The 144,179-nt window shown below is 47.1% G+C and overlaps 2 protein-coding genes and 2 long non-coding RNA genes across 7 annotated transcripts; 2 read left to right on the top strand and 2 right to left on the bottom strand.

Annotated features, from left to right (window-relative positions):
• The first annotated feature begins 53,325 nt into the window (after positions 1-53,325).
• LOC120692344 lies at positions 53,326-56,582 on the top strand. Of its 4 annotated transcripts, none has more exons than XR_005682588.1 (7): positions 53,326-53,491; positions 53,797-53,860; positions 54,664-54,751; positions 54,843-55,045; positions 55,463-55,678; positions 55,936-56,263; positions 56,356-56,582. It is a non-coding gene; the product is annotated as an uncharacterized LOC120692344 (long non-coding RNA). The 4 variants fall into 4 exon arrangements; XR_005682589.1 differs by having other exon boundaries at positions 54,664-54,756; XR_005682590.1 differs by having other exon boundaries at positions 54,664-54,771.
• A 927-nt stretch (positions 56,583-57,509) lies between these two features.
• Positions 57,510-59,677, bottom strand: LOC120687732. Its single transcript, XR_005680819.1, has 2 exons — positions 57,937-59,677; positions 57,510-57,838 (listed from the first exon to the last, which is right to left on the bottom strand). It is a non-coding gene; the product is annotated as an uncharacterized LOC120687732 (long non-coding RNA).
• Positions 59,678-61,565: 1,888 nt separating this feature from the next.
• Positions 61,566-68,419, top strand: LOC120689694 (zinc finger protein-like 1 homolog). The gene is made up of 9 exons (XM_039972059.1): positions 61,566-61,750; positions 62,167-62,247; positions 63,104-63,221; positions 63,315-63,409; positions 63,518-63,589; positions 64,108-64,437; positions 64,524-64,632; positions 66,312-66,483; positions 68,057-68,419. Exons 1-9 carry the CDS (start codon positions 61,727-61,729, stop codon positions 68,142-68,144), a joined length of 1,089 nt encoding a protein of 362 aa, XP_039827993.1. The 5' UTR covers positions 61,566-61,726; the 3' UTR covers positions 68,145-68,419.
• A 2,439-nt stretch (positions 68,420-70,858) lies between these two features.
• On the bottom strand, positions 70,859-111,599 carry LOC120689691 (vacuolar-sorting receptor 3-like). The gene is made up of 12 exons (XM_039972058.1): positions 111,170-111,599; positions 97,731-98,423; positions 97,028-97,116; positions 96,798-96,867; positions 96,642-96,725; positions 96,475-96,551; positions 96,308-96,389; positions 74,264-74,346; positions 73,296-73,362; positions 72,580-72,708; positions 72,392-72,501; positions 70,859-71,436 (listed from the first exon to the last, which is right to left on the bottom strand). The coding sequence occupies exons 1-12, from the start codon at positions 111,477-111,479 to the stop codon at positions 71,335-71,337; spliced, it is 1,896 nt and encodes a 631-aa protein (XP_039827992.1). The 5' UTR covers positions 111,480-111,599; the 3' UTR covers positions 70,859-71,334.
• Between the last annotated feature and the right edge of the window lie 32,580 nt (positions 111,600-144,179).

The following is a 144,179-nucleotide window of genomic DNA, read 5'->3' as shown; positions in this document are numbered from 1 at the left end:
GGTTCCAGGAACCACTATCACACTGACTACAAAGGCGCCTTCCTATGGGGAGGACAGCTTGTGAGCGCTGGTAGTCAACTGGATTCGTCGTAGAACAAGGTCGTCGACAGTGAAGTCTCACTCATGGACATTACGATCATGATAGCACCGGAGTTGCGGCTCATATCTTGCATGTTGTATGGAGGCCGTCAGGCGGTGCTCCTCTGCCGAGTCGATGTCAGTGCACCAAGTTGATTCGGCTTCGTTTTCGTTGTAGTTCTGGATGCGCGGAGCACCAAAAGCAATGTCTGATGGCAAGACTACTTCAGAACCATACACCATGAAGAATGGCGAATAACCGATAGCCCGGCTTCTCTGTGTGCAGAGCCCCCAGACCACTCTGGGTAGTTCTTAGAGCTACTTTGCACCGTATTTTTCGATCGGATCGAAAATTCTAGCCTTGAGCCCCTAGAGGATCAAGCCATTTGCCCTTTCGACTTGGCCATTGCACCTGGGTGCGCTACGGAGGCGTAGTAGACGTCGATGCAGCTCTCTTGGCAGTAGTCCCAGAATTCGGAGCCCGTGAATGAAGTACCCAGATCGGTGATGATCCGGTTATGCACTCCGAATCGGTGTGATATCTCCTCAATGAACTCGGCTGCCTTGGCTGTTGTAGTGGTTGTCACTAGCTTGACTTTGATCCATTTCGTGAACTTGTCGATAGCTACGAATATGTGGCTGTATCCGCCAACTGCGGTCTTCAAGGGTCCCACTGAGTCTAGTCCCCAACAAGCGAATGGCCAGGAAGGCGGTATAGTCCGCAGGGCCTGAGCCGGGATGTGCTGCTGCTAGGAGAAGAATTGGCACCCGGGGCATCGCATGACGATGTTTCGGGCATCGGCCAAGGCTGTGGGCCAGTAGAAGCCTGATCGAACGGCTTTCCCAACAAGGGTAGAGGCGCCCGCGTGGTTGCCGCAGATACCTGAGTGGATATCGCTAAGGAGTCGGACTCATTCATCCTGTACGATGCATTTGCACAAGGTTCCTAAGGATGCCGATTGCCTGAACAACTCAGTTCCTATAACGACGTAGTTGCCGGACCGGCGTGCGAGCTTCTCGTGCTCCTTTCCCTTTGGGTAGCTTCTGTTGTTCTTGATGAAGTCGATGATGGGGGAGCACTAGTCGGTGTCAAGAGTTAGGACCTGCTGCCCTATGGCCGGGACCAAGTCGGGCTTTGTAGGAAGTTCCATTTCCATCTTGACCGTAGGGCTGTTGAGTGCCTGAACGAACACGCCAGGTGGTACGATGGACCGCTTTGACCCGAGCTTGGACAGAATGTCTGCCGCCACATTGTCATCCCTGGGGACGTGGTGGAACTCCATACCGTAGAACTTAGCTTCGAGCTTCCTGATCTCCTGGCAGTAGGCTTCCATCTTCTCCTTGGTGCACTCCCAGTCTTTGTTGACCTGCTGTATGACGACTTTGGAGTCACCATAAGCTAACAAACGCTTTATGCCAAGTGTGACGGCGATCCGGAGACCATGGATGAGAGCTTCGTACTAAGAGGCGTTGTTGGTAGCCTTGAAAAGTAACTAGAGGACATATTTGAGTTGTTCACCTTTCGGGGAGATGAAAAGGACTCCAGCGCCGGCTCCATCACGGTTGAGGGCGCTGTCGAAGTACATGATCTAGTGCTCGGATCTGGTGTTGGTGGAGGGTCTTGGATCTCGGTCCATTCAGCGATGAAGTCGGCCAATGCCTGAGATTTGATCATAGATCGTGGCGTAAACTCAATCGTGAAGGCGCCGAGTTCTACTGACCATTTGACGACTCAGCCATTGGCATCCTTGTTATGCAAGATGTCGCCGAGTGGATAAGATGAAACCACCTTGATCTTGCGGGCCTGGAAGTAGTGCCGAAGCTTTCTTGACGTGATGAGGATGGCATACAGTAGCTTTTGCACTTGTGGGTAGCATGCCTTGGAATCGCCAAGTACTTCACTGATGAAGTGAACCGGTCACTGTACCTTGTAGACGTGACCCAGCTCATCTCGCTCGACGACCAGGACAGTGCTCACCACATTGGTGGTGGCGGTGATGTACAAGAGGAGGACTTCCCCATCTTCTGGTGCTATTTGGATAGGTGGCGAGGTGAGAAAATCCTTGAGCTCCTGAAATACTTTGGAAGCATCGTCGTTCCACTTGAACTTGTAAGACTTCTGGAGAAGTTTGAAGAAGGGTAGGCCTCTGTCGCCGAGCCGGCTTATGAACCTACTCAAGGTAGCCATGCACCCTGTGAGCTTCATCAGGTCTTTTTTGTTCCTGAGAGGCTTTATGAACCTGATGGCATTGACCTTGGTGGGGTTAGCTTCGATGCCCCTGCTACTGACTATGAAGCCGAGTAGTTTTCCGGACGGGACACCGAACACACACTTGGTCGGGTTGAGTTTCCTTTTGAATTTCCTGAGATTTTCAAATGTCTCGGAGAGATTCGTAATGAACTGATCATTACATTTTGTCTTGACGACGACGTCATCGACATGGGCCTCGGTGTTGCGCCCGATTTGCCCCAGGAGGGATCTGTGAATGGCCTTCTGGTAGGTGGCGCCGGCATTCTTGAGGCCGAACGTCATGGTGTTGTAGAAGTAGGCCTCGAAAGGGGTGATGCAGGACGTCTTCTCTTGATCCGACTCCTTGAGGGCTATCTAGTGGTACCCTGAGTAACAGTCAAGAAAAGAGAGGAGAATGCACCCGGCCATCAAGTCGATGACCTGATCGATGCGTGGTGGAGGAAAGGGGTCCTTAGGGCAGTGTTTGTTGAGATCGGTATAGTCAACACACATTCTCCATTCACTATTTTTCTTTTTTACAAGGACTGGGTTTGCCAGCCAATCCGGGTGTGCGACTTCTCATATAAAACCAGCGGCGAGGAGCCGGGTTACTTCTACCCTAATAGCCTCCTTTCGATCCTGCGCGAAGTGGCGGAGCCATTGCTTGACGGGTCTCGCCTTCGTGTCCAGGTCTAAGGAGCGCTTAGCCTCCTCCCTTGGGACTCCCGGCATGTTAGATGGCTTCTTTGCGAAGATGTCCCAAATCTCCCGGAGGAAGACGGTGAGCACGCCTTCCTATGTCGGGTCGAGGCTGGCCCCGATCATGGCAGTCTTGTGTGGCTCTTCGTCCCGGAGGATGATGGTCTTGGTTGCCACGGCTGGCACGAGCTACGACTCGGAAGTCGACTCCTTGGTGGGGATCTGCTGCTAGTCTGTCGGGAGGTTCTTTGCTGCCTGAGCAACAAGAACCGAGTTCCTGGAATGTTCCAGGGTGTCGGAGAGCTTGATGTTCTTGGCCTCGCACGCGTAGGAGGTCTGCAAGTCTCCGTAGACCGACAGGACCCCCTTTGGAGCTGGCATCTTCAGTAGAAGATACGTGTGGTTGGGGATCACCATGAACTTGGCGAGAGAGGGTCTTCCCAGGATGGCGTGGTAGAAGGTCTCGAACGCGGCAACCTCGAAGTTGACATACTCGGTGTGGTAGTTGTCGCGGGTGCTGAAGGTGATCGGCAAGGTGGCCCGGCCGACCTGAGTCGACCCGACTCCGGGGATGATGCCGTAGATGGCCTGGTTAGATGGGACCAGGGAGGTCATGTCGTAGCCCATGCTCTCCAATGTACTGGCGAAGATGATGTCGAGGGTGCTGCCACCATCGAGGAGTACTTTGGCCAAGCGGACCTGGCTGACCACCGGGCTCACCACGAGGGGGTAGGCACCCGGCCTAGGCAGGTGAACCCAGTGATCACGGCGGTCGAAGGTGATCGGAGTCTCCGACCACCGCGGGGGTTCAACCGGGTGTTTGAACACCAGGTTGACTTCGCGATCATCTAGCTTAAGCTTGCGCCGGCATGATGGCTTGCTGGGGCCGCCGAATATAAAATTGACGGCCCTGTCCTCTTCCTGGAAGTTCCCTGGGGAATCTTCCCTCTGATCGTCGTCGTCTCGCCTGGGCGAGTTGCACCTCCGTGGGCACGCCCGGGTGGTTCTGGAACCACTCAGCCTGTCACGGTCGTCACGGCGAGGTCGCTTGGAGTCGTCGTCCTTGATGACGTTGTTGGAGAATGCTCGGCACTCCCGGGCGGTGTGGTTTGCGTCCTTGTGCCAAGGACACTTGCCATCCAAGAACCGGTCTAGGTACACTTGGTTGATGGGTGGAGCGGAACTGAGACCTTTTGGCGACGGCGACGGTGTTCTTGGGGGCACGCTTGCGGTCCTGGTTCTAGGACGACTCGGCGAGGTCGTGCTTCTTCCCATCACGAGGTGGGCGATCGTCGCGTCGGCGTTCCGGGCGATTGTCCCACTGAGAGGGATGCTCGGAGGAGTCGTTCTTGGTCTTGTGCTGGCGGTGGGCCCGCTCGGCTTCTTCCATGTCGGCGTGCTTGTTGACGACCATCATCATGTCGCCTACAGTCTTGGGGTTGCTCTCGAACATCTTCCTCCATTGTTCGATGCTATGGTGGCCTTCGTGAAAGTGGTGGATAACATCCCTGTCATCAACCTCCGTAATGGTATTACGGTTAGCGAAGTACCTCTTGATGTAGTCGCAGAGGGACTCGTCAGGTTGCTGGATGACGCTTGCCAGATCCCATCTGGTTTTGGGACCCAGGCAGGATGCCTAGTAGTACTGGACGAAGGCACTGTAGAGATCCTGCCAACTGTTGATGGAGCCAGCAGGGAGCGCTTCGAGCCAGTTGAGGGCATGGCGACCCATCATGACCTGGAAGTAAGCAGCCATGATGTCGTTTCACCGCACGCAGCTCGAACGGCGATGGAGTAGGTGCGCAGCCACGTCTTGGGATCCAACTCGCCATCGTACTTCTCGATCCCAATTGGCTTGAAGGTGGCGGTCCACTGGGTGGCCCGAAGCCGGCTGGAGAAGGCAGAGAAGCCGTCGAGGTCATTGCTGGGTTCGTAGTAGCGACGAGGTCGTCGTGGAGGGTTGTCCCCCCGGCGGCCGCGGTTCTGGTGGTCGACGTCGGGGACGCCGTGTTCCTCATCATATTGGCGATGTCGCTCGCGCTCGGTGGCGTCGCATTGGCGGTGACGGTTGTTGATGCGCGGACGCAGGTCTTGTTGGTTGAGCTAGAGGCGGAGGTCGTTCTGGTTGACCTCCTCTTCATCATCGCCGTGGGGTCGTGTCGAGTGGTGACTCGACTGGGCGTGGTAGGCAGAGTTGTCCTTGCGCAGCTGCTGGGCTTGTGTGGCGGCCACATGCAGACGAGCACGAGCCTAGATGATCTCGGGGGTCTCCTGGAGGCCCTCAAGCACTTAGAACACCGCAGCAAGGTTGGCCGATGGTGTGGCAAAGACGTCTTGGCCGTTGTAGTCGAGGATGAAGTTGGCGTCGAGATTGCGCGGTCGGATCGGTGAACACCGATTCCTGGGGTTGCGACGGTCGACGTTCTCCAGGTCGTGGTTGGCCCAATCAATGGCCTCGTCGTTGCGGCTCATGTCGGCGCGGACCTCATTGCGGTGAAGTCGTTGTGCCCTCTCCTCGTCGGTCTTGTTTTCACGAGTATCGGAGTCGTCGGAGACGACGAAGATTCGGCAATGCTCTGTCGCCGAAGAGAGGTTGGGTGGGAGGGTGAACGAGGCATCTTGGAAGCCAAGTTCCGCTCCCGAAGCCGAGTCAGATCGGATCTGACCCAAGGTAGCCGGGTCGGATAGTCGCACTCGGATCTAATCCGAGTATGTTGTAGCGGCGTTGCGGAGTCCGAAGAGGACCCGATCCGGGTCGTTGCGGTGTCGGAGCGCGTCCTCGCTCGAGCCTAATGCACTCAGCAATGGATCTGCCTGTTAGACCCGAGGCAGCGGGACTGTTTACAGACATATAATGTACTAGAGTAAGGGATAGCTCTTGGATGTACCTTACCTCCTTTGTAACTACCCAAATAGGCATAGAACTAGCTGCAGTACAAAGGAAACTACTCGATTGTGTTGTAGTAGGACTCCAACTGTACTCGGCTAGGACTTTCCATGTAACCCTATCCCCCAGGATATATAAGGGCAGACAGGGACCCCCTCCAAAGACATCTACACCTAAGGCAATACAAACCACCACACAGGACGTAGGGTATTACGCAACTCGCGGCCTGAACCTGTCTAAATCTTTGTGTTCCTTGCACCATCGAGTTCCAGAGCCATTGATCCCTACCTACAAACCCTACTGCTAAGGGTATCGATGAGCAGGCTTGGCGGTAAACACCGACAGCTGGCGCGCCAGGTAGGGGACTCGGCGAGTTCGATGGCCACTTTCGCTTTCAGCACAATGACGCTCCCCAGAGGCGCCACCTTCATCTTTGGCTCGTGGGTCTGCGTCGCCAATGGTTCAGGCGGCTTCGATAGACACTTAACCAACTCTCCCACGCCAAAGAGCTCCACATCGGAAGACTCCAATAAGCTCGCCAGATCTCATGATCATGGCGTTATGTTGCTTCCCGACCTTGCCAAGGAGATCGAGCCGAAACTCGAAAACAACTCGAGTTCTATTCGGACTCAGATTTATCTCAAACCAAAATCCACTCGGATTGGGACTCTTATTGTCCAACCCGTCTTTGGTTTGCACAATTCATCGTCTGTTTACAAATAGATGATTAGATCCTCCTAAGAAAATAGCTTGGATCGCCTACTTCACGTCGAAAACCAATCATTCACTCGTACAGCCCGCAGGGAAAGGAATCAACGCAAAGAAGTATGCAGGGTTCATGCAGCTGAACGTGCCCGAATTCCACCGCGCAACCTCAATAACGAGTTCAACAATGTTGCGGATCCTATCTTCAGAACACCAATCGCCACAATGACAGAAGCAACCCTGCGACTCATGACGATGCCCCAAAATCTCGAGTTGGAATGAGTCATAAATCTCACCAAAAATGCTGTTGAACAACTCGAGAGACAGAACCCCTTGTCCTCGCTTCACGGTACGCGATCACGGGCTACTGCAACAGCAATACCTCAAGCAAGCCGTACTCCCGGAGGCCACAAGCGCCAACAGCAGCAGGAACAACAGAACCGAAGAAACCAAGAGGATTAGGAAGCTGCGAGTAGTCATCGCCCTAGAGGTGGCCAACCACAAGCAAACCAAGCTCCTGGTCCTCAGCCAAACCGCAACAACAACAACAACCGTGGGAACAACAGGGAAGAGGTAGCCGATTCCATTGTGGACACACGGGACATCATCAACATAAGACGCAGAGCGCAACTTGCGGATAACTCCGACTGCTTCCAAGCCCTAAGCAAGGCTTTCGACAACATCGAGCACCCGAAGGATTTCAAGCCTACGAACATCCAAAAGTACGATGGTAAGCAAGACCCTGCTCAATGGTTACGATTATACTCGACCGCTATTAGTGTTGTAGGGGGAGACACCAACACCAAGGTCCTCTACCACCCGATGGCCCTGGAGCCCGCACCCCTCACGTGGCTCGAAAGCTTGGCGCGCGAGTCAATCCACTCGTGGGAGGACCTCAAGAAGGCGTTCGTCGACAACTTCCAAGGGTCGCTACACCGAGTAGCTACTCCCCACGCCCTATCCATGATCAAGCAGGAGCAAGGCGAGTCGATCAGATCCTATGTCAAGCGCTTCTTCGACACAAGAGCTACCATCCCCAACGTCACCGACGATGATGTCAACGACTACCTCCAGAGCGGCATCACCGTCCAGTCACTATACCGTGACTTTGGGCGTAATCGGCCCAAAATGGTGGTAGATCTATGTGACATGATGCAGCGCTGGCCAGATGAAGAAGAGCAAGAACGCAGTCGCTTTCCCCGTTACACCAACGACAACAAAGGGAAGCACCACAACGACCGTGGAGGGCCCAGCAACCAGCGGGATCCTACGCGTAAGCGTAAGCCTGACGACACTGTCGGCACTATGGATCGCACACCGCGTGGTAAGGAGGGCGACAAGCCGCAGGACCAGTTCGACAAGATCCTTCACAACAAAAGATGTCCAATCCACCCCAAGAGCAACCACTCGATGTGGGAGTGAATGATCCTGCGCAAATCCTTCTAGTTGGCATCCGCAATTGCTCCAAAGAAAGAACAAGACAAAGATGATGAAGACGACAAGAAAGACCGTGATGGTTTCCAACAGCACCAAAACGTCGTCAATGTCATATTTGGAGGAGATCCTAGCTTCTCCAAGCGAGCTCAGAAGCTCCTACTCAGAGAGATCCTCTCAGTCGAGCCAACAATTCAGAGGCCCCTCAAATATAGCATGGTCCCCATTACCTTCTCTAGGGAAGATCAGTGGACCAGCTTCTCTGAACCTGGAAAGTTCCCGCTAGTACTCAATCCAGTCGTTCAGGGCTCCAAGCTTACTCGAGTACTCATCGACGACGGAAGTGGGCTCAACCTGATCTTTGCAAGCACATTGGTAAAGATGGGCCTCAACTATATGAGTCTGCTTACTCCAAGCAAGGCTCTGTTCTACGGCATCGTTCCTGGAAACTCTTCTACACCAATTGGCTCGGTAACCCTCCCAGTCACATTTGGTACAGAACAGAACTTCCAGACAGAGTACATCAAATTCGAAGTAGCCGACTTCGAGTCCTCTTACCATGCTATCTTGGGAAGACCTGCACTAGCCAAGTTCATGGCAGTGCCGCACTATGTCTACCTGCTCCTCAAGATGCCAGGCAACACAGGAGTCCTTTCACTACGCGGAGACCTCCTCAAGTCTTTCGAATGTGACAAGGAAGCAATAGATCAAGTGGCCACAATCCTGGTTCCTAGCTGTATCAGCCAAATACTTGCTGCTGCTAAGGAACTCTCCCTCAAGGAGTTAATGCCTTCCAAAAAGCAAAGCCAATCATCGGTTAAACCAACTGGTGATGTGGGCACCAAGACTATCCAGTTACAGGAGGGAGACGACTCCAAGACAGCCATCATCGGAGCAGGACTGGGTGACAAATAGGAACTCAAGCTCGTCAACTTCCTTAGGGCCAACCGAGACATATTTGCGTGGAAACCAGCGGATATGCCAGGGGTGCCCAAGGAGTTGATCGAACATGCCTTGAAGGTCGACCCTAACACCACACCAAAGAAGCAACAGCTACGGCGTTTCTTGTGGCAGAACCACCTGAATTATCACGGCTCAAGTGTGCAGGCCATCGCCATAAAGGCAACACCGGCTCAAACGCACTTCAAACGGAATAATTCTTGGTCTGTCGGGTAACGTCCCGATACAACCACCGGTTTTCGGATCGAACAAGCATACCCCACACGAAGGCGATTCCAGAGATATTACAACCACAAGTTTACAACAAAGGCAAAGTAGTGATTACAACATGTTTCAAAGTACTTATTACAAAACCAAACTTTGTAAATAGTTATACAAGCCACAAGTGTAAAACTATAAGTTTAGAGTTTAAACAGCAGAAGATAAAACACGACGGCTACAACACGTAGCAAAAGGATACCAGGCTAGCCCAAGCATGGTATCACCCGTCATAGTCATTGCCGGTCGAAGACGTATCCCACTCAACGGACCAGCCAGGAGGCAAAGAGCAGGGTTAAGTCAAACTAGCAACCTGGTCCTCAAAACTCATACCTGAAAAAGGGTTTCAACAGCAAGGCTGAGTATTCTAATATTCAGCAAGACTTAACCATCAACGGGTATACTAAACCCACCTTAGCTAGACTATGCAGGATTTCTGAAGGCTCTGGAGTTTATTTGCTGAAAAGCAATAAAGAGTAGGTCCTTATTTTCAAGTTTTAGCTTTCAAGTTCTAGCTGGATTAACCATTCTAGGTTTGCACCTAGCTATACAAACATGGCATAGAAATTATCTGTATTCAACAAATTGAGTATGATCCTTGTTTCACTTCTTACTCTATGCAGCAAAGGGATTAAGCAGTCTCATTTCATCGTGAGAGGCGGACGATTCTGAATCGAAATTCAACCTTGCAAGGATAAACCTAGCACACACGCTTGAAGCACCGTCGAGTCACTTCCAAGCAACCTTTGGCTTTTCTTTCCGGTTCATGGATCAGCGCCACTCTCCCCGACTATAGGGCTCTCCCTCGTCCCACAGGGCACTTTCTCTCGTCCTATAGGGCACTCTATACCTCGTCCCTCATAGTCGTAAAGTAACACTATGAGTTTCCATATCCTTTATCATGTTATTCATCTTATACCTAAAAGAGAGTGGGAGGTATGTCCACTTGCCGGGCCGAGAAGTTACTAGGCTTGCCGCGTACCATATTTACGGCATGTGGCTAGTACTTTCAAACGCTTAACCACCACTACCACACCCTGCGACCTTATCCATTTTCATGTACACAGACGGATTACCGATGAAGAGGTTGACCAAATCCGTCCATGGTCCTTATAGTGGTTGCAGAAAGGTAAACAAGCAATTCCTATAGAACTCGCAAGTGACAGGCAATCACTCGTCTTTTACCGGTCCTATAAGCTTAGCAATTATTCGAACTCAGGTCTAGTGTTCAGTACATAGGTTTCTAGGATCATGCATCTAGGGTTTCAATTCAAAACCTAAGAACTGTAAATGCACAACTAAGTAATAACAGTAAATGATAATAATTTGAAGTATAGGTTATGTCCGGGGCTTGCCTTCTCGGTAGTCACTAACTATTTCAGCCCTAGGCTCTTCCAAACTTTGGTCCGGGACTTCAGTTAGTACGGCGGTGTTCGCTTGAGCTTCGAGATCACCTCCTTCGGAATCCGGGATCAGCTCGTACGTCCCGTCCTGACAAAGTAGTCGTATCTATATGTAATGCAAGAACAGAATTATAAACACACTCACGATGTAGTGAAGCTAAGCAAACAAAATAAATACACACATGGGCAATCGTTTATAGAGTAGTAACTCAACAAATCTAACTACACAAGGCATCATGAGCAACAGCACAAGAAAGTTATACTAACTTCATAAAGTGAGTGGTGGTTGATTCCTATAGCAATTAAACTATGGTTTGCTAATAAATAAACTACTCAGAGCACAAACAGTAATAAATTTAGCAAAAATTACTCTAAATAGAACATGAAAAGAGTAGGCTACCCTGGAAAAAATCATGCTAAAACATGTAGCCATTTAAACACAACAATTCATTCTTTCAGATAACAGTTAGAACAAGATTGAATTACACAGGCTAAACCATAGCAAAACAGAAGCTCAAAATTTAACAGAAGACTTACACAGTGATTAATTAGCTACTGTGATTTTTTCATGATTTTATCTACATAGAATTAATTCTGAGAAAATAAACAAAACAGACATCAGATTACCAAGATTCATTTTTATAGAAATACTAGTGTTACAAGAACAAACTACCATAAAAAATTCACTACAGTACAAGGCTTCAATCATTAGTTAAGAAAAAGATAAAACATCTAGTCTTTATGTACCTAGTGACACAAATCTAATTTTCCAGCAAAAAGTTTCAACTAACAACCAGCATATTATTATTCTAATGCATAGAGCTTTGCACAAGGATTCCAAAACATCAAGATTTGCTAATTTACGAATTTCTATTGAATTTCAAAGTTCACTGCAAAAATTACAAAGGAGTCCTTGTTGCTACTATTCATATGTGTCTATGGCTATTCAAATAACCCCCTGGTGTTTTGTTTCTTCCAACCCGAGGTCCCTGGGCCGGGTCAGAGGGGGAGCGCGGGGTTTGACCAGCCGTTTCCCGGCGAGGGGCTCACCGGCGGCGAGGGTGGAGGGGTGTGGGAGCTTCACAGGTTCAAGGCGCACCTTAGGGTGGTCTTGGGGTGCAGGGAGGGGCTCGGAGGCGGCGGCTCGACGGAGCAGGCGGGTCGGCGGCGGAGGCAAACGACGGAGGCGGCGCTCCGGTGATGGATGGTCGACGAGAAGTGGTCGACTAGTTGCGCGAGGGTGGGGCGGATCTAGTGGAGGGGTTGGATTGAGCGGAGGAGGTCCGGAGCTATGCGCTCCACGGTGAGCAGGGGGCGGCGGAGCTCTGCGCGGCGGCAAAGCTCTACGGCGAGGGGTTTTGGTGGAGGATAGACGATGACAAGAGGCCAGGGAGATGTGCGAGGCTCAAGCGGTGCTAATTGCGGGGTCAGCGCGGGCGGAGGAGCTGCGGTGAGGCGGGTCGACGGCAGCTTGAGCTCGCCGGCGTTACGGATGAACGGCGGCGCTGGTTTGGGGAGTCGAGGCAGGGAGCGTGCGAGAGAACGAGGGGAAACTGATGTGGGACTCCTCCCGGTGTTGGGGCGCACGCGAGATGGGGAGTCGAGGCTCTGTGTTGTGCTAGCCACGGCGGCGGCGAGGTGGCAGCCGCAGAACCTCGTCGGGGTGGCGTGGTGAGGGGTTAAGGGCTCCAGCGCGATGGGTAGAGCGGCGAGGAGGTGCAGCGCGACGCGTGGAGCAGCTAGCAGGCAGGAGGTGGCGCTGGGAAGGCGCCCAGGGCGGTGGGCGGCACGGCGACACGCCGGCGGCGTTGAACAGAGGAGTTGGCCTGAGGTGGAAGAAAATGGACTGCTTTGCAATTTCTGAAATTTCCAGGGACCAAACTGTAAAGCAGAGGTAACTTTTAAAATAGGGCTCAAATGAAAAAGTGCCCAACATGAAAGTTGTTTAACTTTTCAAGATCTACAACTTTGATGTTGTGCAAAAATTTATTTGATCAAATATTCAAGAACTAATTTTGAAAACATAAGAGGGATTTTGAATTCTAGGAATTTTGTCGTTTTCAACGCAATTTCACTTCAAATTTAGGCTGAACTGAAAAGATTCCTGCCATGTAATGATTACACTATATTTCGCAAAAACACCCTCCACAAAAGCTATAATTGCACACCCTATTCAAATTAAACTATAGAAAGGACCTTGCATAAAATCATAATTACACATATAACCTTTTATATTACAAAAAGATCCTTTTTCAAGCAATCAAGCACATGATGCATAAAATAGATACACAACTACTGTGCAGACACCGAGGGTGTCACAGCCTTCCCCCCTAAAAAGGAATCTCGCCCCGAGATTCAAGAATAGGAAAGGACCTGGATGCTAAGTACCTGGATTAAGGAAGTCGGGAGAATTTTGTTGCTCTGAAAGTTTAGCAAGAGTAATAAAGTTGATCTTCCTTTGCATGTCTTGCTTCTTGCCCTTGCCTTGATTGTTCTGGCTTGTGTTCTGGTTGAAGTTCTGACTCGAATAAGATTTCTTGGGTTCTGGACAATTTTTAGCAAAGTGGGAGGTACTCCCGCAATTGAAACAACGGTTGTAACTATTCCTGCGACTGAACGGTCGATCATTTGTCCTTGGACCAGAATGTTGCTGTTGCTGTGGTGTTGAGAATCTAGTTGCTCCTTGCTGCTAGGGTGGCCTAAGAATCCATTTGCTTGATGGAGCATTTCTCGGTGGGGCCTTAGGAGCTGCGTTTGGCATCAAACGATATCTCGGTGGCTGCACACCGGAGAGTCCAATCGGTGCCTTCTCTTTCTTCCCAGCACTATATGCTGTAATGCAATCATCCTGGGTAATGGCCATATTAACTAGCTCATTAAAACTATTGGGGCGTACAAAGTCGAGGACATTCCCTGAGCTTGGTGTTAAGGCCACGACGGAAACGATCCTGCTTCTTGGCATCGGTGTCTACATGATGACCCGCATACTGGCACAAGTGATTGAAGACTTGTATGTACTAAAGCACGGTGCGATTTCCTTGTGTAAGTGCCAAGAATTCATTCAGCTTCCGATCCAGGAGTCCCTCGGGAATGTGATGTGCCCTAAAGGCTATCCTGAATTCTTCCCTAATTGACGACATAATCGGCAGGTAGCATGGCACTGATAATTATCCCACCAGATACGAGCGGTGCCACGTAGCTGTTGAGCGGCGAAAAGAGTCTTGTTTGCTTCGGAGCATGGTACTGGTAATAAAGCGAACTTTGACTCTATGGTCCGAAACCATGCATCTGCGTCCAAAGGTTCATCGGTCTGGTGAAACAACGGGGGATGGGTACCAAAGAATTCCTGGTATCCAGCTGCTTGGAGAATATGATCTTCACGTCCAGGTGGCTGATTCTGTTGTCCTTGCACTAGTTGTTGTAGAAGCTCAGCTTGCAAGGTCATGACTTCTACTAAGTTTGGAGGTGGTGGTGGCGGTTGCTGAGATCCACTAGCTTGGCCATGGCTGAATCCTTCAGGGGCACCACGCGTTGATCCCACCATCTAATTCAAGGATGATATCCGTTGGATCAGTGTTTATCTTTGCCTTCATCATCACATGGTAAGGTGTAAAAGTTGTAGGATATGATTCATTGAAACGTAAAGCTTCAAAAGAAACAAGAGTGAACAGAACATAAACAAGGCTAGTTGATCACTTGAAAACTCCTTGAACAATAGATCAAGAGTCCAAACTCGATCTAAGCCCTAGTAGTTTACCTCTCCTAGAGTTAACTAGGTTTTAGAACAAGGCACTCACCATATTTCCCAAAAACCATTCAATCAAAGTAAACACTCTTAAAAGACATTCAAGTTTAATGCATGCACGTTCTATCGTCTTTACAACCAAGAATAACTGCCAATACATTTGGCATTACGTGGTTAGTTTCGGTGGCATAACATAAATACGGCTCTCCCTATATAGCTAGTCGATAAATTCTAACCGTTCTTAACTTATCGAATCGCGGTTAGTGTACCTGTAGAAGATTGACAGAACATATATATATCCATTGAACCTTTCATGCCAGCACTCATGAAAGCGTTCCCATACATTACCGCTCACTATAGAAGCGGCAGCCATACAATTTCCGCCGTATGGCCAACGTTAACATACACCACTCAGTGGCGTATTCACAAGTTTCTTTACTCCCAATATAGTCGACCGAGGTCGGTATATTGGTAGCAGCTCAAGTAGGCCACTGCTTGAGCGCAGCGTTCGGTTCGCATCGCCGACGGGAAGGTCAGACTCCCTCAGCTGACTGAGTACACTTTACTTCCAATATAGTCAACTAATAGTTGTTATATTGGGAGCATCTCAAGTAAGCCACTGCTTGAGGGCAGCGTTCGGCTCGCATCACCGACGGGAAGGTCAGACTCCCTCAGCTGACTGAGGATCCTTACCTTCTTACCTTAACAGTAGGTGCGTCGTTACAAAAATTAAGGGTTGCTTGTGAGTATGGTTTGACAAAATGTAAAGTGCTGGAAGTCAGATAACATAAACCATACATAAATAGCCACCTAGTAATTCCCTTAAATTCCCTAGGACTTTATGTTCTATGCACAACCCTTAACGAATCTACGTTGGTTTCCAAAAATATCTTGTTGGTCAAATTTATATACGGAAATTGATTTTTAAGGTTCCAACACCTCTGGTGTATGCTTGCAGCTCTGATACCAGCTGTGGCAGAACCACCTGAATTATCCCGGCTCAAGTGCGCAGGCCATCGCCATAAAGGCAACACCGGCTCAAACGCACTTCAAACGGAACAATTCTTGGTCTGTCGGGTAACGTCCCGATACAACCACCGGTTCTCAGATCGAACAAGCATACCCCGCACGAAGGCGAGTCCAGAGATATTACAACCACAAGTTTACAACATAGGCAGAGTAGTGATTACAACATGTTTCAAAGTACTTATTACAAAACCAAACTTTGTAAACAGTTATACAAGCCACAAGTGTAAAACTATAAGTTCAGAGTTTAAACAGCGGAAGATAAAACACGACGGCTACAACACGTCGCAAAAGGATACCAGGCTAGCCCAAGCATGGTATCACTCATCATAGTCATTGCCGATCGAAGACGTATCCCACTCGACGGACCAGCCAGGAGGCAAAGAGCAGGGATAGGTCAAACTAGCAACCTGGTCCTTAAAACTCATACCTGAAAAAAGGTTTCAACAGCAAGGCTGAGTATTCTAATACTCAGCAAGACTTAACCATCAACGGGTATACTAAACCCACCTTAGCTAGACTATGCAGGATTTGTGAAGGCTCTGGAGTTTATTTGCTGAAAAGCAATAAAGAGTAGGTCCTTATTTTCAAGTTTTAGCTTTCAAGTTCTAGCTGGATTAACCATTCTAGGTTTGCACCTAGCTATACAAACATGGTATAGAAATTATTTGTATTCAACAAATTGAGTATGATCCTTGTTTCACTTCTTACTCTATGCAGCAAAGGGATTAAGCAGTCTCATATCATCGTGAGAGGCGGACGATTTTGAATCGAAATTCAACCTTGCAAGGATAAACCTAGCACACACACGCTTGAATCACCGTCGAGTCACTTCCAAGCAACCTTTGGCTTTTCTTTCCGGTTCATGGATCAAGGCCACTCTCCCCGACTATAGGGCTCTCCCTCGTCCCACAGGGCACTTTCTCTCGTCCCATAGGGCACGCTATACCTCGTCCCTCATAGTCGTAAAGTAACACTATGATTTTCCATATCCTTTATCATGTTATTCAACTTATCCCTAAAAGAGAGTGGGAGGTATGTCCACTTGCCGGGCCGAGAAGTTACTAGGCTTGCCGCGTACCATATTTACGGCATCTGGCTAGTCCTTTCAAATGCTTAACCACCACTACCACACCCTGCGACCTTATCCATTTTCATGTACACAGACGGATTACCGATGAAGAGGTTGACCAAATCCGTCCATGGTCCTTATAGTGGTTGCAGAAAGGTAAACAAGCAATTCCTATAGAACTCGCGAGTGATAGGCAATCACTAGACTTTTACCAGTCCTATAAGCTTAGCAATTATTCGAACTCAGGTCTAGTGTTCAGTACATAGGTTTCTAGGATCATGCATCTAGGGTTTCAATTCAAAACCTAAGAACTGTAAATGCACAAGTAAGTAATAACAGTAAATGATAATAATTTGAAATATAGGTTATGTCCGGGGCTTGCCTTCTCGGTAGTCACTAACTATTTCAGCCCTAGGCTCTTCCGAACTTTGGTCCGGGACTTCAGTTAGTACGGCGGTGTTCGCTTGAGCTTCGAGATCACCTCCTTCGGAATCCGGGATCAGCTCGTACGTCCCGTCCTGACAAAGTAGTCGTATCTATATGTAATGCAAGAACAGAATTATAAACACACTCACGAAGTAGTGAAGCTAAGCAAACAAAATAAATACACACATGGGCAATCGTTTATAGAGTAGTAACTCAACAAATCTGACTACACAAGGCATCATGAGCAACAGCACAAGAAAGTTATACTAACTTCATAAAGTGAGTGGTGGTTGATTCCTATAGCAATTAAACTATGGTTTGCTAATAAATAAACTACTCAGAGCACAAACAATAATAAATTTAGCAAAAATTACTCTAAACAGAACATGAACAGAGTAGGCTACCCTGGAAAAAATCATGCTAAAACATGTAGCCATTTAAACACAACAATTCATTCTTTCAGATAACAGTTAGAACAAGATTGAATTACACAGGCTAAACCATAGCAAAACAGAAGCTCAAAATTTAACAGAAGACCTATACAGGGATTAGTTATCTACTGTGAATTTTTCATGATTTTATCTACATAGAATTAATTCTGAGAAAATAAACAAAACAGACATCAGATTACCAAGATTCATTTTTAACTCCTGTTCTGTTCATGGCCTGGGGCTCAAACTTTACTTACAAGCTAAACTATTCAAATAGATCAATCAGAAATATTTTGATGATTTATTATCAGCATAAACTATTTATCATAATTAAAGTCTACTAAACAAGGATTAAATCAAATAAAAAGCTACACATGAGAAATGATCACGAAATTTTTATAGAGATACTAGTGTTACAAGAACAAACTACCATAAAAATTTCACTACAGTACAAGGCCTCAATCATTAGTTAAGAAAAAGATAAAACATCTAGTCTTTATGTACCTAGTGACACAAATCTAATTTTCCAGCAAAACGTTTCAACTAACACCCAGCATATTATGATTCTAATACATAGAGCTTTGCACAAGGATTCCAAAACATCAAGATTTGCTAATTTACGAATTTTCTACAAATTTCTATTGAATTTCAAAGTTCACTGCAAAAATTTCAAAGGAGTCCTTGCTGCTACTATTCATATGTGTCTATGGCTATTCAAATAACCCCCTGGGGTTTTGTTTCTTCCAACCCGAGGTCCCTGGGCTGGGTCAGAGGGGGAGCGCGGGGTTTGACCGGCCGTTACCCGGCGAGGGGCTCACCGGCGGCGAGGGTGGAGGGGTGTGGGAGCTTCACGGGTTTAAGGCGCACCTCAGGGTGGTCTTGGGGTGCGGGGAGGGGCTCAGAGGCGGTGGCTCGACGGAGCAGGCGGGTCGGCGGCGGAGGCAAACGACGGAGGCGGCGCTCCGGTGATGGATGGTCAACGAGAAGTGGTCGACTAGTTGCGCGAGGGTTGGGCGGATCTAGTGGAGGGGTTGGATTGAGCGGAGGAGGTCCGGAGCTATGCGCTCCCCGGTGAGCAGGGGGCGGCGGAGCTCTACGGCGAGGGGTTTTGGTGGACGATAGGTGACGAGAAGAGGCCAGGGAGATGTGCGAGGCTCAAGCGGTGCTAATTGCGGGGTCAGCGCGGGTGGAGGAGCTGCGGTGAGGCGGGTCGACGGCGGCTTGAGCTCGCCGGCGTTACGGATGAACGGCGGCGCTGGTTTGGGGAGTCGGGGCAGGGAGCGTGCGAGAGAACGAGGGGAAACTGATGCGGGACTCCTCCCGGTGTTGGGGCGCATGCGAGATGGGGAGTCGAGGCTCTGTGCTGTGCTAGCCACGGCGGCGGCGAGGTGGCAGCCGCAGAACCTCGTCGGGGTGGCGTGGTGAGGGGTTAAGGGCTCCAGCGCGAAGGGTAGAGCGGCGAGGAGGTGCAGCGCGACGCGTGGAGCAGCTAGCAGGTAGGAGGTGGTGCTGGGGAGGCGCCCAGAGCGGTCGGCGGCGCGGCGACACGCCGGCGGCGCTGAACAGAGGAGTTGGCCTGAGGTGGAAGAAAATGGACTGCTTTGCAATTTCTGAAATTTCCAGGGACCAAACTGTAAAGTAGAGGTAACTTTTAAAATAGGGCTCAAATGAAAAAGTGCCCAACATGAAAGTTGTTCAACTTTTCAAGATCTACAACTTTGATGTTGTGCAAAAATTTATTTGATCAAAGATTCAAGAACTAATTTTGAAAACATAAGAGGGATTTTGAATTCTAGGAATTTTGTCTTTTTCAACGCAATTTCACTTCAAATTTAGGCTTGAATTGAAAAGATTCCTGCCATGTAATGATTACACTATATTTTGCAAAAACACCCTCCACAAAAGCTATAATTGCACACCCTATTCAAATTAAACTATAGAAAGGACCTTGCATAAAATCATAATTACACATATAAAATTTTATATTTACAAAAAGATCCTTTTTCAAGCAATCAAGCACATGATGCATAAAATAGATACACAACTACTGTGCAGACACCTAGGGTGTCACATTTCTCACCGGACAAGCGAGAGACCATCAAGAAAGAGTTGGCAAAACTACTCACAGCAGGGTTCATCAAGGAAGTCTACCACCCTGATTGGTTGGCCAACCCTGTGCTCGTCCAGAAGAAGAACAACAACGAGTGGACGATGTGCGTCGACTACACAGATCTAAACAAGCATTGCCCGAAGGATCCTTTTGGGCTACCACGTATTGATCAAGTAATCGAGTCGACAGCAGGATGTGTCCTGTTATCCTTCCTCGACTACTACTCAGGGTATCATCAAATCGCCCTAAAAGAAGATGACCAAATCAAGACGGCATTCATCACCGCTTACGGGGCATACGCCTACAAGGCCATGTCTTTCGGGTTGAAGAACGCTAGTGGTACCTACCAACGTGCGATACAGTTGTGCTTCTCCGATCAGCTACATTGCAATGTTGAAACCTATGTTGATGACGTCGTTGTCAAAACGAAGACCCAGGATCAATTCATTACTGACATGGAAGAGACCTTCAACAGCCTCCGAAAATTCCGCTGGAAGCTCAACCCAACCAAGTGCGTCTTTGGTGTACCCTCTGGAAAACTACTTGGATTCATCGTCAGTAACCGAGGAATTGAGGCTAATCCAGAGAAGATCAATGCCATCATGGCCATGGATGCTCCAGCTACCATCAAGGACGTCCAGAAGCTTACAGGCTGCATGACAGTCTTGAATCGATTCTTGTCCAGGCTTGGCGAATGGGGATTACCCTTCTTCAAACTCCTAAAGTGACAAGATAAATTCGAGTGGACTATAGATGCGGTGGAAGCACTCGAGAATCTCAAGCATCATCTCCAGTCATCGCCGATTCTAACAGCTCCACTACCCGGTGAGGAATTACTCCTCTACATCGCTGCGACTACCCATGTAGTCAGTACGGCGATAGAAGTCGAACGCCCGGAGGAAGGCCACGCTTACGGTGTTCAGAGACCAGTCTACTTCATCAGCGAAGTACTCTCTGAATCAAAGGTTAGATATCCATCAATTCAAAAACTTCTGTATGCAATTCTAATCACCTCCAGAAAGCTCCGGCATTACTTCGACGAATACAAGATCTCTGTCATAACTGACTACCCATTGGGGGATATACTCCACAATTGGAATGCCACTGGACGAATCTCAAAGTGGGCAATTGAACTAGGAGCCTTGGAAATCAACTTCAAGCCAAGAACAGCAATCAAGTCACAGGCACTAGTCGACTTCTTGGCTGAATGGCGGGAAAATCAAATTCCAGCACCCTAGAACATTCCAGAGCATTGGGAGATGTACTTCGATGGCTCACTCAAGATCGACTGAGGCGGCGCAGGAGTTTTGTTCATCTCCCCCAAGGGAGAACAATTGAAGTATGTGTTCCAAATCTTGTTCAATGTCTCCAACAATGAAGCTGAATACGAGGCATTGCTACACGGCCTCTGACTAGCAGTATCTCTCGGCATGAAGCGGCTACTTGTCTACGGTGATTCTCTACTCATCGTTCAACAAGTCAATAAAGAATGGGACATCAACAAGGATACAATGGACGCATACGTTGAAGAAATCAGAAAGCTCGAAAACAAGTTCTCAGGATTGGAAATCCACCACGTCGATCGCAACAACAATGTGGGAGCCGATGTCCTCTCCAAATTTGGGTCCACTTGAGCAGCTGTTCCACCAGGAGTTTTTGTCCATGAACTTTACCACCCATCAGTCAACGAACAAAGCCAACAAGCCACTAACATGGAGGCCCCGGCCATAGTCAGAGAAGTGCTGATGATTGAAGAAGATTGGCGGACTCAGTTTATCGACTTCATCAAGGAGTTCAAGGTACCACCACATGTTGATCCTAAAAGCGCTGAAGCTGCCCGCATCATCAGGCGTAGCAAGGGTTTGGTCCTCATCGGCGACAACCTATACAAGCACTCTGCTTCAGGCATCCTCATGAAGTGTGTTACCCTTGAAGAGGGCAAAGACATCCTCCGAGAAATACATGAAGGAGTTTGCGGCAATCACATTGCATCAAGGACACTAGTCGGAGAGGCGTATAGGTCAGGATTCTTCTGGCCAACAGCTATTTCGGACGCAGAAGACTTGGTCAGATGGTGCCCTGGCTGCCAATTCTTCGGCAAGAAGACTCACGTCCCAGCACATAACTTGATAACAATCCCTCCATCATGGTCATTTGTCTGTTGGAGTTTGGACACGATCGGACCATTAACCGTAGCTCCAGGAGGATTCAATCATGTGCTGGTAGCAGTCGACAAGTTCACCAAGTGGATCGAGTACAAGCCCATTGTCAAGATCTCATCCGATAGAGCAGTGGATTTCATATCTGACATTATCCACCGATTTGGCTTTCGTCACACCATTATTATGGATCTTGGTTCCAACTTCACATCACAATCTTTTTGGGATTTCTATGACAACTCATGCATTGAGGTCAAATATGCCTCAGTAGCTCATCCTCGGGCAAACGGTCAAGTTGAGAGCATCAATGGATTAGTACTCGACGGCTTGAAGAAAAGACTCTATGACACCAATACCAAGAAAGGTGGCAAGTGGATCCAAGAACTACCTCACGTAGTCTGGGGGCTGCGAACCCAGCCTAGCAAAGCAACTGGACAATCTCCTTTCTTCCTCACTTATGGGTCAGAAGCTATACTACCTGCTGATATTATGTGGAAATCTCCAAGAGTAGAAGTCTATCAGAAGGAGAAGCAGATGAAGCTCGACAACTCAATCGGCTAGATATCTTCAAGGAGTCAGACGCTATCATCATCACAATGTCCAGCAAAGATCCTTCAACGTGGGAGATCTAGTACTATGCAGGATTCAGGATGAGACAGGACTACACAAGTTAAATTCCAGATGGGAGGGTCCATTCATCGTAACTAAGGTTCGAGACTAGGATCATACAGAATCACTGATGCAGATGGCAATGAGGTACCGAATTCCTGGAACATCGAGCACTTGCACAGGTTTTATCCTTGATCCAAGCAATCTAGTGTTGTCAGTTGATTTCTTTAATGAAGCAAGGGTCCTTAACGGCATATCGACTACATTAAAGGCAATCTCTCCGTTTGACAGCATCCCCAGTTCAGGATAGCTTATACAGTTTTCCATCAGGATAACTACACAAGCTGCATCCTTACCCTTAATGTAAGGGCGCAACCTACTCGCCTAGCTCGGGAAGGTGTTTGGATACCTTTACTAGTTGTCCATCTTGGGTAACTCAATGGAGTTCATCCTAACAGGTCAACTATGAGGAACTCCGGCCTTGTTGTAAAGGCAAAACTACTCACTTGCTCGAGTACGTTATGGATACTACTACATTTTGTCCATCTTGGGCAACCCGACGGGGTTCGCCCTAATAGGTCAATCTTAGTAGTTACTCCAGTCTACAAGTTAGACACCTTACTCGCCTCGCTCGAGTAAGTTTCGGATATCTTTTTGGCATTTACATCTTGGACAACCCGACGGGGTTCGTACCTAATAGTTTTGCCTTAAGGATTACTCCAGTCCTTGGTTAAAGGACACCTTACTCGCCTTGCTCGAGTAAGCCTTGGATATCCCTATGATATTTACGTCTTGGGCAACCCGACGGGGTTCGTACCTAATAGTTTTGTCTTACAGATTACTCCAGTCCTTGGTATGGATACACTACTCGCTTGCTCGAGTAGTTTATGGATACTTTTACAAGTTTCTCAAATCGGGTAGTCTGACGGGACTCACCCTAAATGATTAACTTTAAGGATTACTCCATTCAAGTATTTTACCCAATTAGTTCATATTTATCCTACGGTATCAGATCATGCTTCTGAAGACACACCAACAGGATACGAACTAATGGACAATGACAAGAATCCAATGAAGATTATAAGAGTTGTTACAAGCAGTCTACTCTGCCATTACTCTGCCATTATCATATCATGCTTCCAAACGCTCCACCAAGAACTTGCTACTTGATGACTCTTCTTCAGTATCAACCACATCCACAAGAGCTTGAGCTGCTGCTATTAGTCGAGTATGGTCTTCCGGAGAACCTGATGGGAAGATATCTCAGAAATTGATATGACAAAGCAAAATCAAGACAAAAGATCGAGTGCTTACAGGCTTGGGCAGTCTGCAACTGCTTCTGAAGCCTGGAATTTTCCTCTTGAAGCTTTGATCTTTCTTCTTCAAGGTTTTTAATCTGGCGCTTCATGTCACAAACTTCCAGATGATGCTGCTGACTTGCTTCATAAAGTTTGTTCCGAGCAGCAAGGGATTCATCCAGTCGTTTGGCAATCATGGCCTTTTGCTCCTCTAAGATCTTCCTATTGTCTACAGTCTTATATAAAGCATGAGACTTCAAGAAAGATCGATTGGCTACATCCTGAGACATACAAGGCGAATCTGGTCAGACATCAACAACTACTCGACGAAGACAAGTAGCGGTAGAAGACTCACCTTGGTAAATTTAAAGCTCCACTGCATACAATCTGCAAGTTTCTTCATGTTGTCTAGAGACAACAGTGGATCATCAAATAGTTCATTTCCCATCTCTTCCTGGGCTGACTGAGGCATAGACTGGAATGGTACCAGTCGAACGGAAGGACTTTTTGACCTTTCTGCTCCACTACTCCCAGATCCACCAGCATTGGAGGCTCCTTCAGCAGCCGCAGGAGTATCAGATATTTCAGGGCTTGGTTTGCTTGGATTCTCAGCTGTGTCTGCACTTGGCAAACTGGCAGCTGGGGTCTCGATCAACCCAATTACAGGAGCAACTAGTTTCTTCCGAACCACTCGACACCCAGTTGCGGAAGTCTTGGACTTGATCTTTCTCATGCGCCGAAAGATGTTGGATCCTAGCCAAGCAAGATTCTGAATAAGAAAGCTGAGGCAAACGGGATACAATCAACAAAATATTATATACTTATTAGCCGGCATCGAGACGAGGAACTTTCCTCTGCAACATTGATCTGGGAGACACCTTCTATTTCTTGCTGTCGTCAGGATCAGCATTTACAAAAGTCGGAGGCATACAATACCAGGATTTATAATTTTTCTGCAGAAAGAAACCAATACTCGACATGGTATCCAAAGCACGTACCCAGGCATTCTCGGGAGGATTTCGTGCTGAGAAGAGTGTTGGAAGCGTCAAAGACTTGTCGAAGCTATCGAGTACTTTGCAGCATCTCTTTATTACTTCAGACAGAGCCATTGGCTCTGGGGACATCATAGTGGGATCCTGCGTGCCTTCATATCTAAAGGCAGGATGCTTTCGCAGCTGGAGAGGCTGTGTCCGGCGACTGATAAATGAGAAGACCACATGATCTCCAGTGACTCCTTTCTTCTTAACAATGGCAATCGCACGAAGAATGGCTTCAACTTGCTTGCCACCAGGTCCTTTACTTGACCAGATTTCTTGGACTTGTGGGGCACCAGCAATCCTTTTTGGAAGTGGAGATTCAAAGTTCCCAAAATGGAACCAGAACTTCTTCCATTCGGCTCCCTTATTCACCGGATCATAAGCCAAGTACTTGCTTCGGGTTTCTGGACGGAGTAACAATTCACATCCCCCGACGACGGCGGGAATGGTGGCATTTGGGATAGGAACAATGAAGAAGAAATGTTGAAAAAGATGGAAATGGGGAAGAATTCCAAGGAAAGCCTCACAGAAGTGAGTGAAAATTGAAAGATGCAAGATGGATTGGGGAGTAAGATGGTGTAATTGAATTCCCCACAATTGAAGAAGTCTATAGAAAAACTCTGACACGGGAAGAGTGAGACCACATTCTACAAAATCGCGAAACATAATGGTCTCAAGGGTACCTTACATGGGGTAATCTTCTTCTTCACCAGCGCGCCACTGGCTTACGCCCTGCTCTTGGAGGAGACCATACTCTCCCACTCCCGGACCAGTGATTCAGACATCTTGCTTTTACGCCAACCTATGGACATATTGGCGATTGTTTCCTCTTCAATCTTGGACTTGTTCTTCTTGGGAGCCATCTCATAGTCACGAGTTTTAGCTCGGGGGCTACGAGAGGGGCTTTTGGATTTTGACTGAGAAGAGGCGAATGTGAATCTGAGTCTGACGGCGGCCAGGAGTTCAAGGGGTAAATCCCTTGGAAGTTTTCAACCGGTTTTATACGATCTTCGGGGGCAATTTTGTGAATATTTGGGATGCCAACGGATTCTTTCCTTCTCAGGGAAGTTTTCAGTTTTTGCAACGAGTTTACATTGATTCTTAAATTTAAATGGAGGGATTTAAATTCAAGACTCGGGGGCTGCGGAATATATGTATCAGAGATTTATTTTTCAAATTTTTTGAAAAATAAAGAGGAAGAAAAATATTGAAGTGACCCTCAGCCTGATTCTACGATTCAACCTAAGGCTCGGGGGCTACTCCATATGGAGCGCGAGTACTTCATGCACCATATATGATCAAGATTTTGGGGCTTGAGCACCTCATAGCCTTGAAGCAAACAGAAGTACTTGAAGGACTACTCGGCGTATCTGAAGGAAGAACCAGAAGCAACCAGAAGGATGTTCTGACTACTTGAAGTACTCGAAGACGGCCCAGCCAAGTACTCGACTCCTGTAGGACTCGGCTACGAAGAGCTCGGGGGTTTGTCAGACTCGGGGCACGGGACTGCTTACAGACATAGAATGTTCTAGAGTAAGGGATAGCTCATGGATGTACCTTACCTCCTTTGTAACTACCCGAATAGGCGTAGAACTAGCTGCAGTACAAAGGAAACTACCCGATTGTGTTGTAGTAGGACTCCAACTGTACTCGGCTAGGACTTTCCGTGTAACCCTGTCCCCCGAATATATAAGGGCGGGCAGGGACCCCCTCCAAAGACATCTACACTGTCGTGGTGTGGAAAACCACAGCCGGGTGGCGTAATGCACCCGCCTAAGCCCAGAGGGTGAGTACTCGGGGGTTAGCTAGGGTTAGTTCGATCTCGCTAGAGGAACACGATGAACACAGCAGGTTTAGAGTGGTTCGGGCCGCCGGAGCGTAATACCCTACGTCCACTGTGTGTTGTATTGCTAGTGTTTCCTTAGTCTCGAGAGAGTCTGAGACCGTGTGTGAGAGTGAGCTTGAGAGCCTGTCGTGTGTAGCGAGCGCCTCCCTTTTATATCTCAAGGGAGGCGCGTACATGGCCGTTGGGTCCCCGACAGGTGGGCCTAATCGATGTAGTATAAAATAATGTATTGTTCATACATTATGGCGTTGCAGGCGAAGGAGATCTCATTCCTAGATTTCCTTGCCTGCCCGCGGGGATCCTCCGTCTAGCATATTCATGTCCTATCTTGTCGAAACGGCGCCAGGTAATAGCTTGCGGCGTTGCCTGCAGCATAGCTGAACGGGCCGTGTAGCTTGCGGCATAGGCGGTATGATGGAAAAGTGTCGTGCCGTCGTATCCAATTAATACGGCAGACGGGCTCTACGTGGATGCGGCGTAGGCGGCTGCACTGTGTACCTTGGTAATACGCGGTCTACAGTGAGACCTGACAAAGGCTGCCCTGCGTGCCGCAGCGGCAGAGCATGCCTCAACCACCCACATTGAATGCGGTGGGTGGGCGAGTCTTCTAGCGGAAGATCCACGCCCGTGCCCATGCCTGCGGGACACGTGGCGCCTCCGGACCCCCCCTCCCCCCCGGCGGTATGTTGGTTCTACGCGCGTGGGAGATCCGGATGGACGCGGGAGGTCCCGGACCCCTGTGGGGGGTCCGAGCCCTCGGCTGTTGGCTCGGAGCTTCCCCTCCTCAGGGACACGTGGCGTCACCGGACCCGTCCCAGAGCGGGGAGCGGGTCCGGGGCCGTTGGCCCGGTGAGGTAGGAGCCTGACCCGTGGGGCCTGGCTGCTCCGCCCCATATGGCGTAGTTACGGATGACTACGCGAGTCCTGCCCTTCTGTAGTAGAAGTGGGTATCCCTGCTACAGGGTACCGACATACACCTAAGGCAATACAAACCACCACACAGGATGTAGGGTATTACTCAACTCGCGGCCTGAGCATGTCTAAATCTTTGTGTTCCTTGCACCATCGAGTTCCAGAGCCGTCGATCCCTACCTACAAACCCTACTGCAAATGGTATCCCTGAGCAGGCTTGGCGGTAAACACCGACACTGCCGACTCGATCTATCTGGGAGATAAGATCATCAGCAGATCTAGCAGGGCGACGGGTCGTCCTGGGAGGAGTGACCGTCACGTAGTCCACCTCGGGTTCGGGAACTCGAGGTATGACGGATCTTGGAGTGGCCAGATCGGATCCGCGGAGGACTCGGTCAGGGTCATTTCGATGGTGAAGGGCGAGTTCGCCGAGTTGGATGCACTCAGCGATAGATCTACCAACGCGATCTATCTGGAAGATCATATCGTCAGCAAATTTGGCAGGGCGACGGATCACCCTGGTTGGCGTGGTGGCCACGTCGAAGTTCTCGGATTCGAGAATTCGAGAGGTGACGGAAGCCTAGGGAGTTAGATCAGATCTAACCCCGATGAAGACGTTGCCTGCGGCGGTCAAAGGGCCGAAAGTGGGGTTCCTGGGAACCGTGACCTCCGGGAAGCTCCCGAAGGTGAAGGAAAAGCTGATTGTCTCCTCCATCTAGGCGGTGACGCTGGCGGAGAAGATGACGCCGGTGTTGGCTGCCATTGAAGTCAACGTATGAGCCCTGAGTCCCCTACCTGGCGCGCCAACAGTCAGATTGCTATTCCGGCCAGTTGTTGGCACTCAAGTATATTACTCCGAGGTGGACACAAAGTGGAGTAAGACCGAGAGAACTCGAGTCCGCTCCTTTCAGCTCGGCTTTCACTAGAGCACTCACCTCACTCTCTTCCTACTCAGCACAAGACTGTATCAAGAGACTCTCTTCTCTAAGGATGGGAGTGTGTTACAAGAGGGGTGTCGTGCTCTATTTATACTACTGGGATATGACCTTGATCTTGGGCTCAGGCCACCTCCCACAATGTTGCATGACAAATTGTTGAAGGGGTAGGCGGCCGGCCTGGCCTAGGCTGGCTGGCCTGGGAATCACCCCAATTTGGCTTATTATTGTATATGCTGCTCCTGGGTTCAAATAATCACCAAAACTTATGAAACTTGTTAATGTTAGTAAAAATCATAACAATATAGTTCTAAAAGCATGAAATCTGAAGGAATGTTGGTGGTAAAAATCATCGAAATTGACCGCCAACACACCCCCACACCTAGACTTTGCTCGTCCCGAGCAAAAGGAGTCGACAAAGATCCTCAGGATCAAGCAAAGTCCGGGGTTCACGAACTCAGGTATGCATAAGAATTATTTCAGAGCTTTCCTTTCATACCTCGGATTTCGGGTGGCTAACACCTTCATGATCACCTATTGATCTCTAGAATAAATCGATGAAGATTATGACTAGTCCCTGTTTCGTAGACTTGGAAGATTTTTATTTTTAAATAAATCCAAGGCACACTCTTTTTGCTCAAATTACTCATTCACTCGATTTTTGTTCACAACTTCACTAGCCCTCCCAAAAACTGTTCTGAAAATGAGTATGTGGAGCTAAGTGAAGTATGTTGCATACCCATAACATTTATATTACAAGATCAAACCTAGTGTCTCTTAGAGTCCAGAAGATCATATTATGGGTCAATTGCAAGTGAGAAATGAAGATATATTTCCATGGTGGTTTTGTGTTTTAGCACTATACACCTCCCCCTTCTTCTTTTTTTTTTGAGACAAGGCATGAGTGTCATTCATCCTTTTCTTTCTTTTCAGGGGGGGGTGCAGCGCTATTTTGTAACCACATCTCATGGATTCAGGTTGATGGACGTGTACGTGAATGATCCCAAGAAGATGAATCAATCTAAACTTGTTTTAGAGGCACTAAACTTGAGCAAGCTCACAATGCAGAGGATAGCTATGTGTTTGGAATTCGTAAGTATGGCTCTGGAATGGGTATTGGTAAAGTCGAGCATAAGAGTTTTGCTTGGTTTTGTATTTTCGAAATGAAAACTTCTAAGACTTTGAGTCAAGAACTAACACAACTTCATGTCATTATATCATAGAAAGCAATAAGCAAACAATCAAGTGATCCTAAAGATGAGTTCCGGAGGCAATTCGGTACTTGCATAAGAAATAAAACTTAGTAAACCATGGTTGTGAAAAGATTTCAACTCTTCCTAGGCATTTCATTCAAACATTTTATCTGATTTTGGTTGGCATGATTTTGAATGAAATTGCACGAAACCAGGAAGGAGTAAGGAGTAGAGATGGCAAACAGTGAGCATGCGAAGGAGGCCAAGGAGTGGCCGACAGGTGGGGCCAGCCGGCCTGGACCTGTGGCCATCCTTGGAGGCCCTTTTGCACAGGTTCAGGCTCGGTCTATTCTGCCCCAGTGAGGGTGTTTTGGTGATTTTCCAAAGTTCTTAGGCCGGCCGGCCTGATTTATGCCGCCCGGCTTGCTTTTCTTTCGGAATTCGTCCGAATTTTTCTGGCATCTTGTGTTCACCCTTCTCGTTCGGTTTTGCTACGCAATAGTCAAACATGAGAACAGGGGTGTGGTTGGCACACACATGTGCACCAACCACATAAACACTAAGAGGAATGAACTTGAAATTTTATTTTATTTTAAAGCAAAGATGGGGGTGCTATTGATTACAAATTAAATAAAACAAGGAAATGAACGAAATAAAGCACCCAAACTAAAATTATTCTAGACCTACACCTACTCGGGATCCGGGGATCTATAGAGATCCTCGTTCCCGGTCGCCTTCGCAAGGCGTTTGATCTTGGAACAAACTACCTTGCGAAGGGTATCCACCCTATCCCCTAACTCCATCCTGTCAATCTCCGTCTCGGCTACGTGCTCGTCCATGTTGTTGAGGCGTAGTCGGAGAGCAGCGAGCTGCTCGCGGAGTGAGGCGATGTCACTGGGCTCCTCCTCCTCGTCGTCGTCATCGTCGGAGTCAGTATAGGCATGGACCTCTATCGGTCCACGGATCGGTGGTGGCCGGATGTGGCGACGCACCGAACTCGGTGGAAGATCTGTGCCGGTACGATCCAACGGAAGGGTGAGCACCTTCCCCCTGCTGACCTTTGCCCCGTACACGCGATGGCGTGGAGGGCTAGGGCTGGTGGGAGAGTACTCCGGGGAGTACGTGGACAAGTCCTGCTATACCATTTGGAGTGCAGCGACTTGCGCGACACGCGCCCCTCCCGACGACGTTCCCGCGTGCTTTGTCACAACCTTCCTAATGGAAAGAACCCCTGTGGTAGGTTGTGTCGGGCTGCGCGTGTGGGAGCGCATGACGGCCTTTGATGCCAGGCCCTGGACCGAACTCTCCACTGAGCCGGGAGACAGGCGGCCTCGGTGTGAGGCCGGCCGGCCTGGTGCGGACGCCCCTGGCCAGCCGGCGACGATGGCGAGAAGGCGGCGATCTCCACCGGTTCTAGGATCCTGACGCTGCTCGACGAAGCCCGAGTTTGGTTGGACTTGGAGGGTGCCTTAGGAGTGGGTGTGTCCATGGCTTCGGATTTGGGAGTCTTAGGGAAAGATTGCGAGGCCATGGTGGTGATCTCAGAGAAAGGAATGAAACTCGAAATGAGATCTAGCGAAGGGCTGTGAACTGAGTAATAGAAGGGAGCCTTTCGGTTTAAATCATCTCATCGAGCTCCAAACACCCAGGATCAGAACGTTCGAGCTATGGCAAACATTGCACGAAAAGATGAGGCCGAACGGCCCCGGAGCTAGGCCGGTCGACCTAGGGTAGGCCGGCCGGCCCCACCTTGTCAGGTGTGGGCTCCGGTCTTCTGGAAGCTCCTCCTGATCCTTTCCTTTCTCGGGTATTTTGGTGTTTTGGTCCAGAAAATGGAATAAAGAATAGAGGGGAAAAGGAAAGAAAGATCTAACCTAAGATAGAGCACATTTTATGTACGGCGACGACCGTAGATGATTATTCTATCTCGGAAAGCTCGTAGACATCTACTTCTTCGAGCTCGGGAATTTCGGGTTCGAGGAATATTTTCAATCTCTGGCCATTGGCCTTGAAAACATTCCCGTCATCATCCTAGAGGGTTATAGCGCCGTGGTCAGCGGCGTTAAGCACTAAGAAGGGGCCTTCTCGCTTGCTTCTAAGTTTACCATGACCAAACAGATGAACACGAGAGTTGAAAAGGAGTACATTATCTCCCACTTTGAACTGTTTGATCTTGATACGCTTATCATGCCATCTTTTTGTTCGCTCTTTGTAGAGTTTAGAGCTGTGGTAGGCCTTCTCCCTCCATTCATCCAATTCAGTCAGCTGGATTTGTCGCATGATTTTGGCTGATTGGAGATTCATATTCCACCTCTTAATAGCCCAATGGGACTTATACTCGAGTTCAACCGGCAAATGGCAAGTCTTGCCATAAACGAGTTGATACGGTGTCATACCAATCGGCATTTTGTAAGCCGTTCTATAAGCCCAAAGTGCCTCGGGTAATTTGCTCTTCCAACCTTTCCCCATGGCATTGACCATCTTTTGCAAGATGTTCTTGATTTGCTTATTGGATGTATCTGCCTGACCACTTGTTTGGGGATGGTGTGGTGTTGCAACCCGGTGGTCTACTCCTAGCTCGCTGAGGCACTTCCTGAAGGTTCTGTCGATGAAGTGTGAGCCTCCATCGCTGATCATGACTCTTGGAACTCCAAAGCGAGGAAATATGATTTCCTGAAACATTTTCTTGGAGCTCCTTGGATCGGCCGCAACACAAGGACGTGCTTCGACCCATTTGGACATGTAGTCCACTACCACCAAGATGTATTCGCATTGTTCTGACATTGGGAAAGAACCCATGAAGTCAACTCCCCAAACATCGAAGATATCCACTTGAAGATTTGTCTTTAGTGGCATTGCGTCTCGGGAATTGATATTCTCTTGTTTTTGGCATCTTGGGCAACGCCGCACGAGTTCTTTTGCGTCTCCATACATGTTTGGCTAAAAGAATCCACTTTGCCAAACTTTTGCATGGGTTCGGAAGGCTCCGTAATGTCCTCCATAGGGTGAGGAGTGACAACGCTCTAGAATCTTGCAGGTCTCACATAACGGGATACAACGGCGGAGTAGACCATCAGCGCAGACTTTAAACAGATATGGGTCATCCCATAAATGAAATCTGCTGAGGTGTATCAGTTTCTTCTTGTCTTCTCCTGGGGGTATATATCCAGTCACCATGAAATTCACTAGGTTTGCGTACCATGGACTAGATGAGGTGACCTTCAGGAGAGCATCATCTCTCAAGAAATCATTAATCGGGAGATCCGATCCTTGTACTTGCATCCTTGAGAGATGGTCTTCCACACAATTATCTGCTCCTTCCTTATCTCTTATTTCCAGATCAAACTCTTGAAGGACCAGAATCCAACAGTTAAGTCATGGCTTAGCATCCTTCTTGGTTAGAAGGTACTTCAGTGCTGCGTGGTCCGTATACACAATCACCTTTGCACCAACCAAGTAGGACCTGAACTTGTCCACGGCGAATACTACCGCCAGGAGTTCCTTTTCCATTGTGGCATAGTTGAGTTGGGGTCCGGTCAATGTCTCACTTGCGTAGGATATAGTATAGTGTTGCTTATCTCTACATTGACCAAGCACTGCGCCTACGGCGTAGTCACTTGCATCGCACATGATCTCAAAAGGAAGTTTCCAATCGGGTGGTTGTATGATGGGCACGGATACGAGTGCCTTCTTGAGGGTATAGAAGGCCACGAGGCATTCCTCGTCAAAGTTGAACGGGGCATCTTTTGCTAGCAGGTTCGTCAAGGGTCTGGCTATACGGGAGAAGTTCTTAATGAACCTCCTGTAGAAACCAGCATGACCCAAGAAACTCCTGACTCCCTTAACATTAGTCGGGGGTGGCAACTTTTCGATGACATCGATCATTGCCCGATCCACTTCTATCACTCGCTCAGACATTCTATATCCGAGAATAATTCCCTCTCTGACCATAAAGTGACACTTTTCCCAATTGAGAACTAGGTGTGTCTCTTGGCACCTCTTGAGAACCTTTTCCAAATTCTCAAGGCATTGATCGAAGTCTTTGCCATAGACGGAGAAGTTGTCCATGAACACTTTCATGATGTGCTTAATCAGGTCTGAGAAGATTGCCATCATGCACCTTTGAAATGATGCTAGTGCGTTGCATAGACCGAAGGAGACGAATGTACCATAGGGGCAGGTGAAGGTAGTCTTGCTCTGATCATCGGGGTGGATAGGGATCTGATGATAACCAGAGTATCCATCGAGGTAGCAAAAGTATGAGTGCTTTGCCAACCGTTCAAGCATCTCGTCGATGAAGGGAAGAGGGAAGTGATCTTTCCGGTAGCCTTGTTAAGCATCCGGTAATCGATACACATTCTCCATCCGGTCACTGTCCGTTGAGGTATGAGCTCATTCCTCTCATTTCGGACAACCGTCATGCCTCTCTTCTTCGGGACCACTTGAACTGGGCTGACCCACTCACTATCTTGCACAGGGTATATGATCCCTGCGTGCAGTAGCTTGAGTACCTCTTTCTTGACTACCTCCCTCATCGCATCGTTAAGCTGCCGTTGATGTTCTCGTGATGGCTTATGTTCCAGCTCCATTGGAATGCGATGGGTGCATATATTGGGGCTGATCCCCTTCAAGTCTTGGAGAGAATATCCGATGACGGACCGATACTTCTCTAAGACTGCAACGAGCAGCCGAGTTTCACTCTCTGTCAGCTTGTCACTGATGACAACCGGCGTGGCTCTGTTGTCATGGAGGAATGCATACTTCAAACCAGGGGGCAGCGACTTTAGCTCAGGTAGAGGAGGTTGCGGGATCTCCTCTCTGTCGAGCTTACTTTTGCCAGTCGGATCTGTTTCCTGGGTGAAGTGTGAGACATCTTCCTCAAGAATGTGCTGAGTTTGCTCTTCTTGGCTGATATTCACTGCTCCTCCAATGCGTCTTGTTCCGGTCTAGCCTCAGCAATGGTGTTGCATGAATGAACTAGACTGATCGGAACTTTCCCTTTGCCAACCTTGACCTCGAGAGTTGCTCGGTCTCCATTCGAGTTGACAAGGGGCTCTATTGGCTGACCAATCAAGACAAACTCTTCACCTTCCGGGACATCAAAGGTGTGGAAGTCCAGGAAAACTTTGTTACATCCCATCTTTAGGGACATAGCATGGAGAATTCCCTTACTTTCCACGATCTGGCTGTCGATCCACTTCAGGTGCTTATGCGAGAAGGTCAGGGGCTCGGATGAAATGTGATCTGCCAAGGTTTTGGACATCACGTTCATCTCATCCTTCGGGTCGTAAAAAGTTTCTTGCGGTCCAGCTTCCCCAGTAGTGCAGAGGAGCACTCTAGGATTGCAGTAGATCTGAATGATGCTACTGCGAGCCTTGGCTTTCTCTGTCCATTCCTTACTTATGATCGCAGAAAGACCCTCTATCTGTGATGAAGCTTCGGGAATGAATGCCTCAGATCTTGAGCAAATACACTTATGTTCCTTCGGCATGCTTGCAGCATTACCGAGTTCCAAGTACTCTTCCGCTGTGAAGAGATCGGGTACGACCATAGGCATGTCTTCAATGAGGGGCTCATGATCTGGGGACTTTAGTGGTTCAGTTATTTCCTCTATGTATGGTGGAGGTGGAGAGGATGTGGCTGAAAGGAGTTGAAGCTGCTGTGTCTCACTGGGCTGCTCTATCGGCTCAGGTAGATCGTCATAGATACCGGTGTAGTTAGTGCTGTTCAGAACCTTCTCTAGGAGAGTTCTTACTTCAGCCACTATCTTGTACATGACGGATCCCTCGGAAGCCACATTCATGAAATGTGCACTTTCCGGTTTAAGGCCATAGAAGAAGTGTTGCATAAGTATTTCCTCCGGCATCTGATGTGGTGGCCCGGAGTCTACTAAATGCATGAATCTAGCCCAGGCTACTCCAAGTGATTCATCGCCTTGCTCGAATGATAGCAGTTGTTTCCGATGGGGAATCGCTTTGGAGATAGGATAGAAAAACAAGCAAAATTCATCCTTTAACTATATCCAATCTCCTCCGACTCTCCTTGCCGTCCGGTTGTACCAAATCTTGGCTTCCCCCGTCAGAGAGAATGAGACTAGCTTCCAACGTAAGGTGTTTTGGGTCATACCGGGTATAATCAGAAGAGAACAATTCTATTCGAAGATTTGCAAGTGAGCATAGGGACACTCATCCTTTTTACCAGAAAAGGACTATGCGCGAACCATGGCTACGAGACTGGGACGGATCTCGTAATCATCGGATAGAATGGGGTGGCAAGATGGTGGCAGTTCCAAATACTCTCGAAATGGAACTGCCGGATAACTAGGAGACAACTCTATGTGGATGGATGGAAAGTCAAACAGCTGATTAGCTCTAAATCTAGTGTTGCTACTATCCCCGGTAACGGCGCCAGAAAGCTTGTTAGCACTCCTTAGCCTAACAAATTACTCCGCAAGCGCACAGAGACCGATTGTATCTTTCACCAGGGAGTATACCTGGGATATCGAATCCAAGGAATGGTAAAGCTTCGACCAAACTTAGAGATCTTCAACCGGACACAACTAGCGAGAAGAAGAATAAGGGAAGAGGGCCTAACTCTAGATAACCTACTATCCTGACTAGTTGACGAGCTAACTACTGACTTGATCTGCTTCGGCGGCTGGAAGAGGAAGGACTTCAGAAAGAGATGAGAGGGGAGTCCAACGGCAACCTACACTACTGCTATGAAAACACCTGAACATGGTGGACTACAAAGGACGGATAGGGCTGTCACCACCTACCGACTACCACAATGGTTCCGTGGGGTGGAACACAACCTGAGATAACTACCAAGCCTGGCACCACGCCCACAGCTCTCGAGCTACTTGCTCCTACTGTGTACTTAGAAAGAAAGCAACCTCAAATAAGCATAACTTGCTACTTACGCAGACTCAGGATCCCGCAGATCAAAGTAAGTACTTAACAAGTAACTAAGACAGAAAGTAAAGTTAGCGAGAAACTGAAGTTGAGACAAGAAACTTACTCAAGTATATTCCTTCGAGGTGGATACAAAGTGGAGTAAGACCGAGAGAACTCGAGTCCGCTCAATTCAGCTCGGCTTTCACCAGAGCACTCACCTCACTCTCTTCCTACTCAACACAAGAGTGTATCAAGAGACTCTCTTCTCTAAGGATGGGTATGTGTTACAAGAGGGGTGTGGTGCTCTATTTATACTACTCTATGGTCGGTACTGGGCTGAGCGTCGGTTGCACGCAGGTAAGTTAGTTGTGCTTGTCTTTCACGCCAAGGGAGAGCTTCAGAGGCCGCCAGGTGGGGCCGGCCGGCCTCCCCTAGGTTGGCCGGCCTAGGGATGTGGCCACCTGGCCACCGCCTTTGTGTGGACGCTCTGGATCTTCTCTAGGAGTCGGTGGAAGTTACGTAGACCCAACGGTGATAGTTAGAGGCCGGCCGGCCTCTCCTAGGCCAGCCGGCCTGGCTCTGGCTCAGCTTGGGCTTCTGTTTCTCTGGCACGTTGCTCTCAAGGCCCACATTGCTTCTCTAGTTGAATTGGGTTCTGAGTTGTCGGGTTGTCACTGGATTTGGGCTCAACTCCATTTGGTTCAAGCCTCTCGGTCTTGATTTGCAAATTCTGACTAAACCACAATGATATGACCTTGATCTTGGGCTCAGGCCACCTCCCACAATGTTGCATGACAAAGTGTTGCAGGGGGAGACTGGCCGGCCTGGCCTAGGCCGGCCAGCCTGGGAATCACCCCAATTTGGCTCATGTTTGTATATGTTGCCCCTGGGTTTAAATAATCACCAAAACTTAAGAAACTTGTTAATGTTAGTAAAAATCATAACAATATAGTTCTAAAAGCTTGAAATCCGGAGGAATGTTGGCGGTAAAAATCATCAGGATGGGGATCTCAGGACCAAGAGCTCGATGGTAACACGAAGACGTAGGGACTTAGACAGGTTCGGGCCGTGATAAGCGTAATATCCAACGTCCTGTGTTCGGGGTTGTATTAGGGTTTGTGGAATGCTGCGAAAAGGAAGAACTCTCCATGGGTCTTCCAACACCTCCTTTATATAGACTAGGAGTCGTAGGGATACAAGGAAGGTATGCTCGGGTTGTTTTACAAGGAAGGAGGTCGGTTAAGATCCCTAGATATCCGGGCTTCTAGCTGGAGCCTTTCATCCTGATCCACTGAAGATCCTTTCCGCGCACAGCCGAGTCCTGCACGCCGAGTAGTCGTAGCCGAGTCACCGAGCAGGGTAGTCTCCCGGGTTCGAGGACCCTACTCGGCAGGGAGGTACATAGATCTACCTCCGTCACCAAGCAAATCTTAAAGCGGCACAATCTAGGCAAAAGAGCTATTTTGACAAAAGAAGAAAGCCCTTGCAATTCAAAGTTGGTGATCATGTCTACCTTCGGGTTTCATCAACTAAGGGTGTGCAACGATTTGGAGAAAAAGGAAAATTAGCTCCCCGGTATGTTGGTCCCTATGGAATCATTGAAACTTGTGGACCCGTGGCCAATAGAGTGCGACTACCTCCACAACTATCTTCCATCCATGATATCTTCCATGTTTCTCAGCTTAAGAAATGTGTCCGAGTTCCCATAGAAATCGTCGAGCAAGAAGACATACAAATAGAACCAGACCTCTCCTATGTTGAACATCCAGTTAAGATCCTTGATCAGAAGGAATGGGAAACAAGAAGGAAAGTTGTGAAAATGTATAAAATCCAATGGAGTAACCACACAGAAAAGGAAGTCACTTGGGAAACTGAAACATACCTAAACGAGCACAATTGTGGTTTTCTATCTTCTTTCCAAGGCACCTTCCACACTTAGCTTATTTGCTCGAATCTCGGGTCGAGATTCTCTTTAAGGGGGGTAGTCTGTAACACCCTAGGTGTTTAAGGGGCTAGTTAACAACCTAAAACTTAATCATGCATCATAATCATGGCATGAGTAGTTTAAATGCATTGTTAATGTTTTTGTTTGTGCATGTGTATGTGCAGGTATACACCCTTTGCATGTTTGGTGTGGAACTTTTCAAACTATAGCTCAAAGGAACTTTTTACCAAAACAAAAGCTGTAGGGTTTCAAAAATAGAGCAACTTTCATGTTGGGAAATTTTCAAGTTGTTGTATAAATTTTTTAGGAAAATTTGAATTTACAAAAAGGCTTTAAACCTTACTATTAGAATCTGATTTATAATTCAAAATATGAACCTCAGATGAAAATGTGGTAGAAACAAAAGTTGAAGATCTTGAAATTCTAAGCAACTTTCATATTCAAAATTTTCCACAGTTCATATTTTTGGAGAAAAATTGGAGTCAAACACGGTAAAAATTTTATCTCTCTTCTCTCTCTCTCTTTTCCCTCCCTCTCCCCTGTTCACACCGTGGCTCGACGGCCGCATGGCCGACGATGCCTGACGCCGGGGCAGCGCCAGGGCAAGCCCCCGACTAGCGCCCCCAACCGGCTGCCGACCGGCTCTGCCCCGTCCCATCACCTCGCGACGTGGCCGCCATGCTCACACCTCCCCGGCGCGTCGCGCGCAGCCTGGCCGGCCACCACGGCCGCCCAGCGCTTCATCCTGCGCCTCCCCCTCCTGCCATCCCTCTCCCTCCCCCATTTGCATCGCAATGAAGCCTGCTCGCACTCCCCTCTCCCCTCCCCGCTAGAAGCCCTCTAAGCCGAACTCCCTCCCTTCGCCCAGGCAGCTCCGCCGCCCGCCATTCTCGCCGCCTTGCGCAGCTCCACACGGAGCTCACGCTTCCGGACCTTCTCTGCCCGAGCTCACCCCCTAGCTAGCTTTCTCACCCTCCACTGGTCCTCCTCGACCTCTCCTCCGCCCGCCCCGGCCACCGGACTTCGCCGGAGCGCCGCCAACCGCCGCCGCCGGAGCACTGCTTCGCCGCGCCACCGCTTCCCAGCCGCCCCAAGCCCGCCAAAACCCACCCACAAGTAGCCTGTGAGTTCCTCTAGCGATTCCCCCACGGGCCCCTCGCCACCGACGACCGGAGACGTCGGAATCCGGCCGGCCATCCGCCTCCTCTATTCTATACAGGAGCCTCTCCGCAAACAGTTTAGGGATTCCAGGGGTCTAGCTGCAAGTTTTCGGTTCCTTTTTGTTTTCAAAAACAGCAAATTTGTAAATTTGTTTATAAATTGTAGAAAAATAGGAAAATGCAAACTTAAATGTTCTGAGTTCCTTGTAACTAGATCTACGACTCATTGCATGCACTTTTTGAATTGCTCACTGTATTTTTCTCTAGGTTAAATGCAAAGTTATTAGGCTTATGCTTAGGTTAAAGAGTTTTATTTCTCCAAGTTGTTCTACTATGTCTCATGAGTTGCAACTTTTACAATACCTTTACTTTGGTCCCTAGTTTCTGTAGAAAAAGTTTGAGAATTTTTAGATAAGCCTAACTAGGCCAAATGATTTTGGGTAGTGACAAATACATTAAATCATGAAAAATAGTTTCTATAACTGGAAAAATCTGATATTTTTACTAGAGCCTTTACATAGGTACATATTCATCCTTGTAAATTATGAGCCTCTAAAACATAATAGAACTAGCTGTAGAAATTTATCTGTATACATGCTTTAGAAAGGAATCTTATTTTTCATGTTTAATGGGTAGCTCTATTAATTCTGAAAATTTTACCACCAGCTCATCTTAAGGAATCAAATCTTCAGTTAAAATATCATTACCAGCACTTACATTCTCTAGCCTAAGGATTTATTTCTTTGTGCTAGTACTACTATTTAATTGATTTATCCTGATTTACCAGGTGCATAAAATGGCCTGAAAATTTTACAGTAGGCTCACCATTAGATCACCAACATTTAGTTAAAACTTCATTACCATTACTTGCATGTTTTGTCCTATACAATTTATTCTTTTTTCTAGTAGTAGCTGAGTAAAACATTTTTCATAATTATTCTATTGCATGAAACTTGTTGAAATTTTTACAGTAGGTTGTTGGTTAGGTTATGCTTGCTGTGTAAATTTTCATGACCAGAGGCTAAGTTTAGCTTCACTTTTGATATATATACATGTTTAGCTAGTATATGTTGCTTTACTTGAGTTGAATAGATTAGTTTGGTAACTCACACCTAGTTTCTTTTATGAACAAAAGCATGTTACTTAATACTCTAAAAATTATTGCCCAATGAAATCAAAAAGGAAATTGTTGGATTACAACTTTATAGTGAAGTAAATAGTAAACTGTTATCATCACATCAACTCATGCATGTGCATTCATGTAGATTCGACTACTCTCGCCGACGGTACGTACGAGCTGGTGCCAGAGTCCAAGAGTGAGCAGCGTGAAGCTCAAGTTAATCTAACTAAAGTTGCGGAAGACCTGAACCAAGTTTAGAAGAGCCCAAGGCTAGCTCCGCTCAGGAAGGCATGCCCCGGAGCATGTCCTATCTATTTTAAATTTATGCAAATGTTTATTATTCATATCTACTTGTGCATTTAAGTTTACAGGAGTTTATTGGAACCTTAGTTCCATGATCCTAGGTACCTATGCTTGAACACTAGTACGTGTAGGTCGCTAGTTGGCTATCTAATGGTTCGTTAGAAATCGAGTGATTTCCTGATACTCGCGAGAATTATAGCAGTTGGATGTTTACTACATGCTGCAAATATAAGGTCTACGGGCAGGGCTGTGGTACTTGTGATGCCCCATCTGTTTAGTGAAATTTGATAAGGCCGCAGTGTGTGGTAGTGGTGGTTAAGCATTTGAACGTACTAACCACATGCCGCAGTGTGCGGGTGCAGAGTCATCGTACTCTGTAGTAGAGGTTGGTGACCCTGATCTATGACCCGGAAAGAAAGGGGAAATGTTGCACGTGTGACTCCGTGAGTAACCACATGACGTGTGTTTAGGTCTGCCTTGCAAGGTTAACAAATTCGATTTGAATCGTCTGTCTCTCACGGATATTGAGACTGCTTAATACTTCAGCCACATAGAGTAACAAGTGGAATGTGTGATGATGAATCTTGTTGGATGATGAAAGATAATTGTTTTCTACCATGTATACTATTGGATAGATGCTAATGTAGAATGGTTAAGTGAACTAGAACTTGAAAGCTAAAATCTGAAAATAAGGACTTACTCTTTATTGTTTTTCGGCAAAAACAAACCCCTCCAGCCAAAAGCATTGCATGTCTAGTTAGAGGACTAAGTATATCCTAGTCGGGTAAGCCTTGCTGAGTATTAGTATACTCAGCCTTACTTGTGGCTCAATTTATTTTAGATGATACTTTTGAGAATATGATTGCTAGTTTGACTTGTGTAATATGCCTCCTGGTTAGTCGGTGGAGTGGGACACGACTCCGGCCGATGGTGATAACAATGAGTGATGTCATGTACGGGCTTCATTGTGACATCCTATATCGTCGTTTAGTTGAACTTGTTTTATTTCGGCTGCAAGAAACTCTGAACTATGTCTCAAGTTGAATTGGTGAAGTTTATGTTTTCGAACCTGTGTTGAACTATGTCTTTCAATTTCGAACTTGGTCTGTAATATTATTTATGTTGAGACTCTGTTATGTAATAATTGATGCAATGTTGTAATCTCTGGTCCCGCCTTCGTGTGGGCTATGTTTGCTTTGCCGATCCTGGAAGCTAAGTAGTTTTTATCGGGATTTTACCCAAGGGACTGCCGATATGAGCCGTTTGAGGTGCGAGTTAAACCCCATTTGCCTTTGCGATGATGGTTAGCGCACTTAAGCCGGTTTTGTCGGGCGGTTCTGCCACAGCCCGGCACATTCCGTGCCGACCGGCCTGACACCTCCACATACATGGGTCCAATATTTTTACTGGAGCAATGTGACACATTCATAAGGCTCCAGAACAAGGCGAACATCTCATATCCTGTTGGTGGACCTGGAAGGCACAAGGTTCAAACCAAAGACCCACATGCTAGTGCCAAGAACGTCAAATGGCGAAACAACCCATCCCAACGGCAATGTGGAGCGTTGATGTGCAACGTCGGTGAAACGGAGGGCTGAGAGGCTCCAGAGGCAGGCCGCCTGGCCTACCCAGGCCGCCCGGCCCAAGATTCCAGCATCTGAGGAAGATACCCGAAGAAACGACATCCAGGAGAGATCAGGAGCCGTCCACGGAAGGTTGGTGGCCAGGTGGCACATTCCTAGGCCGGCTGGCCAAGGATGGGCCGCCCGGCCCCACCCTGCAGCGTCTCGGCTCCTGGCTTCGCGTGGAAGTTAAGAACCGCCTCTACAGTTGCGTGCACCGGGTGCTACCTGAATTACCGGCCTTCTACCGACATTGGAAGCCTATAAATAGCACTCTCCCCATCACTTGTAAACACACACTCAAAGGAGCAATTCTCTCTTCTAATTTCTAGAGTAGGTTAGTAGTTGGGAGTTAGAGTCGAGTCGAGCTTGTCTGGGGATCCGGAGTTGTCATCGGAGCTCGGTATAAGCTCTTGTATCTTTTCCTTTGACTATTTTAATATAAGTAATCTTCTTTATTTACTTGAGTCAGCTTTACTTTCCACAAGTTATTTATCTTCCCAAGTGCTAGTACTTGTCTGCGGGAGTAGTTTACCTCTAGTTCAGTTTAAGTTATCCTTCTTGTCCTGTCGGAGCTTGCCTTACGGGTTTTCTCGCCCATACTAGTGTAACTCAAGTTAGTTCACTAGATTGAGGGGGATTTCTCTTGAAGGTCTCAAGAGAAATCCTAGTATCGAGAGTAGACGTAGTGTCTGACTTAGTACTAGCTAGGAAGTGTGTTCCACCCCACGGCATCGCAGTGGTAGGTGGCAAGTGGTGACAGCCTTATCCGTCCATCGTAGTCCACCACGTTCGGGTGTTTTCATAGCAGTAGTGCTGAAGAACATCGGGCTCCCTTCTCATCCCTGTCTGAGCCCTCCACTTAGGTCGCTGAAGTAAGCTCCTGGTTCCGACATCAAGATAGAAGCTTAGATTAGTTCTAGTGAGGCTAGCTCAGTAAATTAGAAGTGTTTCAGGAGTCCTTTCTCGCTCGTTGTTCTCCCAGCTGCTACCAAACTAAGGTATAGAATCTCATGTGTGTCAAATGGTTATAGACTGGCCATTTATCCTTACCCGTTATCTGGCTTACCCCTGCTGAATTAGTTGGTCGATAGATTCAGTAAAGGTTGCTATTACAATTTACGATACACTTTACCATTGTGCTTCCCTGAGGATTTCACGATACCTCGGAATACTTCATAGTGAAGTGCTACACCGGTGATTCTGTGCGCTTGCAGAATACCTATTCAGATTGAGCATAAGAGACACCAACAGTGTCCACCTCCTTGGAGGATTGTACGGTAACTGAAACCATATGTTGAATAAATGTGTTATCAGCCTCATGGGACTTATATTTGTATCATATTTAGTCTCTACTTATATGGGGACGCTTCAGTATAGGACATGCTCCATCCCATATCTCGTACAGGACTGCGCCACATCAGATATCTCGTGGCCCCAGGTCTGACACTCAAGGAAAAGAAAAAAAAGGAAGGGAGGTAACCAGAAAATTAGGAACAGGAAGAGAAGGAAGTTGATCCCTACTCTACAGAATGAGGAGTCAGCTACTTCATCTTCTGATGAAGAAGATAACAATATCCCATCTGATTCTAGTTCTGATTTTGAGTGTGAGTGATCATTGATCTGTTATGCTATGGATGTGGAGTGTCAAGTGTGTACTGAAGTCTTCAAACTTTAAAGTTTAGATTGTATGATGGTACGAGACTATTTCTTTACTCTTTAAACTTGTGGGCTATGTCTTTATGAACTATGAGTCTATGTCTGCATGTGATGACTGTATGTGTTTATTTTATGACTGTATGACTATATGAAACTTATGCTGTCTGTGCTTATCACTATGTGCGCTATTTAAAAAAAATAGCGCGCTATAGAGCCAAAATAGCGCGGCTATAGTGGCTAGAAACAACCGACGCTATAGAATATAGCAAACACTATGGCGGAGCCATAGCGGTGCTATAGCGCCCGCTAAAGCGGCTATAGCATTTTTGTAAGCCTCCCGCTAAATTCTATAGCTCGGGATTTTTTACATTGCTTTGGATACAAATGGATGGACAATTTTAATTCAGTTTGGTAGAGTTTTTCGAGTGATTTTCTTATTTGCTTGCTCTATTGTGTGTCATGCCATCCTAGATGTATGTTTTGCTCTCCAAGACTTTTCTGTTAACTAAAAAATGAGTTTAGTATAGTGTCACACCTGGTTTTCAAAAGAAAACCGAATGCATAACTATATGTATGCCAGAATCAAGTTCCATAAATATAGTGACGTCATAATGGCATAATGAGCAACAATGTCACGTAAAAGAGACTTACAATGATTAAAAGGTCTATCAGAGATACACAACTTCAACTGGAAATAACGGCTCCACACTTCACAGGCAATCAACCGGGGGTTGCGTACGCTAGAACTCAGCAACATCTTCAGCGAACTTCAAGCAGCTTTATCCTCTGAGCAGTGTGGTTATTGCAAGGGTGAGCACATATCGTACTCAGCAAGTATATTGGAAAATAAATGACATGCAAGGCTAAAAACAAGGATAAAGGCTGGCTGAATAAACGGTAAACATTTTAATAACAGTTGAGCATTAACAATCTATTTACTAGCATGTATGACAAATCATCCCACATTTATGAAAAAGAAGTAGATATCGGAGTAAACAAATATCTTGGAACATTAAATATCTGAATTAAATCAATGATTCCAATTAAGTAGACATGTGAGGGTTCGAGCCGCTCATGACCGTGAGCACGGCTGATATATCAGTTTTCACTCTGCAGAGGTTGCAGACTTTACCCACAAGTCGTGTTACCCGTCACGCGGTGCTGATCAGGCACACTCACCACACTTTCCTTAGGTATGGCTGCATGGGCACACTACGAGGCCTTTACAAAGACTCCCCAACCAGTAGTATCCCGCTAAGGTTTCAGCAGCTGGGCGAGTGCACCCTCCCCCAAAGCGAGCATATCTCGTAAGCGTACCAAACCCCTTTGGCCCCGAGTACCCCTCTTGAACCCAGGCACCCCCCCTTGCGCCTTTCGGTAAGCTACTAACAAGCTAGAGAAATCTAATTAATCAGCCAAGACCAGAGCCATGTAGTCCTTGTGGTTGCACTGTTTTCCTGGGTGGTCGCTCCATGGTTGATTTTAATCAAGTTCACCAATTCATCATATTGTCCCAAAAGAGTATTGCATTAAAGTCTCATGTCTCAAGTTAATTGTTGTAAACCACACATAACCATTGTTCATCAACTAAGCAAACTACTCAGAGGATTTTATAAAAGTAACCCGGTTATTCAAGGACATGGATGAACAATAAGGATAATAGGTACCCATCAATTTAATGCATGCAAGCGTAAAGTCAAATGTTATTAGGACAAAATATGATCAATGAATATACTTGCCTTAAATTCATATAATAACTGCTCAAAGTCTTCAACTCTTGTTCCTGAAACTCATCATCTTCATAGCTCTCGAACTGCGTTCCTTTCTACTCGCAACAAGCATCGGCACAAACATACAAGAAGCAAACAAGCACAACTAAGAACAAAGCACTAGATAGAAGAAAAGCACAAAGAGGCACACTAAAGGACAAGGCTTGAGGCTAGGATCACAAGAGCGCAAGAAACACTAAAAACGGAGCTACGGTTGAAAAGATACAGCTATCGAAAGATTTATGAACATAAAACTATAAGCTAGATTTATTTTAATTATGAAAATACATGTAAAAGAATATATTAGAATTAACTCAATTTAATTTGTATTGTAAAGGCGAAATAGAACTTAGTCACATTTTATTTATTAAGGTTCGGTATAAATTAAACTAGTTAACTCTAAGATAAGTGAGATTATCTAGCATAAAAGTTTATGATTCATGGTTTGAACTAAACAACTTATATAAAAGACATATTTAAGTTGATGTTAATCAATTTAACATTTTATTATGAAAACCGGTGTAGAACTCTAATTAACTTTTATTTAGAAAAAACTAGTTGAAATAAACATTAATCAAATTGATTATAAATTTAATTATAAAATATGAACTAGGTACAACAACGCTACTAAACTATAGCTCACGCTAAAACAAGACTAGCGCAACAAGAACGAACTAGGACGGATCTAAAACTAAACTAAACAAGGTTTGCAGGAGTTCTCACTGAGATGCTACCGAAAAAGACACGAGCGTTGGTCACGGTGGAGCAGATTAACAGCGACAGCTTAAAGAGCCGAGGAAAACAGTCGAAGGTGACGTTGCTGTTTGTCTCGATGGAGTAGCATGCCGTGACGACGATTCCTGTTCACGCGCGACGAGAGGCGATGCAGTTCGGCGTGGGGAAGAGGTGGAGGCGGCTACTTGCTACTACGTCCGCTGCGGTGGCTCATCAAATCGGGCGGTGAGAGGCCGCATGGGAGTTCGGTCCTCGGCGAGATCCTGACGTCAACTTGTAGCGCGAGCAGAAGGGATCTCGGGCAGCGGGGCATGGGTGCGGTCTCGCCCACGACCAGACGAGCGGCGGCGCTGCACGAGGCGGATGGGTGATGCAGGGCGCAGGGAACAGGGTGCGGTGGCACAGCAGGGGCGATGGGAGGGCTTGGCCTCATGAGTTATAGGAGCGAACGGAGCTGCCTTGAGGTCGGGCTGTTCAGGTTGGGCCAAAGCAGCATCCGTGATGGGCTGAAAAGGAAAAAGACAAAGAAAAAGAAAATATGGAGAAGAGAGAAGGATGGATCCAAACTGAAACCTTAAGCCTAAGGCTAGACTAAAAACTCATGGCTCGCTAGCTCGCTCGACTCGGCTCATTAGTGGCTCGGCTCAGATCGGCTCGTTGAAAAAAATTAACGAGCCGAGCCAAGGTTTTAGCTCGGCTTCTTATCGAGCTAGCTCGAGCCGGCTCGCAAGCCGCTCGCGAGCTGAAACGAGCCAGCCCAAGTTACTAAGCCGGCCTAGGCACCCAACTAAGGTTGGACGAAAAACTCGTGACTTGTTAGCTCGCTCGGCTCGGCTCATTAGTGGCTCGGCTCGGATCGGCTCGTTGAAAAAAATTAACTAGCCGAGCCAAGGTTTTAGCTCGGCTTCTTATCGAGCCAGCTCGCAAGCCGCTCACGAGGTGAAATGAGCCAGCCCAAGTTACTAAGCCGGCCCAGGCGCCCAAGGCCCAGCTCTCCCTACCCCCCTCCCCCCCCCAAAGCCCAACCAAGGAAGCATTGAAACCCTAAAGTCCGAGCACCTCCCCATTTCCCTTGCCCTTGCACTGCACGGCAGCGGCTGCACGCCTGACGTCTGCACCCTGCCTGCGCGGCTGCGCCCCCTTCCCTTCCCCCTGCGCGACTTGCCCAGGCCGCCACAGAGCGCCGCCCTGCAGTCCTGCACCTCCGCCTGTCGCCGTCACCGACCCTGCAGCCCTGCTCTCTGCTCGCCAGGCTCTGGCCGCCTCTCCCCACAGGCCACAGCCATGGAGGAAGACCCTCGAGATGTTGCTCCTGCTGCGTCACGACCACCTCGAAGCTTTGAATCACGTTCCAAATCCAAGCGTAGGAGATCTCCGGTCCAAGCGCCAAGGGTGATTCCAAGCAACCCATCCTCTATTGCAACTCCTTCAGCACCCCCTTCTGCTGCTGCATCTATTTCTGTAGATAAGGTATTTGTTCTTTGTGGCGCTTCTTGTTCTAGTTTGGTTGATATGCTATGCTATGGTGCTAGTTTTGCTTGATCTGTTATACATAGGAATGTAGATAGTACTATAATAGGAAATTTGGATGCACTGTTAGCTCTTATTGTATGCAGTAGTATATATTGCAGTAGTGCAACCAAAAATTGGAAAGCAATTATTGAGTTTCATGTCTTACTGTTGGCAGGAGGTATTGGAGGTTTTGTCCGAGGAGGAGGAGGAGGAGAACAACTTTGACCATAATGATGAATTATCTGTTAGCCTACCTTTAGCTGATGGTGTAACTCAAGAGGGGGATGGTGATGAGGTGTCAAAGGCTAAAAAGGGAAAGACAAGAGAGAAGGCAAGTAGAGTAAACCGGGCTGATTGTTGGAAGTATTTTAAGGTGATCAGTGTTCAATCAAAGAAACAGCTTGGGGTTAAAATTAGAAAGGCCAAGTGCAAGTTCTGTACTAAAAGCTACGTGTACCATAAAGGGGGAGCTACATCACAACTAAATCGACATCTAGACAAGTGCACACAATATTTGAACAAGTTGGGTAAGGCTAAGGCTAATCTTGCTCAAGGTACACTAACATTCTCTCCAGATGGTGGTTCTGTTGTTGTTAATCCTACCGAATATGATCATGATCACACTAGACTTTTGATTGCCAAGATGATAATTGTCCATGAGTATTCATTAAGAATGAATGCATGAAGGTTTATGAGCATAAATGGTTTAATATCTTGATGAAATGGATGAACAGCAACTATGAATCCATTGGTAGGAAGACCATTAAGAATGAATGCATGAAGGTTTATGAGTCTGAGAAAGAACTGCTCAAAAAGAGTCTTAGAGAGGCTGAATCGATAAGTTTAACTACTGATTTGTGGACATCTAATCAAAATATTCAGTATATGTGTTTGGCGGCACATTATATTGATGCTGATTGGGTCTTGCAATGTCGTGTCCTGAATTTTATGGAGTTGGATCCTCCCCACACTGGGATTGTAATAGCTCAAGCTGTTTTTGAGTGTATGGTGGAATGGAAAATAGAGGATAAGGCGATGACAATAACTCTTGATAATGCTTCAAATAATGATACTGCTATCACAAATCTAAAGGCAAAGCTGCTTGCTAGAAGGAACACAAATTTTGACCCCATTTATTTTCATGTTTGTTGTGTCAGTTTGGTTGTTAATGATGGGCTGCAGCCACTAGAGTCTTTGATAAGTGATCTTAGAAATACAGTGAAGTTCTTTAAGAGGTCTCCAGCCCGTATGAACAAATTTGTGCAAGTTTGCAACCAATATGCTATCAAAGTAGGAAAAGGGTTGACTCTTGATGTGAAAACAAGGTGGAGTTCAACATACAAAATGCTAGATTGTTGCAATGAGTATAAGGATGCATTTGGTTACTATTGTGAAGTAGATAACACATATGTGTGGAAACCTTCACAATCTCAATGGGAATTGTATGACAAAATTAGACCAATATTGAAAACAATGGCAGGAGCAACAACTGCATTTTCAGCATCCACTTATCCCACTGCCAATGTTTTTTATCCATATATAATTCAAGTCAAGATTACTTTGAAAGAGGCACAATAGTAAGGTGATGGATATTTGATGAGTATGGCTGATGCAATGCTGGAAAAATTTGATAAGTATTGGGAGGAAACAAATAATATCATGATTATTGCTACAATTCTTGACCTAGGTTCAAAATGAGGTACATAAGATGGTGCTTTGCTAAGATGTATGGCAGCTTGAGGTGTCAAAGAGAGATAGAGGACATTGATAAGGAGTTGGAAAGGTTGTATAAGAAGTATGAGACTATATATCGTTGCAAGTTGGGTGAAAGTGAAACTACCACAAGCAATGCTCAATCATCCTCTTCTACAAAAGATACTAGCAGCTCATTAGCGTCTATTATTCCAAGTGGATTCCAAACCTTTCTAGAATCTAGTGCTATAGAAAGTTCAAAATCCGAGTTACTTATCTATCTAGATGAACCAAATGTCTCTGTTGAAGAGAAGAACTTCAACTTACTGAATTATTGGAAGGTCAACACTCATAGATTTCCCGTGGTGGCTAGTATGGCAAAGATGTTCTTGGCCGTCCCTGCTAGTAGTGTGTCATCAGAGTCTACTTTCAGCACTGGAGGAAGAATTCTTGATGACTATAGGAGCTCTTTGAAACCATCAACAGTTCAAGCATTAGTTTGTGCTTCTAGTTGGATACGGGGTTCTCAGAGTTCTCCTATTATTTTGGTATATGAACATGTGTTGCTTATCTTCAACTAATTTTATTTACTGTTAATTTGTTCTATATGATACTAACATTGGATTGTGTTTTTAAGGGAGAAGGTGATGATGGTGACATTGAATCTGTGGAGTTTCCAAAATGTGTAGTCGCAAGCAACTGGACAACTAGTAACTTGGTATTGTCATGTATCAGTACGTAGTACACTTATGCTGCCATGATATTTCCATTATGTGCTGCTCATTACCTTACATTTGGAATTGTACATTTTTGAAAATAATTGCTGAACTCTTTTAATGTTAATTGCAGACTATTTTTTGCCAATGGAGTCATGGGGAGATGGAGAGATGGAGAGAAGTGGACACTCGATGACCTGATCACTTGAATAGCAGACCTTATTAGATCTTATGATTTTGTTGGTTGTTACTGTTAAATTTTGTTTGTGTCAACTCCTGAACTCCTGCACTTGAACTCCTATGTTGGATTGTGGCACCTGGACCTGGTTCATCGGCTCCACCTGAACAATGGGTCATTCAGAACTCATTTGGACTTGCTGTTAAAGTGTTAAGTATTAATCTGTTATGCTCATATGTATTGGCTATGTGTTGTATGTGTGCGGTCGTGCTGGGCACTTGATTTTTGGCTGGTTCGTTTAATGTCCATTGGATACTTGTAATTTATATTGTTGCATCTGAATCATATTCATGCATGCATTTTGCTAGCTGGTGGCTCTACACTTTGGCTCAGCTAGCTGGCTGTTTTTTTTTCGAGCTGGCTCACAAGCCAAACGAGCTGGCTCGAGCTACTAAACGAGCTGAGCCGAGCCTGACTTTCAACTCGGTCTGGTAATGAGCCGAGCTAAGCAGCTTGTTACCATAACGAGCCAGCTCGAGCAGAGCCGAGCCAAGCCGGCTCGATAGCCAGCCTTACTTACACTTGGATTATGCAGATGCCGGGGACAGCAAAGTGAGCCAGCCAGTCTCGCATGATGAAGGCGAACAGCTAGCTCGACTTGCAGGTGGCGCACAGGTGTTCGATGAGGCTGGATAGGAGTGGCCGGATCGAACTACGTCAACGAGAGGGATCAATTTAGGTTTAGAATTAGAATTTTAGAGTGATAGTGGTAGTCATCGGGGTTGACGGTTACGACAGCGGAGCTTCGTCGGAAAACGAGCTATGGCTCTGTTTGAGCATAATTTGATTGGGGAGAAAGATTAGAGAATAGAAAACTTGATCAGGCGAAACAAGTTAAATCTAGTCTGGGAAGAAAAGAGAAAAGATTTCATTGCTCAAAATCATTTCTCTTTTCTTCCCGGACTGGATTTAACTTCTAATTCTGAGCAATGAAATCTAGGTGAAACAAGTTAAATTCAGGTGTAAAATAAATCTAGAAACAAAATCTAGACAAATCTTTTAATTCAAATATATATAGTAGGTCTATTAAGTATGTTAGATATAAAATAACTTATTCCATATCCGAACCTCTTTCTGCACCCGTTTTTCCCTCTGCATCCGGTCCGCGCGGCCCAGTTTGACTCGCCCCCACCACCCTCACAACCACCCACAACCACGACACCCAGCCACGGTTTACCTAACCGGTCGAAACCGGTCCGGTTTGACCGGTTACCGGTCAAACCGGTCCGGTCCGGTTCCGGTTTGGGCCGGTACCAAACCGGCCCAAATTCAAAATTTAGATTTAAATTCAAAAAAATGAAAAATTCCCAAAAATTTCCTAAAAATACTTCAAGGTGCGACGAATCTAATGGTGTCAAATTTTCTCAAAAATTCGTTTATTTAGTATAGTTTACGGGGATTTGAAGTTAAACAAAAAAATGTGCATACAAAAGTATACAAATATAATGTAAAAGTAATACAAAAGAGGGTCGGAGGGTTCATTTAGACTAAAATATGTTATACAAACATTTATTTAGTATACTTTGCGGGCATTTGAATTTAAACCAAAAAAGAAAAAAAAATTTGAATTTGACCGGTTACAGTCAAACCGACCGGTTATCGGTCAAACCGGTCCGGTTTGACCATCAAACCGGCCGGCTAACCGGTACTGACTGGTTCAACGGAAACATTTGAATTCAATTTTGAGTTTGGCTGGTATAAACCGATTACCGGTCCAACCAGTTCGGTAAACCGGAACCGTGGCCGGCGGTTTGGGTCAACCGGTCGGGAAAAAACCTTCCACCCAGCTCCCCAACTCCGGCCCCCCCCCCCCCCCCCCCCCCCGCCGCAGCAACTCCCTCGCCGTCGCCACTCCCTCCTCTCCCAGCACCCCCAATCCCGTCAGCGACCCTCGTGCCGTCCCGGCGGCCGTCGCCGCTCCTTCACCCCCCACACGCGTCCCAACTCCCTCATCCCGGCGAATCTCGGCATCCGCGACCCGCGCGCCTCCTCGACCTGCGCCCCTACCACCACTTCCCGCCTCCCACCGCGGGGAGCAGTAGCAGCGGCGGGCCCTCCCTTCCCTTCGTCCGCGGCGGCGGGCGGCGCATCTCGGCATCCGCGATCCGCGCGCCTCCCCGACCTGCGCCCCCACCATCGCTTCCCGCCTCCCACCGCGGGGAGCAGCGGCGGCGGGCCCTCCGTCTCCTTCATCCGCGGCGGCGCAGGGGGACGTGGTGGCGGGCGGAGCAGCAGCGGCTGCGCCGAGCAGGTGCACGAAGCGGCGGCGTTGGTGGCGGCGGAGCAGCGGCGTGCGGCCAGCGGGCGGGCAGCTAGCGGCGGGCTCCCGTACCGCCCCGACGAGGACGTCCCCCTCCACGAGCTGCGCGGCGGCGTGGCGAGGGCCAGCCGCGTGCGGCGCGAAGCAGGTCCAGGCGGCCTAGCGCGCGGGGGCCGCGAGCAGCACGCGGGCGCAAGGAGCAGGGCGGCACGCGGATGGTCTGGGCGCGGTGCCGTCCAGTTGCTCGCCCCGGCTACTCCCACGCCGTGACGGCGAGCTGCAGACGTCTGCGCCGGGTGCTGATTCCCGTCCTCCTGCTGTCCTGGTACTAGTCTCCTCCTGCCGCACAGCGTCCTCGACTCACCCGCCTCCGGCCACCCTGTAGAGACCCTGCGTGGATGGAGCCTTCCGGTGCGTCATTGTCTCCCATTCACTGCTTCCGTCAACTCCTTTTGTGCCTTTATTAAGATGTATTTTGATTCCCTACATTTCAGTTTATGCAGTGATCAGTGGATAGCACGAATATTGAAATTTATTCCCAGGTTATAGTTATTGCTAGATTAGATATATGTTTTACGCATAATAATACGCTGCACAATTGACCTAAAGGCAAGATACCTTTAGTTCATTCCCAGATATTACTCAAACTTGCGTGGGTAGTAAAACTCTACCTCCTTCCATCTACTTTTCATGTACTAATATCTGTGTATGTGCAGATTCGCTGCTGTCACACACTGAAGACGTTCAGCGTGGTTCGCCATGGGACCACTCAACTAGAAGGTCATATGCGCATCAATTTTTTTTAATTGTCAGTGGAATTCTTAAATATGTGTCCTCTTTACCACATATATTGGCTTGGCATCAATTTCAAAACTTTTTAGACTGAGTGCCTCCGATTCAAAATATGACCCAATCATTCTTCCTGTAAGTTTTCTTGCAGTTCATCTTTTTATTTGGATGTTCATAAATGGTAACACACATTTCGACAAGATATCTGCCTTCTGCCATTTAGTTCACGGATGTGGGACAAAATTGTCCCCACTGTCCCACCCTATCCTTTTGTGTGTAATGTATCACAATCAAGTCTAGGTAATTTTTTACAAGAGTTGTTCTAGATGTATATTAGCTGTGAGCTAGTTTGCTATGAAAGGATTTATTGAGCGAAACCACAAAACAAGATGATCTCATTCTTGCATTTTACATAGGGCCTGGTTTTCAGATGCCATTTGTAGTTTTTATGCCATCACAATCAGTTGTGCCGGCACATTGATCTTGTAACAGTAGTTTTGTTTTTAGTGGAATAAGAACTGCATGTAACCTTGTTGCACCTCCATGCTACTACACTAGTGTTGTTGTTTGCAGCATATAGGTCATCGCGATGTTTGTATGTTCCTCAGATAAATTATGTGCCTTCACTTATGAATCCCTATCTTGTTCTTGATGTGCTTAAGATGCAGTATTGGGGACACCTTATAAAAAAGGTGTAGTAGCGATACTTAAATGCTAAACAGAGTTGAACTTATGCTGTTATGTGCAATTGCATGCTGTTTTAGCATTTCATTTGTAGATGTTGTACCTTTCAGGGAGGAACTGCTGGAGTTGAGCGGCTGCACAGGTCAAGAATTTTGAAGAAGTTACTCAAAGAACAAAAGCAAGCTGGCAGGATGTATGGTGGGGTCTGTTCTCTGAAGGTCTTGCAGCTGCAAGGTTTACTTGTGGTGAGATTCTAAGACTCAAAACTCACGGCACCTCTATTGTTCAGAAGTGGCCTCGGTTGCGGCGGCGGCGGCATTGTTCAGCATGCGGATGCAGGGAATCAGCCAGCGGTGACGGCATGGAGCTGGCAGCTGTGGGGGATCCAACGGCGACGGCATCGAGCAAGCTGCTACGAGGTTTCTGGAGGTGGGAACGAGTTTCACATCACCGGATTGGCAAGTGCAGCTTTGTACGGTGGTGGAATTCCAGGTATAATACAGACAAATCCAATCCAGTTGTTTGATTTTGTGAGTGATTTATTTGATTTTCGATCCCAACTTTCTGCATCACCTACCTGTTCAACGTGGCTGTAGCTCTTAGTCGATCTGATTGAGCCTAATGACTTCATGTGTACATCCAAAATTTGTAGAGGCTGGACTAGCCAACCAAATATTTGGTACTAGGCCAAATCCTGGATCGTTTAATTGCCAAATGCCTTATATATGAGATCATATGTTCGGATCAATATACTTTGCTAATCTAACTCAAGAGAGGAAATAATGGCTCATTGTACTATATTTTGTCTGATAAATATGTCTTGTTCCATCTATATGCTTGTGATACATGTCCTATGCCTTTGATTGATTTCTGTGTAAACAATGACTTTGGTATTCAATGTTCTGCCAGGTGATGAAAGGAAAAATAATTAAAATCTGGGCACACGCAGGTTGCACTATCAAACTCTGCAGCTAATGGAGGCATTACCAGTTCATCAGGTCAAGGGAGATAACTGCAATTGTATTTGGACATTAGTGGATTAGCCTGTATCTCATTCCCATCTTTCTCATGAACCAATTGCCAGTTCCTGCGGTAACCGTGCAGTCTCACACTCAGTATTTTGAGGTACGATGCACCTCAGTCAGTTTAGCAATATGAGCCATGTTTGGTCCACCAGTGTGTTGTAGTTTAGAGATGCAATGCGCACACATTTAGCTCTAGAAAATTCAACATTGCCTGGATTTATTTGCTTTCAAAGGTTGCAAGTTTCAACGTAATAAATGGAGAATCTTCATCCAAGTCAAACTTGGATTGCTCTTTGGAAGTTTGAAATTCTTCAAGAAATACTTATATATTTTACTTGTTAATGTGTGATGCTGCAGTACCAGAGGAAGGAGGTGAAGATATAGGAGTGGGTGAGTTGCCAGAAATCTAAATGACTAAATTTGGACTGGCTGCTCAGTGCGGTGTGGTTGTTGATGAGTTTATTGCTGCACTGAGATCATCTGATACAATCATCATAGGTGAGGCAAGAGCAGGCGCATTGGAGCAAATTAGGATGATTGATATGATTCTCAGCATCTCGGTGCATTTGGACGTGCGGATAATCTATCCAGAAGTCTCTTAATGACTACCTTCTTTGCAATGAAAATTCTGGAATACTGTGATGCACGGTCATGGCTGCCTAAATTAAAGACTAATATAAATCTGGTAAGCACAGTATACTACTTTCCTAAACTACATCCCATTTCTGCAATACCCCAATTTTCTTTTTAAAATATTATAATTATGCTTTCTTGCAGGCACGATCAGCTAGGATGAGGGATGAGATGCTGCATTACCGACGAGCTTCTCTAGTTTAGTATTGGAGGGTTCCCCTTCCATTTAAATATTTATCAGTAGTGTGTGCTAGCTAGATTAGTTTCCCTATGCCTGCTCCTTTCATTGTCCATATATACATGTTACCCTGTTACACAAATTAACTCGGTGAACAAATATGCTGCTAGTAAAGTCAGTCTGTTGTATTCGATGGTGTTCTTCTGCCTATCCGTGACCCATTCTCTGGTGAATTCTTTTGCCAATGCATTTTTCAAATACAATGTTCCGAGGCGGAGACAGGCAGAGATAGCATTTCCAACACTTTGCGATCATTTCCTCCGGAGATTAGGATTTAGGAACATGCTTGGCGGAGATGTGTGCTTGTGCGACTGAGAGCAAAAAAACAAGAGCTGCCTGCTCGGTCCACGTACACGTCGGTCAAGAAATAAACTAGACGGGCTCGGTCAAGAAAAAAAACCAGACGTGCTCGCTCCTGTGCGTGCGGGTGCGCCGCGTCAGAACAGCTCGCGCTCCAAGAAAAATCGCTAGCGGGCTGCGTGAGGGGGGGCGCTTGCGTGCGCGTCACAGGTTGGTTTGGGTATGGAATAACTATTTCATACTTAGGGTAGGAATTAGCTCTGTAAATAGTTATTTAGCGCGCCAGCGCTGCGTAAATAGTTATTCAGCGCGCCAGCGCTGCACGCTCCGCTCTGTGGTCCCATTTAGAAAGCAAAACCACCGAAACCGAAAAAATTGTGTTATATGCACCCCGCAACCGGAAAAGGACGTGCGTCAAGTCCTCCATCCGGAAAAGGTTATGTGAAACATATCCAAAACCGGACCATAACCGCCCACGACTGGAAAATGCTAGCTGTGACCAGAAAATGAGCTGGGTGCATCTCTGTATAGATAGATACGTCCAAAACTATAACCGGAAAAAAAAATCCTTGGAATATCTACTCTGAACAGATGTGACCGGAAAATCTTTGGGCGGATGTTCACTTGTAGAAGGAAAATAATTTGTCCAACTGGAATAGTTTGGCCGGAAAAGGTTCTTGGTTATTTTTGCAGCATGTTTTACACGGTACCGAGTCTTTGACCACCACAGAACAACTGGTTGCTATATGAGACCGGAAAATGATTGTCACCGTAACAAGAAAATTCTTTTGAATTGCAGATTACACTGAAAATCTGAAAAGACCCCAATATTTTTCGTATACAACATCATGTAGAAGACATTTTATACACACAAATAAATAAAATAATTACACATGCACGGAATGAAACATCATTGTACAATGAACTTCAGTTAAAACAGAGTACATGGATTCTAGAAAATTTTGCACACATGAACAAAGCAAAAATCCAATAACATAATTACACCACCTATCCTAGATAACTGATAATAAGAATCATGTATTTGCCAAATTTCAAGCGAACTGTAGTCAGGCCGTCAGAGTATCTGCACTGCAAATTCAAGGAATTTCTTCAGTAAATAATCTAGCAAAAGTTATCAGGAAAATAATCTAGCAAAAGAACTGCACGATGACTACACATTGACTTACTGTAACATAAAAGCCATGCGAAGTCCAAAGTACACAATTTGCAGATAAATGCCCACAAGATAGCTTCAAGTTTTCCAGCAACACCGTGAAGAAGCTTGCAGCTTCAGAATTTATATTAGAAGGCTACGCCAATTACATATGGACTAATGACAATCATTCAATATACAATTTCAAACATGAATCAGAGGTTTTGGCAATCATTCAATATACAATTTCGTGAAGCAAATTACTACATGTTTTATCAATTAAAGCCTCCACGATTCACACTGAAGAATAACTGACTTAATGGTATGAAATTACTTGCATATATGTGAAAAAGATCGACATGAACTGTGTGCTTAATATTAATGTGGCTGAATGCTAGGGATGTAAATGGTACGGATATTTTCTGATCGTATTCGAATTTGATCCGGTCTGGAAGGGTTTTTATCCGTCCATATCCGATTTCGAGTATTCAATGTCCGTAACCGATCCGTATTCAAATGCTCAAAAGTTATATTTTTATGATGTCGGTATCCATTACAATTTTATCCGACAAAAACTAACACTATTTGTATCCGACTCCATATTCGAACACAAATATGAAAATAAATACGATATCAGTGATATCCGTCCGTATCCGATCCGTTTTCATCCCTACTGAATGCACACAACACTACTCGTCATGCAGCTACAGAGCGACAAAAAGATTCCACTGTTATCTGGAGCTGAGAAATCACATTCAGAGAACAGGCATTAAATGAGATCCGCACAGCAAAGTGGGAAAAGCAGGGGATAGACAATGGGCAAATTATTATTTATGATCATGAAGTTGTCGTACCAAGATATAGTATAAAGAATATTTTATCTAGATATATGAAACTTAGGCGTCCACCTTGCCATACAAGACAAAAAAAAATGAATCTATGTTTTCCTACGTGATGGAACAGGCCAGAATCATACCATCTTATGGAATATATTTGCTAAAAATGCACTTGGTATACATCCAATGATTTGGAATAAGTAGACAGAAGATGACAAACTACCAACAAAATTCTGGAGATTTCTCATCGCTGCTAAACAAAGCCCCAGTTCTACAACTAACAAGGTTCACTTGTATTATGCACCTATAAATGAACGCACTGTCTCACGGATAGCCTGGCTGTCAACATCAGAGCACCAGGCCCCAATTGGCAACACCATACCCAGATCCGGACAAGTTCCAGGGACTCCAAGATGCAGGACAAGAGAAAATGAGTTTGCGATGCACATGCTATTTCAGTAAAGAAAAAAGAATTCACCGGATCCAAATTCTCAACACCAAATTATCGTCTTTTAAGATCGAGGACATGGGACACGACATGGGAAGGGGAAAGTCCGAACCGAAGAACTGTTAACCGTAGAGATATGATGCCCGAGATGAGAAGAAGGCAGAGTACCTTGTGGATGAGATGGCCAATTATCAGAACGCTGGACGACCAGGGCACGAATGCTCGCTGCGGAAAGGCACACGCGCCTACGGCGATGTGCCGGCGACTTCGACGAAGGGGAAGACAAGGTGAATGGGGTACCGATGACTCAGATCAAGGGGATGCGAGCTGGGATGGGGGGAAGACTGCGGACTAGGGAAGAATCACCGGCGTCGAAAACCATGGGCGACGGCGAATTGGATCGACGCCGACGCGGAGGCCTAACGGCCCGTCCTGTCCAAGGAAGAGGAAGAATAAAAGATGGGCTTCGTGAGTTCGTGGCAGTGATTTTGGGAACCGAGAACCGCCTATCGCATAAAAGCTGTGGATGTGGCGCGCTTCCCAAAATTTTAAAAATTAAAAGCGCCTAACACGTCCAACAGTCCATATTTTCTGCTGAAGTAATCATATTCCGGTTAAAAGCTTCATATTTTCCGGTTGCATTATCCGTGTGGAGAATTTCCGGTTAGAATAAATAGTTTCCGGTCAAAAGCTTCCAATTTCCCAGTTTCGGGGTGAACGCATAGTTGAGCTGCGTCGGTCGCCAGTTTGGTTGGAAGGACCGGTGGGCTGCACGTTGAATAATTATTCAGCATATTGGGTGTCAAATAGAAAATATATATATTTCGAGAATCCCAAAAATTCCAAGAAAAGTCCTAGGGATAATGTGGGACACGAGAATTTCAAATAACAATACTTGAATCTCTTGAAAATATTCTAGAACTTTTCATCAATTGGATTCAGCTCTAGGAAAAACTAAGAATAAATGCCCGACAATTTTGGAAAATTCTCAAAATATTCAAAAAAAAAATTCACAACCCAAAATCGAAATTTTGGGGTGTGACATATAGATGTCATGCAGTCTTTTCTGTAAAAACTGAAAGATCAGAGCAGCTTCTATTTGTGCTTTTTTTGTGTGCAGCTATTTTTAAATTAAAAGGTTAGATCATATTGTTCCTGGTCCAATTGATGGCTGTGAGGCTGGCAATAAGGATTTTGTTATCTAAGAGAAGAGTTTCTAGTTTAGAATTCAATATACCTTTTACTTCTAGTATGGCTTTTTGCACAATATGATTTCCAGTCATGTGTTTTTTTTTCTTGCTACATGCTTGCTGAGAGGGTTGTATATCTAACCGATGCAATTGAGATGGAGTTGCTTAAGATGATCCGCATATCATTGGCTATGTGCACTTCCAAAAGGATGTATATCGTGTATTATATGTTAGTCGGTTTCTACAAGGCTAGTTGTTATGGATACACGATTAAAAATTGTCACTATGAGATAAAAACTGTGTGCATATTGGAGAAGGTCATTTTGAAATATGGATCATGTAAGCTTATCTAAATGACTGTGGCAAAAATTTCAAGTCCTTTGTGTTTTTACGTACTCTGTCCATGTGCAAATTGGCTTTGAACTATAGTTTTGTATTGATACAGTTTGATTGTTACTCTGTTAGAAAGTATGCCTCCAGAGCAATGGCAAGATTTTCACGGTGAAATCCTAACTGGTCTCCACAGTATTATGTTGAAGTTGGATTATATGTTTGTAAATGATTGTGGTGAAAATATTAGTTGTTTTCTGCTGATGGAAAAAATTCAGCTAGTTTCAGTTGTATTTTATAAGAAAATAAGATGGAATAAGCTGAAAGCAGATAAGGGTAATTAGGAGAATGAAAATTTTCTAACTCGGGCATACACTTACGTTGAGATATTGGGACCAAACTTTACGTGAGGCAAGTGTTCGGATCTATTATGACATAAGGATTAAGTGCCTAACGGACATTGGTTCTTCTAGAAAATTATTTCCCGACGTAACACAAAATTTTTTTCTTTACATTTTAATTTAAGAAGCTAGTATATATATTTTTTGAGAGTATAAGCCCCTATTTACATCTACTTTCCTTGAGTGAGCATAATATAGATTTTTTTTGGTGGATTCCAAATTCAAAGATAACTCATTAGAATTAGTAATAAGACCGTCCTTATATATTAGGTAGGAATATTTAGATTGCCGTCTTTTATGTGCTTTATTACTTCTGTTCGATAGCCTATCCCTATTATTTATCTTTATAAAATATGATGATACAAAATCGAGGGTAGAAGAAAGAGCTACACATCCGAGCCGTACGATTCCCATCGGACCGCCTCCAGCCGCACACCGTCCATCCCGATTCCCGAACTTCCACCGGGACAAGGTAGAGCGAGAGGGACACACTGCTGTCTCCCGTCTCCGTTCCAGCCTCCGCGCGAGATCTGCTCCTCGCGCTCCCCCTCCCCCTCCCTGGCGCGCCCCGCCACGGCCCGATCCATCCCTCGAGCGCGGCCTCCGAATTCCCCCGGCGATGGTCGTGTGCAAATGCCGCAAGGTAACTCCCTCCCTCTCTGCCGATCTGGCGATGTGCGCCTCGAAACCCGAGGTTTCTCGCGTCGTCTTGTATTGCTCCGCCGGCAGCACACGGCGGATTTGGGATCTGGGCTGCGGGGCGGGCGGGCCCGGCGCCGGCGTCGCCCGGATCCGACCAAGTGGCGCGTAAGGCGCGGATTTTGGGGGCTGTATGGGTTCACGGCGGGCGTTGGGGGTTTTCATGCTCATTCCTTGGAATGAATGCTGGGTTCCACGCTTGGGCATTTCGTCGAACATCGCTCGTGTGTTCTTGTAGCCGACTTGCTGGCTGTGTTCTGGGATTTGTTTGGAGTGGGTTTGTTTGATGCTGTCATTGCTTTGACTGCTTGTGGTGGAGTTTGGACCTGATGCGGCTCTGGTCTTGCTCTGCTGTTTCAGGCGACGAGGGTTTACTGCTTCGTCCACCAGGTCCCTGTCTGCGGTGAGTGCATATGCTTCCCGGAGCATCAGCTGTGCGTGGTGAGTAAGTTTCCCTGCCTTCTTTTATGGTTCTGGTTGCATGCGCACAAACAAGGAGCATCTAGGCTCCAAACTGAGTGATTGTTCTGTTATCACAATATTACCAGTTTGGTACATGCTGTTCCTGGATGTAATCATTCACAATTATGTCTGCCAGTCTGTGCCATTGGCCTTATTGTACATTGTTTTGGTTTCCATTGAGACTTTCAATGAACAAGAGATAAGCTGTAAATTGTTTACAGTTTTATAAGAAATGGGTGGATGTGGGTTCCATGATAATGAGTTGGTTGGGCAAGGTTTTCGTTTCACTAGTGCCTCTGCTAGAGCATCAGCTTTTTCTTTGTATGCATAATGCATTGAGCGCATTTTAATAACTGCACTTATGTCTCAGGTTTTATTTAGAGAGTCCTAAAGCCTACAAAGTGTTCCTTTTTTTTTTGTATCGAGTCTGTCCTATACCTACTATTACTCATTGGTAGAATGCTGATTTTTCCATGTGGTGTGATGAAGTAGACTGTGTAATGTATTTTTTAAATTTGGAAGCCAAAACTAAGAATAGGATGCTACTGGCATACTCAGTTTTTGTATGTATTGCCTCATATAGGTAAGTAAGAAGATTAACGTTGTGCTTGCAATTAATTTTGGTCCAGTTTTCATTTGGTTTGCAGTATTAGATTGCAACATCAGATGGGTGCATCATACAATATCATATCCTTTCAGCTCAATGAGCGGAAAATTCAGAATTTGATGTTACAGTGCTACTTACATCTTAACTGCAAATTAGCATCTTTGCAAGTTTGGTCAGAATAAAAGGCAGTGTTTAATTTAGAAACTAACATCTGTCCTTATTCTGTAGGTAAAAAACTATGCTGAATGGGTTATTAATTCGGATTATGATTGGCCGCAACACTGTTCATCTTGCAATTCAGTTCTGGAAGCTGGAAGTGAAGAAACCACACGATTGGGTTGCTTACGTATGTGCTTTTCTCAATAGGATGCTTAAATTCATTCATTTCACGATGCCTTATTTCTTTGATGTAACTGGGTGTTCGTTTCTTGACTTATAGATGTGATGCACACAAAATGCTTGATATCGTATATCCAAAGTTTTCCAACCCAAACAGCACCAGCTGGATATGTCTGCCCCTCATGTTCCACGCCTGTAAATTGAACTCAATCTCCCTCTCCCTGCAAGCGCATGTGTAAATCGGCTGCTTCAACTCTGAGGATCACACAATCTTTTGATCTTTTACTATAACTTTCCTAACAGATATGGCCACCATCAAGCATTAAAGATACAGGTTCTCGTCTTCATGCAAAACTGAAAGAAGAAATAATCCAGGTTAGACCCTTCAACCTATTTCGTGCTTACCCAGTCAAAACCACTGATTTTCTCTTTATATGTTTGTCATAACATTTAAGCCTGCTAATGAAAAGTTCTTCGGTGCAATATTCTGCATTTGCAAAATACTAGTATTGATGAATAGCTCAATTTTTCTGTATTTATCAGGGATCTATTTTATACATATCTTATTCATTTTCTTTAATAATCCGAACTGCTTGTGCTGTCCAATTTCAGATTTTCTTCATTTGGTTCTTATGGATTATGAAATTTATGAAAATGCATTGTATCATGGTTCATGGAATTAAAGTGCAGATCTGAAATTAACTGTCATGATTTTATAATTGATATTGACTATTAATTTTATAATCTTTTAACAACTTTAAGATTTCTTTATATACAACAAGTTTGTTTTGATTGCTCAAGTACATTTAGACTTCAGTGTATGTTTACTGCAAGACATTTTCTGTCGAGACCTGAGGTTGTGATAAAACTTGCACTTTTCTAATATGTTGCAGACTGGCTTGGAGAAGAATGTATTTGGAAATCATTTTGTGACAATATCTAAAGCTGATACTCGGACCCCTCCTGCTTTTGCATCAGATCCTCTTAAACATTTATCCAGTTCTGGTGATAGAGAATCGAATGGTGCTAACATAATTAGCTCAACTCAAGATGCGTCTTTGCCATCAACACTGCATTCTGCAATGTACGCTTCTGCTAGTTTAGGATCTGGGACATCTATCCATGTTGAACCAGAAATTGTTGAAATAGAGGGTCCTAGTCCCGTGATAACACAATTCCCAGAACTGGAGTCTAACTTCATCAGAAGTCCGAGCCCACATGGGGTAAGCCTTGCGATATACCTATATGTCTGTTTTCTTTTGAGCTTTCCTTATTCACAGAACAGCAATCCTATTTCTTTCTTTTGTAGCCTGGTGCCATGACAAGAAAAGGTGCTACCAGCGTTGATAGACAAAATTCAGAGATTTCTTATTATGCTGATGACGAAGATGGAAATCGTAAAAAGTATACCAAAAGGGGTAAGCATGCTGTAGGCAGGATGAATTGTTTATTCTTTTATCTTTATTTGTGCCTAGGATTCCTTGTAGTATGCTATGATTTTGTAAATGGGTGACCTGAAATAAATTATTGGGAATGCTGCTATTCTACAAGTTTGTTACCATGCACTATCATATTGCTGGTTACCTTGCAAATAAGTATGATGATACTTTCAGTCTCTATTTGGTATGTCGAAGTTTTACCAGATTCTGCTGGCATTAAAATGTTCCTGACAAATTCCTGAGTTCTAAGGATAGCTATTTTTAATGGCTTGTAACATATGGCATCTTCCTGCTCTAAGCATATTTTGATTTAACTGACTAGACCTTACATTTTTTAAGCCCCAGTAGGGACTAGTTTACAAACCGTGCTTGAACTAATGTGTTTCATGTGTGCTGCAAACATAATCATTTTTTATTGGCTCTATACTGCATGTATGAAATTGCCATTTTTTTAGTGTATATGGCCTTACCTGAGCTAGATCTAGGCCTAATGAGATGTGATTTATTCTGATGAAAAAAATGGAATGCGATTTCTGTATCAACCACTTTCTTTGTCTTAGGTCCTAAAAATATGCAAGAATAATTGGCTTTGGAAAATTCTTTGCATCTTTTTGAATATTTGAATTAATCTCTGGATTTTTTTTGAATAAAACTGTGGGGCAAAGTGCCCCCCTACAACTATAATAAAACCAGGAACAAGCAAAAGGTTTACAGGAAACTTTCAGGGGCAAGGAAAAAAAAAGAGCCCCAACCAGAGATTAGGCAGACGGAGAACAAAGGCTAAAGAAAACACTAACTACCAGAACTGACTAACTAGCACAAGCTACTTCTAAAAAACAGAGAAAACTGAAGATTACAAGGCATTAAGCCAAAGTCGAATGGACTGGTGGAAGCAAGGCTTGATCCTGATCAAGTGAGCAGACACTTCATGCTTGAAAGAATTTTTCCAGGCTGCCAAACTGGGGATTTTTCCATTAAAAATGAGAGCATTACGCTCGTTCCAAAGACTCCAAGCACCAACCATGAAGATCTCCATAAAGAATGGCATGAAAACCTGCTTGGTATATGCTTATAATGAATATTAACATTGTCATCCCAGACTATGCCAAGAGCATACCATCTGCTAGCCGCCGAAGGGCAATCAAAGAATAGATGCTCAGCAATTTCTTCAGTGCCATCTTGACACAAAACACAATTGTATCATTCCTCTAAAAATTAATCTCTGGATTGTTGGATGGTCAACTATGTTTGGCCACAGCGGATCTAATACTTACATATTCACGAACAGCTGCAACACCTTGGCTCTGAGCAGCATCACCATAAAACTCTAGCAATGAAGTGTGTTAGATGAACTTAAATTTTTTGCCTGGGAGATATTTATGATTGATTATGTGAAGTGTTGTATGGTTGAAATACACTGAATTTGGAATTTAGACTCAGGTCATGCTTGAGCTTTACTTTATTCTTAGTCCTGTAATAAGCAAATGTAAAACCTACACCTGTTTGTAAACTCTGCATCTTACTCAAGCTTGATTTATGACACGATTGATGCTGTGATAGCCGATCAATGTTCTTTTTTCCTAGTCATCTTGAGGTCATAAGCTACCTCAAATCCAACCTGATACCATTTGATGCTTATAATTTTATCCCTTGTACAGGTACATTTCGTCATAGATTTCTAAGGATGCTGCTGCCTTTCTGGTCTAGTGCACTGCCAACACTACCAGTCACAGCACCTTCAAAAAAGGAGAGTGATGGCCCAGAGGGTCGCCCCCGGCAGAGATCATCAAGAATGGATCCCACGAAGATTTTACTTGCAATGGCTATATTGTAAGTCTTCTGGCATGCTTTCATTAGTTCCTCTTTTTTTTTCTTCGTATGTATTCGCTCACCCTCCCTTAACCTCCAACTAAGGAATGGGGCTTCCTTCTTACGAGTAAAATAGGCCAAGAATTGATTTACCTTGTAACATACTACATTTGGTGATGGCCTTGGGTGTGCAAGCGACCTAGGCTGCTGAGCTGTACTTTTAGTATATCTCAGATCGATAGTGGCAATTTTTGAAAGTCTGGCATATGTGACAGGTTACAAGGAATTGGCATGCCACAATTGTGAGACATGTAAATAGCTGCCAGAAAAAAATGCCTAACTTAAGGGTGGCAAAGTTTGGCACTGCTGCTGTAAAACAAACAAGCTAGTATTCTTCCCCAATGTTTGTATCACATTTCACACTTGTGTATGATCATGGGAGGGTGAGGGAGAACAGTCACTGATAGAAAATGATGCATTAGAGCAAGCATCAAACCACTATGCATCTTCTTCCTATCTAAATCATTAGTAACTACTGTTAAAACTCTGGTCCCATTGGTGGTTATCAAGAATAGCAGAATCTCCAATTTATCATTAAACTATTCTAGCTAGTTGGTTCCCACCAGTTATTCTTCAATAATTCAGAATTGGCATTCAGCATCACTTGGTGATGGATTCTTGTTGAAGTACCTAGAATTAGCACTGATTTCATCATTATCTTCAAGTGTTGAACTTCTACTGTAATATGCAGAGTATATAAATCTTTTAATGGGTAGTACTTGACATTATACTACAACAACAACAACAACATAGCCTTCTGTCCCAAGCGAGTTGGGGTAGGCTAGAGATGAAACCCAAAAGACACAAAGGTCATGGTTCAGGCATGTTGATAGCTAGTCTCCAAGCGCTCCTATCCAAAGCTAACTCCTCAGAGATATCCCAATCTTTAAGGTCTCTCTTAACCGACTTGTCCCAAATCAGTTTAGGTCTACCTCTACCCCTCTTTACCTTATCAACACGCTTTAGTACTTGACATTATGAGTACAATAAAACCTCATATTTTTTATCTTCTTCGTTGATTATGGTAGCCTTGTAAACTGAATATAGTTTTATTAGCCTTGTAAACTCAATTGATATTTGCAATTAAACAAATGAACTGAATATAGCTTTTTTACTTGTTACCTTATAAAGTTAATAGATACACTCTGTTACTGGATCACAGTAACTTTTATTTATCTTTATTAGCAGCCTTGTAAATTTATTATCCTGCTCATATTTTTTCTCATTGGGTTAAAGAGAAATATTTCTTTATGGCCTATTTCCATTAGGGGCTTTCGATCCAAACTATAAGGATTTTGTTGTCATTTGTTTCGAACATTAGCCAAAATCTAAAAATTTATAGATAACCACCTCATGCAAGCACACCCCTATTTTAAAAATCTAGAAAAAGGATTTAACCTACTATAGAGACCACTGATTAATATTTCATAGTCTCACATTTCTCATATCTTTCCATGTCTGGTTTCCAAGGCTATAATATCTTACTCTTGCTTAGAGAGAATTTGGGCTAATGTACAAAACACTGTTCATGCAGGGCATGTATAGCAACGATGGGAATTCTCTATTACCGGTTGTCCCAGCGCAGTCTTTCTGAAAACTTCGTTGAGGATGAGATTCAGTAGCACACTGATATTTTCGACCTTGCAATCTTGTACTGTTCTGCTGCTGATTCGAAGGGTTTTACCCTCCTGTTTTTTTTCTTTTTTCCCCCCTTTCTGTGGGCCTTTTTGGTGGTTTTAGGGTGGGTAGTTGTTAGTTACATATAAGAGTTATAGTTGACTGCTGCTATGTTCTGATTCGTGCTCTTATTTATGTAACTATAATGCCATACAATATTGTATTATCTGCCGCTGAGGAGAAATCATAGAAAATATACCATCTACCCTTTGTTATTTGATGGGAACGGGAAATATTTATCCATTCAAGGACCCAAAACTACTCAGTTTGCCCAATAGACCCGTCTCGTTCAAAAGTCTTAACATTTAACATCTTAAACTGCTCTAATTTACTCCATACTATTCTTCAATTTAGTTTCTACTCTTTTTTGTTGAAGTTGTATTTAGGGTTAAATTTGTAGGAGATAACCAACATCGAACCCTATGTTATGAAAATTTGTAGAGTTTTTTTCGTGAATGTAGTCAGAATCTTGTGTTTGAAAATTTTAATCTCCACCTATCTTTAAAACCTACCAGCTTGTTAGTTGTTTCAAAAAAGAAAAGTTACCAGCTAGCGTCAATACGCCAATCCTAAGTTTCCTGCATTTTGTTTACGCCCCAATTCGTCAATCCAAAGGTGCGAACAATGTCCTTAAGGGGGCGTTGCTCCCATAGGTGAAAATTTTTGGGTGGTACGTCAATGTTTGACCAGATGTCGGGAGGGTTTTTCGAACACTAATTAAAAAATTAATTTCAGAACTCACTTGGAAACCGCGAGACAATCTTTCGAGATCTTTGACCGCATCGTTAGCACATGTGGGTTACTGTAGCACTTATAGCTAATTATGTACTAATTAGGCTCAAAAAATTCATCTCGTCGCATACATCCAAACTGTGTAATTAGTTTTGTTATTTAAATACATTTAGTGCTTCATACATGTGTTCAAAGGGGAGGTGAAAATTTTTGGGTGAAATTTTTTGGTAACTAAACGAGCTCTAAGAAAGTGTGAATAGTATCTAGTCGTACGAAATGGTCCACTTCTCCCCTGACCCATGTGATAGGTGGTCAGTAAATAATGTTCTCCTCATTTCCTATGCAACCCAAAAAGGCTTCCTTTTTCTATAAAAAAACTTATATGCAAGCATTGGAGGAGCCATCGCAGGGCAGGCGCGGTCCCCCACAAGGATCTCTCTTCAGCCGCCGCCCTGAAGCAACCAAACTGAACTCGTGCGAAGAACAGCCCTGAAGCAACAGGTGTGCAGTGACAAGCAAATTGATCTCCGAAAGCAGTACAACAATGCTTGCACCATTTCGCGACAGGCTGCATGAAATTGCAGAACAATTGATCCACTAACCGACCGTACCGTGCATTTTTTTTGGCGAAATTATACCATAGAATTTAGGGGTAAAAGCATTTCTACCCCCTATTTTGCAGTGTAATGATGGTTTTGCCCTCATTTTTTTTAACTTTATGATTTTACTCCTGCGATTTCAAAACGAAGGCTCAGTTTGCCCCTAGTCTACATCTTAGTACCATTTTTTATGACAACATAGAGATATAAAAACCATGTGAAACACCAACACATGGATCTAAATGACATGTTTAATAAAAATAGTGGGTTTCCTAAGAAACTAGTTCTACGTATCAAGCATTGAAATCCCACAAAGTTGCAAGCCTCCCAGAAGTTGCTGCAACCACCGGAAAGATTTTTTTCTTAATTAATTTACCCACGGGGCCCAATACGTGAAATCAATGTAAGCACCAACACCTGTGTTAATGTCATGCCATCCAACATCAAATGCTACGGGGCATAAAACCTACTACACAGCTAGGAAGAACTCAATTCCATCAAAATTCTCTGGACGCTGCTACCACAGTGAGTCTGTAACACTACAGACACACGATTGCAAGTTCTTCAATCAATCCTAAATCTACTAGCTCGACTCATGACATCAAGGTAACCACAACTCATGCGTAACTGAGAACCAACATCCTAAAAACCTCAATGGCACTGACCAACAACGCATTACTTGGGCCTCAGGATGATAGACCAAACCAGCTAACACATGCTACAAACAGATGAAATCTCCAATCCGAATTCAATGGAGTCCGCACAGCTACAAACACATGCTTGGACGCCCGCGCGGCTAGAGTTCGCCTCGAGTTCGCGCACTGGAGGGGCCCGCACAGCTAGACTGCACACCCTCGCGCCTAAAGTCCGCGCGCTGGGGCTGCGGGTCCACAGGGGGAGGGACAGTGAGAGCAGTGGAGAGGGGGCTGGGAGAGCGCCGCTCCAAACCCTAGGTCGAGTCAGGAAAGGCGGTGGAGCGAGGGCTGGGAGGCGGTGAAATAACAAGGGCGCCGCTCCACTTTATGAGCATTTCTGTCTTTTCCTCTAGGTGTTTTTTCATTTCCTTTTCTTTCTACCATTTAATCCGAGAAACCCTAACAGTGTCGTAAAGTAAGGGCAAACGGCTGCTTCGTTTGAAAATAACAAGAGTAAAATCACAAAGTTTAAAACGAAGGGGTAAAATCACAATTCTTTGGACTGGGGGCAAAACGCTTTTTCCCCCAGAATTTATAGCGTGTCAACTATCCAATCGTTCGAACCTCGACACAATCCCATTCTTAATGATATAGATGACACAAGGAATCAAACAAATTTTTAGAAAAAAGAAGTCAGGATTCCAAGAAACTTCTTGCAAACCGGAAAGTTTCCCCTGTTCACAAGATATGGATGGCCATTATTTATTCCGTGTGGTACAAGAGGACTCGTGTAATGTTATATCCAATAAACATGGTTGTCCAAGGAATCTTCCCGTGCGCCATTTAGTGGAAACTCGAAAGATACGATGGATCAGCAACAAGCCAACAACATACATCCATAGGCTAAAAATCTATGAATACTGGACTGCACAACAAAAACCTACTGATGTAAACTCGCACATATGGAGCTTACAATGATACACAAGACGAAACTGCTCCCAATAAATAAAGAGGCTAATAAGATCAACATTCGCTCCAAGTCATACCATTATCACCTGCATGATCAGTTTGTGCATGTCGTCGTCACGGCTCACATCGCATTTCCACCTTGCTGTCAATTTGGTCCTACGGGCCTACCATGCAACAGTGTGCGCATAAAGCAGATTTTTTTATGAACGATCTTCTTCTCGTGTATGATTTGGAACCTCTCCTTGATTGTCCAGTGGCATATATTGTGCCATGATAGCTCTGATCTCAGAGTCCATGTATGACTGAAAGAACAAACAAATGGAATTCAGCTAATCAGTTGGTACTAGCAAGTAAAAACTAGAGAGAAAAACAAACAGGAAGTAGGAGTAACTTTAGAGTACCATGAATCATCGGTAGTAAATATTTTCTCAATTAATATACGAAATACAATTTAACAGAAAACAAAAAACTTTTAACGTACTGGCACAAGTTACTGTACTCACGACCGTTCAGTTTGAAACTAAAGAGCACAAAATTAGCACACAAAGCTGTCACATTTCATATGTACATTAAATAAGATCCTCTGGTTGGAAATGCGTGCGTGATAAAGTAATAATGCCTATAGTATTGAAACATGCAGCATGCAACCAGGTACAAAATCAAGATACATGATTTATGATATGAAGTAATGGCACAGCTTTTTTGCCTTGTCACAAGAATTCATAAACTATATGAAGAACACTAGCATGTATACAAGAAATAGTGGCACATGTTACATGGACATATGGTAAACCAAAAGTGACTAAATTTGAAGGTGAACACGTGGTAAAGTAAAACTGACTAAAATTTCTGCGGACCGAGTACAAGGAAGTGAATCACAAACAGTAGCAACAAGAGACATCTATTTTGCGGCCACGTGTAAGGTCTTACTTCCATCATTGCGTTTTAGATGCAACATTGGTCAAATCCTAACTGATGGTAAAATAGCACAGATCTATAGATCAAATTGATTATGCATGTAAATTTGACTAGTTGGACATGTCTACACATGAAAGCACAAATCTAAGCATATACTCAATATAAAAGGGACCATCAAGCAACCTAAAAGGGTGCGCATTTAGGAAATGGAATCTAATTAATGAATAGAGCTACTCCTATGTCAGGAACAGGCTCAAATGTAGTAAAACCATTCATCGTTAAACAAGGTCACAATGACACTGCAAGAACGAAAGCATGGCTGTGCATGTTGTAGCTTACCCTTAGCCTGTATTTGTATACAATGTAACTTCCCACAGCCACAACAATGATAACTATCAAGATACCCCACACTGCAGCCCATGCTGCTTTAGCCTGAACTGCTGTCTTGCCTACAGATTAGCCATCCATATAATAGTTAATTGATACAGTAAAGATAAGTAAAAAACATCAATTGAGTTGGAAATTACTTATGCATGTGTCATGCTCTTTGATGTATAAAAGGTCACCGCTGCAAGTACAGTCATAGCCACCCCATGTATCTCTGCAGTTGCATTCAGGACACTGACAAGCTTTTCGCTCCTTGCACTCATCAATGTCTGCAAAGGTGAATGAAAAGAAAATATGGTTTAAGGCATATTGTATATTTTGCACTGCACCAAATATACTTCATTAACAAATAAATACTGCCAGCAATCGAAAATGGATGAGTAGCAAGTTGATTTAGGGTGCAGATATTTTGTGCATTGGTTTCTCAAGCCAACATATTGCACCCGATGCCCCTACCACCCTAAGGATAGCTTGTTGCTAGTGCTAATTAGATGGATGATTTACAATTAATAGGAGGATCGTGTCAAGAAAAAAAGAAGGCATTGACTCGCCATTCCATGATGAAACAAGCACAAGGTATTGCAGAAAATGTTTTGAAAGATAACAAGTCTGATGTTGCAGATCTTTGAAACAAAACAAGTCAAATACTTAATAACCATATATCTACTGATGCATACTTCCTAGTTTTATGTATACATTTACAAAAGCAGATAACTTTTAGATCAAAGAAATCCTATAATGTCACTAGCACAATAATGAAAGAACTTTTAAGATCACCAAAATAACTATCATTAGAAACATAAGAAAGGGATGAAAAAGTTAATGCAGAGTCAACTTATAGTAGTACACATAGCACCTTCACATTTTTTAACACCGTCCCCTTGGAAACCAGCTGGACATTGGCAATTCCCATCTCCAGATTCCTGGAAATATTTTTTTGGAGAGAATTTTTATTAAAGCAACAACAGATCAATATCCATTAGGCCCCGTTTGGAACCTTGGAATTGAATTCCATTCTAATAATCATAATTTAGACAAAAAATTATAAAGCTAATATGATTATATACGGTATATATTTGTATACTATTGTTGGCCATATGAGGGAGATACTTATGTGCTATATTTCTACTATAGAGGAGTGAGCCAAAGAGCGTGCTAAAAGATACGGAACAGAAACATAGTTTGGTGGTGTATACAATCAAATTCCATCTCCACTAAATCTTGGTGATTGCATTCCAAGGCAGCGGGAGCATAGCTTCGCGGAATGGTGGCGTAAGGTGATAAAGAAGGTGAAAAAAGAATACAAGAGAGGAGTAAACTCCCTAATAATTTTGGGCGCTTGGATGATATGGAAGCACAGAAATGCCTGTGTGTTTGAGGGGGTGCCTCCCTCGGTCAACTCCATCACGAGGGACATCAAGGACGAACACAGCCTGTGGTGCCTGGCCATCGCTAAAAAGCTGCAAGACCTGGGCCTCATTGATGTAATCAAAGCAGCTAGGTCAAGGTTTTGGTCATGCTCTTATTTGTTTCATAGGCTAGCTTTTGATCTTTTCAACCTACCTCACATATTTGGTCCCTGTATGTGAGATGGAGTTGTATGGGACTTTTATTCTCTCTCTAATGCAATGAAGCGTAGCTCTCCTGCGTTATCGAAAAAAAAATTCCATCTCCCACCCTATGAATTTAGGATAGGCCTATATCTAAACTTTGGAAAGTGGTGGAATGTCAAATTTTAAGCCAAATAGCCTAGTTTATTAAGTAGATTTTAATTCCTCCAAAATGAGAGAATGCAAACGGCCCCTTAATAAGTTCTAGACCTACCTGACAAGCAGAGAATGTTTTTCCGTTGCGAGTTTCATGCCAACACCCTCCATGGTTTATCAAGCATTTTCCTGGCCCAGCAGCTGCAAGAAACATAGATAATCATTATAAACTTCTCCTTATATAAATTGTCTAACAGACCTGTGCATGTTTCAGAGTGCTGTAAATGAGATGCATACTCCAAAGTCAAAAGAAGGCAACTGCATACAAGCTGTGCAAGTTCATAATACTAAAACACAATTCAATTCCAGAATTACAATGATAAAAACTGTCACTGCTCAAAACAAATATTTTTGTAAACCTAACCCATAGTGCAATTGTAAGTTTTATTACCAGTGTTACTGGATCCCATTTGACCTGTTTATAGGCATCACCTCTTGAGCAGACTTAACCATGCAGATTTGTCTGGACTATCTGGATACACTAAAGAAAACAAAGCTAGCGAGTGGAACAGACACTTCCAAGTCCTAACACTTTTCTGCCTCCATCACTCCTCATCAAATTTTTAGGAGGTGCTCTCTAATGGAACAACTTATGCATGAGATAATTCTCTCCAAGTCTAATGTTTTCGCTTTACTTGCCCACACTTTTCTTCAAGTTGCTGACATCTAGCATCCCTTCTATGATACTTACTCCATTATGCTATAAGGTACATAGCAGGGTGAAAAGAACATCTAAAAAAATAAAAACTGTAACGCCCTAATTTAAATTTCAGTATTTATTAATAAATTAATTGGCTTTAGTTAAATTTTCTAAGGTTTATTGTGTTTAGTTGGCATTTAATCTAATTTTTGTTCCTTAATTAATTAAAATTTATCATAGGTTTAAATTTTTGTTGCATTCATGCTGGTGCATAATTTTATTTGAGTGTGGTTTGAATTCAAATTCAAATTTGAATTCAAACTTTGTTTGAATTAGATTTAGAAAAGTAAGAGAAATAGAATGGCAAAACCCAAAACCAGCCAAAACCCAAACCCAGTCCCAGGAAGCCCGATGGCCAACCCAGCCCAAACCTGTGAACAACCCAAACCCAGTTTTAGGCCCAGCCCGCCGCACTTCTCCCTTTCCCCGCGCTCAGCCCAACCGGGCGGCCCACTCCTCCCCTCCGGGCCCAACAGACCGCACCAGCCCAACCTGCTCCCTTCCCCTGCGCGGCCCGCGAGCAGCCCTTCCTCCCCCGTTCAGCCCGCTCCCCGGCCTGCCTCGCGCTAGCCCCCGCAAGCGCCCGCTGCCGCTGACGCCGTGGCCCCACCCTCCAGGCTCTCCTTCAACCTCGCACAACGGCTGCGCTCGGCCCGCCGAGATCCCCGGCGAGACCACCGGGGGTTCCCTTCCCCAACCGCGCCCGCAATCCCCGGCCTCCCTGCTTTAAACGTCAAGCCGCACCCCCTGGAAACCCTATCCGCCGCCTCCGCGCCGCTCTGCCCCGTCTCGCCAAGCCCCGCCACGCAAGGCTCTGCGCCGCCGTGAATCCATCACCCCGCTGCATCCCAGCCCCAGCCAACCCCCGCGGAAGCTCCGCCCCGTGCTCAAGATCCACCCCGGCCTCGCTTGCCCCGGTCCGGACCACGCCAGCGCCGGATTTGTCACCGGAGCGCCGCCTCGGTGAGTATGCTCCTCACTGCAATTACTCGCCGCCGGCGCATCTCCGGCCCACCTGACCCCTGGACCACCTTCGCAGCTCGACAGCGCATCGACCCGTAGGGAAAAGCAGCCCGGAGGAGCACGCCGTCATCCCCAACGCCGAGCTCTGCCCGTGCGCCGCCGCAAGCCACCGTCGTCAGCTGCCCCTGCACGGTTTCCCCGAGCGACCGCACCTTGGTGAGCACTTCTTGTCGCCCCCTTCACTTTTGCGCACGCTGTAGAGGCGTATAGGCCACACTAGTGGTCAGAACGCCGTCGCCGGCGAGCCTCCGCCGTGCTGACCCGCCGTCGCCGGTGCACCCTTCGCCACAGACCTCCCCGAGCCCAGTAAAGGCCACGGGTGAATCACGCATGACGCGTAGATCCTCCCCGACCCAAGCCCACTCGGTTTTGAGCCCTGGAACGCCGGTTTCGGACTTCTCCGGCGATGCGCCGCCGCGGAAACCTCCGCTCCGGTGAGCTTCGCCGCCGCCCCACGCCCCAATCGCCTAGAGCCGTCCGATCTGGAAAGAATGTCCAAGATTAGATCTAGGATCTTTTAGATCTGGAGCGCTGGATCTCGATCCAACGGCCAGAAACCGCGCGTAACGGTTCGCCCTGGCGTCTTTGTTAAAGAGACCTCCACCTTCCTTGAAATTAACCCGCCGTCCTAGCCTGCTCAAAAATATTTCTAACCAGGCCCAGTTTTTAGCTTTTAGGCCCCTGGCTTTCCTGGTTTTTGTACCCGCAGTCCAGACAGGTAGTTTTTGCGAGTTAGACCTTAAATCTACCCAGTAATTATGTTTTGGTCCTCGGTTTTTGTAGAAAACCCCCTGGAACTCCAGTTTTCTTACAAATAAGCCCCTGAACCTTGTTTTTAGCCTAGATTACGCGTTTTAGCTCCGTTTTAGGTGGTTTTTGCGCTCACGCGATCGTTGTGACGCGTAGAACAGCATTAGAGTAGTTTAGTGTGCTGTTCTTATGTATTGATGTACTGTTTCTTAGTTTTTGTTAATGATTGTTTGTATGCTTATTATCGTGCATTGTTTTGGCCATGTGTTCGTGAGTAGACGTTGATCCATCTGAGGAGCCCCAGTACCAGTACCCGGAGCAGCCGTCTTCCGAGCACTTTGAGCAGCAGCCAGAGCAGTACGAGGAAGGCAAGTATAACATGAACAACCTTTCACTTTTAAATACAATTTCATACTGCATTTTAATACTGTATGCCTTTAAGGATTTCCTAGCCAGTTTATATCCTTTATATATACCTTTGGGTTGCATTTTGGTTAGTTGTGCTAGGTTGCTGCGCCATAACACACTTTGGTCCTTTTTAATTAAATTGATTAATGGTATACTTGAATTTAATTCTGAGAGTGGCACTCTGTGTGGCTTGAGTGGCTCACTTCTCGTTAAAAGATGTTTTTTTTTAGAAACATGGTTTAGGGGGCCAGCACGGTGCTTACTGCCTGGTTGGCCACTCTCCATAAGGACCGGTTCATAGAGCGACAACCTGGGACAACAGCGCTACCACAAGGCTAGAATGGGATAGACCTGGCGTAATAATTAGATCTTTTTGGTTTGGAGTAACTTACCTGCGGGGCAAGAGTAGTAAGCTTCAATGGTCCCTGCTCCTCCGGCTTGGTCTGTGCTTGGATTGCGCTCCTGTGCTTGTACCCCCGGAGGTGGGCCCCATCGTCGCCGACCTAACTCTCGCGGTTACGCCTTACCAACGAGATTCTTTTTAAAGGCCTCGTAGTGAGTCGCTGGCCATCTCACCTAAGGAAGTGTGATGAACAACTGGCGTAGCTCACGACTTGTGGGTAAAGATGTGCAACCTCTGCAGAGTGTAAAACTGGTATACTAGCCGTGCTCACGGTTATGAGCGGCCCAGATCCTCCTTTTGATTAGTGAAGTTATCTTCTTCCGACGAGGGAGGTGCTTCTCGGGGTTTACCTTGGTGGCTTGGTTTCGGTTTGGTTCTCAATAGTTTCTTAATTAATTCTGATTAATCACTATGTAACCGGGTTAATGGTAATTCATCAACTCATAGTAAATAGCTTTAATAAAATTTTGCCAACACTTAAAAGCTAATGCAGTTGAGTTAGCCAGCCTAGAGCCTCATAGTTTGTGTTATACTTGTTGAGTACAAGTTGTGTACTCACTCTTGCCTCTTCTCTACTTTTTCCTCTTGGCTACGCTACTGCTGCTCAGTTCCTGCCGACACGAGGGAGTTCGTCCAGCGTTACCAGGACTACGAGGACTTCTAGGTGCTTCGTCTCCCAGTCGACGTCCCTGTGGCGCCCTGCTTCAGCTTCGGAGAGATTTATCGTATTTTGTACTTCGCTTCCGCTGTATCAGACATTTTGTCATTATTGTAATAAATAACATTCGTATTCGCTTTATTATATCTTTTTACGTGATATGTGCTATGATATACTGTTCATTCTGTTGTATATACGTGTGACTTGATCCTGGCACGTATATGATTGCTCGGTTTATGTTCTTTTATAAACCGGGTGTTACAAAGTGGTATCAGAGCCGTATCGACTGTAGGACGAAGCCTAGATAGAACTGGTCGAGTTTTAGCACTTCTTCTCCCCAATCCTTGGTTGCTGAAATTATTTTACTATTATACCCCTTGACTTCTTTGACTTTTTATCCTTCTTGCCTTGATTTCTCTCTCTGAAGAACAGTTTCGTAGATTTTGGCCTGAATCAGTCATCTGACCACCATGAGCATAGCTAGGTGACCTTTTTATAATAATACGATAGCACGTTCTGCGACGCGTTGTGTTAGTCGAGTCTATTGCTAAACTCGGCTAAGTTGTGAAAATTGTCTGCTTGTTATATTGCTACATGCTTGATTTGGATTTTTGATTGATTGCATAGCTTAGTAGTTTAAATTTTGCTTAAAGAAAATCACTCAGATGTTAAAGTTAACTAATTAATAAAATGAGTTAGATCGTTGGGGGTAAAACAGTCAACTCTATCCTGTCTACTTTATCATGGCTGAGTCTTTTTCCGCAAAGAGTTATCATATCCATCTGAGTTTATTCTTGCAATATCCTTACTCGTGAAATCTTTTGTTCAAATCAGATGGTGAACACCAGGAGCACCGGTTCCGGTTCTGGCCAGCAGCAGGGTCAGAACAACCAGGGTACTGGGATCCCGATGCCTCCACCCTTGACTCCGGAGCAGTACTTCCAGCTCCAGATGCAGATGATGGCTACCCTGAACAACACTGTTCAGGCTCTTCAGCACGCTCACACTCAGCCTCCGCCTCCTCCACCGCCGCAGCCTCGCGACAGGCGTGCTGAGTTCCTGAGGGGTCACCCGCCGACGTTCTCTCACACGTCCGACCCTCTTCAGGCTGACGACTGGCTCCGTGCAGTGGAGCGTCAGCTGGACATCGCCCAGTGCGATGATCTTGAGCGAGTTCTGTACGCAGCAGGACAGCTGCGAGGGGCAGCTTTGGACTGGTGGGAGTCCCACCCGGTCCATGACCGCGAGTCTCACTTGGCTCCAGTTCAGGGAGCGTTTCCGCAGCCACAACGTCCCCGCGGGCGTTATGAAGATGAAACAGAAGGAGTTCCTTGCACTGAAGCAGGTAATCTTAAGTATAATCATTCATGGTTTTCTTTTGAGCTAATACCCCTTGTTCTATCCTTATGAATCTTGAGTTAATCTGCCGATATCTATCTGTCTTTGTGAATTCAGGGGACTATGTCGGTCACGGAGTATCGTGATCGCTTTCTTCAGCTGGCACGCTACGCCCCTGCCGAGGTTGCGGATGACCGCAAGAAGCAGGAGCACTTCATGGAGGGTCTTGAGGACTACCTCCAGTACGCGCTGCTCAACCTCCGCTTCGACGACTTCAACCATCTGGTTGACAGTGCGCTCAACACTGAGCGTAAGCACTTGGAGATGGAGGACAAGAAGAGGAAGGTTGTCCCCGTTGCTTCCGGCAGCAACACTCGTCCTCGACTCCAGCAGCCCCAGCAGTACCAGCCTCAGTACCGGCCTCCTCAGCAGTACCAGCAGAGGCCACCGCAGCAGTACCCGCCTCGACAGCAGCAGGCAGGTCAGGGCCCGAGGTTACCGGCACCTCCGGCTCGTGCTGCTCCACCAGCTCCACCGGCACCGCAGGCTCCACGTCCGGCAGCTCCTACCGGACAGCAGGCTCAGGGACCTCCTCGCACCTGCTTTCACTGCGGCCAGCCGGGGCACTACGCCAACGCTTGCCCCCGGAAGGCGCAGGCGGGACAGCAGGGGCGCCCAGCTCAGCCCAGGGCGCCAGCACAGGGCAGGGTGAACCACGTGACGGCCGAGTCAGCGGCCGAGGCTCCCAACGTGGTTATTGGTACGTTCATGGTTAATTCATATCCAGCTACAGTGCTTTTTGATACTGGTGCTACGCATTCCTTCATTACTCAGTTTTTTGTCGAGCATCATGGTATTCATACTAGCACATTAAAGAGGTGCCTGTTAGTATCTTCACCGGGAGGACAGTTGAGGTCTCACACTTACTGCCCGAGAGTCAGTGTTTCTTTGAGGAGAGTAGAGTTCTGTACTGATCTGATGGTGCTAGACACCAAGGGCATTGATGTCATTCTGGGAATGGAGACTCTGGCCAAGTGGGGAGTTCGGATAGATTGTGCTCAGAGGACAGTCTTGCTATCAGATTCCAGTGGCCAAGAGGTTGTTATCAGTGCAGTAGAGCCTTCTGGATTTCTTCATCAGATGGAGGCTAGACCCACGGACGGTATTCGCGTGGTGTCTGAATTCCCGGATGTCTTTCCGGATGATTTGCCAGGTATGCCGCCTGAACGCGCCATTGAGTTTTGTATTGATCTCTTGCCTGGCACAGCTCCTATTGCAAAGCGGCCCTACCGTATGGCACCTATAGAGCATGAAGAAGTTAAGAAGACTATTGATGAGTTGCTAGCCAAGGGCTATATCCGTCGCAGTTTCTCTCCTTGGGCTTTTCCGTTGTTGCTGGTAGATAAGAAGGATGGCTCGAAGAGGATGTGTGTGGATTATCGTGAGCTGAATGCAGTTACTATCAAGAACAAGCATCCACTGCCCCGCATTGAGGATCTCTTCGATTTGCTTCGAGGTGCTCGTATATTCTCGAAGATTGATCTTCGTTCGGGTTATTTTCAGCTGAGGATCCGTCCTGGGGATATTCCGAAGACGGCATTCACCTGCAAGTACGGGCTATATGAGTATACAGTCATGTCCTTCGGCTTGACTAATGCCCCGGCTTACTTCATGCATCTGATGAACATGGTCTTCATGGATTATCTGGATGTCTTCGTGGTGATCTTTATTGATGATATTCTGATCTTCTCCAAGACAGAGGAAGAGCACGAGGAGCATCTGAGGCTCGTGTTGCAGAGATTGAGAGAGCATCAGCTGTATGCCAAGTTCAGCAAGTGCGAGTTCTGGATTGACGAGGTTCCATTCCTCGGTCATGTTATCTCTCAGGGAGGCATTGCTGTTGATCCGAGCAAGGTGAAAGATGTGCTCGAGTGGGAGACACCGCAGACAGTGAAGGAAGTCAGATCTTTCTTGGGCTTAGCAGGATATTATCGGAGGTTCATTGAGAATTTCTCCAAGATCGCGAAGCCTTTGACTTCTTTGCTGGAGAAGAATGTGGCTTTTGTATGGACTGATGAGCGTCAGATGGCCTTTGATGAGCTGAAGAAGAGGTTGACTACGGCGCCAGTCCTGACTCTGCCAGACCAGACGAAGAGGTTCACGGTATATTGTGATGCTTCGAAGGATGGTCTTGGGTGTGTTCTGATGCAGGAGGGCAGAGTGATAGCTTATGCTTCACGGCAGTTACGTCGGCATGAGCTGAATTATCCTACTCATGATCTTGAGTTAGCCGCAGTTGTGCATGCTCTGAAGATTTGGAGGCATTACTTGTATGGGCAGCGGTGTGATATCTACACTGATCACAAGAGCCTCAAGTACATTTTCACGCAGAATGAGCTGAACATGCGGCAGAGAAGATGGCTAGAGTTAGTCAAGGACTATGACCTGGAGATTCACTATCATCCGGGCAAGGCCAATGTTGTAGCAGATGCTCTGAGCAGAAGAAGTTATGTCAACATGGCCGTGGCTTTCCAGATGCCTCCAGAGTTATGCGAGGAGTTCGAGCAGTTGAGTTTGGGTTTCTTGCATCATACCTCCAGTGCAGCGTTTGAGGCAGTACCGACTCTAGAGTCAGAGATCAGGCAGCATCAGAAAGATGATGAGAAGCTGCAGGAGATTCGTGAGTTGCTCAAGAAGGGCAAGACTCCTCATTTCAGAGAGGATGATCAGGGTACCTTGTGGTACAAGAACCGGATCTGTGTGCCAGATGTGCATGATCTTCGGAAGTTGATTCTGAGTGAGGCCCATGATACAGCTTACTCTATTCATCCGGGCAGCACGAAGATGTATTATGATCTGAAGGAACGTTTCTGGTGGTATGGGATGAAGCGTTCAGTGGCAGAGTACGTGGCTATTTGTGACACCTGTCAGCGTGTCAAGGCTGAGCATCAGAGGCCAGCAGGTTTATTACAGCCTTTGAAGATTCCAGAGTGGAAATGGGAAGAAATCACTATGGACTTCATTGTTGGATTGCCTCGTACTCAGAAAGGGTACAACTCCATTTGGGTAGTAGTGGATCGACTGACGAAGGTTGCTCACTTCATTCCAGTGAACACTACTTACTCCGGTGCTAGACTTGCAGAGTTGTACATCTCTCGGATTGTCTGCTTGCATGGTGTGCCGAAGAAGATCATATCTGACAGAGGGTCTCAGTTCACTTCTCGGTTCTGGGAGCAGCTTCATGATTCTTTGGATACGAAGCTGCGATTCAGTACAGCTTATCACCCTCAGACAGATGGGCAGACAGAGAGAACCAACCAAGTGTTGGAGGATATGCTGAGGGCTTGTGCTATTCAGTATGGTACTAGTTGGGATAAGTGCCTGTCATATGCTGAGTTTTCATATAACAACAGCTATCAGGCCAGTCTGAAGAAGTCTCCCTTCGAGGCATTGTATGGCAGAAAGTGCAGGACTCCTCTTTATTGGGATCAGATTGGTGAGAAGCAGCTCTTCGGTCCTGAGATCATAGATGATGCAGAGCAGATGGTTCAGGCTGTGCGAGAAAATCTGAGGATTGCACAGAGCAGACAGAAGAGCTATGCAGATGGCAAACGGAGAGACCTGGCTTTCAGTGTTGGTGATTATGTGTACCTGAAGGTGTCTCCGATGAGAGGAATCCGCAGATTTAATGTCAAAGGGAAGTTAGCACCTCGTTATGTGGGGCCATTCAAGGTGCTAGAGCGGAAAGGCGAAGTTGCTTATCGCCTGGAGTTACCTCTCAGTCTCTCAGGAGTTCATGATGTCTTCCATATATCTCAGCTGAAGAGGTGTTTGCGAGTACCCGAGGAGCAGGCACCTCTGGATGGAGTCGATGTCCAAGAGGATCTGACTTATACTGAGCATCCGGTGAAGATTCTGGAGGCATCAGAGAGGGTTACTCGGAACAAGCGCATCAAGATGTGCAGAGTTCAGTGGAGTCATCACTCATCACAGTGAAGCTGAGGCTACTTGGGAGCGAGAAGATGAGTTGAGGAAGACCTATCCAGATCTCTTTGCTAGCCAGCCCAGCTAAATCTCGGGACGAGATTTCTTTAAGGGGGTAGGGTATGTAACGCCCTAATTTAAATTTCAGTATTTATTAATAAATTAATTGGCTTTAGTTAAATTTTCTAAGGTTTATTGTGTTTAGTTGGCATTTAATCTAATTTTTGTTCCTTAATTAATTAAAATTTATCATAGGTTTAAATTTTTGTTGCATTCATGCTGGTGCATAATTTTATTTGAGTGTGGTTTGAATTCAAATTCAAATTTGAATTCAAACTTTGTTTGAATTAGATTTAGAAAAGTAAGAGAAATAGAATGGCAAAACCCAAAACCAGCCAAAACCCAAACCCAGTCCCAGGAAGCCCGATGGCCAACCCAGCCCAAACCTGTGAACAACCCAAACCCAGTTTTAGGCCCAGCCCGCCGCACTTCTCCCTTTCCCCGCGCTCAGCCCAACCGGGCGGCCCACTCCTCCCCTCCGGGCCCAACAGACCGCACCAGCCCAACCTGCTCCCTTCCCCTGCGCGGCCCGCGAGCAGCCCTTCCTCCCCCGTTCAGCCCGCTCCCCGGCCTGCCTCGCGCTAGCCCCCGCAAGCGCCCGCTGCCGCTGACGCCGTGGCCCCACCCTCCAGGCTCTCCTTCAACCTCGCACAACGGCTGCGCTCGGCCCGCCGAGATCCCCGGCGAGACCACCGGGGGTTCCCTTCCCCAACCGCGCCCGCAATCCCCGGCCTCCCTGCTTTAAACGTCAAGCCGCACCCCCTGGAAACCCTATCCGCCGCCTCCGCGCCGCTCTGCCCCGTCTCGCCAAGCCCCGCCACGCAAGGCTCTGCGCCGCCGTGAATCCATCACCCCGCTGCATCCCAGCCCCAGCCAACCCCCGCGGAAGCTCCGCCCCGTGCTCAAGATCCACCCCGGCCTCGCTTGCCCCGGTCCGGACCACGCCAGCGCCGGATTTGTCACCGGAGCGCCGCCTCGGTGAGTATGCTCCTCACTGCAATTACTCGCCGCCGGCGCATCTCCGGCCCACCTGACCCCTGGACCACCTTCGCAGCTCGACAGCGCATCGACCCGTAGGGAAAAGCAGCCCGGAGGAGCACGCCGTCATCCCCAACGCCGAGCTCTGCCCGTGCGCCGCCGCAAGCCACCGTCGTCAGCTGCCCCTGCACGGTTTCCCCGAGCGACCGCACCTTGGTGAGCACTTCTTGTCGCCCCCTTCACTTTTGCGCACGCTGTAGAGGCGTATAGGCCACACTAGTGGTCAGAACGCCGTCGCCGGCGAGCCTCCGCCGTGCTGACCCGCCGTCGCCGGTGCACCCTTCGCCACAGACCTCCCCGAGCCCAGTAAAGGCCACGGGTGAATCACGCATGACGCGTAGATCCTCCCCGACCCAAGCCCACTCGGTTTTGAGCCCTGGAACGCCGGTTTCGGACTTCTCCGGCGATGCGCCGCCGCGGAAACCTCCGCTCCGGTGAGCTTCGCCGCCGCCCCACGCCCCAATCGCCTAGAGCCGTCCGATCTGGAAAGAATGTCCAAGATTAGATCTAGGATCTTTTAGATCTGGAGCGCTGGATCTCGATCCAACGGCCAGAAACCGCGCGTAACGGTTCGCCCTGGCGTCTTTGTTAAAGAGACCTCCACCTTCCTTGAAATTAACCCGCCGTCCTAGCCTGCTCAAAAATATTTCTAACCAGGCCCAGTTTTTAGCTTTTAGGCCCCTGGCTTTCCTGGTTTTTGTACCCGCAGTCCAGACAGGTAGTTTTTGCGAGTTAGACCTTAAATCTACCCAGTAATTATGTTTTGGTCCTCGGTTTTTGTAGAAAACCCCCTGGAACTCCAGTTTTCTTACAAATAAGCCCCTGAACCTTGTTTTTAGCCTAGATTACGCGTTTTAGCTCCGTTTTAGGTGGTTTTTGCGCTCACGCGATCGTTGTGACGCGTAGAACAGCATTAGAGTAGTTTAGTGTGCTGTTCTTATGTATTGATGTACTGTTTCTTAGTTTTTGTTAATGATTGTTTGTATGCTTATTATCGTGCATTGTTTTGGCCATGTGTTCGTGAGTAGACGTTGATCCATCTGAGGAGCCCCAGTACCAGTACCCGGAGCAGCCGTCTTCCGAGCACTTTGAGCAGCAGCCAGAGCAGTACGAGGAAGGCAAGTATAACATGAACAACCTTTCACTTTTAAATACAATTTCATACTGCATTTTAATACTGTATGCCTTTAAGGATTTCCTAGCCAGTTTATATCCTTTATATATACCTTTGGGTTGCATTTTGGTTAGTTGTGCTAGGTTGCTGCGCCATAACACACTTTGGTCCTTTTTAATTAAATTGATTAATGGTATACTTGAATTTAATTCTGAGAGTGGCACTCTGTGTGGCTTGAGTGGCTCACTTCTCGTTAAAAGATGTTTTTTTAGAAACATGGTTTAGGGGGCCAGCACGGTGCTTACTGCCTGGTTGGCCACTCTCCATAAGGACCGGTTCATAGAGCGACAACCTGGGACAACAGCGCTACCACAAGGCTAGAATGGGATAGACCTGGCGTAATAATTAGATCTTTTTGGTTTGGAGTAACTTACCTGTGGGGCAAGAGTAGTAAGCTTCAATGGTCCCTGCTCCTCCGGCTTGGTCTGTGCTTGGATTGCGCTCCTGTGCTTGTACCCCCGGAGGTGGGCCCCATCGTCGCCGACCTAACTCTCGCGGTTACGCCTTACCAACGAGATTCTTTTTAAAGGCCTCGTAGTGAGTCGCTGGCCATCTCACCTAAGGAAGTGTGATGAACAACTGGCGTAGCTCACGACTTGTGGGTAAAGATGTGCAACCTCTGCAGAGTGTAAAACTGGTATACTAGCCGTGCTCACGGTTATGAGCGGCCCAGATCCTCCTTTTGATTAGTGAAGTTATCTTCTTCCGACGAGGGAGGTGCTTCTCGGGGTTTACCTTGGTGGCTTGGTTTCGGTTTGGTTCTCAATAGTTTCTTAATTAATTCTGATTAATCACTATGTAACCGGGTTAATGGTAATTCATCAACTCATAGTAAATAGCTTTAATAAAATTTTGCCAACACTTAAAAGCTAATGCAGTTGAGTTAGCCAGCCTAGAGCCTCATAGTTTGTGTTATACTTGTTGAGTACAAGTTGTGTACTCACTCTTGCCTCTTCTCTACTTTTTGCTCTTGGCTACGCTACTGCTGCTCAGTTCCTGCCGACACGAGGGAGTTCGTCCAGCGTTACCAGGACTACGAGGACTTCTAGGTGCTTCGTCTCCCAGTCGACGTCCCTGTGGCGCCCTGCTTCAGCTTCGGAGAGCTTTATCGTATTTTGTACTTCGCTTCCGTTGTATCAGACATTTTGTCATTATTGTAATAAATAACATTCGTATTCGCTTTATTATATCTTTTTACGTGATATGTGCTATGATATACTGTTCATTCTGTTGTATATACGTGTGACTTGATCCTGGCACGTATATGATTGCTCGGTTTATGTTCTTTTATAAACCGGGTGTTACAGAGTGGTATCAGAGCCGTATCGACTGTAGGACGAAGCCTAGATAGAACTGGTCGAGTTTTAGCACTTCTTCTCCCCAATCCTTGGTTGCTGAAATTATTTTACTATTATACCCCTTGACTTCTTTGACTTTTTATCCTTCTTGCCTTGATTTCTCTCTCTGAAGAACAGTTTCGTAGATTTTGGCCTGAATCAGTCATCTGACCACCATGAGCATAGCTAGGTGACTTTTTTATAATAATACGATAGCACGTTCTGCGACGCGTTGTGTTAGTCGAGTCTATTGCTAAACTCGGCTAAGTTGTGAAAATTGTCTGCTTGTTATATTGCTACATGCTTGATTTGGATTTTTGATTGATTGCATAGCTTAGTAGTTTAAATTTTGCTTAAAGAAAATCACTCAGATGTTAAAGTTAACTAATTAATAAAATGAGTTAGATCGTTGGGGGTAAAACAGTCAACTCTATCCTGTCTACTTTATCATGGCTGAGTCTTTTTCCGCAAAGAGTTATCATATCCATCTGAGTTTATTCTTGCAATATCCTTACTCGTGAAATCTTTTGTTCAAATCAGATGGTGAACACCAGGAGCACCGGTTCCGGTTCTGGCCAGCAGCAGGGTCAGAACAACCAGGGTACTGGGATCCCGATGCCTCCACCCTTGACTCCGGAGCAGTACTTCCAGCTCCAGATGCAGATGATGGCTACCCTGAACAACACTGTTCAGGCTCTTCAGCACGCTCACACTCAGCCTCCGCCTCCTCCACCGCCGCAGCCTCGCGACAGGCGTGCTGAGTTCCTGAGGGGTCACCCGCCGACGTTCTCTCACACGTCCGACCCTCTTCAGGCTGACGACTGGCTCCGTGCAGTGGAGCGTCAGCTGGACATCGCCCAGTGCGATGATCGTGAGCGAGTTCTGTACGCAGCAGGACAGCTGCGAGGGGCAGCTTTGGACTGGTGGGAGTCCCACCCGGTCCATGACCGCGAGTCTCACTTGGCTCCAGTTCAGGGAGCGTTTCCGCAGCCACAACGTCCCCGCGGGCGTTATGAAGATGAAACAGAAGGAGTTCCTTGCACTGAAGCAGGTAATCTTAAGTATAATCATTCATGGTTTTCTTTTGAGCTAATACCCCTTGTTCTATCCTTATGAATCTTGAGTTAATCTGCCGATATCTATCTGTCTTTGTGAATTCAGGGGACTATGTCGGTCACGGAGTATCGTGATCGCTTTCTTCAGCTGGCACGCTACGCCCCTGCCGAGGTTGCGGATGACCGCAAGAAGCAGGAGCACTTCATGGAGGGTCTTGAGGACTACCTCCAGTATGCGCTGCTCAACCTCCGCTTCGACGACTTCAACCATCTGGTTGACAGTGCGCTCAACACTGAGCGTAAGCACTTGGAGATGGAGGACAAGAAGAGGAAGGTTGTCCCCGTTGCTTCCGGCAGCAACACTCGTCCTCGACTCCAGCAGCCCCAGCAGTACCAGCCTCAGTACCGGCCTCCTCAGCAGTACCAGCAGAGGCCACCGCAGCAGTACCCGCCTCGACAGCAGCAGGCAGGTCAGGGCCCGAGGTTACCGGCACCTCCGGCTCGTGCTGCTCCACCAGCTCCACCGGCACCGCAGGCTCCACGTCCGGCAGCTCCTACCGGACAGCAGGCTCAGGGACCTCCTCGCACCTGCTTTCACTGCGGCCAGCCGGGGCACTACGCCAACGCTTGCCCCCGGAAGGCGCAGGCGGGACAGCAGGGGCGCCCAGCTCAGCCCAGGGCGCCAGCACAGGGCAGGGTGAACCACGTGACGGCCGAGTCAGCGGCCGAGGCTCCCAACGTGGTTATTGGTACGTTCATGGTTAATTCATATCCAGCTACAGTGCTTTTTGATACTGGTGCTACGCATTCCTTCATTACTCAGTTTTTTGTCGAGCATCATGGTATTCATACTAGCACATTAAAGAGGTGCCTGTTAGTATCTTCACCGGGAGGACAGTTGAGGTCTCACACTTACTGCCCGAGAGTCAGTGTTTCTTTGAGGAGAGTAGAGTTCTGTACTGATCTGATGGTGCTAGACACCAAGGGCATTGATGTCATTCTGGGAATGGAGACTCTGGCCAAGTGGGGAGTTCGGATAGATTGTGCTCAGAGGACAGTCTTGCTATCAGATTCCAGTGGCCAAGAGGTTGTTATCAGTGCAGTAGAGCCTTCTGGATTTCTTCATCAGATGGAGGCTAGACCCACGGACGGTATTCGCGTGGTGTCTGAATTCCCGGATGTCTTTCCGGATGATTTGCCAGGTATGCCGCCTGAACGCGCCATTGAGTTTTGTATTGATCTCTTGCCTGGCACAGCTCCTATTGCAAAGCGGCCCTACCGTATGGCACCTATAGAGCATGAAGAAGTTAAGAAGACTATTGATGAATTGCTAGCCAAGGGCTATATCCGTCGCAGTTTCTCTCCTTGGGCTTTTCCGTTGTTGCTGGTAGATAAGAAGGATGGCTCGAAGAGGATGTGTGTGGATTATCGTGAGCTGAATGCAGTTACTATCAAGAACAAGCATCCACTGCCCCGCATTGAGGATCTCTTCGATTTGCTTCGAGGTGCTCGTATATTCTCGAAGATTGATCTTCGTTCGGGTTATTTTCAGCTGAGGATCCGTCCTGGGGATATTCCGAAGACGGCATTCACCTGCAAGTACGGGCTATATGAGTATACAGTCATGTCCTTCGGCTTGACTAATGCCCCGGCTTATTTCATGCATCTGATGAACATGGTCTTCATGGATTATCTGGATGTCTTCGTGGTGATCTTTATTGATGATATTCTGATCTTCTCCAAGACAGAGGAAGAGCACGAGGAGCATCTGAGGCTCGTGTTGCAGAGATTGAGAGAGCATCAGCTGTATGCCAAGTTCAGCAAGTGCGAGTTCTGGATTGACGAGGTTCCATTCCTCGGTCATGTTATCTCTCAGGGAGGCATTGCTGTTGATCCGAGCAAGGTGAAAGATGTGCTCGAGTGGGAGACACCGCAGACAGTGAAGGAAGTCAGATCTTTCTTGGGCTTAGCAGGATATTATCGGAGGTTCATTGAGAATTTCTCCAAGATCGCGAAGCCTTTGACTTCTTTGCTGGAGAAGAATGTGGCTTTTGTATGGACTGATGAGCGTCAGATGGCCTTTGATGAGCTGAAGAAGAGGTTGACTACGGCGCCAGTCCTGACTCTGCCAGACCAGACGAAGAGGTTCACGGTATATTGTGATGCTTCGAAGGATGGTCTTGGGTGTGTTCTGATGCAGGAGGGCAGAGTGATAGCTTATGCTTCACGGCAGTTACGTCGGCATGAGCTGAATTATCCTACTCATGATCTTGAGTTAGCCGCAGTTGTGCATGCTCTGAAGATTTGGAGGCATTACTTGTATGGGCAGCGGTGTGATATCTACACTGATCACAAGAGCCTCAAGTACATTTTCACGCAGAATGAGCTGAACATGCGGCAGAGAAGATGGCTAGAGTTAGTCAAGGACTATGACCTGGAGATTCACTATCATCCGGGCAAGGCCAATGTTGTAGCAGATGCTCTGAGCAGAAGAAGTTATGTCAACATGGCCGTGGCTTTCCAGATGCCTCCAGAGTTATGCGAGGAGTTCGAGCAGTTGAGTTTGGGTTTCTTGCATCATACCTCCAGTGCAGCGTTTGAGGCAGTACCGACTCTAGAGTCAGAGATCAGGCAGCATCAGAAAGATGATGAGAAGCTGCAGGAGATTCGTGAGTTGCTCAAGAAGGGCAAGGCTCCTCATTTCAGAGAGGATGATCAGGGTACCTTGTGGTACAAGAACCGGATCTGTGTGCCAGATGTGCATGATCTTCGGAAGTTGATTCTGAGTGAGGCCCATGATACAGCTTACTCTATTCATCCGGGCAGCACGAAGATGTATTATGATCTGAAGGAACGTTTCTGGTGGTATGGGATGAAGCGTTCAGTGGCAGAGTACGTGGCTATTTGTGACACCTGTCAGCGTGTCAAGGCTGAGCATCAGAGGCCAGCAGGTTTATTACAGCCTTTGAAGATTCCAGAGTGGAAATGGGAAGAAATCACTATGGACTTCATTGTTGGATTGCCTCGTACTCAGAAAGGGTACAACTCCATTTGGGTAGTAGTGGATCGACTGACGAAGGTTGCTCACTTCATTCCAGTGAACACTACTTACTCCGGTGCTAGACTTGCAGAGTTGTACATCTCTCGGATTGTCTGCTTGCATGGTGTGCCGAAGAAGATCATATCTGACAGAGGGTCTCAGTTCACTTCTCGGTTCTGGGAGCAGCTTCATGATTCTTTGGATACGAAGCTGCGATTCAGTACGGCTTATCACCCTCAGACAGATGGGCAGACAGAGAGAACCAACCAAGTGTTGGAGGATATGCTGAGGGCTTGTGCTATTCAGTATGGTACTAGTTGGGATAAGTGCCTGTCATATGCTGAGTTTTCATATAACAACAGCTATCAGGCCAGTCTGAAGAAGTCTCCCTTCGAGGCATTGTATGGCAGAAAGTGCAGGACTCCTCTTTATTGGGATCAGATTGGTGAGAAGCAGCTCTTCGGTCCTGAGATCATAGATGATGCAGAGCAGATGGTTCAGGCTGTGCGAGAAAATCTGAGGATTGCACAGAGCAGACAGAAGAGCTATGCAGATGGCAAACGGAGAGACCTGGCTTTCAGTGTTGGTGATTATGTATACCTGAAGGTGTCTCCGATGAGAGGAATCCGCAGATTTAATGTCAAAGGGAAGTTAGCACCTCGTTATGTGGGGCCATTCAAGGTGCTAGAGCGGAAAGGCGAAGTTGCTTATCGCCTGGAGTTACCTCTCAGTCTCTCAGGAGTTCATGATGTCTTCCATATATCTCAGCTGAAGAGGTGTTTGCGAGTACCCGAGGAGCAGGCACCTCTGGATGGAGTCGATGTCCAAGAGGATCTGACTTATACTGAGCATCCGGTGAAGATTCTGGAGGCATCAGAGAGGGTTACTCGGAACAAGCGCATCAAGATGTGCAGAGTTCAGTGGAGTCATCACTCATCACAGTGAAGCTGAGGCTACTTGGGAGCGAGAAGATGAGTTGAGGAAGACCTATCCAGATCTCTTTGCTAGCCAGCCCAGCTAAATCTCGGGACGAGATTTCTTTAAGGGGGTAGGGTATGTAACGCCCTAATTTAAATTTCAGTATTTATTAATAAATTAATTGGCTTTAGTTAAATTTTCTAAGGTTTATTGTGTTTAGTTGGCATTTAATCTAATTTTTGTTCCTTAATTAATTAAAATTTATCATAGGTTTAAATTTTTGTTGCATTCATGCTGGTGCATAATTTTATTTGAGTGTGGTTTGAATTCAAATTCAAATTTGAATTCAAACTTTGTTTGAATTAGATTTAGAAAAGTAAGAGAAATAGAATGGCAAAACCCAAAACCAGCCAAAACCCAAACCCAGTCCCAGGAAGCCCGATGGCCAACCCAGCCCAAACCTGTGAACAACCCAAACCCAGTTTTAGGCCCAGCCCGCCGCACTTCTCCCTTTCCCCGCGCTCAGCCCAACCGGGCGGCCCACTCCTCCCCTCCGGGCCCAACAGACCGCACCAGCCCAACCTGCTCCCTTCCCCTGCGCGGCCCGCGAGCAGCCCTTCCTCCCCCGTTCAGCCCGCTCCCCGGCCTGCCTCGCGCTAGCCCCCGCAAGCGCCCGCTGCCGCTGACGCCGTGGCCCCACCCTCCAGGCTCTCCTTCAACCTCGCACAACGGCTGCGCTCGGCCCGCCGAGATCCCCGGCGAGACCACCGGGGGTTCCCTTCCCCAACCGCGCCCGCAATCCCCGGCCTCCCTGCTTTAAACGTCAAGCCGCACCCCCTGGAAACCCTATCCGCCGCCTCCGCGCCGCTCTGCCCCGTCTCGCCAAGCCCCGCCACGCAAGGCTCTGCGCCGCCGTGAATCCATCACCCCGCTGCATCCCAGCCCCAGCCAACCCCCGCGGAAGCTCCGCCCCGTGCTCAAGATCCACCCCGGCCTCGCTTGCCCCGGTCCGGACCACGCCAGCGCCGGATTTGTCACCGGAGCGCCGCCTCGGTGAGTATGCTCCTCACTGCAATTACTCGCCGCCGGCGCATCTCCGGCCCACCTGACCCCTGGACCACCTTCGCAGCTCGACAGCGCATCGACCCGTAGGGAAAAGCAGCCCGGAGGAGCACGCTGTCATCCCCAACGCCGAGCTCTGCCCGTGCGCCGCCGCAAGCCACCGTCGTCAGCTGCCCCTGCACGGTTTCCCCGAGCGACCGCACCTTGGTGAGCACTTCTTGTCGCCCCCTTCACTTTTGCGCACGCTGTAGAGGCGTATAGGCCACACTAGTGGTCAGAACGCCGTCGCCGGCGAGCCTCCGCCGTGCTGACCCGCCGTCGCCGGTGCACCCTTCGCCACAGACCTCCCCGAGCCCAGTAAAGGCCACGGGTGACTCACGCATGACGCGTAGATCCTCCCCGACCCAAGCCCACTCGGTTTTGAGCCCTGGAACGCCGGTTTCGGACTTCTCCGGCGATGCGCCGCCGCGGAAACCTCCGCTCCGGTGAGCTTCGCCGCCGCCCCACGCCCCAATCGCCTAGAGCCGTCCGATCTGGAAAGAATGTCCAAGATTAGATCTAGGATCTTTTAGATCTGGAGCGCTGGATCTCGATCCAACGGCCAGAAACCGCGCGTAACGGTTCGCCCTGGCGTCTTTGTTAAAGAGACCTCCACCTTCCTTGAAATTAACCCGCCGTCCTAGCCTGCTCAAAAATATTTCTAACCAAGCCCAGTTTTTAGCTTTTAGGCCCCTGGCTTTCCTGGTTTTTGTACCCGCAGTCCAGACAGGTAGTTTTTGCGAGTTAGACCTTAAATCTACCCAGTAATTATGTTTTGGTCCTCGGTTTTTGTAGAAAACCCCCTGGAACTCCAGTTTTCTTACAAATAAGCCCCTGAACCTTGTTTTTAGCCTAGATTACGCGTTTTAGCTCCGTTTTAGGTGGTTTTTGCGCTCACGCGATCGTTGTGACGCGTAGAACAGCATTAGAGTAGTTTAGTGTGCTGTTCTTATGTATTGATGTACTGTTTCTTAGTTTTTGTTAATGATTGTTTGTATGCTTATTATCGTGCATTGTTTTGGCCATGTGTTCGTGAGTAGACGTTGATCCATCTGAGGAGCCCCAGTACCAGTACCCGGAGCAGCCGTCTTCCGAGCACTTTGAGCAGCAGCCAGAGCAGTACGAGGAAGGCAAGTATAACATGAACAACCTTTCACTTTTAAATACAATTTCATACTGCATTTTAATACTGTATGCCTTTAAGGATTTCCTAGCCAGTTTATATCCTTTATATATACCTTTGGGTTGCATTTTTGTTAGTTGTGCTAGGTTGCTGCGCCATAACACACTTTGGTCCTTTTTAATTAAATTGATTAATGGTATACTTGAATTTAATTCTGAGAGTGGCACTCTGTGTGGCTTGAGTGGCTCACTTCTCGTTAAAAGATGTTTTTTTTTTAGAAACATGGTTTAGGGGGCCAGCACGGTGCTTACTGCCTGGTTGGCCACTCTCCATAAGGACCGGTTCATAGAGCGACAACCTGAGACAACAGCGCTACCACAAGGCTAGAATGGGATAGACCTGGCGTAATAATTAGATCTTTTTGGTTTGGAGTAACTTACCTGCGGGGCAAGAGTAGTAAGCTTCAATGGTCCCTGCTCCTCCGGCTTGGTCTGTGCTTGGATTGCGCTCCTGTGCTTGTACCCCCGGAGGTGGGCCCCATCGTCGCCGACCTAACTCTCGCGGTTACGCCTTACCAACGAGATTCTTTTTAAAGGCCTCGTAGTGAGTCGCTGGCCATCTCACCTAAGGAAGTGTGATGAACAACTGGCGTAGCTCACGACTTGTGGGTAAAGATGTGCAACCTCTGCAGAGTGTAAAACTGGTATACTAGCCGTGCTCACGGTTATGAGCGGCCCAGATCCTCCTTTTGATTAGTGAAGTTATCTTCTTCCGACGAGGGAGGTGCTTCTCGGGGTTTACCTTGGTGGCTTGGTTTCGGTTTGGTTCTCAATAGTTTCTTAATTAATTCTGATTAATCACTATGTAACCGGGTTAATGGTAATTCATCAACTCATAGTAAATAGCTTTAATAAAATTTTGCCAACACTTAAAAGCTAATGCAGTTGAGTTAGCCAGCCTAGAGCCTCATAGTTTGTGTTATACTTGTTGAGTACAAGTTGTGTACTCACTCTTGCCTATTCTCTACTTTTTCCTCTTGGCTACGCTACTGCTGCTCAGTTCCTGCCGACACGAGGGAGTTCGTCCAGCGTTACCAGGACTACGAGGACTTCTAGGTGCTTCGTCTCCCAGTCGACGTCCCTGTGGCGCCCTGCTTCAGCTTCGGAGAGCTTTATCGTATTTTGTACTTCGCTTCCGCTGTATCAGACATTTTGTCATTATTGTAATAAATAACATTTGTATTCGCTTTATTATATCTTTTTACGTGATATGTGCTATGATATACTGTTCATTCTGTTGTATATACGTGTGACTTGATCCTGGCACGTATATGATTGCTCGGTTTATGTTCTTTTATAAACCGGGTGTTACAAAAACAAATCCTACTTAATATGGTGTTTAGCAGATTTGTCAGACCCGGGGCCGCGAGATATAGGGTAGGGCATATCATGTACAGATACGCCATGTAACTACTCGTACCGAATCTTGTACTAGTCGGATTAGATAGGAACCACCCGAGTAGTACTCAGATGAGACTCTAGGCGCCGCACTGACCTAAGGGCGGGCAGGGACCCCTCCAACGCACATGCATCATTCATCATCCCTCAAGCAACACAAACCACCACACAGGACATAGGGTATTATGCAACTCACAGCCCGAACCTGTCTAAACCCTCATGTTGCTTGCACCATTGTGTTCCTAATCTCGGCGATCCCCTACAAACAAAGTACTATCTAAGGGTATCCCTAGGTAGGCTTGCCGGTAAAACACTGACAAGATTCAGATGTCCTATTTGATGACGGTTTACCATCTCAAAGAAAACAAATCCTCCACATTTCTTGGATGTTCAAAGCTAAAACAATTTTACGCTGTAAACTTTTTCTTTCAAAATGTCAATTCCTACATGCAAGCTGTTAATGCAGCTGATACCGAGGTTATATTGTAAAACAAGTCAAAGTTAGGATGTGCGTAATGAGAACAGAAGATATTACGTTCACAATTGCTGTAGCCATCGCCTTTGAATTGTACACCATTGAACATGGGGCATTCACACACTCTGCCACGGAAGGTGTCCTGGATATGAATTGACACCAAAGTGAGCAAATTGAACTATTCAGACAGCAAAGTCAATGAATATCTTCTAGTCATGCACACATACCCTGCAGGCTGTTACATTAGCAGCCTTGTCTTGCCAGCAACCCCCATTGTCATTCAGGCACTCATTAGATTCTATATCTGTTTTGAAACAGCTCAAGAATCAGTAGCCTGTACATAATAAGACCTGCTCAGTGTAGATTTTGGGTTGAATAATTTATTTGTTCTTACCATCACTCAGGCAAACATTGGGTTCAGTAGTTTCCTCAAAACCAGCACAAATAGCTTTGAGGACAGCTTTCCTCTCAAGCTTCCCTGTATTCCTTTTCAAGGTTAAAATCATACAGAATGAATGTAAGTTTGTAATAGTTCCTGTGGAATTTATACCTCGATATTGCCGGTTGTTCACAACAAGAGTAGGCAATATAGTAACGTCTCCTCTTGAACCTTTCCCAATCTACGGAACATAACAGCACAAATCAACCCATATATAATTGATATGTTAAATGTTGCATGAAAATAGTCTGCAGTGAACTGTTCATAAAACAAAAACTCTATGTTGCTTAATTTTACAAATAAAAATTCTCAACAAAATATGCAATAATAAGTCATTCAACCTGAGCATCTTGCTCCATTTTAAGCAATGGGTGGTCATAATCAGCATTTGGGTCTCCCATGCACTTATCAACCTTCTTCACATCCAGACCTGTTTCAAGTGTAAAAGCATTAGTGCTCTAGTAGTAGAACCATTACATCTGCAAGTTGCATGTTGGATGAAATGTCAATATGTCATGCTATGAACTGTGTTCATTAGTACACTAAAATTAAGTATGTAGTAAAGAGAGACTAGCAGGTCATCCAAGCATGTTAAAAACTTACAACCAAGTTTAAAAAGTAAATATATAATGTGGATTCTTCAGTAAGGCCCTGTTTGGAACCTTGGAATTGAATTCCATTCTAATAATCATAATTTAGACACAAATCTATTAAGCTAATATGATTATATACGGAATATATTTGTATACTATTGTTGACCATATGAAAGAGATACTTATATACTATATTTCTACTACAGAGGCGTGAGCCAAAGTGCGTGTTATAAATTATGGAATAGAAATATAACTTGGTGGTGTATAGAATGGATTTCCATCTCCCACCCTATGAATTTAGGATAGGCTTATATCTAAACTTTGGAAAGTGGTTGGAAAGTGGTGGGATGTCAAACTCTAAGCCAAATAGCCTAGTTTATTAAGTAGATTTCAATGCCTCCAAATCGAGAGCATCCAAACAGCCCCTAAGGGAAAAAAACAGAGAGCCAACCTAGTGATTTGATGACAGTTTCAGCACATTTTTTGTTGTATTTCTTCTCCTTCATTGGGCACCTTATGTGAAAATCAGTGGCATAATCCCACCAGACCCATGGTTTCTTATGTTCATTTGCAACTTTATACACACATAACTGTCTGAGGTTCTCTACCACCACATCCTTTCCTTCATAGCCTGTGCTAAAATCTTGTTCTGGATCAGGTGCACAGTATCTCCCATGGTTTATGCATTGGGACTTGCATTGTTTACTGATCACAAATGCTTGAGGGCAGTACCAAGTAATATAATGGGGTGTGAACTGGCTATAGCCGCCTTTCTCAAGTAGTTGAGCAGCTCCTTTAAACTCCTTCAGAAAATTCATCAGCATATCACATTTAGGTCCACATTCATCGTTGCTGTTCGTCCATAACTCATACTCAACACGATCATCTGGATGTGGAACAGCCTCCCTCCAATCAAGATTCACATTAACCATTTCCCCATCTTTAACAGCCTTCTTCAGCTGCTCACCAAATTTTTTATCTATTAGTGCAGAAGGAATGGTTATGTTCTGTATATAATTTGCAGCCTCATCATCTTCCCGAGGTAAATCCATTGTTATCAACGGTTCATCCTTGTCATCAACTACAAGTACTGCAGAGGCACCAGCATTTTGCGCATTCCAAACCTTTTTCGCAAATAGGCAATCTGGAAAACATATATGGAGGAGAAGTAGGTCAACATGATGCTTGAGGAAATAAAATATTAACAATGAAGCTGAACTGAAGGAGGTGCAATTTATGCTGTGCATGATAATTGGTTGACCACAGGAATCAAGATCTCAAAAGAACTCAGTCAACACACAATCTGCACAACCAACCGGTTCACATATAATCTGTGGTAGGGCAGAAGATGTATAACTTTATGGACAGTAAGACAGTTACTTAAGAGTTTACAATTTTGCGCAGAATGAATTTCATTTTTTTGGAAGAAGACAGGAGTTAGCACCACAGTGAGGTAGGGCGTGGACTACAATATTATGGCCAAAAATATCATTTTAGCTATCAAAGTTGGCCAGCACATATATAGAAATATAAAGGAGAAGAAATCATCATGATCAACACAATATCTGAATAGAGCATTATATGGGTATATCACTAACCAGTCATTCTGTTAGACAGTATCTATAGCCGGCCTAGGTGGGCTAGGCATGCGGGCCTTGCAGCCCAGCAGCCTCTTGGGTTTATGGTAGATAAATTTCTGTATTAGGCAAGGATCTCTATTAGGATTTGTATAGGCATTCATTGCATTGATTACATTTATTCCCTGTAATCCTGTACTACCATTAGTACCTGCCCTTTGGCTATATATAAAATAGCCACCCCCCCTCATCAGGGTGTGAGGTGTCCTCCTAATCTTCTCTACATTGCATCAGTGACTGGGATCCCCTTGATCCTTGCCTTCCCTTCCGCACCGCTGCTTTTCAAATCGTCCGCGTGATCATCGCGGGCGCCCACCTCACCGGCGTCCTTCTTCCTCCCCGGCGCTGCTCCTCCACCCCGCGCAGCCATGTCTGGGACTGCTGCTGCTACTGCTGCTGCTGCTGCGCCCCCTCTCTCCGGCGCCTCTGCAGATGCTGCTGCGCCCGTCGTTCTCCACCCCTACGCCACTGTGTCCGTGAAATCTCACGTACCTGTGGTCCTGGAGATGAAGAACCCCAATTACTCCAAATGGGCGTCGTTCTTCAAGTCGATGTGCGGCAAATTCGGCGTGACGCCGCACATCGACGGCACCTCCCTCCTGCCGCCGACCACCGATCCCCTTTGGCCCTCCTGGGATCAGGCAGATTGCTGCGTCCGCAGCTGGATCTTCGGCTCCTTCGACGACACCGTCCTCGATCTCGCCATGGAGGGTGATGACCAGATGGCTCGCCAACTCTGGGTCGCCATTGAAGGGCTGTTCCGCGCCAACAAGGAGCCGCACGCCATCTTCTTGCACCACGAGTTCCACTCCATGGAGTGGGGCGACGCCACCATCACGGAGTACTGCCAGAAGATGAAGACGGTCACCGACGTGCTGCGCAATGTTGGCCACGCCTTCCCGGACTCCCAACTCGTCCTCAACCTTCTACGCGCCGTCAATCCTCGCTTCACCACCACGGCGGATGACCTCGCCAACTCCACCATGTTCCCCACCTTCACGCAGGCTCGCGAGCTCCTCGCCCTCAAGGAGCTCCGCCTTGCGAACGAGGCCAAGGTGGCGACCAACAGGCTCTGCTCGCCGACGCCGGCCACTCCTGCAACAACCCCGGCGGCTGCCGCTCCTCCTCCGGCGCTGTCAGGGGGGGCGGGGGGCTCGAACGGCAACAGTGGGTTTGGCTCCCACGGAGGCGAGGGCGACGCCCGTCGCAGTGGTGGCGGCAGCAAGAAGGGGAAGGGAAAGGGCCGCCAGGGATTAGGCGGGCCTAATCCTACCCCCCAGCAGGCTGGTTTCCCCACCCAGGCCAGTCAGTTTCGGCCCTTTGGGCCGTGGACCTGTTTCCCCTGGGCTCCACAGTACGCTGCGGGCCAAATGGGGCAGGGGACCTGGCACACCCCTGGTGTGCTCGGCGCGGCACCTCAGGCCCACACGGCCTTTGCACCCCATCAGGTGTCCCCGCCGGCCCAGACCTGGGATCAAGCAGGTCTGATTGCAGCTCTCAATCAGATGGCGCTGCAGAACCAGGGTTGGGTGATGGACTCCAGCGCATCCGGCCACATGTCGTCCTCGGACGGTATACTCACCTCTCGCCTACCCCCTCCCACTCAACTATCACAGTAGGCGTTCATTTGAATAATGTCCTAGTTGCACCTTCACTAGTCCATAATTTGCTTTCTGTCTGTCAGTTCACTCGCGACCATCACTGTTCTATAGAGTTTGACGCTCTTGGTTTTTCTGTCAAGGATATCCAGATGAGACGCGTGATGCTTCGTTGCAATAGCAACGACGACCTCTACACCATCCCAACGGCCACCACCAGCACCCCTCAGCACGCCCTCCTCGCCGTCTCCTCCAACACGTGGCATCACCGTCTCGGCCATCCTAGCGCTGCTGCTCTTGATGTTCTTAGACAGAAATTTTCTTTCATTTTGAAGACTGGCGAGCTGTCCATGGTGAGACTCGTTGTGATGCTACTGCAGGAGGCATCTTGGTGTAGTTGTAATAAATCAGACCATTCGCTGTGTGATGCCTGTCAGCTAGGCAAACATGTGCGGTTACCTTTTTCCCATTCGAGTTCCTATAGTATTATCCCTTTTGAACTCATTCATTGCGATGTTTGGACATCCCCTGTCGCTAGTATTTCTGGCTCTCGGTATTATCTCGTTTTGCTAGATGATTTTTCCCACTATTGTTGGACATTCCTCTCACTAGCAAGTCCGAGGTTCATACTCATATTGCCAACTTCTGCAACTTTGTCCACACTCAGTTCGGGCTTCCTGTTAAGAGCTTCCAGGCTGACAACGGCATTGAATTTGTTAATAACAATCTCACTGCCCTGTTCTCCTCACGCAGGATACACCTCCGTCTCTCGTGTCCATATACCTCTCCTCAAAACGGCATGGCCAAACGAGTTCTTCGCACCCTGAACAACATAACCCGCACTATGCTTATCCATGCTCACATGCCAGCCTCCTATTGGGCCGAGGCCCTCGCCACAGCAACCTATCTACTAAACAGGCGCCCATCCTCAGCCATCGGCAATGGCATTCCCTATGAGCTTCTCTACCAAAAACAGCCTGACTACACTAGCCTCTATTCTTTTGGCTGCCTTTGTTACCTGAATCTCACGGCCACAGCACCACATAAGCTTGCACCCAGATCCACCGCGTGCATCTTCCTTGGGTACCCTTCCTCCCATAAAGGGTACCGCTGCCTCGACTTATCGACAAGGCGTATCATCATCTCGCGACATGTCGTCTTCGATGAGTCTCGCTTCCCTTCCAGCTTCCAGGCTGCCAAACCCAACTCCAGCTATGATTTTCTTCTCGCTGGACATCGATCACCTGATTTTGCAGCTGCAGCACCTCCAGCAGTCACTCCATCACCCTGTGATGTCGAGCAGCCGCGCCGTTCTGGGGTCGTGGTGGAGGACCCTGTCGACGATCCCGCCATCCTCTACCGCGGGCCGCCCCTGCGCGCCAGTCCTGCACCATCCCAGCACGTCCTAGGAGGTCACGGTGCACCTCCTGCTCCTACCGGACCAGCACCAGGACCAGCGGCCGACCGCTCTTTCAGGTTCGTCTATAGCAGACGGCCCTGGGAGCCTGCTGCCAGCGCTCCTGCATCACCGGAGCCTGCTGCAGCCTCTCCACCGCCGGCAGCTGCACCGCCATTAGCTCCTGTGCAGGAGCAATGCCGCCTGGTGACTTGTTCCCAAACGGGTACCTTGCGTTAGGTTCAGTACACGAACCTCACCGCCACGTCACCGCCGATTTCGCCGATCCTGGCGAACTACAGGAGTGGGTTAGCAGACCCAAACTGGAGAGCAGCGATGGCGGACAGGTTCCAAGCACTCATCGCCAACGACACCTGGCGCCTCTGTAAGGATCACCGGGGTGTCCGACCCTAGAGGGGGAGAGGTGAATAGGATCGCTACTCGCTTTCTATCCTAGGGCTCAATCTATTTGCATGAGATAAACCTAACACGTCCTACACATGCTAGTTATGACTAAGGTTTATCTATGCTACTCTCTACTTACCCCTAAAAGACTTGCAACCTATAGCCAATCCTAATCAAACTAACTAGGAAAGTAAAGGCACGCAAGATAGAGTAAATGTGGAAACGTAATACGGCAAGCAAAGGCTAAGTGACCCCAAGTCATCAAGACAAGGCCACCGCCACCGTCTCTCTCGAAGCGTCACCAACGGCACCGTCTTCACTATTGGAGTTTCTCACCAAGAGAGGTCTCCTTCCCCGCACAAAGTGTCGTTGCCTCTCCACACCAAGTCGGAGGGTCACACGACGAGTACACAAGATGCTTGCCGCAGCAAGGCTTTCACTGAAGCTTACTCTCTCAAGAGCTAAGCCTAACCAAGCACTAAGCACTCTCACAAGTGTGCTTAAGCCTATATGATGTACAATGAAGCTCTATGGTGGTTGGAGACGTTCTTCAAGTGTAGTAGGCTTCAGCAACTCCAGCACACTCAAATGACCCGGCCTTGGGGGTATATATAGGCAGCACAAGCAAATATAGCCATTGGAGAAAAGCTGCCAGAAAAATACTTAACGCCGATTAATCCGACGCACCTCCAATAGCCATCGTCGGTTCAACCGGTGATACTAAACTACCCGCCTCAGAAACTAGCCGTTACGTGTACGGGCAATCAACCGATGCTACGTCGGTTTAACCGGTGAGTGTAGTTGTTCTTTGAACTCTGAAAAACCAACTCTCTGGACAACTGCACCGACGTTCACCAAGACCCAATCGTCGGTTCATCCGGTGTATAGACCTTGCCTCATTTTCTGGGTCCATTGCACCGACGTATTCAACTTCCCTAACGTCGGTTCAACAGGTGAAACCAGAATTCCTGATGTGCTCCAAGTCAATGCACCGACGTATGTGATTTTCTCAGCGTCGGTTCAACCGGTGATACTAAAGTATCTCTATCTTGATTTCTTTGACTTGGATTTCTTCACGGTCTCTTCAATTCTTGTCCTTTGGAACCACCGTAGGGGCGGCCCTTCGGGCCTAGCTACGCCTATCTTCTCTTTGTCATCACTTTGAACCTAAAAGCCTGAGAATGGTCATCTTAACAATCATATTAGTCCAAGTGTTGTGTTGTCTATATCAATCACCAAAACATTATATTGAAATATGGCATGAGAGGTCATTTTCGCTACAGCCTCGTCCCACGACCACCAGGCGCCAACATCGTGACGGGCAAGTGGATCTTTAAGCACAAGTACCACTCGACGGCACCCTTGCCCGTCACAAGGCGCGTTGGGTGGTTTGTGGCTTCTCCCAGCAACACGGTGTCGACTATGACGAGACTTTCAGCCCCGTCGTTAAGCCTGCCACCATCAGAACCATGCTCAGAATCGCCGTCTCTCGCAACTAGCCGATCCACCTGTTGGACGTGAAGAATGCTTTTCTTTATGGCCACCTACAGGAGACAGTCTACTGTCAGCAGCCTCCCGACTTCGTCAACCCCGCCAAGCCTGACTATGTTTGTCTTTTGCAGAAGTCTCTTTATGGACTAAAATAGGCCCCACGTGCGTGGTACCAGCATTTTGCCACTCACATACGACAGCTTGGCTTCGTCCTGGATGCTTCAGACACTTCCCTCTTTGTTTACAAGGAGGGTACGACCATCGCCTACCTGCTGCTCTATGTCGACGACATCATCCTGACCGCCTCATCGCTTGAGCTGCTTCGCCGCATCATGACTCGCCTCCATGCCGAGTTCGCGATGACCAACCTTGGTTACCTGCACCACTTCCTCGGCATTGCGGTGTCGCGATCCACCGACGGCTTATTCCTGTCCCAGCGACAGTACGCCCTCGACCTTCTACAGCGGGCAGGCATGGTCGAGTGTCACTCCACATCGACACCAGTCGACACTCGGGCCAAGCTTCCGCATCAGACGTTGCCCCAGTTGCCGACCCATCGGAGTATCGGAGTCTGCAAGTGCTCTCCACCAGACCTGGCCTATGCCGTCCAACAGGTTTGCCTCTTCATGCATGATCCACACGAGCCACACCTCGAGCTGATCAAGCGCATCTCGCGCTACATGAAGGGCACCCTGCTGACAGGCCTCCACCTGGGTACTGGCCCTGCTGAGTCGTTGACGGCCTACTCCGACGCTGACTGGGCTGGCTGCCCCGACTCCAGACGCTCCACTTCAGGCTTCTGCTTCTTCCTCGGCGATAACTTGGTGTCTTGGTCCACCAAGCGCCAGACCACAGTCTCCCGCTCCAGTGCTGAAGCGGAGTACCGAGCCATCGCCCACGTCATCGCCGAGTGTTGTTAGCTGCGCCAACTTCTCCACGAGCTTCACGTCCCGATTGCTGTTGCGACCGTTGTCTACTGCGACAATGCCAGCGCGGTCTATATGACCGCCAACCCTGTCCATCATCGTCGCACCAAGCATATCGAGATCGACATCCACTTTGCCCGCGAGAAGGTCGCCTTGGGGGAAGTCCGTGTTCTCCACGTACCTTCCTCTCATCAGTTCGCGGACATCATGACCAAAGGGCTACCTGTACAGTTATTCACTGACTTTAGGTCCAGCCTTTTGCGTCCGGGATCCTCCCGCTGCTACTGCGGGCGGGTATTAGGATTTGTATAGGCATTCATTGCATTGATTACATTTATTCCCTGTAATCTTGTACTACCATTTGTACCTGCCCTTTGGCTATATATAAAACAGCCACCCCCCTCATTAGGGTGTGAGGTGTCCTCCTAATCTTCTCTACAATCTCCTTGATTGAGTGCTATTTCTATAAACTCTAGGATCTCCTTGCCTATATATTGTACACCCTTGTACCCTAGATAATCAATCTACTAATTCCCCAAATCATATCTTCTCTCATGGTATCATGAGTCTGGGTTTCTCTCCCGGCGCCTCTTTCGTTACCCTAGTGCGCCTCCCTGGCCACGTCGCGCGCCTCCCCGGCTGCGCCTCCCCTGTTCTTGCGCCAGCCCTCTTGCTGTGCCGCCAGGACAGGGCGCTCCACCCTCCACCATCCGGCCTCTGCTACCGTGGATCAGGGCGCCGCCGACGCCCAGGCACAGGCTGCCACAGTAGCTGCTGCCATGGCGCAGGCCGCCACCTACGCCAAGGTCAAGGCCGCTGTCACGCCTTTCTCCACCGTGGACGCTGACGCCGCCGCCTAGGCCGCCGTCCAAGAGCGCGATGCCACTGCAGCGCGCGCTCGGGACACCTTGGCAGGCGCTGAGCAGGCACGCCCCGCCGCTGACAGCGTGCCCGTCGACGCTGATGGCAGGCCAACCGGTGCCGATTCCGACATTGAGGACGCCCTCTCCGACGCCGGCTCCGACCCCAAGTCGCCTGATTTGCATCAGGCCCTTCTCCTTCACGAACATTCGTGGGCCGTCCAGAACATTTGTGGGCCGATCTCCGTCGCCGTCCAGAACATTTGTGGGCCGATCTCCGTCGTACTCGACGTCAACGCCGGGAATTACACTAGGTGGCGCGATCAGTTCTCCTCGTCGTCGGCAAGTACTCGCTGCAGGAGCATGTCCTGCGGGACAAACCGGCGTCCACCTTCCCTGACTGGCAACGCATGGATTGTGTTGTCAAGTCATGGATCCTTGGCACCATCTCCGACGACCTCGCCGAGACGATCACGAGCTAGCACTCCACCGCCCACACTACTTGGTGTGCCGTGGAGTCGCAGTTCTTCAACAACCGCGAGAGGCGCGCGCTCCTCCTCGACACCAAACTTCGTACATTCGTCCAAGGTGATTTGTTTATCACGGGCTATTGCAAGGAGTTGAAGATGGTGGATCAGCTTGGCGCCTTGGGTGAGGCGGTCTCCGACCGCACCCTCGTCCTCCACATCATTCGCGGCTTGAACGAGCGGTTCAAGAACATCGGCATGCACCTCCGACACGGGCGCCCCTTCCCCACCTTCCTCGAGGCCAAGTTTGATCTCCTCCTGGAAGAGCTCACGATGGAGCCTCAGGCGCCATCTCAAGCCACGGCGCTCGCGGCCTCTACCACAACCCAGTTGGGGCGCTCGGCTGGCACCGGCTCCGGGGGCGCCCCTGCTTCCTCGTCCAAGAGCCGCTGCAGCAGGCGCAGCGGCAAGAACAGCGGCTCTGGACAGACAGCAACAGGGCGGGCAGCCCTCCAGCGGCCAGCCCGCCACCTAGAAGACCGGCTATGGGGGCACCCAGTGGCCCTCCTACAACCCTTGAACTGGGTCCATCCAGATATGGCCCGAGACGAGGCCTCCTCTCGCTCCACTCCCGGCGCGCGCCCCCCAGCATCCAGCACCATAGCAGGCCCTGCTGGTGCAATTGCCTCCTCCACAGCCTACTCCAGCAGCCACCGCTCCAGACCACGCCAGCCAGTGCCCCCCCTCGTGGATTCTACAATCCACTCGCTGGGCTGCCCTCCTGGGATCAGCAATCCCTGGCGTCGACATTCAGCACCATGACTCTGCAACAGCCCCAGCAGTCCACTGACTAGTACTTCGATTCAGGTGCTACCTCCCACATGACCTCACGTCCAGACACTCTTTCTCGCTTCACTTTCCCGCGGTATCCTACTCCTACTTCTATTGTTGTCGGTAATGGTTCCTTGCTTCCCGTTACATCCACTGGCACTACAGTTATTCATCCTTCTTTACATCTTAATAATGTTTTGGTCTCTCCTCAACTTATTAAGAATCTGATTTCTGTACGCCAGTTTACCTTCGATAACAATTGTTCAGTTGAGTTTGACCCCACTGGCTGTTCTGTGAAGGATCTTCTGTCTCGAAACGTGATCGTCAGGTGCAATAGCTCAAGACCAATGTACCCTCTCCACCTGCCGGCTGCGCGCTCCTTGGTTGCTGCATCTTCGTCTTCCCTCTGGCACCGTTGTCTCGGTCACCCTGGGCGCAAGGTCCTCTCCACTCTGGCGTCCTCCGGCCTACCCAATTGCCGTCATGATCATAGTTCTTCTCTTTGTCATGCGTGTCAATTAGGGCATCATGTGCATTTGCCTTTTCAGTTGTCATCCTCTCGAGCGTCAAATAATTTTGATATTATACATTGTGATCTTTGGACATCACATGTTCTCAAGTATTATTTGGTCGTTCTTGATGATTGCTCACATTATTTGTGGACTTTTCCTTTGAAGCTGAAGTCAAACGTCTCCTCGACGCTTGCTTTGCCTTTGTGCAAACCCTGTTCGGCACCACCGTGAAGGCCGTTCAGTGCGATAATGGCCGCGAGTTTGACAACTCCACCTCTCGCACATTCTTCTTCACTCACGGTGTTCACCTTCGCATGTCATGCCCCTACAGTTCTCCTCAGAATGGTAAGGCTGAGCACATCATTCGTTCCACTAACAACGTTGTGCGTTCCCTTCTATTCTAGACATCCCTTCCGCCGTCCTTCTCGGTAGAAGCGCTGCAGACAGCCACCTATCTCATTAACATCTTGCCCACCCAGACACTACAGAAATCCACACCGCACCTCGCTCTTTTCGGCAAGGCGCCTACCTATGATCACCTGCGTGTCTTCAGCTGCAAGTGTTATCCCAACCTATCCTCAACCGCTCCCCATAAACTCTCCCCTCGGTCTACCCTGCGTGTCTTCCTAGGGTACTCTGTTCATCATAAAAGATATCACTGCCTTGGTCTCTCCTCCAACAGATTGATCATCTCTCGACATGTTATATTTGACGAGTCAGCTTTTCCCTATGCTAAGCGCGGCTATTCTCCTTCAGCGGCCAATTTTGAGTTTTTGGATGCTACTGACTTTGTGCCAGCACCTATCGGTGTTGTGCCCAAGTTTCTTGCTGCAGGTTCCTCCTCCGCACAGCCACATGCGGCTGCGCCCGGTGCTGGTCCAGCAGTGCATGATGCGCTCCCAGCTGGTCCTTTGCTCTCGAACGAGCCCCCACCCATGCTAGATGCCTCCCTCCTTCCTGCACAGACACGTGCGGCATCGGCTTCCCTGATTGACGGCACACACAGCCCCTCGCCAGACTCTCCTGCGCCCTCTCCGACACCTCAACCGCGTGGCCCCCCGCCGGGATTCGCGCCGCTACCCCAGCACCCGGCCCCCGCTACATGGGTGCCCTCGAAGTGCGTCATCACCCAGGTTTACACGCGCCGTCCACGTCCGGCTGCGGTGCCGAACTCGGCTTCCACTCCGGCAACCACGACTTTGGCACCCTCGGCGACCTCGACGCCCTCGGCCACTTCTTCGGCGCCTGCGCCCTTGCCAAAGGGTGTTGTTGATGTCCCTCCTGTGACCAACTAGCACCCAATGGCCACACGGGCCAAGTCTGGCTTCCGCGTCCCGCCGCTGTACCACTCCGCCCCGCTATCTCCGATCCCGAAGACCTTCCGCAGTGCACTGGCCGACCCCAATTGGCATGCCGCTATGGAGGAAGAACATGCTACTCTTATGAAGAACCACACCTGGGAGCTCGTTCCACGGCCTTCACAGGCCAACGTGGTCACCGGCAAATGGCTCTTCAAGCACAAGTTCACCGCCGACGGGTCCCTTGAGCGGTACAAGGTGCTCTTGGTTCTTCGTGGTTTCATCCAGCGCCCTGGCATGGACTTTGGTGAGACTTTCAGCCCTGTTGTGAAGCCGGCAACCATTCGCACAGTGCTCTCTTTGGCCCTCTCTCGGCAGTGGCCTATTCACCAGCTCGATGTGAAGAATTCCTTCCTTCACGACACCTTGCAGGAGACAGTCTATTGCGTGCAGCCGTCTGGTTTCGAGGATTCCGCCCACCCAGAGTTTGTTTGTCATCTCAACAAATCTCTCTACGGGTTGAAGCAGGATCCCCGCGCTTGTTTGTCATCTCAACAAATCTCTCTACGGGTTGAAGCAGGATCCCCGCGCTTGGTACAGTCAGTTTACTACACTTGCTCTCTCTCGAATTCGTTGAAGCCAAGTCAGACACCTCGCTCTTTGTCTATCAGCGCGGCTCAGACATAGCTTATCTGCTTATGTACGTTGATGATATTGTGCTCATAGCATCATCACCGGGTTTTCTTCGACGGATTATTTCGGCCCTCCAGCAGGAATTCTCTATGAAGGACCTCGGCGAACTCCATCACTTTCTGGGTATGCGAGTTCAGCAGTGCAGCCAGGGCCTTCTTCTTTCTCAGTGGTAGTTCATGTTGGATATTCTAGAGCGTGCTAAGATGACAGAGTGCAAACCGTGTTCCACTTCTGTCGACACAAATCCGAAGGTTGCTGTTGATGGAGGTGTACCTGTGGCCGATGCTTCGGAGTACTGCAATCTAGCTGGTGCCTTACAGTATCTCACTTTCACCTGGGCAGATATTGCCTATGCCGTCTAGCGGGTCTGTCTTCACATGCATGATCCACGGGAACCTCACTTGCTGGCTCTGAAGCGCATTCTGCGCTACCTTCATGGCACTCTTCATCTGGGTCTTCTACTGCGACCATCCACCTCTTCGGATCTTGTGGTCTACACTGATGCTGATTGGGTTGGTTGTCCAGATACGCGCAAGTCCACCTCGGGCTATGCAGTGTTCCTTGGTGACAACCTCATCTCCTAGTCTTCCAAGCGTCAGACGAATGCCACTGTTTCTAGGTCCAGTGCGGAGGCTAAGTATCACACAGTGGCCAATGGAGTTGCCGAGCCTACTTAGTTGCGCCAGCTCCTTCAGGAGCTTCACGCCCCTCTTCGCCGCGCTACTCTGGTATATTGTGATAATATCAGCGTTGTTTGCATGACCTCCAATCCTGTTCATCACAGTACGCGGATATCTTTACCAAAGGCATGCCTTCTTCTTTGTTCACGGAGCTCAGGTCCAGTCTGAACGTGTGCAGTGGCTGACGATCAGACCGCGGGGGCGTGTTAGACAGTATCTATAGCCGGCCTAGGTGGGCTAGGCGTGCGGACCTTGCAGCCCAGCACTTCTTGGGTTTATGGTAGATGATTTCTATATTAGGCAAGGATCTCCTTGATTGGGTGCTATTTCTATAAACCCTAGAATCTCCTTGCCTATATATTGTACACCCTTGTACCCTGGATAATCAATCTACTAATTCCCCAAATCATATCTTCTCTCACATTCAAACCTACCATGATCTAAAAATTAAGAGAGGGAGGGAAGCAAACCCATGTGCGTATTTAATAAGTTACTAAGAAGGATCAAAGCAACAGCTAATGTAGTTAGAAAGTGAGATGGATAAGAGTCAAACATGGCAGAATTTGCACAAGAAATATTTGCCAAAATATGGCAGAGAATCAATAATCCATTCAGTTTAGTTGGCATTGTAAAACAACAATCATGGCATACAAAGGCGAATTTAGCAACATGCCAATGTGGATTGCAGCGCTCTTTACTCATGGTTAGACTATGCATCATCATTCAGTTTATTCAGTATCAGCATAAAACTCCATAAAAATTGACATAATCAGCCCAAACCACCAATTTAGGCGTTGTAGCTACAGCAGCCCATACTCAACAGCCAATGCATGGATCCACCGATTTACTTGCTTAATAAAAAATGAAGGTAATGAAAACCGAATTCGGTGCTACTATTTATAGCGGTGCTCACTTCCTTGCCAGATAGAATACTGGAACATGCTAAACAAGTCACCACCTTTTATAACACGTTGCTGGCAAATTAACCGATTGATCTGCAGCTACGTCGCAATCTCCCCGCTCCATGTCTGAAAGCACGACTACACAACAGAGCGCACCGCGCGAGGACAGAGAAATCGAGGATCGGGGCGCTCACCCCCGCGGTCGATGAGGAGGAAGGTTGGCATCGCGCCGGGCTTGGCACGGAAGGGGTGCTTGCCGTCGAAATCGTCGCAGGCGTTGGCGTTGTCCTTGGGGTAGACGACGGCGCCCGCCATGCTCCCGCCGTACTGCGGGATGCCGAAGTTGCCGATGGCGCTGTCGCGGCGCCCCCGCAGCGAAGTCGGCGACGTGACCATCAGGCTGTTCTTCTCCACCACGAAGCGCGCCTCCACCCCCGCCGCCGCCGCGGCGGCGAGCAGCGCCAGCAGCAGCGGCAGGGTCCGCCGAAACCCTAGCTCGCCCATCGCGTGCGAGCTCCGGCGGCGGCGAGGATTTAGATCGGAAACTAGGCTCAACGGAATCGAAGCGGAAGCAGTTTTTTTTCCCCTTCTCTTTAATGCCGACTGCTATCCCTTTCTCGCGTACTAGCGCTCAGCTCGTGGCTCGCGTGGTGGAGCAGCGCGAGTGGTGTGAATGCTGGGTGCGTGCACCGTGGGCTAGACCTTCGGGGCACGTCTCACTGACAGGAGCACCCGGCTCTCGGGTAGGACGCGAAATTTTTGCTGACAAGCTAGCTGAATATAGTATTTGTTTTTTTAAAAATGCACAATTTATTTGGTTTCGTTCCGTTGGAGGTGTTTTTAAAAGGAATCTAGGTTCCTAAGTGGATTTTGGTGTTTGACGACAAAATTGTATATGTTTAATGTGTTATCTAAGCATGTGTGCAGGAGCTATGATTGGATAAGCGATCAAGAATGATGAAGTACGTCCTTAAAAAAATGAAAAAGCGGTGTTGGATATAAACTCCGTACTATCAAGGGGGACGTCGATCCAAAGGTTGTGAATAAATTCTAGTGCTCAAGGAACCTAAACAAAACTAATGAGAGGTTTTTTGTCACACAAAATTCAAAAAGAAGCAGTCGTGAGTAAGTTTGTGAGATGAGTCCGGTTAGTCCGGACTTGAACTCAGATAGTCTGGGTGTCCGGAGTATCCGGACAATTTCCCGGAGTATCCGGATAACTCTTGGCCAACGGCTACTTTCTCCGTGTGAGGAGTATAAATACTCCTCTTCCCCCCTCACTCACTCTCTCTCTTGCTCATTTCGAACCATACCAAGTCCTAATTCTAGAACAAGCTCTCTCACTCCCTCCCTTTGATTCTTGAGAGATTTCTTGAGGGATTCAAGTGAGAGACTTGCAAGAGAAGAGATTCGAGCTACTGAGCATCCATTCCAACCCTTGAGCACTAGTTCTTCGTTGAGCCCGCGGATTCAAGTCTTTTACTCTTGGAGCTTTGAGCTTCTAGACGGCTAGGCGTGCTCGTGAGTGCTCAAGCTGCATTGTGAGCTCCACGTCAAGTTTGTAAGTTTCATTCCTCTCCGAGGAATCCATAGTAAGTGACCTCGGGCTTGAGCATTGGTCTCGCCCTTGGGTGAGGAGCATAGGGGTTCTTGAGCACCGTCTTTTGAACTCTTCCTCAACGGAGACGTAGCACCTTCGGGTGTGAACTTCGGGAAATAAACCCTACGCCAATTGTTGTTGCTTTACTTGTTTTACTTGACATTTGTTTGCGAGTTGACCTTGTTAGGGTTTGAGGTCGATCTACGTATTTACAAGGTTCTTGTCAAGCTTGTCTAGTAGAATTATCTTAGAAAACCTCCTGGTAACTTATAGTTTATTTGATTCAAGCCTCTCATTCTCTTTATATTCTTTTTGAGCACGTTGCACTGCGACTCGGATAGTCCGGACAGTCCGAAGTATCCGGACAAAACCCCGGACAGTCCGGGTCATCTGTTACTGATCCAATTTTTAAGTATTTTAATTTCAGGTTTAGCCTATTCACCCTCCTAAGCATCTTCAGATCCTCTCAATTGGTATCAGAGCTTGGATCTCCGTGTTTAAGCTTAACTGCTTGGAGAACAAAAGAAGATGTCAGGCGAACACTCTCCCAAGAGTCCCGTTAATCCGACGAGTGAGGAAGACAAGGACAAGAACAAGAATGATAATGGTAAACCTGAAGATGAGAAACAAGATGAATCAAGTGGCTCAAAAGGCAAGAAAAAGAAAAACAAACATGATGATGACAACTCGGAATCAAGTGATGATGAGATGTCATATAGAGAATGGAAGGCATGGAAGAAGTAGCAAAAATTGAAGAGCAAAAATAAGAAGAAAGCCAGCTCCAAAGTTTTGATTGACTCAAGTGATGACTCGGACTCCGACCACTAGCGAAGTTCATTTCGAAATTCTAGCAAGAGTGAGTCATCAAAAGACAAGAAGAAATTTAAGTATCACCGTGTGTCTCATGATTATACATTTTAACTTCCAAGTGACCATGGTGCATGATGAGCCCATGGCTCCTCAAATCATTGCAGCTTGTGTCGATAAAAAGAAGTGCAATAATTCAAAAAATTCAGACGGTAATGATGTGAAAAATCTTTCAGTTATAAAGCTCAGTGCATTTTGTTTTGATGTGAACCAAAATATTATGAAGAAAGGCTTTCTATCTAGTACTGCAAGTATTGCACGCAAGGTAATATTTGGTGGAGCTAATAATTTGCGCAAGAAGAAAGAGATACAATCCGGAGGGATTATTCACATTGTTGGAAGTGTTCACGTGGAGATCAATCAAACGTGAATTGATTAGCATCCTTGCTGGATTATTTTATTGTTTTCTTCATGCATGGCGTTTGTTGGCTGCTCTACTCAATTCATACGTGTGGCTTGGTTTCAATTAGGAAGGCTAAGTTTTAATTAGGAAGGCTAAGTATGGTAATTCGCTTTGTTGCCGGATTATTATATTATTTCTATTCATGTTTGAGTCGGACTTGAGTCTGGTGCCTGCGTGCACTTTGGGTTTGTGCCTGTGCGCACATATAAGCCTAGGTGCTGTCCTGTAAGGAGATTAGATTGGATTTTATTTGTGTCTCTCGTCTAGGGTTTCTCCTACGAACAGCGAGACGCCGTCCGATCTCATCTACCTTGCCGATTCTTCTGGATCGTGATTGGGAGCGTGATCAGGATTGTTTCCTGGGTGCGCTGCTCCAGATTCTTTAGTGGATCCCCATCTTCTGATCGTGGTTCGTCGTGGCCACGGGTGGAAGATTTATCTAGGGATTGGTTTGCATCTATTGTAAGCCGATCCCTCATTATCTATCATTGCTACTGAGCATATTTGATTATTCAGAATAATCGTTTGATCTGTGTGGAGATAGACACTATATTGTTTTGGGATAATATTTGTGGCTGTGTCTCCCGTGTTTGTCAGAGATTAAAATAATTCTTCTATATATTTTAATCTTTGATCTATTACTGTGGTGCTGAACTGCTAGCTTTTGTGAACAAGTGCTGATTTGCTAGTCAGGCTAATAGCTTCGCTGTGGTAACATAACTAAAGGGAGCTGGACTATATATATTTTGTGCTGGTGACGGGGTTTCATTGTTACAACTCACGTTAGATTGCTAGAGGACTTGATCATTGGAGATAGCTTAGTCAAGTTAGTGCATAATTTATATTGGATATAAATTCAGCTTGTCATCCAAGAAATAATTCAGATTATATTGATTATTGATTCTTGTACCGTGAAAGATTGGGCAAATCTTTGGACAGTGCAGGCGTGTCCTTATCAGTGCATCTATTCATATGGGAAAGCCTCCGTTCTTTGATGGAACCGGATACAATCAATGGAAAACCAAGATATTTGGATACTTGAATGAAATTTATAAGGATCTATGGAAAGTTGTGGAAGTTGGATGTGAAATTCCGGATGAAGATAAGACTCCAACACCATTGCAACAATATGTGCTACAAAGAAACTTTTAAGTCTTGAACATTCTTCACACATCCGTGAGTTCGGAAGAGTTTGACAAGATAGAGGATGCACTAACCGCCAAAGATGCTTGGGACACTCTCCAAGTCAACCATCAAGGTTCAAGAAAAGTTCGTGAATCAATAATAATGACTTCGGAAGATGAACTAAGTCTTTTCTCTATGAAAAAGGATGAGAGTGTCAAGGAAATGTACAACCAGGTGAAGAAGATCACCAATCTAATAAAGTCACTTGGTGGTGATAAATGGGGTGATCGTGAGATTGTGGACAAGCTCTTAACTATATACATAGCTAGGGATGTTACTCTACCTAGCTTGATAAGAGCCGAAAGAGGATTCAAGCACTTCACCGCCGAAAATATTCTCAGAAGAATTGAGGCTCATCATGATCAACTAAGAAGAGTAAAGATAAATCAAGATTTGGCCGAGCTTCAAGAGCAAGCGGCTAAGAACAACGGCATAGCACTACAAGCAAGCTCCAAGGGCAAAGAAAAAACAAATTAATCATCCAAGAATGAAGAATCTAGCCATGAAGGGGATGATGAGCTTGATGATGAGCAAATGGTTTTGTTTATTAAGAACTTTAGAAGAGTCTTTAGAAAGGGCAACTTCCGAAATTATGGCAAGAACAAGGGCAAATATGAACCAAGAAGAAGATCCAACAAGCCTTATTTTGGGTGCAAAAAACTTGGACATTTCATTGCGGATTGTCCGGAGGAGAAGAAAAAGAACAAAGATGACAAAGAAGGCTCTTCCAAGACAGAAAGACCCAGATACAAGAAACAAGCCAGTGAAGCTCACCTTGGTCAAGAATGGGATTCTCAAGAAGAAAGTGAATCCGATAATGAAGATATTGCTACCATGGCATTCAAGGCCTCCCCTCATCATTCTACTACACTATTTGAAGATCTCACCTATGATGAGGATCAAGATCAAGTCATATGTCTTATGGAAAAGAATGTGAAGGTAAACACTCCAAACTCATCTGATGATGAATTAGATGAGGAAGATGAAGTTGCTAGTTTAATTAGCCAATATGGTAAAAATGGTGCAACTAAAATAATGAAATTAATGATGAAAATGGATGAGTTAGAAGAAACTCTTGAATCTCAAGAGGAATTGCTTAGGCATGAGAGAGAAACCTCTAAACTCTTGACAATGACCTTGCCTATGAAAGGAAGGAGAACAAGAGGATTAAGGACTCTCTCAAAACCAATGATAACATTCTTCTTGAAGTAAGAGAGTTGCTCACTAGTGAAAAAGAAAAGGTGAATGACTTAACCAAGAAATACTCCTTGGTAGAGGACACAAATGCTAACTTGAGAAGTGAAAATGTAAAACTTCAAGAAAGCTTTACAAGCTTACAAGCCATTCACAAGGCACTTGAGGGAATTGGCTCAAGGTACATGAGCAAGTTTGGATTTGAGAAAGGCAAAGACCTTGGTAAGAATGAGCAAGGCATTCCACAATCCATTCCATATGTCAAGAACAACAAGACCGCCGCATTGGGAGCAAATGGGGATCCTGTGAACATGACTACTCCCATCCGTATGGGAGAAAGGAATAATAAAGCATCAAGTTATGTTAAGTTTATCAAGAGAGGAACTACATGTGATGAGGGTGCCAAGATTGTTGCATCCACATCAAAGCAAGACAAGTTCAAGACCTCAAGCAAGTCACAAACACAAAAATCGTCTTCACATGTATCCTTTTATGCGGATTTTGTGTTAACTAGAAACCACCATGGTAGAGTGGTTGCTAAATTTATTGGTCACCGCACATTTAACACTAAAGAAAAGAGTTGTGTGTGGGTGCCCAAGGTGCTCGTGACTAACGTTCTAGGACCCAAGTATTGTTGGGTACCTAAAAGAAAAGAGTAACCTTGTTTTGTAGGGATACTCCTCCGGTGGGTCAACTTGGGTGATCGATAGTGGATGTACAAATCATATGACCGGAGAATGGAGTATGTTTGATTCTTTAACAAAGTCAAGTGGTGATCATTACACCACATTTGCTGGTAATGAAAGAGGAAAAATTCTTGGAACCGGTAACATCACTCTAAACTCACATTTTAATCTCTCAAAGGTGCTTTTAGTTGATACTCTTGGGTACAATTTGTTGTCCATTTCACAACTTTGTGACTTGAGTTTCAATTGTCTTTTTACTAATGAGGGTGTATCCGTCATTAGAAGAAGCGATGACTCCGTTGCTTTTAAGGGTGTGATCAAGAGAAAGCTATATCTTGTGGACTTTTCGCATGAGAAAGCTCAACTTGACACATGTTTGGTGGCAAAGTCTAGCTTGGGTTGGTTATGGCATCGCCGACTAGCTCACGTTGGGATGAGAAATCTCAACAAACTTCTGAAGGGGGATCACATCCTGGGACTAACAGATGTTTCCTTTGAGAAAGATTGTGTGTGTAGTGCATGTCAAGCGGGAAAACAAATTGGTGTTCCTCATCCATCAAAGAGCATCGTCACCACCATCAAGCCATTTGAGCTTCTCCACATGAATCTCTTTGGGCCAGTGGCGTACATTAGCATTGGTGGTAACAAATATGGTTTTGTCATTGTTGATGATTATTCTCGTTTCACTTGGGTATTTTTTTTGCATGACAAAAGTGTAATACAAGAAACTTTCAAAAAATTTGCAAAAAGAGCTCAAAACGAGTTTGAAACCAAGATCAAGAGAGTAAGAAGCGACAATGGCACCGAGTTCAAGAACACCAACATAGAAGAATATCTTGATGAAGAAGGAATTGGTCATGAGTTCTCAGTACCATACACACATCAACAAAATGGAATTGTTGAGAGGAAGAATAGAACTGTCATTGAAGCCGCAAGAACAATGCTTGATGAATACAAGATCTCGGATCAATTTTGGGCGGAAGCAATCAATACGGCATGTCATGCAATCAACCGCCTCTATCTTCACAAGATCTTGAACAAAATGGCATATGAGCTACTTCTTGGTAAAAAGCCAAATACATCATACTTTAGGGTATTCGGGAGTAAGTGTTTCATTGTAAATAAGAAAAACAAAACTTCTAAGTCGCTCCTAAAGTAGATGAAGGGTTTCTTCTTAGTTATGCTTCAAATGCTCACGGCTATTGTGTCTTTAACAAAACCTCCGGTTGCGTTGAGATTGCGTGTGACGTGACATTTGATGAATCTAATGGCTCTCAAGGAGAGCAAGTTGGTGATGGTGTAGGATTGGTGGAACCATCAAGCAAGGCAATCAAGAAGCTAGCTATTGGAGAGAGATAAAGCCTCAAGAACAAGAGGATCAAGATGAGGATGGGATGGTGTTTCCAAGTCCATCAAGGACACATTCCGCAGCGCATCCCGAAAACTCCGGAAATCAAGCCGGATACTCCGGGTCTCAAGTCTGGTCTACCCGGAAATAGAACCGGAGTATCCGGGACATGGATCAAGAACCATCATCCGATCATCAAGATCAATTTTAAGTTGAAGAAGAGGCTCAACAAGTTCAACAATAAACACAAGTTCCTCATCCAAGAGTACATCAAAGTATTCAAAATGATCATCCGGTGGACAGCATCCTTGAAAGCATCACTAAAGGGGTAACCACTCGTTCTCGTTTGGCTACTTTTTGTGAACATTACTCGTTTGTTTCTTACTTGGAGCCATTAAAGGTAGATGAAGCCTTGGATGATCCAGATTGGGTGATGGCCATGCAAGAGGAGTTAAACAACTTCACAAGGAATGAAGTCTGGTCCTTACTAGAAAGACCCAAGTAAAATGTCATAGGAACCAAGTGGGTCTTTTGAAACAAGCAAGATGAAAATAGCGTGATAACAAGAAGCAAAACAAGGTTGGTTGCCTAAGGATTCACGCAAATCAAAGGTTTGGATTTTGGTAAGACTTATGCTCCCGTAGTTAGACTTGAGTCAATTCGTATATTATTTGCATATGCTACTGTAACGTCCTGAAAAATTCACCAAGTTAAAACACGCGCTAAAAATAATTTTTTCAAAACTTTTCGTCATTGAGCTCAGTCCAATCAAAGTTCGTTCACCGCCCGAACTCCTAATCTCCCGAAAAACCCTTCCCAGAATTCTTCTCTGTCCCGACACTCAATTTCAATCATCGTTCCATCTCCCTTTTCTCCTCGTCCCGCATGCATCGCCGTCTGACCGGCGTCGCAGTGTGCGCGTGGCCGACCAGCCCCGCGGTCGTCGCCGCGATCTGCGCCGGCGCGAATCTCTCCCTCTCTCTTTTCTCTCTCCCCCCTTTTTCTTTTTTTTTTCATTTTCCATTTTCCATTTTTCTTTTTCCATTTTCTTTTTCCCTCTCCTCTCCCTCTCCTTCCTCCCTCTCCCCTGCCGAGTGCCCGCGCGCACGCTCGGCCCGCCACCGGTCGCTCCCTGCCCACGCATGCTGGCCCCTGCTCCCTGCCTAGCTCGCGCGCGCGCACACCTGGCCGCCTCCACGCACCCACGCCCCCCCCCCCCGCGCACGCGCTCCGCGTGCTGCGATGCCCGCCGCGCCACTCGCCGCGCACCGCACGCCACGACACCGACTCACTGCGCGCGCGTCCATGCCACACCGCCCGCGTACACGCGCACACGCTCCACACAGCTGTGCCACTCGCAGAGCCACTCGCGCACAGTGCCGTCACCGCGCTGCCGGCCGAGCCGCACAGGCCGCACAGCTCGACGCCAGGCTCCGTAGCCGGCCCCTCCACGTGCCCTCTGCCCGAGCCGTCGCATCGCCAACGCTCGCAATCGGCCGAACGCCATTAATGGTGCCCCGCGGAGCTCGCCGGCCGGCTCCAACACGCTCAGCCGTCCCCACCGTCTTACTCCGCCTATAAATAGGCCTCCCATCACGCTCCCCACCACCGCAAACCCCTCCGACGCTGCTAGCACCTCCCCTTGCCTTGCAGCGCCGCCGCCAGGGCCACCTCCGCCCGCCGCCGCCCGCTCCCGTGGCCGAAGCACCTCGCTCCACCCCAGCCCGAGCCAAGGTGGGGAACCGAACCCCCTCACTCTCCTCTCCCTTTTCCCCTGGTCCCGGCCGCCGCCGTGCCCTGGACCGCTGGCGCCCAGCGCCCCCTCCCTTATTCTGCGTCGAGAGGAAGGGGATGAAGGGCTATTTTGCTCTTAAGCCCCTCCCTTTCTCTCTATTTCCTGAAGAGTCCCCCCCCTTTCTAACCATTTTGCAAAAGAAACCCCCTCTTTTATTATATTTCAAAATAAACCCATCCACCATATAAACTTAATTCTAAATAAACCCCTACCTTTTCCAGAATAACCCAAAACACTTCCCAGAATTCTAATCAGGTCCTTTCACTAATTACAAACAAGTCCCTAGATCCTTGTTTAGACTCTAAACACCCCGATAACTTATCATTTTATGCGCCAGACAACCTCCGATCGACCTGAAACTTTACCACGCCAAACCTAACATGAATTTGGCCATGCCACTAGGAAACCATCGAAAAATATTACTCCTATCCCCATATTTCAATCATTTCCGATTCGAGCTCAACGATAAAACTTTTATTTCTTTTCCTGATTGTGTGGTTGCTTGTGTGCATCGTAGATCACGGTGTGAACGAGGGAGAGCCCATTGACGAACAGTGCTACGAGCAAGCGAATGAGGACCAGTTCCGTGACCCTGAACCTGAAGGACAGTACCTCGAGCAGGACTTCCCAGAAGGCTTTGAAGACGGCAAGTTCAATCCCGCCCTTTGATGCATGTTTTGTCCTAGTTTTTATAAACACAACCTATTGGCCTGTTTTATAAAAATTGCATATGTTTTGCCTGCTGAAAACATGGTTGGATAGCCACCCCTTAATTTGTTATAACCATTCCTTGACCACCTAGATTAATGTCTGAATGTGTTTTGTTTGGACGTTAAGCACTGCTAGAACGCTTAGGACCTTATAATACAACTCATTTTATAAAGAAAATATGTGAGTGTGTGGGAAGGGAGAAATGTGGAATTTAGAAAGATGAGTTTAGACGGGATGGATGACATTTCTGTGTGATTTGCCGATTGGTGTGCTCGTGCCTGTGTGGCAGAGCAAGGAAGGGAGATATCCATCTTGTCACCACTAAGGACCGAGTTGGTGTGTCATGTCACCTAACTCCACTATCGTGCAAACCACTCGACCGTTGAATGTGCAACGGCTTAGCATAAACCCCACTAGTTAGTCTGATAGCCATCAGGAGAGCTGAGAGCAACGGGTGATCAAGGAGAAGGGATTAGTTCTGTGTGACTTATGCCCTGGTTAAAACCTCTGTGATAGGTCAATGACCCCTTGGTGGATCCCGTGATGGCTAGTCAGGTCTAGCTTAGGTGGGTAATGGCTTTGTTGGGATCTGCACCGACACTACGGTGATCGAGTTGTGGTACCCCACTTGTGGGTAAAGTTGCACACCTCTGCAGAGTTAAAACCTATTCGAATAGCCGTGCCCACGGTACTGGGCGAGTTACGGTATGGCCACATAACTAGTGTTTATTTTGGGATGGGTTGGCGTGAGTTGTTTTGGGAATGTGTCCGACAGTTGTGCCGTGTGTTACGGCGGATGAGGAGTCCGGTAGCAGCTTAAAATTTGGATCCTGTGTGGGCCAACATTACGTTTTACTCAGTACAAAGAAAACTTGCTTTGAAAATCCTTCCTTTCAAATGAACCCATGCATAAAAGACTGCTTTCGCAAGTTAAACCCCAGCCTTATCCTTGATGTAACTGATGCATTATATTCTGTTTATACCCCCCTCCGTGGGAGTGGTTGGACTTGCTGAGTACGTTTGTACTCACCCCATTCTTAATTTTTACAGAGGAAGATCCAGACTTCGTTCCCGAAGACGTCGAGTAGAGGTTCCGTCCTACACCCAACCTTGCCTGTTGATTAGGGTCACCCGCAGGAGTTTCCGCATGGCACAAGACTCTGATGACCCTCTCTTCGTAGTTAATATCGTTGTGTGGGTGTTAGTGGTTATCCTTGCGATAGTGGCGCTTCACTGCCCACTTCCGCGTAGAGTTGTATGGTGATGTACCATCTGATGTAATAAAAGTGTTATCAGCCTCGTGGGACTGATATTGTATCACTTTTAAGTCTTCTTTTATGAGGGGACACTTCAGGTGGTATCAGAGCCGTAGGTTGGCCGTATGACGTGACTCTAGGAGCGAAACCCATCTTCAGGCCCTTTTCACATTAGGATTTTTCATTACTCAATCCTTTTTCCACACAAACACTCACCATTGGTTCTTGCCCTGTTCCAGATGGCTGACAATGGATGGAGTGGCGGAATCTGCCACGCAGAGCCCGGCCTTCCTAAGTTATTGATACTCAGCCTGAAACGCGTCGGAGTGGTGGACCCACCAGAGTACGTCTACCGGGAGTACGACTCCAGGGGCACACTTCGGTGCGACATGATGATCTTCGTGGGAAAGAGCACCCGCTACCCTGACGTGGAACCTTGGTTCATCTCCACCACTGGCTTTCGCTTCCCTGACACCTACCGAAAAGCCGCCCATAAAGCCCTGCGAGGTCTACGTGTGATCTACAAGCATCATCTTCAGCGGACTCCTATGAGATTTTTCCCGCCTACTGAAGGAAGGGGGCACACATGGATTGCCCGGATGAGAGGACTTGGGAGAGAAGAAGAGGATACGGTCTCCCACCTATCCATCTACCTCACCGGCCTGGATGAACTTTACCGCGAACAAGCGGCGCAATTGAAACAACAAATCCACAGGGCAGAAAAGGCAACCTAAGAACTAGAGGAGCAACGGACAAGAGCTGCACGCGCCGAGTATTCCCTAGCCGCTCTCCAAGCCCAAATGCAAGAATATCAGGCTCGCAGAGAAATAGGTGGGTGGATAGAGGAGGAAGAAGAAGAACCCGAAGAAACTCATTGGGATAACGGTACTCAGACCGAAGATGATATGATGGATCAGTGTCTTCCACCAAAGAAGCGTCCTATCCGGATCGAGGAAGAGTCCCCATGATAGGAGTAGCACTCCAGGCTAGAACCCTGTCCTAATAATCATGTACCCATGGAACCTGTACCCTCTCCATGTTGTAATAATAAGTACCATCTGTCCCCTTCGTACCTAAATACTTGTGCAAAAATTGTTTACCCTATCTTTGTTTTCAGATGGCTGAGGAAGGATGGACCCAGGGCAATTGCCAAGCTGCACCTGGCTTCCCCAGCCTCTTGATCAATGCCCTGGAAAGCCTTGGCGTTACGGAACGCCCAAGGTACTACAGTAGAGAGTACGAGCACCATGGTACCCTCCGCTGCAGGGTGATCCTGGTCATCGCCAGAAGTGACCGCTACCCCGACATTTAGCCGTGGCGAGTGACCGCTACAGGGTTTAGGCACCAAGACACCTATCCCTTAGCTGTCAAAAAGGCGCTCCGTTATCTATGCCGGATTTTTGAAAGACACCTTGCCCCCAAACCAATGAGGTTCTTTCCGCCGCCATCAGAACCCCAGTTTGGGAAGCACGCATGAGAAGTCTGGAACGGCGCCGCCATGAAGAAGACCCCTTGTACCAAGTGGCTACTTACCTAGCCTCCTTGGATCGGCTCTTTGACGAGCAAGCCAACATTCTGAGAGAGCAGACCCATCGAGCCGAGCAAGCAGAGCTCGCGGTGAGACTGCAACAGATACGAGCAGCCCATGCCGAGGCAAGAGCCGCAGCCACAGTCAGCAGCGAAGCGGTTGCTCAGGAGAGCCTCAGACAAGCCCGAGACTGGCGTATGCAAGAATGGACCAGAAGCGGAACGCCAGTCCCAGCAATTGGGGAAGACCATGTTTTACTCGGGACACCCGTCATAGGATGGGGACCACTCGTGATAACCTCACAAGCCCCACCCGAGAACCCGGAAAGGTCTACTACCGCCGATGAAGGAGAGGCTGCTACGCAACCCTTGGCAAATGTAAACCTAGGGGATGGTGAGCAAGGATCACTCGCACACTCCACCCTAGAAGAAGGCTCGCCCCGCGAGTAGAATGTCCGATGCCATCCTAGTGTTGTACCCGGACGTGTAGTACGCATTTTAGTGTTGTCCTCGTGTTGTACCCTCCCTTGCAGTAATAAAGTTATTTGGTGCTTGTTGTTTGCTATGTTTGTGTGCTTGTTGTGTGCTTTTGGCGGAAGGTTGATTCTGCCTTTTCAAAATTACGAATTAAGCAACTTAAACATCATATAATCTTAATCCCAATCTCACAAATACTCTACCCCATCTACAGATGGCTTCCCGAAGCGGTACGAGGGCCTCCTGCAACCGGACCCCTGCAGCCGCTGATGCAAGAGTATAGCCTATTGGGCAGAATCCTCCCCAGGAAGAATAGGAAGTGAGCCAGAACAGAGGCGAAAATCAAGAAGTGCCACTGCCACCACCACCACCCCTCGGAGACCTGGCCCAGATAATACACAACAAAACCCTCATACTGGAAGCACTGGCCAATGCCCTCATCAACAAGCGGCCACGAGAGCAAACCATGAATGACAAGCTGACAGCTTTTTTGAGGACCAAGCCGCCCACCTTCGCTGGATCCAGCAACCCCTTGGATGCAGACGACTGGCTGCGTGTGATCCAGAGAAAGCTCGAGCCGTTCGAATGCCAGGATCGAGACAAAGTCCTTCTGGCAGCCCACCAACTCACCGGGACTGCCTTAGCCTGGTGGGAGAATTACTGTGCCGCTACCGAAGATGCCTTCACCATCACATGGAAGGAATTTGTGAAGGAGTTCTGCCGCTATCATATCCCCTCGGCCACCATGAAGCGTAAGGCAGATGAGTTCCGAGCACTGCAGCAAGGGAGCATGTCAGTGGAAGAGTACACCCATCAGTTCATGGAGCTGGCCCGATATGCACCAGAAGAAGTGAACGATGATGAGAAGAAGCAGGACATGTTCAAGAAGGGATTGAACCCAGAACTCCGGACCCTGCTTACCCCTCAGATCTACCCAGACTTCAACACCCTGATGAACAAGGACATTCTTACAGAAAGGGCCAAAACTGAAGAAAGGAAGGATAACAAGCGTAAGTTTCTGGAAAGCAAGGCCCGCCAGCAGGATCGCTTTCAGAAACCCAGAAGCTTTAGCTACACTGCACCAAGATCTCAGGCTCCAATGCAGTATAGAACCCAGTCTCAGGTGACGGGCCCACAAGCCTCTGACACACAGTTCAAGGCCAGAACACCATGAAGGCCCCGCAGAGCAATGCAAGCCAGGTCACCACCAACAACAACAGCAATGCTAGGGTCTGTTTCAACTGCCGAGAGACAGGGCATTTCATTGCTAACTGCCCATATGCCAAGAACAAGCCTGCTACATCAGCCTTCTCCAATACAGTGAATGGACTAAGGCCAGTTCTGTCAGGTGCTAACCGAGTGCCCATCCGCAACAACAGCAACACCAACAACAACAGTCAGCAGATGAGGCAGCCCCAGCAGTCATTTGGACGAGCCCGCGTCAACCACATCAACGCGCAGGAGGCTCAAGGAGCTCAGGGCGTAGTGCTCGGTGAGTACCTAGTCAGCTTAGCTCTTGCAATAGTACTATTTGATTCTGGAGCATCACACTCGTTCATATCCTCGAGTTTTGTGGAAAAGCACAATATACCTACAGTACTAATAAAAACACCCCTATTAACCCGGACGCCTGGTGGTGACATCAAGTGCCAACTAGGTTGTCTACGGGTAAGGATCAATTTAAGTGGGGTAGAATTTCTAGCAGACCTAGTAGTACTTAAGTCTAAGGGAATAGACGTGATCCTTGGAATAGACTGGTTAAGCCAACACAATGGTCTCATAGGTTGTACCGACAAGGTGGTACACCTAACGAACCCAGAAGGAGTACAAGTGACTTGCCATACCCGGGGAAGTGGATCGGATCCAATGGTGTTTAGCATGGAAGCCAAGTCCTTGGAAGAAGTCCCAGTAGTAAACGAATACCCAGATGTTTTTTCTGAAGAACTTCCCGGAATGCCACTAGATAGGGATATAGAGTTTGTCATCGATCTTGTCCCTGGAACCTCTCCTATAGCCAAGAGACCCTATAGGATGGCAGCTTCTGAATTGGCGGAATTAAAGAAGCAACTGGAGGAATTACAACGAATTGGCTTCATCAGGCCAAGCTCGTCGCCTTGGGGAGCCCCAGTCCTATTTTTCAAGAAGAAGGATGGGAGCATGAGGTTGTGTGTAGACTACCGGGCACTGAACGAGGTTAATATCAAGAATAAGTACCCCCTCCCCAGGATTGATGACCTTTTTGATCAGCTAAAAGGGGCCAAGTACTTCTGCAAAATTGATCTGAGGTCAGGGTATTTTCAGCTCAAGATTAGAGAAAGTGACATTCCAAAGACAGCTTTTGTCACCCATTACGGGCAGTTCGAGTTCACGGTGATGTCTTTTGCACTCACCAATGCACCTGCATATTTCATGAACCTCATGAACAAGGTGTTTATGGACGAGTTAGATAAGTTTGTTGTAGTCTTCCTCGACGACATACTTATTTACTCGAAGAGTGTCCAGGAGCATGAGCAACATCTGAGGGTAGTTTTGGAAAAGTTGAGAGCAAACAAACTCTATGCAAAATTCAGCAAGTGTAAATTTTGGCTAGAGAAAGTGGCTTTTCTTGGACATATTCTGACCGCAGAAGGAGTAGTAGTCGACCCTGAGAAAGTCGAAGCGGTTTCCAATTGGCAGCAACCAACTAATGTTAGTGAAATCAGAAGCTTTCTCGGATTAGCTGGGTATTATCGAAGATTCATCGAAGGATTTTCCAAGATAGCCCGGCCCATGACAGAGCTGCTCAAGAAGGATAAGAAATTCAACTAGATAGAGTCATGTGAAAGAAGTTTTCAAGAATTGAAGAGAAGATTGACAACTGCCCCCGTGCTGACCCTACCGGATATTCATCGGGATTTTGTTATTTATTGTGATGCATCCCGACAAGGATTAGGATGTGTCCTCATGTAAGACGGGAAGCTTGTTGCAGATGCTTCCCGCCAACTCAGGCCTCATGAGCAGAATTATCCAACCCATGATTTGGAATTTGAAGCCGTAGTGCATGCCCTTAAGATTTGGAGACATTATTTGATTGGAAATAAGTGTGGGATTTACACCGACCATAAGAGTTTGAAGTATATCTTCACCCAGCCAGATTTGAACTTAAAGCAAAGAAGATGGTTGGAGTTGGTTAAGGATTATAATTTGGAGATCCGTTACCACCCCGGCAAAGCGAACGTAGTGGCCGATGCCCTAAGCCAGAAATCCTATGGACCCAAGGATGATCATCTGCGAGAGGAAATGACACGATTGAATATGCACATTGTCCCTCTAGGCTCCAGCCACGTGCTAAACGTCCAATCCACACTAGAAGACAGAATCAGAAAAGCTCAAAGTTCGGACAAGGACTTGACGGGAATCCGAACACAAACTGGAGAAAATAAGGCGCTAGATTTTAGAGTGGATAATGAGGGAACCTTATGGTATAAAGATAGAATTTGTGTGCCCAAAAAGGAGACTTCCGGCAAATAATTATGGATGAAGCCCATAACTCGGCCTACTCCATCCACCCAGGATCTACCAAGATGTATATGGACTTAAAACAAAAATATTGGTGGAAAGGTATGAAGGCGGATATTGCACGATTTGTCGCCCATTGTGATACTTGTCAAAAGATCAAGGCCGAACATCAGAAGCCAGCAGGTTTGTTGCAACCCTTACCCATCCCGGTTTGGAAATGGGATGAGATAGGAATGGACTTTGTAGTGGGTTTGCCCAGAACACCGAAAGGTCATGACTCCATATGGGTAATAGTGGACCGACTCACTAAAGTGGCTCATTTCATACCCGTACAGACCAATTACGGTGGGGAAAAGCTGGCCAAGCTCTATGTGGAAAACATAGTAAAGTTGCATGGTGTGCCTAGCAGAATTGATTCAGATAGAGGGACCCAATTCACCTCTAGGTTTTGGAAAAGTTTGTATAAAGCCATGGGCACCAAATTGGATTTCAGCTCTGCTTATCACACGCAAACGGATGGCCAGACAGAAAGGGTGAATCAGATAATGGAGGATATGTTGAAAGCATGTGTCCTTACCTATGGCAAGGATTGGGAGCTAAGTTTACCTTATGCAGAATTTTCATACAACAACAGTTATCAAGCGAGCTTGGGCATCTCACCGTTCGAAGCTCTCTACAGGAGAAAATGCAGAACTCCCCTTATGTGGTCAAAAGTTGGAGAACGTGCCCTAGTTGGACCCACACTCATAAAGGAAGCAGAAGAAAGAGTTGCCGAGATTAGAGAAAAGCTGAAAGCAGCCCAGTCAAGGCAAAAAAGCTACGCGGACAAAAAAGATGGGAAATAAGTTTCAACCCAGGAGATTTCGTTTATCTCAAGGTTTCACCCATTCGAGGAACCCGGAGGTTTCAGGTACAAGGAAAGTTGGCCCCTCGGTACATTGGACCATACCGAGTTCTGAAGAAGGTTGGAGCCGTAGCATACCGTCTGGAGCTACCAGAATAAATGTTGGATATACACCCAGTGTTTCATGTCTCGCAATTAAGAAGGTGTTTGAGGGTACCCAAGGCAGAACACGTGCCAGTAGAAGCGATAGATCTGCAGCCGGACCTACGATACCAGGAAATACCGGTCAAGATCCTAGACACTGTCACTAGGAGGACAAGAAACTCCGAAGTACGGATTTGCAGAGTTCAATGGAGCAGACACGGAATAGAAGAAGCTACATGGGAGCGTGAAGATGCTTTGAAGAAAGAATTTCCCCATCTGTTTAGGAGCTAGCCGAATCTCAAGGACGAGATTCATTTTAAGTGGGGTAGGTTTGTAACATCCTGAAAAATTCACCAAGTTAAAACACGCGCTAAAAATAATTTTTTCAAAACTTTTCGTCGTTGAGCTCAGTCTGATCAAAGTTCGTTCACCGCCCGAACTCCTAATCTCCCGAAAAACCTTTCCCAGAATTCTTCTCTGTCCCGACACCCGATTTCAATCATCGTTCCATCTCCCTTTTCTCCTCGTCCCGCATGCGTCGCCGTCTGACTGGCGTCGCAGTGCGCGCGTGGCCGACCGGCCCCGCGGTCGTCGTCGCGATCAGCGCCGGCGCGAATCTCTCCCTCTCTATCTTTTCTCTCCCCCATTTTTCTTTTTTTTTTCATTTTTCATTTTCCCTTTTTCTTTTTCATTTTCTTTTTCCCTCTCCCTCTCTCTCCTTCCTCCCTCTCCCTGCCGCGCGCACGCTCGGCCCGCCACCGGCCGCTCCCTGCCCGCGCACGCTGGCCCCTGCTCCTTGCGTAGCTCGCGCGCGCGCACTCCCGGCCGCCTCCACGCGCCCACGTGCATGCGCTCCGGGTGCCGCGATGCTCGCCGCGCACCGCATGCCGCGTCACCGGCTCGCTGCGCGCGCGTCCGTGCCACGCCGCACACCCACACACGCACGTGCTCCACGCAGCCGTGCCGCTCGCCGAGCCGCTCGCTGCTGCCGGACTTGTCCCATCACCTGGCCGTCTCGCCGCTCGCGCCACCGTACTCGCACTGCTCGCGCACAGTGTCGTCGCCGCGCCGCCCGCCGAGCCGCACAGGCCACACAGCTCGACGCCAGGCTCCGCAGCTGGCCCCTCCACGTGTCCCCTGCCCGAGCCATCGCGTCGCCACTGCGAATCGCGTCGCCGACGCTCGCAATAGGCCGAACGCCATTAATGGCGCCCCGCGGAGCTCGCCGGCCGGCTCCAACGCGCTCAGCCCTCTCCACCGCCTTACTCTGCCTATAAATAGGCCTCCCATCACGCTCCCCACCACCGCAAATCCCTCTGCCGCCGCTAGCCCCTCCCCTTGCCTTGCAGCGCCGCCGCCAGGGCCACCTCCGACCGCCGCCGCCCGCTCCGGTGGCCGAAGCACCTCGCTCCACCCCAGCCCGAGCCAAGGTGGGGAACCGAACCCCCTCACTCTCCTCTCCCTTTTTCCCCTGGTCCCGGCCACCGCCATGCCTTCGACCGCCGGTGCCCAGCACCCCCTCCCCTGTTCTGCGTCGAGAGGAAGGGGATGAAGGGCTATTTTGCCCTTAAGCCCCTCCCCTTCTCTATATTTCCTAAAGAGTCCCCCCCTTTCTAACCATTTTGCAAAAGAAACCCCCTCTTTTATTATATTTCAAAATAAACCCATCCACCATATAAACTTAATTCTAAATAAACCCCTACCTTTTCCAGAATAACCCAAAACACTTCCCAGAATTCTAATCAGGTCCTTTCACTAATTACAAACAAGTCCCTGGATCCTTGTTTAGACTCTAAACACCCCCGATAACTTATCATTTTATGCGCCAGACAATCTCCGATCGACCTGAAACTTTACCACGCCAAACCTAACATGATTTTGGCCGTGCCATTAGGAAACCACCCAAAAATATTACTCCTATCCCCATATTTCAATCGTTTCCGATTCGAGCTCAATGATAAAACTTTTATTTCTTTTTCTGATTGTGTGCTTGCTTGTGTGCATCGTAGATCACGTTGTGAACGAGGGAGAACCCATCGACGAACAATGCTGGGAGCAAGCGAACGAGGACCAGTTCCGCGACCCTGAACCCGAAGGACAGTACCTCGAGCAGGACTTCCCAGAAGGCTTTGAAGACGGCAAGTTCAATCCCGCCCTTTGATGCATGTTTTGTCCTAGTTTTTATAAACACAACCTATTGGCCTGTTTTATAAAAATTGCATATGTTTTGCCTGCTGAAAACATGGTTGGATAGCCACCCCTTAATTTGTTATAACCATTCCTTGACCACCTAGATTAATGTCTGAATGTGTTTTGTTTGGACGTTAATCGCTGCTAGAACGCTTAGGACCTTATAATACAACTCGTTTTATAAAGAAAATGTGTGAGTGTGTGGGAAGGGAGAAATGTGGAATTTCGAAAGATGAGTTTAGACGGGATGGATGGCATTTCTGTGTGATTTGCCGATTGGTGTGCTCGTGCCTGTGTGGCAGAGCAAGGAAGGGAGATATCCATCTTGTCACCACTAAGGACCGAGTTGGTGTGTCATCTCACCTAACTCCACTATCGTGCAAACCAATCGACCGTTGAATGGGCAACGACTTAGCATAAACCCCACTAGTTAGTCTGATAGCCATCAGGAGAGCTGAGAGCAACGGGTGATCAAGGAGAAGGGATTAGCTCTGTGTGACTTATGCCCCGGTTAAAACCTCTGTGATAGGTCAATGACCCCTTGGTGGATCCCGTGATGGCTAGTCAGGTCTAGCTTAGGTGGGTAATGGCTTTGTTGGGATCTGCACCGACACTACGGTGATCGAGTTATGGTACCCCTTTTGTGGGTAAAGTTGCACACCTCTGCAGAGTTAAAACCTATTCGAATAGCCATGACCACGGTACTGGGCGAGTTACGGTGTGGTCACATAACTAGTGTTTATTTTTGGATGGGTTGGCGTGAGTTGTTTTGGGAATGTGTCCGGCAGTTGTGTCGTGTGCTACGGCAGATGAGGAGTCCGGTAGCAGCTTAAAATTTGGGTCCTTTGTGGGCCAACATTACGTTTTACTCAGTACAAAGAAAACTTACTTTGAAAATCCTTCCTTTCAAATGAACCCATGCATAAAAGACTGCTTTCCGCAAGTTAAACCCCAGCCTTATCCTTGATGTAACCGATGCATTATATTCTATTTATACCCCCCTCCATGGGAGTGGTTGGACTTGCTGAGTACGTTTGTACTCACCCCATTCTTAATTTTTACAGAGGAAGATCCAGACTTCGTTCCCAAAAATGTCGAGTAGAGGTTCCGTCCTGCACCCAACCTTACCTGTGGATTAGGGTCACCCGCAGGAGTTTCCGCATGGCGCAAGACTCTGATAACCCCCTCTTCGTAGTTAATATCATTGTGTCGGTGTTAGTGGTTATCCTCGCGATAGTGGCGCTTCATTGCCCACTTTCGCGTAGAGTTGTACAGTGATGTACCATCTGATGTAATAAAAGTGTTATCAGCCTCCTGGGACTGATGTTGTATCACTTTTAAGTCTTCTCTTATGAGGGGATGCTTCAGCTACTCACTACGATTTCAAGCTATATCAAATGGATGTGAAAAGCACATTTCTAAATGGACCAATCTCCGAATTGGTATATGTTGAGCAACCATCGGGCTTTGAGGATCCCAAGTTTCCAAACCACGTCTTCAAGCTCCATAAGGCGCTCTATGGGCTAAAGCAAGCTCCTAGAGTATGGTACGAATGCCTTAAGGATTTTCTCTTAAGGAAAGGCTTTGAGATAGGCAAAGCCGATCCTACTCTTTTCACTCACAAAGTTGATTAAGATATCTTTCTGTGCCAAATATATGTCGATGACATTATATTTGGCTCTACTAATCAAATTTGGTGCGAGGATTTTAGTAGAATTATGATAAAGGGATTTGAGATGTCCATGATGGGCGAGTTGACCTTCTTCCTTGGATTTCAAATTAAGCAACTCAAGGATGGCACCTTCATTAGTCAAACTAAGTACACCAAAGATATGCTAAAGAAGTTTAACATGGAAGATGCCAAGCCCATCAAAACTTCTATGTCTACACAAGGACATCTTGATCTCAATGAAGATGGAAAGGCCGTGGATCAAAAGGTATATCGTTCCATGATTGGTTCTCTTCTTTATCTTTGTGCATCTTGGCCCGATATCATACTTAGTGTGTGCATGTGTGCAAGATTTCATGCTAATCCGAAAGAATGTCATTTGATGGCGGTTAAAAGAATTTTGAGATATTTAGTTTTCACTCCTAACCTTGGCTTGTGGTATCCCAAAAGCTCATCTTTCGACCTACTTGGCTATTCCGATTCGGATTATGCCGGTTGCAAAGTACATCGAAAGAGCACTACGGGGACTTGTCAATTTCTTGGCTGGTCTTTGGTAGCATGGAGCTCTAAGAAACAAAATTCGGTCGCTTTGTCCACGGCGAATGCCGAATATGTCGCCGCCGGTGCTTGTTGTGCACAACTCTTGTGGATGAAGTAAACTTTGAGTGACTTTGGTTGTCATTTTAGTGCGATTCCTCTCTTATGTGATAATGAGAGCGCAATCAAACTAGCTAACAACTAGGTGCAACACTCTCGAACAAAGCACATAGATATAAGACATCATTTTTTACAGGATTATGAGGCTAAGGGAGATATTGCTTTATGTCATGTAAGCACCGACGGGCAACTTGCCGATATCTTTACAAAGCCTCTAGATGAGCAAAGGTTTTGTGCTTTGAGGAGTGAACTAAATATTTTGGATTCTCGTAACCTAGCTTGAACTCTTGTACATACTTGTGTGAAACTAGTATATGATTTTTTTAAAGAAATTTAAATTCAAAACAAATCGTTAAAAGTGTGGATTTCGAAAAGTTTAGATTTATTTGTTGCTTATTTGAGATCATTATTCATCTTGATTGGTTGTTGGCTGATCTCAAGTAAGTAATGTATCTCAGGCCATTAGATCTTCAATCTTTATCCATTCCAAATCACTCAGTTTTAGACACATCTGCACATCTTCAGGGGGAGCTGGATTGTCCGGTCTTTCACCTGGACAGTCCGGGCACCCCCGGATAGTTCGGACCAAGTTTTCCAGGGGTATAAATACCGTGTGGGGGTCGGGGTCTTAGCGTTTTCTTCCTCTTTTCACCCTCACGCCGCCACTCTCGATCCAGTTTCGTCCTAGGGGCGATTTCCACTCTCCCACCAACAATTTCTCGCAAAATCTTGAGAGAAGGATCTCCTCCACTCCGAAAACTCCGGAAAATCATTGGATTTGAAGTTCCCGCGCACTCTTGAAGGTTTCAAGGTATTTTGAACTTTTTTCATCCCGATCTCAAAATGTAGAAGGATTTCTAGGGTTTCCTTTAGGGCATTGTCTTCTAGCATCACTAGGAACCTGTAGATTCAATTTCATTCAAATCCCATGGAGAAATCTCTAGTTTTGATTAAGTTAGGGTTTCGGGCGCCTAGCCCAGATACTCTGGGCTTGGACCCCGGATACTCCGGACCCCGGAGTATCCGGGCTCAACCCTGGACTGTCTGGACCTGGAGGTTTCGAAGCTTCAACTTTCAATTCCACCTAGACTTCAAGTTCATTTCCTATCTATTATTTTGTCCAGGCCATGGCTAGAGAGCGCAGGGTGAAGCAGCGCCATGATCCTAGCACTCAGAGGGAGGACGATGAGTCACCTCCTAGTCCTCCTCAGCGCGAGCTACGTCCTCGCCGTTGCCCCGGCAAGGAACCCGCGGGCAGCAGCAGTCAGGCACCTCCAGCTCGGGAGCCTCGCCGTGCTCCATACATCTTGCAGAGCAGGCCCAATCCTCCTCCAGCCAGGGCCAATCCTCAGAGGCGAGGTATTGCCTATAACATTTGTCCTCGGACTCCGCCTCGGTTGCAAGTTGAGTTCGCTCCTGATCAGAGAAGGTACAACGGTTATCCCAGACTTGCTCGTCCACAGCATGTAGAAGGTTTGCTGTTGAGTTACCCAGAAATTACAGCGGGCAAGAAGTGGCACTGAGAGATGTTAGACAAGAAGATTTCTATAGATTGGAGAAGAATGAGGGCCTTGAGAGACGTTTTTGGTGTCAGCTTCACCATGATTTCTATATGACTATTGTGCTCAAAGGGTCTAAGGCTCCTATTGTACCGTGCAAGTATGTGGATTGGCCTTACTTTGAGAAGCTAAATGATCCACACTACAATGCCGCAATGGAGATATGCAAGGAGTTTGGGCTTTATGACATCATGGGGTTCAGGTATAATTGGAACACTGAAATCCTCGCTCAGTTTCCCTCTTCTTTATACTATGATGCACATCAAGTCACTTTCTATTGGACTACTGAGGGAGAAAAATATGGCATTGATTACATGACCTTTTCGAGACTCCTTGGATTTGGCTCAAAAGATGAGAAACGTGACCCAATTCATGTTGAGCAAGTTCTTAGGAGTCATCAAGTGCCAGAACTATTCTTCAATCCTGTGCTAGCAAATGAGGGAAATGCAAGCACTCTTCTACCATGCTACTATGGATTGAACAGGTTTTTCAGAAACACAGTTGATGCCAAGAAAGGAGATGGTACAACCCTTCGCCATTATGCAGTAAATCTCTTAGCAAGGACTTTGCCGGGTGGTCGGCCCTTTTGCATCATGGATTATATGTAGAATGAGCTTCGGAGGGTGATGATTGATCCAGATAAGCATCTCCCATATGCACCGTACATCATGTATATGATTGAGAGGGTGACCAAGATCACATTCCCAAAGGATCACAAGCATGAGCCCCTTCACCTCCGTCCTCGCTCAGGTGATGCACCACCACCACCACCTCCTAGGCATGCTGGAGCCACTAGGATCTCCAGGCCAGACACTGGACCATCCTCATCTACTGCTCCTAGCTACTCGGGCATTCCTCGTTGTGACCGTAATGATTCATTCATCAAGAGGGCCCTTCGTGGCATCTTTTGCATGTGCAAGACAATTGCTTCTGAGGTAAATGAAAATCACCGGGACATTCAGGCTATCAAGGCTCACACTTCCCGTGGACGCTCATGATGAGCTTCCGGCGTTCGACGACCCCTTCGCCAAATGGGACACAGCCAATGCCGCTCCTGAGCCGGCCTATGTCCCTCTTCCTCGCCAGCGTCGCTGCCAGGTCAGCCGCACCGCTCATGCTCCTAGTCGTCCTCCTTCCGGTCAAGAAATATTCGATGAGGACGAGGAGACGGAAGAAGAAGAGCCCCAGGGCTACCACGAGCACCGCGACTCCGATGAAGATGATGACACCTCCGACGACATTCCCGATGTCGATGAGTGATGCTTTCATTGTTTTTCATTCCCTTTTTGGAGCTTGTTGACAAAGGGGGAGTGAAATGACTCATGTACTCATCTAGCGCTTTGCGCTTGTATCAGCTTGTACGACTTATCTATCGTGAGTGTGGCACTCTTGGTACTCAAAGTCATTTCGCTCTTTAGGTTGTTCGATTGTGAGAACTTGAACCTTATCTATCTATGTGTGTAAGGACCTTTCGTGGCTTGAGAACTTATGTAATGTGTGGTACTCTGTGAATTTGATCATCTATTTATCTTGTTTTAAGGCAAATAAGTGGTAGTGTGATTCACAGATTTTGATATGATGTGATGCTTTTGTGCTCTGAATTACCTGATACGGATAGTCAGGACTTCATGTCCGGATAGTCCGGGACTCAGGGTGCAAATACACATTTTTGTGTGCATGACTTGTCATATGCATTCACGGTTGTTTCCTTAGCACACACACTCACCCCACTATAATTTATATAAAGAGCGACTTGAGTTGTATTGTTTTGCCATTATTTGATGTTTGAGAAGTCAAATTTGAAATTCTAGGGGGAGCTCTTTATATAAGTGAGTTACGTTTGTTTCGATTATCAAATGAAGTATATGGTGTTGTCATCAATCACCAAAAAGGGGGAGATTAAAAGGAATCTAGGCCCCTAAGTGGGTTTTGGTGTTTGACGACAAAACCGTGTACGTTTAATGTGTTATCTAAGCATGTGTGCATGAGCTATGATTGGATAAGCGATCAAGAAAGATGAAGTACGCCCCTCAAAAAGGAAATAAAAAGCGGTGTTGGATATAAACTCCAAAATTAGATTTTCGGTTTATGAATTGAGTTTAGGAACGTCGTACTATCAAGGGGGACGTCGATCCAAAGGTTGTGAATAAGTTCTAGTGCTCAAGGAACCTAAACAAAACTAATGAGAGATCTTTGTCACACAAAATTCAAAAAGAAGCAGCCGTGAGTAAGTTTGTGAGATGGGTCCGGTTAGTCCGGACTTGAACTCAGATAGTCTGGGTGTCCGGAGTATCCGGACAATTTCCCGGAGTATCCGGGTAACTCTTGGCCAACGACTACTTTCTCAGTGTGAGGAGTATAAATACTCCTCTTCCCCCCTCACTCACTCTCTCTCTTGCTCATTTCGGACCAGACCAAGTCCTAACCCTAGAACAAGCTCTCTCACTCCCTCCCTTTGATTCTTGAGAGATTTCTTGAGGGATTCAAGTGAGAGACTTGCAAGAGAAGAGATTCGAGCTAGTGAGCATCCATTCCAACCCTTGAGCACTAGTTCTTCGTCGAGCCCGCGGATTCAAGTCTTTTACTCTTGGAGCTTTGAGCTCCTAGACGGCTAGGCGTGCTCATGAGTGCTCAAGCTGCATTGTGAGCTCCGCGGGAAGTTTGTAAGCTTCATTCCTCTCTGAGGAATCCATAGTAAGTGACCTCGGGCTTGAGCGTTGATCTCGCCCTTGGGTGAGGAGCATAGGGGTTCTTGAGCACCGTTTCTTGAACTCTTCCTCAATGGAGACGTAGCACCTTCGGGTGTCAACTTCGGGAAACAAACCCTGCGTCAATTGTTGTTGCTTTACTTGTTTTACCTGACATTTGTGTGCGAGTTGACCTTGTTAGGGTTTGAGGTCGATCTACGTATTTACAAGGTTCTTGTCAAGCTTGTCTAGTAGAATTATCTTAGAAGAACCTCCTGGTAACTTATAGTTCATTTGATTCAAGCCTCACACTCTCTTTGTATTCTTTTTGAGCACGTTGCACTGTGACCCGGATAGTCCGGGTTCTCACCCGGATAGGCCGGACAGTCCGGAGTATCCGGACAAAACCCCGGACAATCCGGGTCACCTGTTACTGATCCGATTTTTAAGTGTTTTAATTTCAGATTTAGCCTATTCACCACCCCTCTAGGCATCTTCAGATCCTCTCAGTTTTGCGTGAGGAGATAGGGTTAGGAGAGCTGCAATGCATATGTGTGCTACTCGGTAGACCCGGTTCGCGAGGCATGTGTAGTACCACAACGTGTCCTGTATTCCATGGACGGTTGGACCTATGGAATGGGTGTAGGAAGGGGTGTACTCAAGATTCATCGGTTTCTATTGGATAGCGATGGTTCGGTAACCTAACTAGTAAATGGCGTGCGCTATCACGTGCATTCCTTTTCGCTGTGTTGTGGATGCTGGCATCAACAGTTTTATCGCTGCATCAAATACAATCAAATACAATCGGCCGTGACCAATTTCTGTGGGTTTGTGGAAATAGGGCGACCAATTCTATGTACTGAAAGTTTGTAAGGAATATGATTTATTTATGTATAGAATTGGCTGTATGTGTTGATGCGTTTTGTTGTTGTATTTTTTTGGGGTTTCAGTAAGTTTTTTTGGGGTTTCAGTGCGTCCTCTACTTTCACAGACAGAAATAAAAAATCATCCCACGATGACCATTGGAAGGCCCTGTAAGGTCTATGTGATGCGATGGACCATGCCGAATGTAACATTTGAACACGACATATAGACAAAGAAAGTGATGCATGTGCTAGATTTTTACCTATACTTGTTAGGGATAAATTCATATCTATAGTTATGTTACTCCTTTTGCTATGAAAATTTTATGGTAGGTTAGTCCTGTGATGCATGTGCTGTGGTAGAAGTTTCAAATTTATTGGTGCATGTATGCATAAGTTATTGATTTAACTTATGTAGTGCATGCTAACAGACATGGACGAAATGTCATATTGGGAATGAAAAGTTTGGAGTGTCAAATAGGGAATATTCAGCTTTCGAGGGCCAAGAAAGGAGTTTTGGGAGTATCAAATATGGAATTTTCTCAAGAAAGCTTCCTTGAGAAAAGTACATAAGAGGAAATGCTAATAGCTGCGCATAAGGCAGCATGGTGGATTGACTAAAGGTGTACTTAACAGGCTAATTCAACAAAGGTTATGATGCATCTGGTCCTGGTGGGGTTGGCCGAGTCCCAATAAATTAAGTTTGCCCGGACCCCAACAGTTCTTAGTGCACACCCACTCGGGGGAAGGCCCAATCTCCTTAAAAGACTAGTTCGATTGGGGAAGGATAGCTCTCTCTTTTAAGGTGACTTCCTCCTCCCAAACTAAGCAAGGTGGGATTATTTAGAGGCTCACACGTTCGCCGCCCAACTACAACTAGGCCACTTGGCCCTTTTTTTTGCATCTTTGCCAGCGGGCAATAGTAGATGATGTCCTCATCAGGTCATGACCTAGTAGAGTTTTGGTCAGAAGGAAAGAAAGTTCAGAACATGAATTGCCTACAAGGGATAATATAGAAGATCAGGGTTGCTTGTAGCCAAAGACTTCATTACCAAAGACGGCAAATCATTGGTCTTCATTAACCCTATGAGCTGCAAGGGGGGGAAAAAATGAAGTCTCACTGCCCGTAGTGTAGCTGAAGGGAGATGATGTTTCAGATTGTGGTCATACCTTGAAGGAAGCTTGATGTAGCCTTAGCAACTGTCTCCCTATGAGGGAAGTTGAGAATTGGGTGGCTAGCATTCAGGACTGATATCATTTAGGTACTGAATCCAGGAGGTCACCTTTGATGATACAATCTTATACAATTCAAGCTCTACTGAGTTCATATACTTTGTTATTAGAGGAGTAACAAAATGCGCAAAAATAGCTGTCATAATTCTGAACTGCAAGTGCCCGTTGTGCCTGGCATGATATACCAGAAGAATATCATCCATATGAGTGTGCGAGATGCAAGTGTCATGCATATTCTTTTGAGCAAAAAATGAATTATCCATCAGTAGTTCTCCAAGAATCTATGGCAGCATTTGCTGGAGATAATGGTAAGTAAATTAGATGTCTAGGGGTATATTCATTGCCACGTAGCAGAATGTTTCCATATCGCAGCTGTGGTAGTAGCAACTGTGATTGCCTCAATGAAACGAACTGGGTAGTGAAGTAGTTTGTTCACTGAAATAGTCATGAGTGAACCAATCAGTGGGATGGCTAGCTCCAGGGTAGGTCCATTGAAGTTCTGGCTGAGGAGGAAACCAGCAGTCATCTCACCATGGAAGGTTTGCTGACGAAATTTGGCAAGTTGGTCTGTTGAGAGGTGAGAGGAACTGCTATCATTAATTGGGGTCTAGTGTAAAGAGGATATGAATAGAATTATCAAATCAGGTAAGATAATAGCATTCAGTTCGTGTGAAAGCATATTTAAGTTTGAGTTAAAAGTTAGACAATGGACCAATAAGAGGAAAGAAGTATTGTAACAAATTTATGCAGGACATAATGGTTTCAGTAATCTTGATAAAATAAAATGTGACTGAATGAAAAAAAGATTTGAAGCACCAATGCTAGGTTAAGGGTCTTTTACAAGGAATCAAGTTAGCTTGTGCCTTACATAATGTTATTATCTCTATTTTCGAAACCTGAATCAGCATGTTTTACATATGATGATTACATAAGCAAAATAGGACAGTGCGCATTTCACTGAGAAAAGATGGTTTCTTTTGGGTGATAAAAACTAACCTGGTTCCTTTGATTGTTCTGGAGCATTTGAAGAGCGATTGGTCTCTTAATCATGGGTGTTTTGAGTGTTTGCAACGTTGAAAGCTTGCTGAAACCAGCTTTTGTTGGCATAGCATGAAGTATGAGGCTTCTCCTGTAGCTTCCTCTGCTTAGAAAATAAGAACACGATTCCTGAAGCATGTGCAATGCATGGAAGTATTGCAACCTTTTCATCATAAACTTGTTTTCCGAAAATGTTACTGGAGTGGGAATTACCTTAGAAGTAGAATCTCTCATGTCATGCAACTACTCTTGGGAAGAATGCAGGTCGATTGGTAGGAATCTTGAAGGTGGAGTTGTGTACATATTTGCAAGCTTGTTGGCATTGGAAGCATCGGATTCGATCTGTTTTTTGCAGCATGGTTCTTGTTGTTGAGTGGTATCCATGGATAGAGTGTTTCTTGTGGTGAGCGAGTTGGGAGGAGGAAGTGGAGTGAAAGTCTTTGATCGGCTGTCTTCCATTTGTTCTTTTATTTGGGGATGTCACATCATTGAAAGTTGTAGCAAGAGGAGGCCGATGGAGAGAAATGCCAATATTTTTCCCTATCTGTGTAATAAAAAAAATCAGATCAGCACAGGTCTGTGTAAGCAGCTGGCAATACTACATCTTCTGAGGAATGAGAGTACTCTATCCTGCCTGTGATGAGTGAATTGTCAACCGTGTGGTGTGATCGTGCGCTTGGTCTATGGATTGCAGGTACACGGGCGTCGAGTGTCGACGAAGAGTTGCCGTGGAGGAGCTCGGGCCGGGCGGCAGCTGTGGCGTCCACTCCTGGATCGAGGGCGCAAGCGGCGACGGAAGGCGGGTTTCTTGGTTTGCGCCATAAAACTAAGGAGGCGGACGGCGGTTGAAGACGCCAAGTCGTGGAGGCACGGGCGTCGGTCTCGGGACTGACGGAGGCGACGGGCGTCGACGGCGTCTAGGGCCTCGCTGCGGGCGAGGAGGTGACGGGCGTCGGGCGGCGTCTAGGGCCGTTAGAAGGCCGAGGCGGGAACGGCGTCTAGGGCCACGGCGTGGAGGCGGGAATCTTCCCGCGCGTGGAGTTTTGGCGGTTTTCTCAAAACCGGCCACCTACCCGGGTTTCGCGGACCCCCAAAAACCGCGAACCGGATCTTCATCCACACGGCGGCATCGCGGAGAAGACTTCGACTCGAAGAAAGAACCTCGACCGTCGGATGAGTCCTTGTATCTTTTTCCGGTTCTGCCCCTACGGGCTTTCTAGTGTTTATTTGAGTCTAGGGGTAATGTAGTCTTTTTGGGATGAGAGTTGTTGGGGTTAAAAACCCCCTCACCCCCTTCCTCTCTCCTGCCTGTTTTTTCTTTCCCCTGGCGCAAGAAGGGAAGGGCGTCCCCGTCCAATCCTGGGTTGTTCTTTCCCCTTCTCTTTTCTCTACTTGTCTAGGGTTAGGGATCTCCCATGGAGGATTGAGTTTTTGTACCGGAATTCGACGGGAATGGAGGCCCCATCCTCCTCTTGCCCTCCGGGCAGTTGGATTTTGATTCAATCTTGTCTCGCTGTTGGATTTTGGTTTCCTTGTGTTGCGTTGCTGTGCAGGACCGGCTCTGTGTTTTGGCGCTGATGCTTGGGGGCAAGCGGCAGCAGGCTTGGCAGGCACAGGCGCGCGCTTGGCCTTGACTGTGGTGGTGAGGCAAGTAGCCGCGCCGGCGGCGACTCCGCAACGCGCAGCAGGAAGCGGCAAGCAGTAGCGCTGGCTGCGGTGTTGGGCGGCGGCGCAAGGCAAGCCCTTCACTCCAGCTTCTGCAAGCGCCCTGCACGCGCAGCAAGCCAGCAGGCCAAATCGGCACATGGGCCAAGGCACCAGGCCACCACAGCAGCGACGTGCTCAGGTTCACTAGCCCGAGGAGCAGAGAGCTAGGTGAGTTAGGTAAATTGTTTTTATTTACTTCTTTTCCTGTTTTAGATAAGTTTTTCTTATTTAGTTTTCACCAATCTGTTTAAGCTATTTAATTAGTGTTTAATCTTGATAATCCTTGCTGTTTGGTTAGCTAGTTCTTTTTAGTTTACCTATGCATGCTTAGTTAGGGTGTTTTCTTTTTGATAGTTTTAATTAGCTTTTCTTAGGGCTAAGTTAAAAAAAAACAAAACAAAAACTAGTCTAGTTGTGCGTTTGTTAGATAGTTGTAATTCCAGTCTCTCTAGTTTGTGTTTCATCTATGCACTAATCACTTTTCTCGGGCTCTTGAGTGGCTTTGTTTCGCGAAGTTGTTTCTCTCGGTTTCAGTTCGCGAGTTTGTGCAACTGAGTTGTTGTTCGAGTTCATCTCTGTCGTGCTACTGCGTGTGTTCGGATTCGCTTTGTGGGTATTGCTAGTGCCGATAGCCGTCCTGAGCTATGCGGTACTGATATTCACCTATAAACTTGGGATCATAGGCCGAACTTTCAATTGCGAGAATTTTTTATCGGCTCCCATTCACCCCCCCTCTGGTCACCTTTTTGGTCCTTCAATTGGTATCAGAGCTTGGTTGAGGTTTTCGGTACCTTAACCGGTTCGAAAACCACTCGGCGACCATGGCGAGTCTTGGTAAGATCCCGGTGTTTTCCGGCGAGGACTATGCCTACTGGAAGGTTCGCATGAGAGTCCTTCCTGCAGAGCATGGGAGCCGATGTCTGGGAGATTACCACGAACCAGCTTTACGAGGTGCTTGCTATTCGGGCCACGCCTCTTCAGGTGACCCAGCACGAGGCTAACGCCAAGGCCGTCAATGCCTTGTTCGCTGGCGTTTCTCGTGCGGAGTTCTCACGCGTCCTAGGGTTTTCAGGAAGCCCACAAAATTTGGACAGTGTCTTGAGAACTACCACGAGGGTACACCTCAGGTGAAGGCCAGACTGTTCGAGACTCACCGGCGTGAGTATGAGAACTTCACACAGGAGCCGGGTGAGAGCATTGACCTGATGTTCAGTCGTTTTCAGTCGATTGTGAACAAGGTCAATGCGAACAGATCTGCTGGTGCCCTTGAGTACACAGAGCATGAGAAGGCCCTTAAGTTGCTTTATGCACTTGATCGCTCTATGTGGGATCTCAAGGTGAACACCATCATTGAGTCTGCTGGCTATGAGACTCTGACGGTGAACGAGCTTTTCAGCAAGCTCAAGGCCACGAAGGTGGATAACCAGACACGAGCCAAGCTCAATGGTGCCCCTCCTTCCAAGAGCGTCGCTCTTGTGACTGGCCCAGGTGGTGGATCGGGCTCTAACGCTAACTCTGCTCTTGGCTTTTCTCTTGCCTCTTTGCCTTCTGTTACAGATGAGCAGCTGGAGACGCTGGGCGACGACGATTTGTGCCTCCTCATCAGCAAGTTCCAGCGTGTCTACCACAACAGACAGAGGAAGAAGAACCCCGGGTGCTACAACTGCGGCGATTTGAACCACTTCATCGCCGATTGCCCCAAGAAGTCCGGCGGTGGCCAGAACAACCACTTCGACTACTACCGCCACCGCGACCGCGACAAGGGAGGCTCCAACAAGGAGCGTCGGCGCCACAAGCACCGCAGTCGTGACCAGGGAGGACTGCTTCGACAAGGAGTCGCTCAAGAAGCGCTTCCAGTACAAGGCCAAGAAGCGGGAGAAGGCCTTCCTGGCGCAGCTCAGCGACCTTGACAAGAGCTCCGACACCGACTGCTCTTCTTCACCGACCTCCGACGACGACGACAAAAAGAAGAAGAAGTGGGACAAGGAAGCCACCGGCTTCATCGGCCTTTGCTTGGCGGCTGGCCGGCGCAAGGGCTTCTGCACCATGGTGGGTGAAGCCGATGG

This window comes from Panicum virgatum, chromosome 9N, assembly GCF_016808335.1.
Source record: "Panicum virgatum strain AP13 chromosome 9N, P.virgatum_v5, whole genome shotgun sequence".
Classification (NCBI taxonomy): Eukaryota; Viridiplantae; Streptophyta; class Magnoliopsida; order Poales; family Poaceae; genus Panicum; species Panicum virgatum.
The sequence above is the reverse complement of the archived record's forward strand: the minus strand, read 5'-3'. Positions and strand labels throughout refer to the sequence as shown.

Bases quoted from the DNA above. Each gene is read 5' to 3' on its own strand.
- LOC120689694 (XM_039972059.1), top strand. From the start codon at position 61,727: ATGGTCGTGTGCAAATGCCGCAAG. The intron at 63,590-64,107 runs GTTAGACCCTTC...AATATGTTGCAG, and splicing joins TGAAAGAAGAAATAATCCAG to ACTGGCTTGGAGAAGAATGT. The intron at 66,484-68,056 runs GTAAGTCTTCTG...CTGTTCATGCAG, and splicing joins TTACTTGCAATGGCTATATT to GGCATGTATAGCAACGATGG.
- LOC120689691 (XM_039972058.1), bottom strand. From the start codon at position 111,479: ATGGGCGAGCTAGGGTTTCGGCGGACCCTGCCGCTGCTGCTGGCGCTG. The intron at 96,726-96,797 runs GTATAAATTCCA...AAAGGAATACAG, and splicing joins GAACAACCGGCAATATCGAG to GGAAGCTTGAGAGGAAAGCT. The intron at 71,437-72,391 runs GTAAGCTACAAC...TTGTTCTTTCAG, and splicing joins TATACAAATACAGGCTAAGG to TCATACATGGACTCTGAGAT.